The sequence below is a fragment of the Lytechinus pictus genome, unplaced genomic scaffold (genome assembly GCF_037042905.1).
Source record: "Lytechinus pictus isolate F3 Inbred unplaced genomic scaffold, Lp3.0 scaffold_19, whole genome shotgun sequence".
Classification (NCBI taxonomy): domain Eukaryota; kingdom Metazoa; phylum Echinodermata; class Echinoidea; order Temnopleuroida; family Toxopneustidae; genus Lytechinus; species Lytechinus pictus.
The window spans coordinates 8,038,198-8,154,804 of NW_026974140.1; the positions used below are offsets into that span (position 1 = coordinate 8,038,198).

Below are 116,607 nucleotides of genomic sequence, written 5' to 3' on the forward strand. Positions count from 1 at the left end.
TGTAAACTTTAACGTTGACCTGAAGATGACCTTTGACCTTACCATGTGACCTCTGACTGCAGCATAACATACAGCTCCCCCAAGTCCATCTACCATCCAAGTTTGGTTGAAAAGAGACTTACGGTTGCGGAGTTAGGTGTCATAAGAGAGGCCTTGCATGTAAACTTTAACGTTGACCTGAAGATGACCTTTGACCTTACCATGTGACCTCCCACTGCAGCCTAACATGCAGGTCCCAAGTCCATTTACCATCCAAGTTTGGTTGATAAGCGACTTACGGTTGTGGAGTTATGTGTCGTTGGGCCTGTTACATAAAACTTTTTACCTGAGAAAACTCTGGTAAAAACTGAAAACTAAGGTTAGTCTGATTTCTGCCATTGACTTCAAACACAGGGCAAAACTTCCGGTAAAAACAACCTGAGTTTTCTCAGGTAAAAAGTTTTATGCAACGGGCCCAAGGTTTGTGACGGACGGACGACAGAAGAAATTTGGATCCCTAAGTCTTGCCTTCACCTCTGGTGGGCGAGACAAAATTTAAATATTGTATAATTCAAACAATAAAACAAAAGAAATAGTGAGTGAGGGACATCATCGACTGTCTCACTTGCATGCCACTGGGTTGTGCATTTGCATGCCACTGGGTTGTGCATTTGCATGCCACTGAGTTGTGCATTTTAAATATTTTGTGAAAAATAAGCGAAAATTTAAAATGACATAACTTTCTTGTTTTACATCCGATTTTGAAGAAATTTTCAGCATTATTTTGGTTTGATTTTTCTCTATCTATTCAACAGTAATAAAGAGAATGTGAGAGAAGTCAACCTTTTGAATACTCTCCTAATTTTGGCTTGTTTTAACTGGATCCCTACATTTGTGTTGGTTAATTTTTGTGTTGAGGATCTTGCAGGACAAGGATTGTGCTTTTTTATGTGTTATTTTGGAAGAACCAGCAACTTTTTGTTTTCTGACTCCTGTTCTCAAAGCTACATGGTAGCCATACTTGATTTTCACCATGCACATTTACTTTACACTCCACAACTTATAGCCTGCATTCAACTTCAACTTTAAGAGGATTACCTGTGTGATTACCTCTGTGTGAACACAAACGGTTACACTTCGTAATTCCGAAGGTTCTTTATTCCGAAGGTTCGTAATTCCGAAACACGTAAATTGACTATACCTCGATGTTCATTCCGAAAACGAAAAAGGGTTCGTTAATCCAAACATTTGTGGCGTTATTCCGACGGTTCGATAATTCGAAAACGAAATAAGGTTCGTTGTTCCGAAGGTTCGATAATCCGAAAATGAAATAAGGTTCGTTGTTCCGAAGGTTCGTTAATCCGAAAATGAAATAAGGTTCGTTGTTCCGAAGGTTCGTTAATCCGAAAACGAAATAAGGTTCGTTTTTCCGAAGGTTCGTTAATCCGAAAACAAAATAAGGTTCGTTGTTCCGAAGGTTCGATAATCCGAAAACGAAATAAGGTTCGTTGTTCCGAAGGTTCGTTAATCCGAAAACGAAATAAGGTTCGTTGTTCCGAAGGTTCGTTAATCCGAAAACGAAATAAGGTTCATTTTTCCGAAGGTTCGTTAATCCGAAAACGAAATAAGGTTCGTTGTTCCGAAGGTTCGATAATCCAAAAACGAAATAAGGTTCGTTGTTCCGAAGGTTCGTTAATCCGAAAACGAAATACTAGTAAGGTTCGTTGTGCCGAAGGTTCGTTAATCCGAAAACGAAATAAGGTTCGTTAATCCGAAAACAAAATAAGGTTCGTTAATCCGAAAAATGAAAACTGGGAAAGCAGAGGCAGAGGCAAGGGGGGGGGGGGCGGGGGACACTGTTGCCGTTCAATTGTTATGAGGATGGGAAGGCAAGGGCGGCCGAACAAATTTTCGTTCGGGGGGTAAAGCCAAAAAATGAAACTCATACGTCAAAATGGGCACTTTGGTGATATTTTCACTTTAAGATTATCATCTGCTTGAAGTCATTGTGTGTTTGATAGTGATTAAGTATAGAAAAACTTTTGAAGTGACTTCTTATTATGGCAAAATGTATATTTAGGCTTTATTTTTCGGGAGAGAGTATAATGAGCGAGCGGCTTGGTAAAAAAAAAATTTAAGGTGAAGTTGTAAAACTCGTTTAGGAGTCAATTATTCTTAAAATGGCATTATTGCGAGGTGTTGCGAGCGTAAATCACAAGCTAAAACTTAAGGGTATTTATTTAAAAAGTTAAAAGTTTTTAAAAATCCGAGCAGATTTCTGCTGTCATTAAAAAGATGTGCATCTAACTAAAGAATTAACACGAGCGCAAAACGCGAGCTTAAACATACTGACCAGAAAAGGAACCTGTTAAAGAAAGCATTTAGTGACCTCTTTAGGATACATATTTCTCCAATCGAATGATTGAGAGTGCGAAAACTTAACTTGTATGCTTTAAAATGAGTATTTTATTTCGAAAAACATGAAAAACGGCATATTTATTTTTGAAAAAGGAACTTTCCCATTTTGGAAAAATATGCATTTCCCTGTTTTTTATTTCATTTTTGGGGTGCAAGTGCCCCCTGCCTCCCTCCCAGCGGATCCAACTTTTGTCAAATAGGGGGGGGGGGAATTTTCAGCCATATTTTCCTCGATCGGCAGCTTAAAGTTGATTTTTGTTTGTTTCTTTGAAAGGGTAGTCCTAACAGTCAATAATTAGCTTTATACTTATAAAATAAAGTAAATATGTAATAACATGATAAACCCTTTTTAAATAATGCGAGCGCGAGCTATATTTTTTTTCGATATGATGGGCAATATGTTTGTGATCTTCAAAACGAGATGCCTATGTAACTAGATAATAAGTGCTAGCAAGAAGCACGAACAGAAATTTTAAATATAAGCTCTGACCTGATCTAAAGGGGACATTTTAAGAACTTTTTGCAGTTTTTGCAGAAGACGATGCGTGTTTTTAAACCAGTGGCGGCCGAACGTATTTTCCTTTTTTTTGGGGGGGGGGCATAGCCAAAAAACGGGCCAATAGGGGCATTTTGGTGCAAACGGATATTTTCGCCATAAGATTATCATCTGTGTAAAGAGGTTGTGTGTTTTGTAGTAATTAAGTTGTGCAAAATTTTTTAAGTGATCTCTGATTGATAAGTTATATATTTACGTTTCATATCTGTGAGCGTAGCGAGCAAGCGGTTTGGGGGAAAAAATCAAATCTGAAGATGTAAAATTCACCTTTTTGGTCAATTACTGTTAAAAGGGCATCCTTGTGAGATGTTGCGAGCGGATCATGTGCCCAAACTTTTGGAAATTTCATGTAGGCCTAAAATGATAATAATGATAATAATGGTATGGATATCCAGGGAAGCCACTTCAGTTCTGAAAACTGTTCTCCCAGCTATTATTATTATCCCGGCTTTAGCTGGGCTGCCTAGGCGCCCAAAGGAAGGCATTAACGAATTTCTACCGGGTACCCATTCACCTCACCTGGGTTGAGCGCAGCACAGTGTGAATAAATTTCTTGCTGATGGTAATAATTCCATGACTTGGATTCGAACCTACGACCCTCTGCCTTAAAGTCAGAAGACTTATCCACTGGGCCAAAACGCCCGACATAAAAAGTAAACGTTCCGATTTTATTTCGTAATCATGAAAAAAGGATGTGAGTTTAACTAAAGAATCAAACGCGAGCGCGAAGCGCGAGCTGAAATTTTTCATATACTGACCAGGAGAGGAACCTTTTGCATTTGGTGACTCATAAATGGGATATGTGCTAGGCCTACATATCTCACCAATCGATTAATGCAAGCGCGAAGCTCGAGCTGAAAATTTGTGATATTCTATCCATGAAACTGGACATTCTAGGAATTTTATTTCACCAGGATCAGAATTACTACCTTAATGAGCAATAATTAGTGCGAGCGCAAAACGCGAACCAAAAATGTGTGATATTCCAACCTTAAAAGTGGACATTCTATGCATGTTTTGTTACCAAGAACTGGACGAATACCTTATACCAAATAAAAAACTGATGAGGAGCGGGCTTCTTTTTTCTTTTTTTTGTTGTTGAAATTTCATGATGGCCATTTTCTAGTCAATTTAAACAGATTATTGTGCTCACGATTCGATTTTTGTAGCTTTCAGCGAGATACGCAATTACGCATTGTTTTCATGATTACAAAACTACTGAATATGGAAAAAATGTTTAGCTTGCGCTACGAGCTCCCATCATTTGATTAGAGAGATTTATATCCCATTCCTGAACTCCAAGTAATAATCTTTGAAATATCCACTTTTCTTGTCAGTCGGCCACTCTGCCTATCTGCCTATATGCATTCGCATTAATTGTTTTGTTTAGATGCTCACCCTATTCATGATTACAAAAGGAGTTTAAGTTGCTAGAGCTAAATCGCCCATGCTCCAAAATCTTGCTCGCTTCACTTAGGGGTGGCGGAACCGGGGACAGGGGGGGGGGTGGATACTTGCCCCAAAAAATCCCGTCGGAAAAAAAGTGACCTTTTTCAAAATGGGATACCCTTTTGGGCTCGCGCTTATTAGCACTTGCATCAATGATTTTTTTTACAAGAATGCTTAGAATGTCCAGTTTTCAGGTTGGAAAATCGGAACAATTTGGCTCACTTTTCTCGCTCGCATCAAGTATTGTTTATTGAGGAACTCATTCTATTCCTGGTTACAAAAAAAATGTATAAAATGTCCAGTTTTCAGGTTGGAATATCACAAATTTTAAGCTTGCGGTTCGCGCTCTCATTATTTAGTTCGTGAGATATACTATTCATGAGTCACTAAATGCAGTCCTTAAAAGGTTACTTTCTAAAGCCTGTTGCATAAAACTTTTTACCTGAGAAAACTCTGGTAAAAACTGAAAACTAAGGTTAGTCTGATTTCCACCATTGACTTTAGCACAGGGCAAAAACTCCGGTAAAAACAATCTGAGTTTTCTCAGGTAAAAAGTTGTATGCAACGGGACCCAAGGTCAGTATATAAACAAATTACAGCTCGCGCTTCGCGCTCGCGTTAATTCTTTAGTAAGATACACATCTTTCTCACGATTACAAAAAATGCTCAGAATGTTTAAGTTCAAGTTTTGTTACATGAAATGTCTACTAGTTTGAGCTTGCGATTCGTGCTTTCAAATCTCACAAGGATCATTATTAGTATTATTTTTATTTTTATTACAAGCAGAAGCTGTTATTAAAAATGACATCCCCTCCAATACAAATCCTATTATCTGGAGGTTACTCGCACGCGACCAACAAACTTAATCCCCTGCATCCTTAAACCATTTGCTAAAGGCAGCAATTGCTCAGATAAAATCGAAATTAGCCTATGCTTGATCCGGGCGCCTATTCTTAATGAAATACATGCTTTTGGCCACAACACACGCATGTATCTGATCATCGATCCTTATTACTATCATTGCATAATATCATGTTATCTTGTAATGACAACACCGTGTTTGTTACCAAAATGAATAATTTTCATTTTCGGAAATACGAACCTTATTTAATTTTCGGATTAACGAACCTTATTTCGTTTTCGGATTAACGAACCTTCGGAATTACGAACCTTATTTCGTTTTCGGATTAACGAACCTTCGGAATTACGAGCCTTATTTCGTTTTCGGATTGACGAACCTTCGGAATTACGAACCTTATTTCGTTTTCGGATTAACGAACCTTCGGAAATACGAACCTTCGGAATAACCGAACCTTCGGAATTACGAAGCTTCGGAATTACGAATGTATGCGAACACAAACATTTCCATTCACGGTCATTGTTATCTCTTTTTCACAATGGAGTGGTTTAAGTGTCTTCCTTTTGTCATCCTGACTTTATATGTGTGTACTAGACTACAGGATGATCAAGTAACTCACTACTCTTGTTTTATGCATAACTCCAGTACTTTCGACAACATTAATGTGACCAAGCACTTTCGATCTCGTATACCCTACTACAGTAACACCACAGCAACTTTTCAAGTTGCTTTACTGGTTTGTGGTGATATACAGTCAAACCCAGGCCCCCCAGTCAACAATGAAAGAGAACATTGTGTAAACTCACATAGGACTATGTTAAACTGCCAACTGCTTAATGCTCGGAGTTTGGGTAACAAACTGCAGGAATTACAAGTCTTGTCTGCTGTGGGTTCAAATTGCTATGCCAAATTCTCAAGGAAAATTGCTGTTTGGGGTATGCTATAGACCTCCATCTTCTAAGGTGCAATTTAATGAAGCATTTGAAAACTCTCTCAATCGTGTTCTCCCATATATTTCTTCCTACAAGGCAATTCTCTTATGTGGAGATTTTAATCTCCAGCTACCAATTACCACTTCTGAAGATGATGTACCTAATTTGAATAAAAACACAAGGGAAATAATAGACATAACCTCCTCACTTGGCATGTCTCAGTTGGTATCCTTTCCCACTCGTTCTGATTCCCTACTAGATCCTGTTTTCTGCAACGACCCTGACCTGATATCCAATATGAACCCTGGGGAGCGTTTCATCAATATTTTCGTCCGACAAGTTGTCAGATCTGACATCTTTACTTGATTCTGATTGGCTGAGAGGCACTGTTCCTATGGTAACTGTCGGATAAAATGGGACTTGTCGGATAAAACGTCCGACAAGTCCTTTCATGAAACGCCCCCCTGGTCCACACATTGGCAATAGTGACCACGAAGCCGTTTGTTTCTCTTTCAACTTTCAGCGTTCTCAGCAAACGCTTCCTCGTCTGTTTCATCAGTTCCACAAGGCCGACAAGGATGACTTTCAGAGAACAATAGAATGTATCCCATGGGATCTTTTTTTTTTGACAAAGATAATATTAACGATACGTACGATAACTTTAAGTTACTGATCCACGCAGCTGTTAAAGATGTTGTTCACATAGCAGTATCAAAAGGGAAACGCCAAACTCCCTGGATTACCCAAGACATTGTTAACCTCTCAAGAAAGAAGAAACGTGCGTACAGAAAAGTGAAGAGATGTAAATCTACAAATGGAAATCCTACTGTAATCGAAAAAAAAAAGAAACTCTGGACTAAATATCAAGAGATTTCTCGAGAAGTGAAGCGCATATGCAAATATTCCTACAATGACTATGTACACAACCTTGCCATCAATGCCAACAGTGATCCGAAACGGTTTTGGTCATTCGTTAAGGCGAAACGTCGAACTTCTAATGTTAACAACTTTGTTTATAATGGTAACTCGTATGATTCTGCTGATATGATCGCAAAGGCGTTTAATGAGTTTTTCTGTAGCAATTTTTCTGATTGTATTGGACCTGTTGCCGATATTAATGACTTGACAAATAACTGTAATGCCCAACATGTTGGTATAACCCCTTTCTCACAAATTAAGATTGATAATGCAGATGTTCAAAAATCAATTGAGAATCTGAAATCCTCCAAACCTCCTGGCCCAGACGGTGTTTCCCCGGCATTTCTCAAACTTGCCGGTAACTCAGTTGTCCCCATTCTAACTCGCATTTTTAATCTCAGTTTGAATCTAGGCACTGTACCGAATGATTGGAAAGCTGCTCATGTTATCCCTCTGCATAAGAGTGGCAAACGGTCTTCAATTAAAAATTACCGACCTATCTCACTCACTTCTGTACCATGTAAACTCCTTGAAAAGATTATAGTGCGCAAACTAATTGATTTCTCTTTAGACCAGAAAATCATCCCTGACACTCAACACGGGTTTCTACCTACGCGGTCTTGTGCTACGCAAGCGGCGATTCTCTTTCATACTTGGGCAAGAACTTTAGATCGCAACTCACCGCCGAGAGTAGATGCAATATTTCTAGACTGGTCGAAAGCGTTCGATAAAGTGACTCATTCGGTACTTATTCGTAAACTACATAGTTTCGGGGTATGTCAGAATGCTTTGAAATGGATCTGTTCTTTTCTTACAAACCGGGTCCAGCGCGTTCTGTTCCAAGGTAGTCAGTCGGATTGGAGTTCTGTAACCTCTGGAGTCCCCCAGGGGAGTGTCATTGGGCCTATTCTTTTTTATTTGTTTACTGCAGACCTGCCCAACTTAATTTCTGCAGGTACTTGCTTGCCCCAATATGCTGACGACACAGTGCTGTATCGTACAATATGTACCCAGAATGACACTATGACTCCATAATCCTCTGGTGCAATAATAATTCCATGGAACTGAATGCGTTGAAATGTAAAATAATGCATATCACTAGATCTCAAAAGGTTGTTACAGTTCAATACTTTGCTGGTAACCATGCTCTCGATGTTGTTGATTCTTACAAATACCTTGGCTTGGTCTTTTCACATGATTTGACTTGGTCAAAGCATGTGAATCTTGTTGTATCCAAATGTTCCAAACTGTCAGGATTCATCCGCAGGATCGTGAATTCACGAAATCCTTTCATTTTGAAACGTTTGTTCTGTTCACTTTGTCGGCCTATAATCAGTCAGACCGCAGGTCCCTATGCTAATGAGCAAAAAGGCCAGATTCATCCAAATCATCTCGTGGCTGAATCCTCCTCCTTGCAAAATCTCGTGATTCGTGAGATTTTCTTTCTCTAAGAATTTACCTGTTTTAACCTCAAGTTAAATGAAATATTATTGCACCATCAGATAGAGTAAATGTTACTCTTTCATATTGGTCATTTATTTTGTATACAATATTTTGTTAAATAAGTAAATTTCTGGCCTGAAAATGTGCCTCAAAACTGAATTTTCTTCCTCTGTTTTCTTTTGCAAATTGTGCAAAACTTTTTATTTTGAGCCTCAATGATATCTATATTACCATAAAGCTGAACTTCTGTACTTTCTCACAATGCCACTCTTGATATGCGGCACCTTTTAATCGGGTCAAGATCACACTTTTCCCACCAAGGTACAAGACGAGATTTCTGAAATTTTGTACTTGCATGAAATCCAGAGTTCTGATTGGCTGGATAAGGTTCACAGAACAACAGGCGCGGGGTATTTGAGGAGATTACCACATGGGAAGTGTGACCTTCCCATGAATCCAGGCACTGGAACCGTTGGAATTTGCCAATGGGTGGTCTCTTTGACCAATCAGTGTGCAGTATTCTTGTTTTCAAGCTGCTTTATGTACTTGGCAAATGAAAAGTGTGATCTTGACCCGATTAAACCAATTCTTATTTTGAAACTTATATCATTTTAAAGCATACATATTCAGCTTTATCATGATATAAAAATCATTTGGGCTCAAACAAAAATAAAGTGTAAAAATAGCAGCTTTTGTCAGGTGAAAATAATTATTTTGTAGCATATTTTAGATCAAAATTTTAACCTATATTACAAAATCTTTGAATAAATTCAAACACATGACCTGAAAGAATGATTCTTCTTCTTTACAATGATACCAAATTTATGAAATTCGATGCACAATTAGAGCAGCAATGACCGAATGAAAAGAGGTGTTTTGGTTCGCATCAAGCTCATTAAATATGCAAAACATCTCAAGTCATGAATATCACTTGGATGAAAGAAGCCACTTTCTTGGGACCTGCCGTCTGACTGTAATTGAATACGGTATACCAGTCTGGCTACCCCATCAAAAAAACCACATATCCTCTCTTGAAGCAGTTCAACGTCGATTCACACGTTTCTGCTTTCCTTATGATCGGGCAAATTCACTATCTTATGATGAAAGATTACACAGCTTAGAACTCCCACCATTGTATAACAGACTGGTCTACCTATCTACCGCCTTTGTTGTAAAATCGTTGTTTAGAACTTACGACATACCTACTCATATCTTACCCAGGCCAAGAACTCGGAACTCTCACAAGTTACTCTTCATCCATGAATTTGCACGATGTAATGCCCTGAAATTTTCTTGTTTCTTTTTTCCCCCCAGATTCTGGGAATCTATCCCTTCAGAGATCTTTGCCTTGGTGTATCTGTCACTCCTTTCCTTAATGCTCTACGTGAACACTTATTCTCCATGCCTCCAATTGAAAATGCGTTTTAATGAGACATGCAGAGTATTGTTTTCGTCTTGTCTCCGTTTAGACCTCTAATTTCTCTCTCTTTCCCCTTCTTCATTCGTCTTACTTTTCTCTGTTTTTCTCACTCTGTGCAGGCTTAAGGGCCATGTATTTAGCCTTATATTCTTAGCTCAAATATTGTGCCCTTTGTTATGCATTTTGTTAATTACCATACTGTTATGAAGTTATTTGCTCTTGTACTGTTCATAATGTATATTCCTGTATGCTAGTTTATCAACTGTATTCATGGTAGTAGAATTTGCATTTTTGTATGTCATGCTTCGTCTCTTTTATTGCCTCTCTCTCTTTCTTTTCATTCTACCCCAGTTCTCTAAACTCTTTGTTCCCCATCCTCCTCCTCCTCTTCTTTCTCTTCTTCTTCTTCTTTTCATTCTTCTTCTTCTCTCTCCCTCCCCACTTCTCTCTCTTTCTCTGAGTATTGTATACATGCATATGACAATTATTTTGATACTATATTTTACTGTTGTGTTACTTTGTAGCATGATCATTGTTGTCACGTTCAACTATATTGCTTATTCTCTGCTTTTGTAACATTGAAGTTCTCACAATATATGCAACTCCATCTCCATAGGCTTGACTATCTGATAATATCATAAAGTTGTTTATTTAAATACATTAACACTTCATATTGACTGGATATTATACATGTAATTGCACATGGAAACAAACACTCTTTATTAATAAGTTCTTTGTTTTAATAAGTAATGCATCTAAACATATATTGCCATTTTATCTGATTTTATTTTTGTATATTTGTAAACCCCGACTAGTGAGGAGAGCTTCATAACAGAAACTAGTTTTTCTTTTAGTCATCCTCAGGCACTAGTCGGTGGTAATTTATTCCTCTTGTATACATTCTTATTGTCTTTTGCCTGGAAATTAAAAAAAATAAAATAAAAAATAAATAAAAATAAATCAACATTTTTCTGGGTTGGACTTGACCTTTAATTTTTTGGAGGGATTAACCCTAAAAGGACCTGAACTCCCTCAATGCTTCGTGTGATATTTCCAAAATGCAAAAAGATAGCGCTGCAAAACATTATGACATTTTTTCTTTGAAATCTCGCGCAACATTTGAGACCGAATTTGCGACATACGGGTATAGCATCGCGAAGCCAAATGACTTCACGAGACAATGTCATGCCGAAAATGGCTCATTTTTATACCTCGTGTACAAAGTCTATGGGAGATGAAATTCTTAAAAGGGTGATTATTTTTTGTTCTAGTTGGTCTGCTTAATTAATTCAGGGTTTAATTTAGTTGTTAAATGGTCTGTAATAATTTCCATTGAAAAAAAAACAGTGAAAAACAAAGGATGAAACAAAAAATACATAAATTCTAAAAACAAAGAAATGCATCAGGAAAAAATTGGCTTTTGCAAATTTTATTTGTGGAAACCTTTAAATGTGATTACAAAGATGACATCTGGAAAAAAAAAAATTGAAGTGAAATTGGATGTTCAATAATCATTTACATAAATAAATTTGAATCTTCTATTCATAATAAATAAAAAATCATTATTTTCAGAATTTTTTTTATACTGGCTTGTACTTTATGTGGTAAGGAATATGCATGCCGAATTCTGACGCGAATGGGGGACGAGATTAGAAGGGGGGCCATCATGGCCCCCTGCCCCAAGTCCTCTATACATCTCAAATAGCCCAGTCCTTAACCCTTATCAAACTGGGGGGGGGGGTCAATTTGACCCCCCCTCGACAAATTTCATCACTACACCGTCGCGCAAAGTTTTTTGATCGCGCCGCTCACTGACTTTTTACTTTCAAGTCTTGCGCATCTTTTGAGACCAAAATTGCGACGCCCGGGGACGCGGTTCTGAAATTACGCAACATTTTGTAAGTGCATGTCAGACCCAAAATTGCTCAAAAACGTGATTCCGTGTACAAAGTCAATGCAAATTGTGTTTTTCCACCAAAAATCATAATGTATGATTATTTTTACTTTTAGTTACACCATATGTGTATTTATATTTTTTCATATACATTTCTTTTTTGGATGTATTTATATACATATCACTTATAGATACATATTTACACTTACCTTCTTCTCTTAGTTTGTTTAATGCTTTATCATATATCTTTGCACATTATCAGTTGTTCCCCATTCTTTTCCTGTTTTTCCTACTCTTATGCACCAGTTTATTATGCTAATTCCCTTGTTATTTATCTCTTCCTCATACCCTCTATCACTGTTTTGTTCCAGATCCTGTTTGATGTTGCCTGCCTCATTATCTTAATCCCTCTTGGCTTGAGGTCTTTTACTGACCTTACTTACACTAACTTCCCTTTGTGTCTGCCTACTCCTTTTCTTTCATCCCCTTCACTAACCTGATTGGTCTTCTCTACTCACTAATGCCCCTTTTGTCTCCTTGTTTCTAGTGTTGCTGTAGCTTGTCTGTGGTCTATATTATGGTTGTTCCACTTTATATGTTTGTCATTTTGCCTCCGGCGAAGATTCTGCTAGGATCGAAAGCTTAGGCCCCTTTTGACTTTCTATTTTTACTTTTGTCGGTTTAAATTGATTTATTTTATGCTATTTATGATCGCACAAGGGTCCCCGACAAAGTTCATTGGAAAAAACAATAAAAAACAAAGGTTTGAAAAAACAAAGAAATACATAAGAATTTAAAAAACAATAAAATACACAAGAAATTAATTATATTTTTGCAATTTTTTGTAGATATTTGTTAGAAATGGAATAATTGATACTCCAACCAAAAATTAGCATTCTACTAGCTTTATAAATTGAGTTAAAGGCAAAAACATACACAAAAAACAAAATTTAGGGCAAATTTCATATACGCTTATTTGCATAGTTACTTAAATAAAAATATGAAGAATTAATTTTTAAAGAATTTTACTATACAGTCTTGTAGTTTACATATGGCTCTACGCACGTGCAAATTTTCGTGGCGATCGCGCGATCAGCGGCCGAGATCTGAGGGGGGTCAAATTGATCCCCCCCCCCCAGTATAATACTGGTCTGAAATAGCCCAGTTAAGATAGGGTTAAGGGTTAAGGTGCTGAGAGTAAGGAAAGATTTGAGGCCATTGTTGCTAGCAATATTCGGGAGCCTTAATAAGTTCTGATGGAATCCAGAGGGTTGGTATCTCTGTTCATAATACAGTGGTACCCTTATACTGATATCATAGATATCTTTGATAAATCACAGATAGCTCTGGACATTCCTATCTGACCTAAAGGATTGCAAATTCTCCACAAATTTACTAATTACCATTAATTAATTCATTATTTGGCAAAACTTGATGAATATTGCAACATATTTGTTAATAGATTCTCTTAAAATTACAAAAATATAGATTACTTGTAATGTCATGATACATCTGTTTCATTTATCAAACCATGTTGTATACTGCTGATTACGTGTGTGAGTTGACTATCTAGGTCATCTTGGTTTCCATTGTTTGTAATGATGACATCCCATGATACTCCTTCATCTAGACCACATTCAGTTTCACTGTCATCTACTCCTAAATGAATGAAAATAAAAGGAAACATTCACGGAATCATGATGACAAATGTCTCTGATCTACCCTGGAAATTTTGGATTTTTGTACAAAAATCAATCTGAGTATCGTCTTGTCCCCCCCCCCTGCTCCCGAGCATGCATCAAAGACCTCAAGAAATTGCCATGCCTGATAACTGAAGACAGTGCTCTTATGTCCTTCGATTAAGATGAAATGATTTGGCAAATAATAGGGCCGTCTGCTCCAGCCCGAGTTTTCAAATTATCACACTATTTCTGATCCGGCAAATTTTATTATTTGTAACCTAACCCTAACGCAATCATTGGGATACTTCGCTGGATTAATCTCAAGATTGCAATCCCAAGACTTAGAATTATTTGCAAATGAGCGCTTTTTACGAATTATCCTGCTAATTTGCAGGTGCAGACTGGGGATTATTTATTCACGGTGTCACACCATAATGCATCGATGCCTCGCTTGACCACGAATTGCTCTTCTTGTGCTGGTGGAGATGGAGTTTCTTGAATCTTGAGATTAATCACGAAGAGGGTCGATCGGGGTAAAATCTCGAGATTGAGCAAACTCGGGCTGGTGCAGCACCGCCTATTCAGAATAAATTGTTAATTACTCTAACTCTCAAGCAATCACTTACTCGATGATCTCCTCTCTCGCTCTCTTTCTTTCTCTCTCACACACAACCTAGTTAACAAAACTCAAGTACTTTCCCCTCTGTTAAATAAGGCTTAACTCTTAAAAAAGAGCGCTAAGATATATTTCTAAATAGCAGATTGGCGACTCCACCCTCTAAATGTTTCAGTAATGAATGGGGGGATTTAAAATGGTGATCACCACTCACAGGGAGCATCCCCCATAAATAAAAAAATTTGCAATTTATCCTTCCTGTTCACCTTACCTTTCCTGTCTGTCTCGCACCCACCTCACCCCTAGTCTGCAGGCACAGACCCCAATTGAAAATTTGATCAACGGGTGGATCTTAACACAAGATAAACACGAGTACTAATTGCTGATTCATTTTTCTGAGTAAGAGGGACTTTCTGTACACAAGCAATCGGCAGGGATCTTAGGCAGTGACACAACATACGCACATGCGACATTTGTTCCTGTCTACCGGTAAATGTCTCAGAGAGCATAGGGTTAGAGTTAGGATTATAACAGAGTTTTGGTTCAGAATAATTATAAAGAAAAAGATTAGGGTTTATTTAGTTTTGGAGGTTAGGTTTTATGTTTGGCTTAATATGCAGATATTCCATCGCCGCAAATGTGGAGCAAATGTCAATGAACCCCATTAGGCTAAATACTCAGACCACTCGAGTGATGAGTTTGCACAGCAGACTCCCCCCTTACTCTCTCTCTTTATGGAGTACCAAAGTGTGATGTGAAATATTTTCCATTTTTGTATTTCAGCATGTTTGATACCATATTTCAGTAGAGCATGATCAAATATCTTCGCAACCCAACTTTGGTTGGATTCGGTCCATGAGGCCCACGATATAAGCTCATAAATACATAATTAGCCCCAGTGAAATCAATTTATTATTGGCCTGGTTCTAAATGTTGTAAACCAGACAGATAATGGGACTACTTCATGAGGTCATATCTTTGGCCCCAATGGACAGATTCCCACCAAATTAATTTGGGTTGTATGTGTTTTTCATCAAGCCCTGCTCAGCTATGGTATAAAAAATGCTGACATGCAAAAACATTTTTTGCGACATGGCTCGGTACTTTGAAGTGTTTCAATGTTGAAGCAAACAACTTTAATACTAACCTTTCTTGAAGACATAACCCCTTGAAGCTCGGACAGATTTATCAGCTTCAACCCTAACAAGCTTAGCTCTATCCGAGTACATCTTCTTGAAGTATGCTACATCAGTCTTGCGTCTTGCATCGCTGATTAGCCATACCTAGAGAACAGAGTTTTTTATTATTATTTATTTGACCGAGTTCTAAAAGAATTGTACAAGTACACAGAAAAAAACAAATAGTTTCTAACCAAAATTTGCTATGGCTCAAACTAGCACTGATTGAGGCCTTGTGAGCCATGATAGTAAATAAATACAAAGATACTAACGGGGGGGGGGGGGGGGGATGACTGGTTCTGTGATGCAACAAAAAATTAAAAAGAGGTAGAAGAAAAAGAACTTGAGATGAGAAATCTTCCATTATCAGAGCTGTCAACCTGTACAAGAACATTTCAGTATTATAAAAGCTGAATATCAGTATTTTGGAGAGGAAATCAGTATTTTCAATGAAATACCATAGGACAACACATAACAATGGAACATTAGAAATAAATATGTTGCATGAAACCATCAGTACTCATCTCATTTTTAGTACTAAATATGGAAAATCCATACTACTTGACAACTCTGCATTATACCGTTAGATTAGTAGAAAAACGTTTTTGGAATGATGCAAATAATTTTGAGATATGCCCTTTTTCATGATATCTCAGGAGCGTTTTGACCCATTGGATTACTTTGGATTGGAATCGCCCTTTAAGAAGAACATCATGAAAACATGATCCACTGTAAAATGCCCTCACATTAAAATACTGGTATGTCAAATAAGAACTGAAATTGTCTGGCCAACATTTGAGTGTAGTCCCAGACATGTTTATCTGTGTGCAGGTATTCATCAATTGACCAAAAAGAGAACTTGGTCAATTTATCATAATTTCGCTAATCCATAATTGTACAGTAAACACCAGTTCTTAGTTGCATCATAAGAAGCCTTACACAATCATCAAACATTTTCTCCATTATTAAAATTGTGACATCATATAAAGTAGTTTTATAACCAAAATAATATTCTTGAAGATAGACAACAATTGTACATAGGGGAAAACTTTCTCACTCAGTCTCTAGGCTTTTGTTTTGATTAGGAATATCAAAGTTTGTCTTTTTGCTATCACTGAGATAATATAATTTGAGGCCAATTATGTGAAATACCAAAATTCTGTTATCACCAACAGTAACAACATGGATGAGTGATAAACATGATTTCTTTTTCATACATACCTTGTGTTGATGGGAAACATTTTGAGTGGCAAGTCTGCAGAATATTGCTGGATCTTCATTTCGCTTTTTCTCACCCCACACTACCATATCATGTCTATAACACTCTTTATAGGACGACGCTGAGAGCAGCTGATTGTAATCTAAGCCATGGATCTAGTCAGAATCATATTTAAGTAGAGAATATAACATGAAAAAAAAATATTGATATTTAACCATTGATTTTCTGTGTTATACAGTACCAAAATATACATTTGTATTGCTTCTGGCAGCATTGGGGCTACCCCCCAAATGAAACCAATTGGATATTACTGTTTTTAAAATATGTAATTTCAAAGTGATCTTTCTTCCTTGATAAAGCTGATCAGTATTCTTCCCAGCATACTTTTCAAAAGCATTATACTCATAATGCTCGACATATTGCACAACAAGCTGGTGTTGAGCATCCCCAACAACAAAAATAATATGAATTGAGGTTAGATCTAAAGTGATATATTGATCATATAAATGTATATTGACATCAAAGCTTCATCAGATGTTACACAGAGCACTGATGTTGACAACATGTGTGAATCAATTTAACCTCACCTCTGCATACTGATGTTTCAATGGTGCAGAAAGAGTCAGTATTGTGCAAATATCTCCAAGCCTGAGGTACAAGAAAAACACAAAATGTAAAGTAGACTCTCAATCATAAAATTATGCCCACTTCATCAACTTATTTATAGATTAAAGGAGAATGAAACTCTTGGAGCAAGTTAGCTTTTGTGAAAGCAGAAAAATCAAAGAATAAGATCAACAAAAGTTTGAGTAAAATAGGACTAGCAATAGAAGAGTTATGAGCATTTGAATGTCGAGATCACTAATGCTATGGAGATCCTCCCATTGGCAACGCAACCAAGATCTATGATATCACAGATGAACAACTCTCCCCTTTTGGACACTGAAAATATACCCCAAAACATCTCTTTTTGCTCTTTCTAATCATATGTCAAACGATTCATCAATGATATAATGTTGTGAAACCTCTGTACTTGTCCTCTCATAAAGAGAACACCTCACCTTGTGATAGATTCTATAAAAGTGAGAATATAAGTGAAATAAGTACTAAAGCAATGAGGGAGTTGTACGTGTGTGACATCACAGATCTTGGTCGCATTGCCAATGGGAGGATCTACATGGCATTAGTGATCTCAATATTCAAATGCTCATAACTTTCTTATTATTCATTCAATCTTCCTCAAACTTTCAACAATATGTTTCTTTGATTTTTCTCTTTGATATGGATTCAGTTGGTTTCAAGGGTTTCATTCTCCTTTAATTTATTTTCTTCTTCTGTTGTAATCCTACTAGGGCCTTGCAGCCTTTAAAGAAAAAAATATATTCAATATAAGTGCATATTAAATATATATTTTAAGTTAGGTAAAAGAGTTTCCTGAAAATATTACAATTATGGACAGAAATATGCAACAATCAGTTCAATTTCAAATGGCAACAAAAATACAATTGTAGCCTAATTGAAAACATAGTTTTTTTTATCATAGGGCAGAGACGGATCTAAAATGTTATAGGAAAATGTTTCTCACCTTTCTGCCAGTAAAGCAGATGTATAATCTTTTCCAGATTTGCGTTTTCCACTGAACACCAAGACGACTTTTGGATAGCTGGAGTCCATCTCCAGACCAGAATGAAACCAGAAAGAGCTCTAAACCAAATCAGTTCTCAGAACCTGTCTGATTTGAACAAAATAAGAGAAAGAAGAAATGAGGCTTTGAGAAAACATACATCAGTGTCATTCCATAGACTTTGTATAGGGACCATCAAGTTCTAGTACAACCAGAGGCAAGCAATGGGAGAAGGTTGCTTGAGAAGAACAATCATAACTAGATCTATATGTATATTGCTATAAAAGGTTATTACAAACCAATACTATCACCAATACTATCTTTGACTTCCCATCAGGCAACTCGCATTAACACTACCCAAAACCAGCTCTTCAAGAAGATCTTGGGAATCCCACAGAGCGCAGCTAATGAAGCAGTGTTCCTCCTCACAGGCATCACCCCCTCATGTCACACGTCGAATTAAATAACCTCCTATCATAGGCCAGCTTACTTTATTATCCTAAGACTGCTTCGAGAAGAAGACACTTATACATGCTACCATCCTCAAGGTACAGCTTGCAAAGTCCTGGAACCGCCTTATCTCTAAATACAACCTCCCAGACCTTCTAAGCCTCATTACACATCCAATCCCATATCTCAAGTGGAAAGCCGAATCTAGTTAGTCTATCCAGTCTAAAAGGTTTTGCAGGATATCTTCAAAAGCAATCATATCAACACTAGCCTTCTGGAAAGATCTTGACAGTCTTCCTCCACCTTCCCTACTATTTCCAGAAGGATTAGCCCCTCAGCTCAGTAAGGCAAAGATTATCAGAGCCCAACTCCTTACCCATACAAACCCTACACAGAAGCGTCTCTTTAAAATTGGAAAATCCCAAACTACACCTCCTGTCCACTACGTAACGATGGTGTTGAAGATGCCCTCTACTTCATCTTTTGTTGAAGCTGTCTTCAATCTCATTGTGACGCCTTTATATCAAACGTCAATAACAAGCTGCCAGATTTGAGAATTAATGAGTCTTCACAGAATTGACCCCCTGGCATTTGCCCTACTAGTTCTCCAAAACCAAGACCTTCCTGCAGACACAGTACAATCGTTTAGGACACTTGCCCTATACTTCTCAATAAAAATTCATATGCTGAGGTCGTCTTCACTTGAGGCCTAGTACTCCCTGTTGAACACATCTTCTTTGACTGACCACTATTACAACACAATAGAACTTACTATACCTGCAGAATCTACAATGTATCTGCCGTTCTCCGAAGCTAGCGGCTCAAGAAAAAGATACTTAATTCAACCTATGTCCAAGTTTCACAAACTAGATCCATATAATTTAAAGTTTTGAAATTTAAAAAGAAATTAACCTCAATTATGATAACCCAAACACAGTTCATTGACTCTAAATGACCTTTGACCTTGGTCATGTGTTCAAACTGAAACTTGCAGTTGCACAGGATGTTCAGTGATAGACTGTGATACTTGATTAGCCTACTCCTATGTCCAAGTTGTTATGATGGCAATTCAATAGATACCCCCAACATGGCCAAAGTACATTGACCCTAAATGACCTTTGACCTTGGCCATGTGACCTGAAACTCAGGCAGGAGGTGCAGTAATATTTAATTGCCCTTATGTCTCAGGCGCGTAGCCAGGGGGGGCGGTGGGGGCAGTCGCCCCCCCAAAAAAAAACGTCCCCAAGAAGAAAAAAAAAGAAGAGAAAAGAGAGAAGAAAGGGAAAAGCGAAGAAAGGTAGCTTTGTGGGGGGGGGGGGGTTATTCTTTTGTATTTTTCTCAAAAGAATTATTACCTAACGAAACTACTTCACACTCATTCTAAATTTTGCTTCCGCGCTTCGCGAGGTTAAATGACAATATTTTAGTTCTCATTTGTTTCCCTCATTCTTTCTCTAACCCTGTTTTTCCACCTCGGCTATAGGACTAGTGTGTTTCTTGCCAGTTAAAGTTCAAATGTATACATTAGGGCATTGATTTAGAGTAAGGTTAGGCCGAAGTATATCTTTTTTTTTTCAAATTGATCACGCAACATTTCCACACTTCTGGTCGGATCGGCCCCCTGGCGGGTAAAAAATTCAAATTTTTCAATCAATTTCTACAGTCACCCCCATATAGGCCACTTCTCCCGCTGTTAAGCTCATTACTAAACAGCCATAATTAGCTGGCCAACAGGCCCTCATTTAAAAAGTAAAAGGTATCAAATTTGTGTTGTATTCAATAAAAAAGTACAATATTTCTATCAAATTCTATGAAACTTCATGTCATTTCCCTGCACATTCATCTCCTGTCTCGTTTTGCACCCTCAGTTTGAAATGACACTTCATTTTCTTAATAATTTGAAATAAGCGCTTTTCAGGATGAGTCAAAGAAATTATACATCATCCTTTTTTATATAATTTCATTATATCACATAATTTTCAACATTTTTGGGCTCTATTTTCCTTGCAATGAAGTTCAATTACAGAAAAGAAAATCAAGTGAATTAGAGCCGATTTGGTCGAGATATCTGCATTTGATGAAACGTCCGCAATTTCATATACTGTCGCTAAATTGTTTGTAATCAAATCTGATCTTTCTAAGGGAAGCAATCAAAATAACTTAGAGAATTTAGCCTTTTACATCGACCCTTTTCTTTTCCAAAATAATTAATAAAACGCTTTAGCTACCACTCTTCGCGCAGAGTAATTATTATTCTAATTTCCTTCCTTTTATCCCCTTTTTTGGCGTTGACAATCACTTTTGAAAACAATGTTCAAAATCACAATAAAGTCAATTGAATTGGAGCTGAGCTGATATAGGTACTAGAGACAAGTTCACAAGGCTCCTTTCATTTAAATTTGATTGGAAGATCGAAAGCTTTGCGAGGGAGGGAGAACCTCCCCCTTACTGCACCCTCCACCTAGGGAGCGCGCTTCGCGATCTATAAGTGCATACCTGCCAACCTTTGAAGACTAAAAATAGTAATCCTTTTTTACGTTGACTATGAGGGAGCGAAGCGACCAAGCGGGGGTGGGTGTGGGGTATCGCCCCTCCCACGGTAGGGAGCTCTTGGTACTTTCAACATGGGGGAATGCCCTTTTCCTTCACTTTAAACTCATTTTCAACACTTATGCAACCCCTCCCCCACAAAAAAACAAACCAAAACAAGGACTTAAAGCTAAAAAATTCCTCTGATGAAATTGACCCTTGAGGAGAAAAATGAATTCATACATAACTACACTTAACGCTCTCAGATTTTCCACCTCACCTTTACTGATCGCACAAAGTCTACCCATCAGGCCTCAAGCCCTAAGGCATGAGGACGTTGCCTGTTTCGCTTTTTTGAGTAGCTCCTTGGAGTGCACAGTAGAATGGCATGGCTTGTTCCTTACAGACTTATTTACCAGTCGCTATATATCGCGATTTGTGCCGCTGCTTTGCGCTTGTAGATGTGCGTGCGTTCAGGATATCGAAAAAAAAATTAATTGGAAAGCCTTGATAAAAGCACAACTAGTTGAACGTAGAAGGCAAACGTCGCAATTACCATTCGGCTGCGCTGTTAGACTTGAAGTCCAGTCGTCGTAGACATTTTAATTTTAATAGTCTGAATATCAGAAAATCGTAATTTTGTGACATAAAATCGTAAGGCGTAATTTAAAACAAAAAATCGTATCAATTACGCCAAAATCATAGTAGTTGGCAGGTATGTAAGTGTTGGCACGCTTTGCGTGCATTTACCGCCCCCTCCAAAATGAAATCCTGGCTACGCAGTTGTTTGAACTAGGTCCATATACAGTCAGTCGCCAGGTCCCCCAAAAGTAGCTTCTTTTATCCAAGTGATATTCATGACTAGAAGGTTTTTGCATATATAATGAGCTCGGCGTGGACAAAAACACTGTTTTAGTTGGCCATTGCTACTCTAAATAGTGACAAAATTTCATATTTTTCATTATCTTTATAATGAAGAAAAATCATTCTTTCAGGTCATGTGTCTGGATTTTTATGAAGATTTTGTAATATAGGTGGAACTTTTGATCTAAAACATGATACAAAATGATTATCTCCATGCAACAAAAAAGTTTTTACACTTAATTATTTTAGAGCCCAAATGATTTTTAGATCATGATAAAGCTGAAGATCTAAGCTTCACTAGCGTACCTACATGTAGGGGGGGGCACTCTGCCCCCCCTGACGAGCCACAACCCATACAATAGACATATACCTGCCCCCCCTGACGAGCTTAAAAGACCTTTATTGCCCCCCCCCCCCCCCTGACGAGCTTGAAGACCTTTTTTTTTTTTTTTTTTTTTGCTTGTCAAATTTTATTCTGGTACGAAAACCTTTATTTTTTTATTGAAGATCTTTTTTTTTTTTTTTTTTTGCTTGTCAAATTTTTTGGCGGCCGATTTTGCCCCCCCCCCCCTGTGGAAAATCCTAGGTACGCCACTGCGAAGCTTTAATATGATATAGGTTTTATATGAAGAGGTTTTTTAGAGATGGGTCAGCAGCCAGCTTTTAACCCTTTGAACCCGATCCAGCCTACCAGTGAATGCGCACATACCTGATAGGCCAGAAGCCTATGTGACTTCAAAAACATGGGTGATAAATGTCAGGTGATCTTTTAAAAATGACGTCATCTTTCTAGTACGTGTAGGGATATTTAGTCAATAATTTCAGTCAAGATTGGTAATGATTTCGGAAGGATTTAGCATTAACAAGTGGAACGCCTCTGGCAGTCTCGCCTGCATTACGCAATTTAATATAGCAGCAGTGCTAACTTTGAAAACTACTATAAAATAATCATTCACAAAAACACCATTCATATAATGACATAATACCACGTTCATTGACCATAGATGACATTTGAACGGTGACTTAAGACTTGTCAACTACACCCATGTCCACATTTCATTCACTCTATAACTTTCAAAGTTATGATGGCAATTCAACAATTACCCCAACATGGCCTAAGTTTATTGACCTTAACTGACCTTTGACCTTGATTTTGTGACCTGAAACTCACAGGGGATGTTCAGTGATACTTGATTACTCTTATATCCCAAGTTTTATGAACTAGATCCATAAACTGTCAGAATTAGGATGGTAATTCAACAAATACCCCCAACACGGCCAAAGTTCATTGACCTTAAATGACCATTGACCATAGTCATGTGACCTGAAACTCGCACAGGATATTCATTGGTACTTGATTAATCTAATGTCCAAGTTTCATGAACTAGATCCATAAAGTTTATTGACCCTAAATGACCTTTGACCTTGGTCATGTGACCTGAAACTCAGGCAGAATGTTCACTAATACATGTACTCGATTAACCTTATGTCCAAGTTTCATGAACTAGATCCTAAACCTTCAGAGTTAGGATGATAATTTAACAAAGACCCCCAACACGGCCAAAGTTCATTGAACTTAAATGACCATTGACCATGGTCATGTGACCTGAAACTCGCACAGGATATTCAGTGGTACTTGATTAACCTAATGTCCAAGTTTCATGAACTAGATCCATAAATTCTCAAAGTTATGAAGGTAATTTAACAAATACCCCTAACTTGGCCAAAGTTCATTGACCCTAAAAGACCTTTGACCTTGGTCATGTGACCTGAAACTCAGGAAGGATGTTCACTAATACTTGATTAACCTTATGCCCAAGTTTCATGAACTAGGTCCATATACTTTCTAAGTTATGATGTCATTTCAAAAACTTAACCTTCGGTTAAGATTTTGAAAATAATTCTCCCAACATGGTCTAAGTTCATTGACCCTAAATGACCTTTGACCTTAGTCATGTGACCTGAAACTCAGACAGGATATTTAGTAATACTTGATTAACCTTATGCCCAAGTTTCATGAACTAGGTCCATATACTTTCTAAGTTATGATGTCATTTCAAAAACTTAACCTTAGGTTAAGATTTGATGTTGACGCCGCCGCCGCCGGAAAAGCGGCGCCTATAGTCTCGCTCTGCTATGCAGGCGAGACAAAAATGGCCAAAATATGCCACTTTTCTGCGGTTGCTCATGTGGTACACTGTATGTGCCGGAATGCACGGTGTAATACGCGGCGAGTCACGTGCTTACTACATGGGGAAGCAATTGATCGATCTGACTTTAGTGAAAACAGTGATTTTGAGCCCAAAACAGACACTTAACTTGATATTTCTGTTTGTATACGGTACTAGGTCTACGAGAAGGTAAACAACTTCAGCTGGCCCGGTCCAGGTTTTTGCAGGGGGGGGGGGGGGAGATGCCGTTGGGTCTCGAATCATGGGAGTTTGTGAATGTGGTCGATTCGTGCAAATAATGCAGGGTATGGGTCACCGCCGCCCCTAATAATTCAAAGGGTTAATATGCCAAGTACATGTAGCAGCTTAAAAACACGCCTACGCTCTGATCACCCACTCAAATTCCAAGTTTCCACGCTAGGACATTCCAAGGTCACATTCACCATGTGGTAATCTCTTCAAATTACCTCCACCTGTTTTTTCAGCCAATCAGAACTCTAGATTTTAAGGACAAGTCCACCCCAGCAAAAAGTTGATTTGAATAAAAAGAGAAAAATCAAAATCTAATAACGCTAAAAATTTCATCAAAATCGGATGTAAAATAAGAAAGTTATGACATTTTAAAGTTTCGTTTATTTTTCACAAAACAGTGATATGCACAACTCAGTGACATGCAAATGAGACAGTCGATGATCTCCCTCACTCACTAATCTTTTGTTTTTTATTGTTTGAATTATACAATATTTCATTTTTTTTTCAGATTTGACAATAAGGATCAACTTGACTGAACCACATAATATATCAAACAATGCTAATTCCACATGTTCAGGGAGGAATTCTTTGTTTCACTTGAAAATGGGGAGAAAATTCATATTTCACATAATAAAATACAAAAGAAATAGTCAGTGGATGACGTCATTAGTCTCCTCCTTTGCATTCCGACCAGGATGTGCATATAACTATTTTGTGAAATTAAGCGGAACTTTGAAATGTCATAACTTTCTTATTTTACATACGATTTTGATGAAATTTTCAGTGTTATGTTTGTTGGATTTTTCTCTTTTTATTCAAGTCAACTTTTTGCTGGGGTGGACTTGTCCTTTAAACTACCCAGAAATCTTTGTCTTGTATCTTGATGGAAAAAACTGGCTGCTTACCCATCTAAAAGGTGCCAAGTATCAACAGTGACATCGTAAGAAAGTACAGAGCTTGAGCTTTCTGATGATATAAATAGTATTTGGGCCCAAAACAAAACGTTTTGCACAATTTGCAAGAGAAAACAAAGGAAACAAATTCCATTTTTATAGGGATCTTTTCAGGCCCGAAATTCACTTATTTATCAAAATATTTCATGAAAAAGAAATAACCATATAAAAGAGAAGCATTTGTCCTATGGTATAAAAAATAATCGATAAAATTTTCCTTGTGGTTGAATTCTTTGAGAAATAAAGTCTCACAATTCACAAGATTTTGTAGGGAGATAAAGTCTACTACGAGAGTATTTGGATAAATCTTGCTCATTAGCATAGGGACCTACAGTCTGACTGTAGCTTATGAAGACATTTCAAAAACTTAACCTTGGGTTAAGATTTTGTTGATTTCCCCAACATGGTCTAAGTTCATAGACCCTAATGACCTTTGGCCTTGGTCATGTAACCTAAAACTCAGGCAGGATGATCCGTAATTATTCAATTGTTATGATGTTCAAGTTTCCTGAACTAGTATAGGTCCATATACTTTCTAAAATACGATAACATTCTTTTTTTTTTTTTTGGGGGGGGTCATTAGATTGCATATAGTCCGGGGGCTGGGGGAGTTTATTCAGCTGATCAGGTACATAAGGTTTGATGGTCCCAACATGTTGGCATGATATCAGTGGTCAAGAAAATGTGTTGCTGCCGGGTCATATCCTGTACGGAAGGCCCAGATGACCCCATTTTTGTCGGCCATCTCATGAAAATCAATTATTTTCATATTTTTCACAAACAATGGAAAAATATTAAATAAATACGGATTTCACAATGATTTAGACAGTAGAAATCGATTGCAATCGTTTTCTGGACAGTCCGGTTAATATTTTTTGAAAAATATAAGAATTTATGCCAAAATTTCCATGTTTTGGGGCAAAAATTTGCATGTGCATTGATATCTTTCTGATACACAGATTAACAAACTGCAGAGAATACAAAATTCAGCAGATAGGCTTATTGCTAAACGTCGTTCACGTGAGTCTGTCACTCCACTGCTAAGGGAGCTTCATATGCTAAGGGTTCGTGAACGAATTGATTTTAAGATCCTCTTGCTTACTTTCCAATGTTTGATAAAATCAGCTCCAGTCTATCTTCAACAATTAATATCAGAATACTCACCCTCCCGCAACTTGCGCTCATGCCAAAAATCACTCTTAAAAGTTCCTGCCATCAACACCCAGTCTTATGGTTCCCGATCTTTTTGTTCAGCATCCCCTCAACTTTGGAACAACCTTCCTCAGAGCATAAAACAAGCAGACTCAACTGACAAATTCAAATCTATGTTAAAAACTCATCTTTTCGTTAAATAGATCGTCCTTAGCATATGCGGCTTCAACTGTCTACTTTCAACTGTTAACATGTATAATTTGATTTTAGCTGAAATTTCTTGTCTTCCTATGTATTTTCCTTAAGCGTTTAGAGACATTCTTTGTGATAAGCGCTATATAAATGATGTTAATTATTATTATTATTATTATTGTCATTAATATCAACAATTAATGAAAAATATCAGCATTCAACATGAAAGAGAATATATTAACGAGAATATTGATAAGCTTCATGACAGTATTAATGTCTGAACTTGCTTAGATATAGGGAAAATACTTCCAAATAGATTCCCCGATATTGCGATAAAATGACACCAAAAAGCAACCTCCGTCACTAGTCACACTAGTGATACCGACTTCAATGCGCTAGCTAGCTTGCCTTTCAAAAGAGTTACAATAGACTCAATCGGTCTTGTCTCGCCTTTGTTGGTGTGACTAGCACGCATAAATGCATTTCATGAGCCTCTTCTTCTTCTCTATAAGTACAGGCCACCGTCTGGCGTATTGTCGTACTGTTGTGCAGGTGAAATGTATGTACAGTGTCTCAAATGAGGGGTCTAAAATAAACTCGAAGAGTGTGCAGCTAAAAAGACATCCGTAGAAAGTTAACGGAGCTGGATTTTTTGTACCTCCCTTTTGAAACTTGGAAGAGAGGTACATGAGACGGCGACCTGTGGAAGAGCGTTCCATAGCCTGGTTACGTCAGGAAAGTAACTTTTTTGCAGTGTCTGTGTCCTAGCAAATGGTACTTGTAATTTCTGGTTATGACCTCTCTGTGAGGAATGGAGTGATGGGATCAGAGTCGCCTCGGGACGGATATTAACGAGTTCTTAATGCAGAACATCATCGCAACCTTTGCCTGGGCTCTCCTTTCTTGCAGGGATGGCCATTGCAGTTGTTGGAGCATGGAGGTGACACTGCTTGTGGTGGTCATTGCAAACAAAGCGAGCATACCTTCTCTGTATCATTTCAAGCCTCATGATGTTAGCTTGAGTGAAAGGATCCCAGATGATGCTTCCATATTCCATGACTGGTCGAAGTAGAGTGAGGTAGCAGAGCACCTTGACTTTGCGAGGACATGATCTAATGTTCCTTTGAAGAAAAGCCCTGGTGGAATTACCTGGTGAATTTTGCTACCTGACTGATGTGATGATTCCAGCTGAGCTTTTGATGGAGGTAGATTTCAAGATATTTTGCTGTGTCTCCTTTGTCCAAGGTGTAACCATGAAGGATGTATGGCAATATGATAGGTTTCCGTTTGTTGGTTACATGGAGGACTTGGCATTTCTTGGGGTTGAACTCCATCAGCCAGTCAGCTTCCCATTGCTCCAAGGACTTGATGTCTTCCTGCAGTTGAGCACCGTCTTCCTCTGACCTTATCTTGCGATAGACTAGGCAGTCATCTGCGAAAAGCCTAACAGTGGTGTCATTAGACAGGTACTCTGGTAGGTCGTTGATAAATATCAGAAACAACATCGGACCGACGATAGAAAAGTGTATATTACATATATGGGTATGAGGGCAAAAGGCGTTTTTACATATTTAAGCAACTTTTATGTTAATGAAACCTCTTGGAAAAGTTAGAGGAGGGATTGCTCTGCAAGTCGCAAGCAATTACATTCGGACACCTTAAAACATAGTCCTGCAAGAGCCTGTCGAAGGTACCCCACCCTTATCCGAAGCTTGACTATTAAAATATCTTGCCTTTTGCAGCCATCAATGTGGCAAAATGATACTTCAGTTAGGTAAAAAACTACTTTTATTTTCTTGAAATCACTTGCAGACGAAAGAGTAGGCTTTTCTCTATCAGCTACATTTAAAGAAGTGAGGGCACAACAAAGCCTACCCTCTCAGGGGGCTGCCCCAAGTCACCCACCCCCTTTTTCGTATTTTGCCCATTTCTTGGAAAATTCGTCATTTTGGAGCCACATTGATGAAAAAAGTGTTTCTACTATGTAGTGAAACCACTTTTATCGTTTTAAACCACTTGGACACAAAAGAGTAGATGTTCTTCTATCTGCTACATATAAAGAATTACTGAAAAATCGAAGCCACTCGTCAGTGGGATGCCGAAAACACCATCCCCTTTTTCCGTATTTTGCAAATTTATGGAAAATCTGCAAATTTGGAGCCCCCACTGAGGCTCAAGGGTGTTTCTTCTAAAAAGCAATCCATTTTCATTGTCTTAAAACCACATGGAGATGAAAGAGTTGCCTTTCCTCTATCAGTTCCATATAAATAGGTGCTGATACAGCAAAGCCTACCCTCGTCAGGGGCTCCTGAAATTACTCACCCCTGTTCTGTATTTTACCTTTTTTATTAGAAAATCTGCGAATTGGGAGCCCACACTGAGGCAAAAAGATGTTTCTTCTATATAGCAAATCACTTTCATTGTCTTAAAACCACTTGGATAAGAAAAAATAATATTTTTTCTATCTGCTGCATATAACGAAATGCTGCCACATCGAAGCTTACCCCCTCAGGGGGCGGCTGAATATTTATAGGAAACTCTGTCAATTTGGAGCCCCCACTGAGGCTAAAGGGTGTTTCTGCTAAAAAGCAATCCATTTTCATTGCCTTAATCCACTTGGAGACAAGATAGTATCATTTATTCTATCAGTTACATATAAAGAGGTGCTGGTAGAGCAAAGCCTACCCCCGTCAAGGGCTCCCGAAATTACCAAACCCCTTTCCGTATTTTACCTTTTTATTAGAAAATCTGCGAATTTGGATCCCACATTGGGGCACAAAGATGTTTCTCCTAAATAGCCAAACACTTTCCTTGTCTTAAAACCACTTGGATGCAAAAAAATAGTATTTTCTCTATCTGCTACATTATAACGAAGTGCTGCCAGATCGAAGCCTACCCCTCACGGGGCAGCTGAATTCAACCAACCCCTATTTCATATTTAGCCCATTTCTAGGAAAATTCACCATTTTGGAGCCCCATTGAGACAAACGACGTTTCTGCTTTGCAGAAAGTCACTTTTGTTGTTTTGTGACTCGTGGGAGACAAAAAGGTAGGATTTTCTCCATCAGCTTCATTTGAAGATGTGCTCGCACACAGAAGCCTACCCCCAACAGAGGCTGCCGAATCCCCCCACCCTTTTGCCTATTTTCCCACTTTATTGAATAATTCGCATTTTTTGACCCCCTCGTTCAGGCAAATTAGCATTCCTGCTATATAATGAAGCCAATTAATTTTTTTGAAGCAACTTAAACATCAACGCCTACCCTCTTCAGTTTCTCCAAATTGGCAGATTTTTCCCATAAATTGGCAGAATACGGGAAGGGGGCGGATGACTTCAGGGGCCCCCTGAGGGGGTAGGCTTCCATGTGCCAGCACTTCGTTATATGTAGCAGATAGACAAATACTACTTTTTCCTATCCAAGTGGTTTTAAGACAATGAAAGTTGTTTGTAATATAGAAGAAACATCTTTTTGCCTCAATGTGGGCTCCCAATTCGCAGGTATTCTAATAAAAAGGTAAAATACGGAAAAGGGGAGGGTGATTTTGGGAGCCCCTGACGGGGGTAGGCTTTGCTATACCAGCACTTCTTTATATGCAACTGATAGAATAAATGCTATTATTGTGTCTCCAAGTGGTTTAAGACAATGAAAGTGGTTTGCTTTTTAGCAGAAACACCCTTTAGCCTCAGTGGGGGCTCCAAATTTGCCAATTTTTTTTCATAAATTAGCAAAATACGGGTAAAGGGGATGGTGTTTTCGGCATCCCACTGACGGGGGTGGCTTCGATTTTCCAGTAATTCTTTATATGTAGCAGATAGAAGAAAGTCTATTCTTTTGTCTCCAAGTGGTTTAAAACGATAAAAGTGGTTTCACTACATAGTAGAAACTCTTTTATCAATGTGGCTCCAAAATGACAAATTTTCCAAGAAATTGGCAAAATATACGAAAAGGGGGGTGGGTGACTTGGGGCAGCCCCCTGAGAGGGTAGGCTTTGTTGTGCCCTCACTTCTTTAAATGTAGCTGATAGAGAAAAGCCTACTCTTTCGTCTGCAAGTGATTTCAAGAAAATAAAAGTAGTTTTTTTACCTAACCGAAGCATCATTTTGCCACATTGATGGCTGCAAACGGCAAGATATTTTAATAGTCAAGCTTCGGATAAGGGTGGGGTACCTTCGACAGGCTCTTGCAGGACTATGTTTTAAGGTGTCCGAATGTAATTGCTTGCGACTTGCAGAGCAATCCCTCCTCTAACTTTTCCAAGAGGTTTCATTAACATAAAAGTTGCTTAAATATGTAACAAACGCCTTTTGCCCTCATACCCATATATGTAATATACACTTTTCTATCGCAACGCTCATGACATGCATTTATGCGTGCTAGTAACACCAACAAAGGCGAGACAAGACCAATTGAGTCTATTGTAACTCTTTTGAAAGGCAAGCTAGCTAGCGCATTGAAGTCGGTATCACTAGTGTGACTAGTGATTGAGGTTGCTTTTTGGTATCATTATATCGGGGAATACATTTGGAAGTATTTTCCCTATATCTAAGCAAGTTAAGACATTTGGAAGTATTTTCCCTATATCTAAGCAAGTTAAGACATTAATACTGTCATGAAGCATATATATCAATATTCTTGTTAATATATTCTCTTTCGTGTTGAATGCTGATATTTTTCATTAATTGTTGATATTAATGACAAAACAGAAAGATATCAATGCACATGCAAATTTTTGCCCCAAAACATGGAAATTTTGGCATAAACTCTTATATTTTTCCAAAAAATATTAACCGGACTGTCCAGAAAACGATTGCAATCGATTTCTACTGTCTAAATCATTGTGAAATTTGTATCTATTCAATATTTTTCCATTGTTTTTGCAAAAATATGAAAATAATTCATTTTCATGAGATGGCCGACAAAAATGGGGTCATCTGGGCCTTCCGTACAGGATATGACCCGGCAGCAACACGTTTTCTTGACCACTGATATCATGCCAACATGTTGGGACCATCAAACCTTATGTACCCGATCAGCTGAATAAACTCCCCCAGCCCCCGGACTAATACTGATGCAGTTTATCTGGGATGGTGCCAAGTAATTTTTTGTATGGGGGCTGGCATCAAATTCAGTTTGTCTTGCCCAGAACTACAACCCAAAACAGATGTCAATTCAACTACTCTGGTAAATAATCTAGGCCCAAACAATGTTTTTGAATAGGGCCTTGACCTATCTATGTTTTGCTTTATTTCTGAGCTAAAATATGTTTTGTATATTCAAAATTTGGTATTTTAAGGACGTTCCACAGTTAAAATGAAGACATGTCATTTTCAATAAATTTTGCAGTTACTTTGGTATCTATGCATTATGAAAATGCAAAAAATAATATAGGTTCATGTGCTTATTTTTTTCTATGGGACTTCAAATTCGGCGTATTTGAATGATATGAAATGTTGCGCAATCAAGAGAATTATGCCTAGGCCCACTACTCTTTAACCTCTTCATTAACGACATTTCCTCACAACTCTCTTCTTCATGTGTTCTTTTCGCAGATGATATCCTCCTATATCGTACTATCACTTTCCCCAAAGACGAAAACATTTTTCAGAATGACTTTAATTTGTTACATGTTTGGTCCCTCCACAACTCTATGTCTTTTAATCCGTCGAAATGCAAAATCATGCATGTGACTAGAAGTAGGAAAACTCAATTCCCTTTATACACTTTGAATAACTCCTGTTTGACAACCGTGTCCTTGTTTAGGTACTTTGGCATCATAACAAGCAATAATCTGCAATGGAAACTACATGTTGATAATGTTATAAGCAGGGCAAATCACCTTCTCGGCTTCATTAGACTAATCGCAGGCAAGTCTTCTACTGTTTCAATATTCTCACTTTATATAAGTCTCTTATCCTCCCTATATTAAAATATGCCTACCCAGCGTGGCATCCTAGCACCATTCAACAGGAAAAGCAACTGCAAAGAGTGCAGCGAACAGTTACACATCTGACCCTTAAGCAGTGGAAGGGAGATATGTCTTATGAAAATAGACTCACGCGCCTCAATTGGTCTAGTCTTGCCTCAAGAAGGGATTATTTGATCTGTTCCTTTATTTTCAAATGTTTACATGATCACATTCAATGTGAATCTCTCTCACGAAATGTCCTCATCAATTCCCGTCATCAAGAGCTCCTTACATTTTGTCATCTGTCTTCTCGAACCCAAGCTCTCTTTCTCTCACCCTCTCGCCATTTTCCAAGAATATGGAATGCTCTCTCCACTGAAGTAAGGGATGCTGCTGTTCTCAATTCATTACCTTCCTTCCTCCTTACTCTGAAACAACCCCTCTTTGCTACAAGATAAGAATTAAAGGTAAATTGTGTCATTGGTTTATTTCAAAACTTTCTTTTAAATTTCACTCTTTGCTTTCCACAATATTCATAAACAAGTTCTGAGTCCATACAATGTATTGCATTGGCCAGAAAGAACTGTTTTTATTCTCAAAAAAATATATAAAGATGAGAAGATTTGCCGAGTGAGCTTTTTTTATATTTATTTTTTGAACTAACATAAAAAATGAAGAGCGCCACCTTGAGACCAAATGACATCAATAACTGCTCATGAATATTCATATCTCTAGCTCTCGCCTCTGCGCGAGTCTCAATCAAGTGCAGTGCCGATGCACGGTACGGACGCATGGACGGGTACGGAGTCTGTACACCGTGAATGCACGGGTTTCTTTCCCGGTTTCTATTGCATTTCGTAGAAAGCGTGTACATTGAAAACAAAGTCTGACGGCTTTTTCCTTGCTTTTATCTTTGCTTCGTTGATCTGTATTGATTCTCGATTTCTCCAGGGTATGGAGGGAGGGAGAACGGTGCTTGCGAAAGCGAGAGAAAGGGCTATATTCTTATTTATTATATTTTTCTAGTTTTTTATATGTATTTTTGTTTTGTTTCCGATTCACTGAATTGTTATCATTTTCTTCAGGTTCTGTATTTTGATTTGTTCATTATTATCACGTGTAGTAATATACGTTGTAATTTCTTAATTGTTTAAATAATAGGCCTATGCTACATTTTTTTTTAAGGAAAAATTAGAAATCATTTTGTATTGAACTAGCTTGGCCACCAATTTCGTTATTTGCTTTGTGTGTCATATAGCTCTCCACCACTGAATTCGTCCATATACTGCCTCGACGTATTTATCAATTAAATTGGACAAATACCGCGTGGCCTATAGTGTTTTTTTTTACAATATCCAGGGGCGGATCCAGCTTTCACTAATAAAGAGGGAGGGGCCGGGTTGAAAAATATTTTCCCCGATCGATCCGCAGCTCAAAGCTATTTGTTTGTATCTATATAGTCGTAACAGTTACTCATAAGCCCTATAAAAAATGCGAGCGCGAGGTAAAATTTTCGGAAATCGTGTATTGTGTCCTGAAAATTGACGGATCCATGCAGCACGGGCCGGCTGTGCCCCCCGCCCCCCCCCCCCCTTCAGAGGCACAATCAATATTTCTTATGTAAAAATCTATCGTTCTAACCATTTTTTTTTTTGCTTGTCAAATTTTCCTCGGGAAAATGTGCCCCCCCCCCCTTTGGAAAATCCTAGATCTGCCTCTGAAGATTAATCATAATAAAACAAAATAATCATAACGGTACGTAGGGCCTATGGTGCACTGGGTAGCCACTTCAGTTCCGTAAACTGTTCTCCCAGCGGGCCATGCTAATACCCCGGCTTATTAGCTTGGCTACCTAGTAGGCGCTCAAGCATTTGAATTAGTAAATGGTAGTTCCCTTGTTTGTTTTACCATGGACCTATAATAGGTCCATGGTTTTACTAAGGCCTGTTTTTGTTTACATTGATCAGCTGATATTTCTTTAATTTGATATGAATAATACCTTTTTATTGTAATCGCTATTTTACTATGTTTTATTATACAAGGACCAAGATGAAAAAACCAGTAATTACAACTCTGATCTTGTGAACTTTTTTAAATATGACTGAATGAATAAATAAATTAATAGGTAGGCCTATTGATAAATAGATATTCCATCGAAACTGAGGCAATGCGAACACGAAGCGCGGGCTAGATTGTTTTATGCAGTGACATGGTTCCCCCCCCCCCCCAAAGTCTGAATTACCCTCACCTTATTTTATTCATTCTTCCCCCTTATATTTTTTCTTCTCTCCCCACCCTCTGCTTTCCATTCTATTACTTGTTTCCCTTTCTTTCCCCCTATTATGCGCCGCCAATAGGGTGGGGGCGCCCCGTTGGCCTCCTGGATCCGCCTATGATACCGGTACGTCAGGCCTGTATATTATAAGCAATTGATGTTTATGTAACATCGATTATCCCCCCCCCCCCCGAAAGTTTTTCTTTGTATTTTTCTTTTCAACTTGTTATGGTAGTATATACTAAACAAGTATCACGTTTGACTTTGTCCAACTTTGTGACCAAAACTTTAGTACGGTTTTCTCAGTGAAATTGATGATGACGTCTCCTGGGTGCCTCCCCCTTCACCCCACTCCTCCTTGGTCCTCTGGGCTTGGCGAATAAAATTGCGTACGTATCATGGAGAGATATATCGAGGACATACAGCTAGGCGGAATTATTTGGGGAAGGGGTCTTCCATTTCTTTGTTATTCAGCGATGGTTCAGCGAATGTGCTCTATGCAAAATCACGTTTTGGCACGACTTCTAAGCACTGGGCATGTCAACGGACAATAACAAAATAAATGCAAACATGTCATGGATCGAAATGGTAAAAAATATATATTTTAAAGAAAACCATCGATATCAAAATTTGATGCAGTCAAACCAAATTTTTTTGTTAATACCAGTTTCAACTTACATTAAAAATTATAACCCGAGGCCATATTAGCACCGTGGGGGGGGGGGGGGCAGAGAGCACTTGCACCCCCCAAAAAAAATCCCAGTAGGAAATTTTTTTTTTTTCAAAATGGAAAGTGCCCTTCTTTCAAAATGATGTGTGCCCCTTTTAAAAATAAAATACCTTTTTTGAAGTCAAACAATACATTTTAGGTTAGAAAATCACAAAATTGTTGGCTCGCGCTTCGCACTCACATCATTTTGAAAGAAGGGCACTTTCCATTTTTTCCCTACTGGGATTTTTTTTGGGAGAGGGGTGCAAGTGTTTTGGTTACAACTTCTGCTTACAATGTTCAATTTTCAAGTTTGAATATCACAAATTTTCAGCTCGCGCTTTCCGCTTGCATCATTTATTGTTTATTCTTGGTTTCAAAACTTAGAATGTCCATCAGGTTAAAATATCACAAATTTTCGACTCGCGCTCGCATCAATTATTATTTATTGGTTTCAAAAAATGCTTAGATTGTCCAGTTTTCAGGTTGGAATATCGCACTCGCGTCCATTATTCAGTTAGATACCCATCTTTTTCATGATAACAAAAACAATTGCTCGGAATGTTTGATTTTCAGGTCTTATTAGTACATGCAATGTCCAAAATTTTGAGCCCGCGATTTGCGCTCACACCATCTCGCAAGGATGCTCTTTTAACAATAATTTGCGCGGTAATAATTGACCAAAAAGCGAGTTTCACAACTTCAGATTTGAAAATGTTTCCAAACCGCTTGCTTGCTACGCTCGCTCCCGGGAAAAATAAAGCCTGATTACATATTTAATCAATCAGAAAAGACTTCAAAAAGGCTTTGCTCACCTTAATTACTATAAAACGCACAACTATTTAACACAGATGATAATCTCATGGTGAAAATTTCAATTGCATAAAAAATACATATAAGTGCCCTCTTTTGCCCCCCAAATGAAATACGTTCCGCCGCCCCTGATTATCACCCATCGCACTTGCTGGTATTTCTATTTATCGTCATTCCCCCCTCTCAAAGAAAAAAACTTATGCTTTTGCCCTTTATTTAGCCTGCAATGGAACTTGTCGGAAATTTTATTTAAACGCGAGCATATCAAACAGGATGCAAATGGAGGTCTATTCAGCCGGGCATTATTTATACGCTTTGGATTCTTGTTTGCCTAGAAAATGTAAAATATTTCAAGAGTTCTTATATTTTCATTACATCTTTGTCCTTATTTCTCTATATCCGTAGCTCCACCATGCGCGTATTCGAGGGCCCTTGGGGCACACCCCCCCCCCCCTGGGTAGGCGAAAAAGGGGCGCCAAAAATAGGGAGAAAAGGGGAGAAAAAATGAGGGAAAGAAGAAGAGAAAGAGAAAAGGGGGAAAGAAAGAGAGGAGGAAAACAAAAGAGCGAAAGGGGAGCGCCAAATTAATGTTCGCCCTAGGGAGGGGGGCGCCCAATTGATAATCGACCCATAGGGGCGCCGAATTTAAGTCCAACATAGATAGGGGAGCCGAATAGTTATTCGACCTAGGGGGTGCCAATTGATGTTCAGCCTAGGTGGGGGGGGGGGGGGGCGAATTAATGTTTTACCTCGGGGCGCCGTATAGATGTTCCACATAGGAGGGGCCGCATTGAAGTTCGACATAGGGGCACCGAGGGGGCGCCGAATTGATGTTCAAACTAGGGGCTAGGGCGCCGAATCGATATTTTCCATAGTGTTGCCGAATTGATGTTTGACATAGGGGGGCGCCGAATTGATGTTCAACCTAGGGGGTGGCAAATTGATGTTCAACCTAGGTGGAGGGGGGGGGGGCGAATTAATGTTTTACCTCAGGGCGCCGTATAGATGCTCGACATAAGAGGGGGCCGCATTGAAGTTCGACATAGGGGCACCGAGGGGGCGCCGAATTGATGTTCAAACTAGGGGCTAGGGCGCCGAATCGATATTTTCCATAGTGTTGCCGAATTGATGTTTGACATAGGGGGGCGCCGAATTGATGTTCAACCTAGGGGGTGGCAAATTGATGTTCAACCTAGGTGGAGGGGGGGGGGCGAATTAATGTTTTACCTCAGGGCGCCGTATAGATGCTAAGATGCTAAGATTTTAAGTTCGACATAGGACATAGGGGCACCGAGGGGGCGCCGAATCGATATTTTTCATAGGGTTGCCGAATCGATGTTTGACATAGGGGGGGTGCCGAATTGATGTTCAACCTAGGGGGTGCCTAATGGATGTTCACCACACGCGGGCGCCTATTTTATTTTTGTCCTGGTGCGCCAAATTCAGGTTCAATTAACCAAGGGAGGGGGGTGGGCGCCAAATTCATGTTTGCTCGCATCAAATACTCATCCTGTTCATGATTACCAAAAGTGCCTATAATTTTAGATCAGAATACAAAAAAAAATCATCCTACTCTACGCACTCGCATTAATTGTTTGGTAAAGTGACGATCCTGTTCATGGTTAGATAAGTGCTTAGAATGTCCAACTTTGGATCGAAATATATTTTAAAAAAATCAGCTCGCGCTTCACGCTCGCATAAACTGTTTTGTTAGTGCTCATCTTGTTCATGATAATCGAAAATGCTTACTCGAATGTCCAAATATTAGGTAAGAATATGAAAAAATTTCATCTCGCTCTTTGCGCTCGCATCAATATTGTTTAGTTAGATGACAATCCTGTTCATGATTACCAAAAGTGCTTAGTCAATGTCAAAATTTTAGGTCAGAATATCAATAACTTTTTAAGCTCGCGCTCCGCGCTCGCACAATTGTTTAATTAGATACCCATCCTTTCCATGGCTATAAAATATGCTTAGAATTTCCAGTTTTGGGTCGGAATACTAAAAATTTTACGCTCACGCCTCTCGCTCGCATTAAATGATTTGTTAGATACCCATCCTTTTCATGATTACCCAATAATGCTTAGAATGTCCAAATTTTAGATCAGAATATCAAAAATTTTCAAGGCGCGCTTCGCGCTCGCATTAATTATTTAGCTAGATACCTATTCTGTTCATGGTTATAAAAAGTGCTTATCATGTCCAGTGTTGGGTTGGAAATTCAAAAATTGTCAGCTCGCACTTCGCGATCGCATAAAATGTTGACAGATACCAACCCTGTTCTTGATTACCAAAAGTGCTCATAGATTTTTCCAAATTTTAGGTAAGAATATGAAAAATTTTCATCTCGCTCTTTGCGCTCGCATCAATATTGTTTAGTTAGATGACAATCCTGTTCATGATTACCAAAAGTGCTTAGTCAATGTCAAAATTTTAGTTCAGAATATCAATCACTTTTAAGCTCGCGCCTCGCGCTCGCACAAACAATTGTTTAAATAGATACCCATCCTTTCCATGATTACAAAACATGCTTAGAATGTCCAGTTTTGTGTTGGAATATCAAAAAATTAAGCTCGCGCCTCGCGCTCGTATTAAATGATTTGTTAGATACCCATCATGTTCATGATTACCCAATAGTGCTTAGAATGTCCAAATTTTATGTCAGAAAATCAAAAATTTTCAACTCGCGCTTCGCGCTCGCATTAATTATTTAGTTAGATACCCATCCTGTTCATGATTATAAAACACATGTGAAAAGTGCTTATAATGTCCAGTGTTGGGTTGGAAATTAAAAAATTGTCAGCTTCCACTTCGCAATCGCATAAAATGTTGATAGATACCCACCCTGTTCTTGATTACCAAAAGTGCTCATAGATTTTTCCAAATTCTAGGTAAGATTATGAGAAATTTTCATATTGCTCTTTTCGCTCGCATCAATATTGTTTAGATAATACATATACCCATCGTGTTCACGGTTGCATTAAAACTCAGGATCCGCCCCCGGTTAAGAAATTACAGCTCCCGCACATAATTTTAGTATGGTCTACCACTCTGATGAGAAGTTGAACTAAATTGAAACCCCAAAATGCTTAAAATTCTGTGCTTTCTGGTCGCATTTATTTTTTTCAAAAGGTGGTTACAACATATTCATGGATGTTTTTTTTTTCATGAACACATTAAAAAGTGGTCTTCGATGCCTTTTTCCCGTGATTATGAAATACGATCATTCAAACTGCATTTAAGGCACCTATGATTGCCGTGCTGGGCGCGCGCGCGGGTCGGGGTGCCATTTTCCGAAAAGTTCACAGGGGCGCCAAAATAGTCGGGCTCAATCATGGATCCTGGATACGCGCATGTCCGTTGGGCATCGTTTCCAACACTACCTCCTTATCTATACCGGCGTGATACTAGGCGCTAGTCCATGGATCGGATCGGTTTACTTCCATTTCGTCTGATGCCAACTCGTCCAAATGCCAACTCGTCTACTATCATTATTTGGTCTACCATCAGTTCGTTCACTATCCACATGCATGCATTCCGTCTAATAACCATCTGATCCAATAGTCATTTAGTCCATATACAATTTGGTTATTGGACGTGTTATTGTGCAAAATGAATTGGATACTGGACTAACTGGACCAAATGGTTGTTCGATGAAATGTTGATGGACGGATTGGCATTGCATGGACTAAATGAAAGTAGACCATGTGATGAATGGACGAGTCGGCAGTTGACGAATTGGCAATTTACAAATGGACCTACTAGTACTAGGCCACTGAATTGAACTTGTCATGTGCATAACACCTAAACTGCTTCCTTATATCCGATACCCCCCTCCATCCTAGCTCGGCCGCCCCAATAAAGGGAAGGAGGAGAGAGAAGAAAGGAAGAGAGAGATAGATTGTTGAAAGGGAATCAAAAGAACGATCAAAAGGGAATTTGAACGCAACATAATATTATACTCTGTTATTGTTTGAATCGTTTCTCTCTCATGAAATCTATATTTTTAATATATATCGTTTCAGTCATTCTCATTATTTTACTGCATAGCGAATTACAAAACGTCCTATCCTCGTTTCCACTGACCACACATGACATTATTTATCATTTTATTATTATCATGCAATGAAATTCATACTGTTTTTACACGCTGCGTCGGCTGCCACTTGACTACCTTGTAAATATTTTTCTGATGATATTCAGTTTAAATCAGTGGCGTTCAAAATAAGGCTTGGGGCTGTATGGATTCCCAAATTTGTCACGGCCAAGAAAAAAAAAGGAAAGAGAGAAGGGAAACTATTATCTGAATATCATGTCAAAATCTATCATAGATTACAAAAAAAAAATCAAGATTTGTGCCCTATATGTATATCTGGCCCCTTCATTTTTGTTATGTTAATTATTTACGCCACTGGTTAAAATTAAATTCAACTTAAAACATTTTCCCTTTATCATTGCATTATACATTCATGAATAGTGAAAGCATGTTCATAACATCTTTCTGTATTTTTCGCTTTTTATACAATTCCTAACCTTAGGTTGTGTGTATCCCTTATGTTCGCATTCTCAATGTTATTTTTCTCTTTATTTCAATATTATTCTCACAAACTTTATTATGGTATGCCTATTCAAGAAAGTATTACTTGTTTGCTTGCCCCATGACAGATTTGCCTTCACGTTTGCAGATCGGAGTGTCTCTCAGTCAGTATTCAGAGCTATTACTGTATTCTCCTTGACCCCCCCCCCCCTGTGAGTTGTAAAACACCCATAAAGGCAAAATATCATATTTTTATCGGCAACATATTTGCGTCACATCACCATAAATTAAGTACATCAGAATAGGCGTATACCCATTGAACCTCGCCAGAATGGGCTTGCCCAAAAATTTCAAACACAAATTTCTTTTTTCCCCCGAAAGTCATCACCGCTTGGAAGTAGGCGACCTTCCCGCCCCAAAATATTCTTATTCATACAATAGTGCAATCCGTCACGAACACCATGCACGATTGGCCTTTCATAATTAACTGATCTCCAAAATAGTTGAACCATATTCCAACACTTTCTACGATCAATACGATCGCCTTGACTGATCTGATACTTTCTGATACGATTAATTATTCCGCGATTATATGCCTCTTGGAAGCGGGGGGGGGGGGGGGGGGTGAGCTGGGGATGCGGCATGTATTATTTTCCATGGGCAGCACCCCCTGGAATTCTGATAGGTGTCAAATTTGAGAAATGTATGGAATGACCAACATTTCGTGTTAGAACCTTTATGTTTTTCTTTTGCTTTGTCAATTTTTTTTCAGCAGGTAACCCCACCCAAAAAAAATCGTGACAGTGTGAACTGAGCACATTTTTTTTTCAATCATCAAAAATGATTATTATATTATTTTCCCCATGAGTTGTGAAATGTTGACACGCCGAGATCTCCTTGGTCCCAATCCCAATGAAGAATACATTTCCTCGGCTATATAAAACAACAGTTATCATTCGTTTTTCCTATATTTATAGCAGGAAAATGGGAGTCCCAATTCCCGGTTCCACTTTCATTGCTAAATAAGTCTACGTTATGCCAATCAAGATGTGAGTGATGTCTTTGTGTCCTGCTCACGTCGCCACGCACCAGTCATTCACATTTTTTTCAACAGTTGAACTGCTCGTGCACACACTGTATGCGTAGGCCTATATCCCGGAGGCCTATCTTCCTCTCATTTGTTGCAATAAAAGTTCATCTTTCCATCTATTTTTATTTGTTTATTGTTTATTTAATAAGGGGTAGCCCATTCAACAACAGCTCCCATGGGGCGCCCCTATCTATTATTCGTCATTGGTATCCATTTGTCTTTGTCCATCCATTCTTGGAGTTATACATTCATCGGATGATCCATTCATATATATGCCTATTCATCCATCTATTCATTCTTTCAGTCATCCATCCATCCATCCACTTATGGATTTGATTAGGCATATAGGCTATACCCCCACCCTCCCCATACTGGAGAAATACTCTGCGACCCATTCTCTGGAAATCCTTATTGATACACGTTTCAAAGCAGACGTAAATTACTATCCCCTCGGACGTTGCTTCTCCAAGTCTACTTAGTCTTCTTTCACGTACTTCGTTGCCCTGTTTCACACGGCATGACTTGTAAAGTTCTGTTGTAAAACATGCCGGTCGGCCCCCGGGGTCGGCTCCGAAATTCACCCCTCTGCATACCTAGAGCGGTTCTACCATAGACCACAGCGCCGCGCAATATTGAATATACTCAACTTCTCATTACTCCATATCTAGCTACAAGCTTTCTTGTGTGGCTGCAAGAATAAGAGTTTTCCGAGAAATCTTGCCCCTTACGTCTACCCCCCCCCCTTAATTTTTTTTTGCTTTTGCTCATGATGCCTCTGCTCTGCTTGTGAATATTGACCAAATAACACTTTATTCTAAATTTGCAACTTGATGCATGGTCGCATACACACATTGTCACGGTCTACACGATGTAGACTACGCTACATACTTCGCATCAACAGGTTTCTCAGCTCACCTTTTGACCCCGCAAGTTCAGTCTAAACAACGAAGAATAATCCTACTTTCATGTCAATACTGTGTGTCCTCCATGGTCCCATCAACTTTTATATTCCTTTTATGTTTTACTATTTTGCATCCCGCCCTGAAAATAATCGTTTTTCTCTTCGCCCTTCCCTTTCTTCATACTCGGCCCTAGACAGAATGGGGGTGGCCGTCTATATACATATATATATACATATGAAAATTTTTCATCTCGCTCGCTTCAATATTGTTTAGTTAAAATTAGATGACAATCCTGTTCATGATTACCAAATGTGCTTAGAATGTCAAAATTTTAGGTCAGAATATCAATCACTTGGGCTTAAAAAGTGATTGATATTCTGAACTAAAATTCTGACATTCTAAGCACTTTTGGTAATCATGAACAGGATTGTCATCATAGATATCTCTGATTGTCATCTACCTAACAATATTGATGCGAGCGCAAAGAGCGAGGTGGCCGTCTAATCAAACTCAGCCCTTGCCCTTCTCTGGGATTCTCGTATCTCTTTTAGTCTTGGAGTACTTTCAGATTCATGACATAAGATTCCGAAAGTAAGCAGTATTACAATCCTTTGCTTCGTCATTCACGTCCGATAATCCACGTGTCTGAATCCTTATTCACGTACGATACAATCATGGAGCTATAGCTCCATATAATATGCTTGTAATTGTCCTGTGTGTGCTATCGCTAATAGTGGAGTATGTCTAAAGTAAACGTGCATGCAGAGCGCAAGCATATCGCTATAGCTAGTCCACCTCCTGGACTGTTGGTATTTTGTACGATACGACCTTTGGATACGACTACCAAACACAACACACTACATCCCCATAACATATGAGGCGCCGAATGTACCAATATTATATAGAACAATTATTTGTTATATAATCATTATTTATTAAATAATAACTATTATTTATATATAATTTACATTTTATTTGTAAATAACTACTATTATATAAAACATCATTTCTAATTATTTATATATAATTCAAAGTAATACTTCATTATTTGTAAATAATAATAGTTCGACATTCCATTATTTATAAATAATGATTATTTGTTTTTCATTATTTATAAATAATGATTATTTGTCCTTCATTATTTATAAATAATGATTATTTGTTTTTCATTATTTACAAATAATGATTATTTGTTTTTCATTATTTATAAATAATGATTATTTGTTTTTCATTATTTATAAATAATGATTATTTGTTTTTCATTATTTACAAATAATGATTATTTGTTTTTCATTATTTATAAATAATGATTATTTGTTTTTCATTATTTATAAATAATGATAATTGGTTTTTCATTATTTATAAATAATGATTATTTGTTTTTCATTATTTACAAATAATGATTATTTGTTTTTCATTATTTATAAATAATGATTATTTGTTTTTCATTATTTATAAATAATTTGTTGAGTTTTCCATTATTTATAAATAATGATTATTTGTTAAATAATGAAAACGTCTACTTCATTATTTATAAATAATTTTTTCGAGTGCACCATTATTCTCATTATTTATAAATAATCATTATTTAATGTTCGAGTTTTCCATTATTTATAAATAAAGATTATTTGTTAAATAATGAAATATCTACTTCATTATTTATAAATAATAATTTTGTTTCAATATCCCATTAATCATTATTTATAAACAATTTTTACAGTTTGCCATTATATACAAATAATCATTATTTATATACAAATAACCATTATTTATTAAATAATGCCATTATTTATTAAATAATGCCATTATTTATTAAATAATGGAAAACTCGCTATAACATGCAAATGTGGGACCGCCCATGATATGAATATTCATGATGCGATTTCCTTTTTCGTGATTTTTCTTCACAAATTTTTGTCCATTTCCTCTTCATAATGACATTTCTTGAAGCAATTTTCTAGGGATATGGTCTGATTGTAATATTCTTCATTTTCTATATAACTTCGTCTTCGTAGAAATATCAAAAAGTGTAATTTTATACGATTTTTCCTACAGTTCACAATCCCCATAGGCGCGCGTGTACGGTAGGGACAACCGGTGAATCGACGGAGTGCTCTTCATCGAAATACTACGTTGGTTGGTCCCCGGAAGTGGCGGGCGGAATTTAGCCCGAATCCTCGATGGAAGTCGATCAAGTGCATATGAGCTGAGAGAGTGAAATATCAGTGTACTTGTACAGGCCCTTCTACTTTTTATAAATATTTCTTGTTGCTTTTTTTGTTAAGTTAATTTTTCCTGGTGTAGAGATAAGTTTCAGTTCTAATAATGCACTTCAAATACATTTTGGAGTGTCTGTTTGAGGCGTTTGGGGCGATTTCACCCTGGCCCCAAAATGCTCGCAACGACAATACGGGGGCATGATGACCCCTAAATTTTTAAAAACTTATTTTTCTATTGAAAATGATCACAAAATTCACCAAAAGTGTGCACGAAAGCCTTCGTATTTCACTTTTAAAACTCCAAAAAGTGCCCAAATGACAAGCTTGGTCGCTTCGCTGTGTCGTTTTCAACTTGAGAAAGTTTACGCGTCTGCTTCCCCCCCCCCCTCCTCCGAAAGAAATTATGTATACGGCCATGCTCTAAAGAGCCTGGCACATTGATTTATGTATACTTCATTTTCATTATTTTTATCTCATTATCATCATGGCCTTACGCATAATTTTTTCCGGGGGGGGGTGGGGGGAGCAGGACGCGCGTAAACTTTCTCATAAAAATCTTGAAAAAGCGAAGCGACCAAGCTTGTCATTTGAGCTTGGTCGCGTCGCTGTCTCGCTTTCAAGATTTTTTTGAGAAACTTTACGCGCGTCCTAGCTGCTCCCCCCCCCCCCCCGGTAAAAATTCTGTGTAAGGCCATGATGATAATGTGATAAAAATAATGAAAATGAAAAGTACATATAAATCAATGTGCCATATGCTCTTTTGAGCATGGCCGTTCACAGAATTTATTTCGGGGGGTGGGGGCAGACGCGCGTAAACGTTCTCAAGTTGAAAGCGAGACAGCGAAGCGACCAAGCTTGTCATTTGGGCTTGGTCCCGTGGCTGTCTTGCTTTCAAGATTTTTTTGAGAAAGTTTACGCGCGTCATGCTCCGGCCCCGGCCCCCCTGGAAAAAATTCTGCGTAAGGCCATGTTGATAATGAGATAAAAATAATGAAAATGAAAGTATACATAAATCAATGTGCCAGGCTCTTTAGAGCATGGCCGTATACATAATTTCTTTCGGAGGAGGGGGGGGGAAGCAGACGCGTAAACTTTCTCAAGTTGAAAGCGACACAACGAAGCGACCAAGCTTGTCATTTGGGCACTTTTTGGAGTTTTAAAAGTGAAATACGAAGGCTTTCGTGCACACTTTTGGTGAATTTTGTGATAATGTTCAATAGAAAAATAAGTTTTTAAAAATTTAGGGGTCATCATGCCCCCGTATTGTCGTTGCGAGCATTTTGGGGCCAGGGTGAAATCGCCCCAAACGCCTCAAACAGACACTCCAAAATGTATTTGAAGTGCATTATTAGAACTGAAACTTATCTCTACACCAGGAAAAATTAACTTAACAAAAAAAGCAACAAGAAATATTTATAAAAAGTAGAAGGGCCTGTACAAGTACACTGATATTTCACTCTCTCAGCTCATATGCACTTGATCGACTTCCATCGAGGATTCGGGCTAAATTCCGCCCGCCACTTCCGGGGACCAACCAACGTAGTATTTCGATGAAGAGCACTCCGTCGATTCACCGGTTGTCCCTACCGTCGGTACACGCGCGCCTATGGGGATTGTGAACTGTAGGAAAAATCGTATAAAATTACACTTTTTGATATTTCTACGAAGACGAAGTTATATAGAAAATGAAGAATATTACAATCAGACCATATCCCTAGAAAATTGCTTCAAGAAATGTCATTATGAAGAGGAAATGGACAAAAATTTGTGAAGAAAAATCACGAAAAAGGAAATCGCATCATGAATATTCATATCATGGGCGGTCCCACATTTGCATGTTATAGCGAGTTTTCCATTATTTAATAAATAATGGCATTATTTAATAAATAATGGCATTATTTAATAAATAATGGCATTATTTAATAAATAATGGTTATTTGTATATAAATAATGATTATTTGTATATAATGGCAAACTGTAAAAATTGTTTATAAATAATGATTAATGGGATATTGAAACAAAATTATTATTTATAAATAATGAAGTAGATATTTCATTATTTAACAAATAATCTTTATTTATAAATAATGGAAAACTCGAACATTAAATAATGATTATTTATAAATAATGAAAAACAAATAATCATTATTTATAAATAATGAAAAACAAATAATCATTATTTGTAAATAATGAAAAACAAATAATCATTATTTATAAATAATGAAAAACCAATTATCATTATTTATAAATAATGAAAAACAAATAATCATTATTTATAAATAATGAAAAACAAATAATCATTATTTGTAAATAATGAAAAACAAATAATCATTATTTATAAATAATGAAAAACAAATAATCATTATTTATAAATAATGAAAAACAAATAATCATTATTTGTAAATAATGAAAAACAAATAATCATTATTTATAAATAATGAAAAACAAATAATCATTATTTATAAATAATGAAAAACAAATAATCATTATTTATAAATAATGGAATGTCGAACTATTATTATTTACAAATAATGAAGTATTACTTGGAATTATATATAAATAATTAGTACTGATATTTTATATAATAGTAGTTATTTACAAATAAAATGTAAATTATATATAAATAATAGTTATTATTTAATAAATAATGATTATATAACAAATAATTGTTCTATATAATATTGGTACATTCGGCGCCTCATAATAACACGCATACACACACCCCGGCCCCTGAATAGTCACACGAAACAACATTTTTTTTCGGGGAAAGTGAATCAGTGGGTTAGGTGAATCACTGGGGGTAAGTGAATCAGTGGAGGGCGTGTGTGTGTTGGTTATGTGTGCGCGCGGGGGTACCTGTACAGTCCGATAAGGTTTGCCCCTGGTTTGCGCTTGCCCAATCAATAAAAATCGTCCAGGACGTGGACCAATCGCTAGCCGGCTAGCATCGGCTCATTGAGCTTGCACGCAACGTTCGGTGTTTGCTTCTACTCGACTCAGCTACTTCTGCACACAGCGCTGCACTTTGTTGATACGGGGATTTCTTGATACCGCGCATGCGCCATGACGTATTTCATCGATATGCATGAGGTTGTAATGAATATGCATGATTCGAACGGTGTTCTAATATCAATTTATTTGTTAACTCGAGAGGGCGGAAACAAAATATATAGGTTAACCTACATATTATAATATATATTTCACCCCTCAATCTCATGAAAACAGAAGAGTTATACCAATTTCTTTTGAGTGATAAAGTAGAGCATTGATATAGATATTTAATGAAAATAATATCTTTACAATTGATTCACTGACCTTGTCTAAGATTAACCAATCATACACTATACCTTTAAGTTTAATTTTAACTTCATTTTTGTTTGGGCTTCTTAAATTCTGAATTATTATATTCTTAATTATATTCTATTCTATTAGATATGCTTATATTAGTTTACTGTGTTTATCTCCACATTGCCAGATTAGATCAGAATAGTAATACAATACTCATCATCATTTTTTTTTTCACCAGTCTATTTATTAATGACCAGTAGACTACCTTTCTCATTATTACTATCAATCATTCTCCAGTTATACAGTGCGTCCCAAAAAAAACTATACACTTTTGAAATGGCTGCCAAATAAAAAATATAGCATTTTGGGGAAAAAAAATTACATATATGGAAAGCCAATAAAGTCAACTTTCAAATGACACCAAAAAGTTGGAAAACTGTTCATGCTTGAGCGAGCACTGCCCACTGAAACAAAGGGTATGAAAATTAGGGTGGGCTGGAATTAGCCTTCCAATTTATGTCAGTTTTTAAGAGGCAAATCCTTTCGAACTTGCAAAGTTAAGGACGTTGTGATAAATTAATGATCAACCGTGACCAGTTTTGGTTGCTTATGCAAATTCTATATATTATTAAATTGAACTTTAATGCATGAGTGAACACAAATTACACTTTTGGGGCAGCATTTCAACTTTATCATTTGGATCTCTTTTTGGGCAGCATTTCAACTTTATCATGTGGATCTCAGCAGTGTGTTCATGGGAGTCGGGAGAATAGGGGGTGAGATAGGACTTAAGTGGGAGAAGTAGGTTGATGGAATAAGGGTCAACAGAACATTCAGCCCCCGCCCTCTCCCTCTTTCCCGCCCTCCCCTCCTGTTGAGAGACTGATGGCTATTGTCATGTACGCGTGAAGTCCAGAGCGGAATGTTGATTTAATGATTAATTCTGAATTGGGGCATCAACTTTTTCTTTTCAATCATTTCATCAACAATTTATCAGTAAATCAACTCATTCAATGTGCAATGTGATCAATAAAACATTCAGTTTTTTTTTCAATAAATTATTTCATTAATCATCATAATCATTAAATTTCTTGGTAATAATTCAATAAAAAAGTGACCATCAGCCACCGGTCACTTGGCAGCTAAGTTTTGAAAAGGCTACAATCCAGGAAGTGAGACAGAGAGGGGGGGCTGGGAAATGGAGGTGGAGAGGGTACATAATTATGACTTTTAATTTGTAAAAGGACAAAAAGAAGAGGAATGACCTTTTAACCAAGTCTTAGCATATCTCGCCCTCTTGCTTGTAACAGGTACCATCACATTACTCTGACTCTCACGAACACACTTCTGAGGTCCACAAGATGAATATGCTACACTAAAATTTCAATTCCTGTTCACTCATGCATTAAATTTCGAATTAGTAACTCATGAAATTTGCCTAAGAAACCAAAACTTATCTCACTCATTAATTTAGCTTAGCAAGTTCCAAAGGACTAACCACTCAAAAAACTGTAAGGCTAATTCCTGCCCAGCCTAGCCGAGCTTAGTGTCTGAGGAGGAAAGAAGCGGGGGGGGGGGGTTGAGATGGAGGGAGGGGTTGCTAAATGTTCAGTTGACCTTTATCCCATCAACGTACTTCACCTACCTAAGTCATATTACCCCCTCTTCTCCTGACTTTCATAAACACATTGTTGAGATCCACATGATAAAGACAAAATGCTGCACCAAAAATCGCAATTCACGATCACTCATGCATTAAATTTCAATGTAATAAATTCAATTTAATAATGCATTAAATTTTCACAAACAACAAACTATCACAACTGATCTTTAATTCACCAAATAACCCTCAACTTTGCAAGTACCAAACAAAAAACCTGAAAGCCTAGGAAGGCTAATTCCGGCCCACCCTAATTTTCATACCCTTTGTTTCAGTGGTCAGTGCTCGCTCAAGCATGAATTGTTTTCCAACATTTTGGTGTCACTTGAAAGTTGACTATATCGGCTTTCCATATCTATAAGTTATTTCCCCCAAAGTGCTATATTTTTTTATTTGGCAGCCATTTCAAAAGTGTATAGTTTTTTTTGGGACGCACTGTATGTAAAACATCAATCAGCTTCTAAATTTCATTATTATTTTATAGAAATTTTGCTAAACATTGAGCGAGATTATTTTTTGTAATGTGTATGTTTTGTAAGTTGCGACATGTGGGGGGTGATATGCTTCCGAGCAACAGCTATTTTATTATGCTTTTATCACCCCCTGACCGGCATGTAGCACTGCTACATTCGGTATTGTTTGTTTTTACCATGTACAGGTATAATGTCATCTATGGTTGTATCATGATTTGGTCAAATAAATAGTAATAATAATAATAAAATGAGTTTAAATCATCTTTACTCTGTTGATATCGCATCAAACTTTCAGGATATGTAACTAAGTGGATACCAAAGTAGAATATCTTTTAATTGGCAAAACTATACACAACAAAAAAAATAAGTCCCCCCTTAATCAAACATCCATAATATCAAAACAACTGGGAGTTCTGAATACAATTTTACATGAGCGTGTAGGTAATTTTATAAGCTACACTCTGAGTGAATGTTACGGACGTATCACATGTCATGCTTCAGTGAGCACCGCCAGAAGGCAAAATTGTCACTTTTCAAAAGTTGCAAGCCAAATATCATGACTTTTTTTAGGAACGAATTCCATATTCTCATCATGAAAAATTGTCAGAAGACTTTTAAAAGCTTCTTTCTAAAAGACGATCCAACTTTTTTTGATAAATTTCACCGTTGAATAACACAAGTCAAAATTTGCCATAAGTTGATTTTTTTTTACATTTCTGTCGATGAAAATGATCGAATTTGATGACACTCATTTTTGGGAAAAGTATCTTCAAGAAAAATATATTCATCATTTTACGGTTCAATAAACATTTAATGAAAACCAAAATACGATTTTCAAATATCATAGGCAAGTAGGCCTATTGTTTCATTTTGGGAACTGAACTTATTTCATCAACTTTTTTTTTCATTGTTTATGACCTATTAACATTCTTCAATGATTCAAAGGCATTTAATTAAATATTCACGCTTCAATGAACATGTGGAATGTGAAGGGCCCTTTTTAACTTTATTGGAAAAAATGCAATTGCTAACTATGGATATCTGTCACAAACCTTCTTGCATACTTCATTTGATTTGATTTTTATGAAAATCACGATGTTTAATGCTTCAATAAGGAATGCAATTTAATAAAAAAATTTGGTCTATATATGGACCACTAGTTCTAATGTTGGGAATTCCCTTCTGGACTATTATCTTCTCTACAGTCAGATAGGCTGCCTTGTCAAGGCACCGTGAGCAAATGACAATATCAAAATCATTAAAAAATATGCTCACGGAGTCCTCAAAGCTAAGTGAATAGAGTAAAAACTAGACAGCTGGCAGTCGTCTGTTTTGAGGAGTTTTTAAACTTTTTTAATTATTTTTAATTTCTCCTCTTACACAGATGGCTCGCTATCGTGCAGTTACCATTAGGGGGTAAACAATGCAAAATCCCCCGACAGGGCTCATTTATTTTTTTGTCTTTATTTCATGAAAATATATAAAAAGAACTGTACCAAAATAAAGATTATTATTCCGTTTTGGCCTGGAATGCACCAAAATGGGGAAAAATAAACTTAAAAGGGGAAAAAACAGTGACTTACTTCGGCTGTCGAGCAACTTCGCTTCCCTGTTTTATCCGAACTTAATACATAAACATATGGCCATTGAGTCCCCTGTACAGATCGAGCTAGAACTTCGGTCTCTGTATTTGGTGAGTGGAGCCAACAGAGTTCAGCGGAACAACCAACATAACAGAGACCGAAGCTTTTGGTCGAAGTATAAACATACCTTTACATGATGAGTTATCGAAGACAAGCAAAATATGAAAATTGCTGCAAACATGTGGGTAAAGTAGTGCTTTACAATAATAAAACATAGAAAAATGTGTGAAATCAATCCGCAATGGAAAAAAAATACCATTTTCAGAAACAATGCTAAAAATGACAACGATCATAAACGTTGGTCATATTTAAAGTTGATACCTTTATGGAAGTTTATATAAGAATCTATAAGCTTTAAGAATAATTATGTTCAACATTTCAAAGTTACAGAGTCGAGACTACATTAGGGCAAGTCCAAGAATTCGTGCGCGTTACGTATGGGGCATTTCAGACGCTTTAATGACATGAAAAATAGTGTTAAATTACTTTGATTAGATTGAATACCCTCATGATGGTAGACATCTAGGAGAAGAATAATCATGCAAAAATGGTGACATATGACCTTGACCTTTTAAAGAGAAAAGATGAGAGAAAATAAACAATTTTTTGAACATTTTTTTTAAGTTGAGAATTCTCTGAAAGTATTTCATTTGACAACTTGTAACTTAGTGTAATAGAAGTCACAATATCTAAGGCAAGTTTCATGTCATAATCCAAATCCCTCTAATTACAGACTCTAATTAAACAAATTAATGACATGTTACATATGGGACATTTTGTCTCCATTGAGAACGTACACAATTTTCCCCATAATTCAAAAAATTGAAATAATTTAAAATATGGAAATAACAAAAGAGTTTCTTTCTTTTAAAATGTTCTATTGAGACATATTTGATATGACTGAAAAGGAAATTAGCCATTTCAACATTTTTTTTCTTGTTTTTTATGGTTTCATGAATTTCTTATGTATTGCTATTGTTTTTTATTTTTTTCATAGTGTTCAATTTTCACAATTTTTTCGCTTCAATTGTTTTCATTATTCATTATTCATAACAAATCAGTCTTTAAAAACTAAAGATAAGGTAAATAATCACTTTTTAGAGCACTCTTGAAATTTGTTTTCTCCATTCACTTTGTACACAAATCTCCCCATTGACATAAATGTGTAAATGTCCCATATGTAACATGTTGTCCCATACATAACATTATTTTAATTAACTTTTAATTAAACAGTAAACTCTATTTTTGAAACTTTTTGTGGTATAACATTTTCATACTTAATGAATTAGAACTTCCTAGAGATGCAACAATACAAGTATTGTATTATGAGAAATAACTTTAAAAAACATCCTCAAAATGTTACGTATGGGACATTCCATCCTTGGACAAGACCTAATTTGCATAATTAATTAGATGACACCACTTTTTTCCCAAAAAAGTAATAGATGTTAGGGGGTCCATTTCCCACCTATGACTAAATCTCAGAAGTTTTGTTATTATTTTCTGAGTTTTTAAAATTGTCCCATACGAAACGCCCATTTTACCAATTATGCAAATTAGGCGCCCCAAATTAGCATAAATATGCATATTATCACATTTTTCCTAATGAAATTTTAAAATTCAACATTTGGGCTTTCTTATCCCACCAAAGATAACTTCTTAAAGGGGAATCCAGCCTTGGCCATAAAATGTTGTGTTGGGAAGGAGAAAAATAAATTAAACAGAATGGTGAAAGTTTGAAATAAATCGGACAAGCAATAAGAAAGTTATAGCTGCTTTAAAATTGAGATCACTAATAGTATGTAGATTTCAAATTGGCAACTGGGTAAGTAAATTATGACAAGGGGCAAGGACAACTTTCCCATAGGCCATGTACTTTATTATCAGGGATTTGTGGTTTTCTCCTAAGTACCCATTCCCCTGGGGCAGTAATCTAAATATAACCCAGGTAGTATATTGTTTTATGTCCTCATGAAAGAAAAATATAATTTGAAATAAAACTTTTGGGAAAAATGACATTTCAGCCATAATATGTATTGGAGTACATAGAAGAGTAGTCCTTGCCTTACATCACTATGACATCCCATATGCGGCCAATTTGAAGTCTCCATGGGTATAGTGATTACCAATATTTACAACTTTTAAAAATTCATAACCTTCTTGTTGTTTGTCCAATATTGTTCAAACTTTCACCTATCAACTTGTCTGATTTTTCTCTTTCTTATAAAAACAAGTTTTTATTTGGGTTGGATTCCCCTTTAAATTGAAGATGAACTTTTGCCTTTTAGGGTGAACTTTTCTTGGACTTGCCCATTATTAGTCCAGGATAGGCCCCATAGACAAGGGGTCGAACCTTGTTTTTTTAGATATACAATGTTTTTTGATGGTTTCTTGTCAATTCGAGGGTGCTGATTCCGAATCTAAATGATGCCACTCTTGTAACCTTGAGCATTTTCCGCAAATTGGCAAAATCCAATATGGCCGCCAAAATATGCAAATTACCCATGAAAATCATAAAATTGCCCACACATTAGCTATAAAATGCATGTAGTTGTTGTGCAGAAGTGAAATACCAATTGGAAAAGCGATATTTGACAAAATATTTATTTTATTGATATTCACAATGGCCGCCATAACCCCTGTATACTTTATTATGTAGAATATGAATGGGGAAAAATATTTTTTCAAACAAGAGCACTATTATTGCATGTGATTGTGACCTGCGAGTGGACTACTGTCTGAAAACATGACTATTAACAAAACTATGTCATTTGTATACTATCTAATGTGATAAATGCTGTATTATGATATTCAAAATGGCTGTCATAGACCCCTTATACTGTGTACAATATATAAAAGGGGACAAATAATTTTCACAACCTTTGAATTTGTTTGACTTTAAAATGCCAATAACTGCGAAATATTGGTGTAACACTGTCTGACAACAAGGATTTCTAATGAAACATATCATTTCCCTTGCAATTTCGGTAATTATGCTGCATGTTGACATTCAAAATGGCTGCCATAGGCCCTATCTGTATAATGAACAAAGCGAATGAAGAAACTAATTTTCACAAGAGTAAAAACAATAAAATGAATGTAATTGTAATCTACAAGGGAAATATTGTCTAAAAACATGTTTTCTGGCGAAACATATCATTTCCTTTTTCATGCATGAGATAAATGCTGTATTGTAAAATTCAAAATGGCCCCTATGGGCCCTTACAGTATTATATAAAATGTAAATGGGGACAAATACTTTTGAAAGAATTAGGATTTGCCTGACTATGAAACCCATATTATTCTGTTGTATAGGGAAAATATTGTTTGAAAACGTGATTTTTAAAATGAAATATAACATTTCCTCTCCCATGTAGGTGATAAATACTGTATTTTGACTTTCAAAACCGCCGCACAAGCCCCTACAAATTCTGTAATGCGTATAGGGAAACTAATCATCACCAGAATGAGAACCAAAAACGCACGTAACTATGTGATGTATAAGTAAAATTTGGTCTTGAACATGATTTCTGACTAAATACATCACATAATGGTTGAGAAGGTAATAAAGGCCTTACTTTGAAATTCAAAATTGCTGCCATAGCCCAAAGTAGTATGTACATTGTAAGTGGGGACAGATAATTTTGACAAAATTTTTACTATGAAAATGGCTTAATTTTTATGTAAGTGTTAAGTATTGTCTAAACCCAATGATTTCTAACGAAATATATCATAGCTTGTGTCATAAAGGTGATGAATGCAGCCTTTTAAAAATGAAAAATGGCCGCCATAGTCCCTTATCTTAATATGTAAAATTTGAATGGGGAAAGATAATTTCTACAAAGAAACATATTGCAGCCATTTTGAAATTTAAATATAGCATTTATCACCTAAATAACATAAGAAATGATCTATTTGGTTAGAAATCATATTTTCAGACGATATTTCACTCATACATGCAACACCATTTAGTCAAGCAAAGCCAAATTCTGTTAAAATTATATGTTCCCATTCACAAAGTACATAATACATGTAGGCCTACCGTTAGGGCCTGTAGCGGCCATTTTGACTTTCAAAATACATTATTTATCACCTACCTGGCAGAATGAATGATATATCTTGTTAGAAATTATGTTTTCAGACAATATTTTACTCTTAAATCACAATTATATGCATGTTATGGTGCTGACTCCTGTGAAAATTGGTTTCCCAGATCGATTGTACATAATACAGTCAATGTCTTTCGGCGGCCATTTTGAAAGTCAAAATACAATATTTAACACAAATATGAAACCCGAATAATATATTTCGTTGCAAATTATATTTGAAGACAGTATTCCACTAATTTACCACAAAAAATATGTTTTAGTGCTCACCTTGTGATTGTTTTTGTCCTCTCTCACATCGTAGATCATAATTTTAGGGCCTTTGGCGGCCATATTAAATATCAAAATACAGGGTTTATCACATACATGGCATGTTAAATAATAAATTTCGTTAACAATAATGTTTTAAGTCAGCATTCCACTCGTTTATCTTAACAAAATGCATTTTAATGCTCACTCTTGTGATTTTTTGTGTCACCATTCACATTGTACATAATAGTGTTAGGGCTTTTGGAGGCCATTTTGAATATCAAAATACAGGATTTATCACATAACTGACATAACAAATTATATATATCGTTAGCAATCATGTTTTCAGACATTGCTTCACTCATAGATCATAATTACTTGCATTTCAGTGCTCAATTTTGTAAAAATTAATTTTCCCCATTCATATTGTACAGGGGTCTATGATGGCGGCCATTTTGATATCAAGAAAATAAATATTTTGACAAAAATCACTTTTTCAGACATGCACAATTGCATGTACTATAGCCAATGTGTGGACAATTTTATGATTTTCATGGGTAATTTGAATATTTTGGCGGCCATATTGGATTTTGCCAATTTGCAGAAAATGCTCAAGGTTACACAAGTGGCATCATTCAGATTCGGAATCAGCACCCTCGAATTGACAAGAAACCATCAAAAAACATTGTTAAAAAAAACAAGGTTCGACCCCTTCTATCCTGGACTATTATTGCTTTAACATGACATTGGGGCCGATAGGGCCTACCCTACGATTTAAAATGGGCCTCTTCGTATGGACTTTCCATGTCTTTTCTTTTATTGGTACAACAAACTTATCGTCATTTGTAATGATTGTGATGGATTCGTAAGCTGTTAGGCCTAATCTATATATTAAATTCAATTAACTATTTTGTTACTGCAGATTTTTTTTGTTTCATTCATCATCTCAAGTTAGCACAAATCCATCAATTAATTTTTGTTGATTAAAATTAATCTCAGCAAAAAAAAAATAATTGTCATTATGAAAATGAAATTAAAAAAAATAAATGATTTAGCATGTTTAGTAGCATCTTACTTTTGTATCGTGTTTTTTTTTTTTGCTGAACGTTAATACAAACGTTTTTTACCATTCATTATTTCTTTTTAAAAGAATGTTTTCATGTTAGACTACCGGTAATGAGAGAGATTGCCGCCCATTTCGATATTTCAAGTTTAATTGAAAAAAAAAACTGGAAAAGGGGTGAAGAAAAGACAGGAGGGAGAATAAAAGGAAACATATATTTAAAAAACTTATTTGGGCCTAGACCCCGGAGAAGTTAAAATGACATCCGTTTTGGGTCGTCTTGCCGTGCAAGACGACCTGAAATTATACCCCCATATAAAAAATAACTTGGCGCCATCCCATATAAAATGCATCAGAGCTCAGAGTGCACTCGAATGACACCCCAAAAATGTTTAAAGGTGATATGTCAGTGTGGCTTGCCGTAAAGGGCACATGAGAGTAATTCAACCGTGCGCAAAGCATGCCGGACAGGCGTAAGTAAAGATCACGACTTTGTTGATTAAAATAATTCATTAAAAATAGACAAAATGTTTGAATATCAAAATATAAATGATACAAACAATGTCATGATCATACTCTTTCATAATTAAGGCTTTTGGGGAGGCTAGACTGCATTTTTGTATTTCATTTTAATTATTATTATCCACAATGCAGTTTGGGTTTTTCTGGCAATGAACTGTGTGTGTATTTGAGTTTTGTCAGACATGTATCAATCAGATATGATTATTTACGTCTGGGACCGACCTTTAACGCCACCATCCGAAAGACGTGACCAGGGCTCGAACCTCTGCATCAATTCATAACTTCCCCACAGCTTGGATTACAGGCGCACGCCACAACGCCCAGTCCTTGTGGAAAGACACCTCAAGACGTGTCCTATGTAGGCACAAACTTCTTTGCACACCGCCTGCCACCGTCATCATTGAGAGAATATAAGCGTTTAGGGCTCACCCGGGGGGGGGGGGGGGGGGGGGGGGAGGCACTCAGTATGTAATGCATAGTGGGTACATGTGCCGCGGAGGGGACCCCCATTATTACACTCAAATTTCTGTTCCAAGACATAGCATTTTTGTCTTATTGAGAAAAAGAACAAAGAAAGCCTCTCCAAAGCATAGCATTTTCTTCTTAGCGAGATAAAAAGAAAGACATCTGCTCCAAAGCTTCGCATATTTTCCGTTACGCCGTTCCGATCGCAATTTTGGTGAAAAGCGGCCGCAGAGCGCTGTCCGACCATTGCCTCTGCGCTAGCGCGCCCGGCAGCCGTGCCACTGGGCTAGCTGCATGCACGTTCCATAGGGATACATACGCACTCAAACGCAGGCGACCCGATCCAAGGACCCCCGTTTTCACAAACATTTGTAGTTCCAAAGCCCGTTCCGAGGACCCTCCTTTTTACAATAAGCCCGATCCAAGGCCCCCATTTTTTGTCTCGCCACTTACATTGACGAGTGGATACCATGCGCGACCAAAAAAACACGTAAAAAGGATGTCTTTTTCAAGAAAGGGCACGTTACGTACGTAACGTAATAAGGGTGTCAAAAACACTAAAATAATAAATAAAGGGTATGGCGGTGTATCCTATTGCCGGACACCTTTATTTCACTGCTTTAAAGGTCAAGTCTACCCCAGAAAATTGTTGATTTGAATAAATAGAGAAAAATCAAATTTGCATAACACTGAAAATTTCATCAAAATCGGATGTAAAATAAGAAAGTTATGGCATTTTAAAGTTTCGCTTATTTTTCACAAAACAGTGATATGCACAACTCAGTGACATGCAAATGAGTCAGTCAATGATGTCCATCACTCACTATTTCTTTTGTTTTTTATTGTTTGAATTATACAATATTTCATTTTTTACAGATTTGACCATATAGGGACTGACTTGACTGAATCATATAATATTAAACAATGCTAATTCCACATGTTCATGGAGGAATTAATCATTGTTTCACTGGGCAATGGGGAGAAAATAAGAATGTTTCATATTTCAAATACAAAAGAAATAGTGAGTGTGTGATGTCATCAGTTCTCTCATTTGCATACCGACCAGGATGTGAATATAACTATTTTGTGAAATTAAGTGAAACTTAAAAATGTCATAACTTTCTTATTTTCCATCCGATTTTGATGAAATTTTCAGTGTTGTGCTTGTTGGATTTTTCTCTTTTCATTCAAATCCACTTTTGGTTGGGGTGGACTTGTCCTTTAAAAATGACAACTAGAGGAAATGCAATCAAGAAAAATTCACACTTGCTATTCCAAATATTATGAAAATTATGAATATGATAAAAAAAATATATATTTACCAACCATTTTCTTTGCATCGCACTTGCCGCATACCCCTCCACGAAAAACAATTATTTTCGTGCGCGACAAATTATATCATGATTCCGGACGTGCGCCGGACGGGTAAAGATATCCTTGATTATAATGATTAAGAACAAATTTGTGTGATTTTTTTCTTCTTATATCATATCATGAGTAAATTATAAGTTTTTATTTGCTTTTTTTATATCGACTCTGAGCAGATGTTGGTAATAAATTCGTGTTTGATAGCTTATTTTATTTTTTCTTGTTAGCTGCATGTTCCAATAATAATATGCTCGCGTTCGTATCGTGACGCTCATCAAGTTCTATCGATGCGCTGCCGATCGACGGCTCTACTCACGGTAAACCTCGCGCACGGGTACCTTGAGAACTAGCCGTCGACGATCACCCACAATGCACCACACCTCATCATTCGATCGAAGGAGCGGACGAGATTGAAATTCGGCAGATCAGATATTTCCGTTAGAAAATATATCAATTGTTAATGCAAAACTATGTTATATGATATTTCAAGTATTTTCTGTAATTTTAGAGATAAATAAGGTATAATTTTGATTTTTTTGCCTTGTTTTTGCAATCTTGTTCTATGTATTGCTCTGTGAAATTGAATTGCGGAAGTCTTACGGTACGAAATTGTTTTCGAACGCAGTAATATGCGCATCCGAAATCATAATAGTGTCCGGTAATACAATACGTGACTATATCTATTTCGATAGGAAAGCTATGTGTTTAGGGTCAAATTTGCGAGGGTATAAAAAATCAATACTAAAATGTTTTATAAAGGATGTACTTTTTGCCCCAGGAGTCAACACTACGTGTTTAGAGTACGTTTTGCGCGAGTTGGGCTGTACTACACCCAATGGTGTATATAGGTAAAGTAAATCGACGTCCGTGTTTGAAATATCGCTGTACTTGTTTAGGGGTTCAATTCAGGGAATACTTGCCAATAGTATCGTTTTGTTTCCAATACTTGTTAAGGATAGGGTTTCACACGCCAATACTTGTTAAGGGGTGCATTTTCAGAATATGGAAAATACTTGTTTAGGGTGCTTTTTGAGATCTCATGGTCGCGCATGGTATCCACTCGTGAATGGAAGTGGCCCCCCCGGCCCGCGGCACACACCTACTACTTTTTGGTCAAGTGCCCCCCCCCCCCCCTTCGGGGTGTGTGTGTGTGTGTATTTGAGTTTTGTCAGACGTGTATCAATCAGATATGATTATTTACGTCTGGGACCGACCTTTAACGTCACCATCCGAAAGACATGACCAGGGCTCGAACCTCTGCATCAATTTGTAACTTCCCCACATAGCTTGGATTACAGGCGCACGCCACAACGGCCAGCCGAAATTATTGTTAGTCTTATTTCAGGCCATTCAACTTTTGATTGAGGTGGGCAAGTACCCGATTAGACAGGAATAACCGTCGTTTTGGGGGATTTATTCAACAATTTCTGAAATTTTACTATCGTGGAGCCAACGTAGTTCAGCGGAACAACCAAAATACAGAGACTGAAGCTTTTGGTCTAGTATCCGATTAACTAGACATGAATAACCGTCGTTTTATGGGGGATAACAATTTCTGACATTTTACTATAGTGAGCCAACGCAATTCAGCGGAACAACCAAAATACAGAGACTGAAGCTTTTTTTTTGTCTACCGATTAACATACCGACTTTAACGGATCTAGTTTTAATGTACCGTAAGTAACGGACTATAAACCGCACCCGTGGATTAACCACATTTACCCCAGTCTTGATCGGCCATTTTGTTACGATTCATAACAAAAATGGCCGATCGAGACGGGGGTAGAAGGAGAGAACTTTTCGTTTTTTTGAAGTTCCAGTCTGTGCCTCGATGTCACTCAGGAAACTGCCACTCGTTAGGCCTTCATCCATATATAATCGTGGTAAGTGCATAATTTCTGTTTTCACAATTCATTTGGAGAAATATTTAGACCATAATGGTCAAATACACGGTAAGCCCCTGGGTTATGAGCCCCCGAGCCCGAGGTGAGCCCTAAACGCATATTCTCTCAATGATGATGGTGGCGGGCAGTGACAGTGTGCAAAGAAGATCGTGCCTACATAGGACATGTCTTGAGGTGTCTTTCCACAAGGACCATTCTTCGTATCGCCCAAATCGGCTTTGTGAAACAGTTGAGCGATATCGATCTCGTTCTTACGTAGAGCGGTTCTAACTTCTACTTAACCTTAAGACCATTTCATGCAACAGGCCCGCGAAATTATTTTTCCCACCGAGTTCTGGACCAACATATGAATATTCATGACTTGCGTCTTCGGATTAAGAGTACGCATGCGCGTGGACTTCGCCTCGACCAGTGCGCCGGTCGTAAGCATTCACGTTGCTCAGAATGAATTAGCATCGTCAAATTACCGGTACCCTTACATAGTTACATAGGCCTTATAGGCTTAGATCTATATATATATATATATATATATATATATATATCCAATTCTTAAACACTTATCAAACTAGCTGCCATTAATGGCAAGACATGTGCTATAGGCTAGGGCTCGCTTAGGCTAGCGCATTAACTTTACCTCAAATCTGGACCTGTCTAATGCCTAGTACTAATCAGTGTTGTAGTGCCTTGATGCTCGGCCTTGGCCTTAAGGCGCCTTAAGGCCACCTTTTCAAAGCCTTGGCCTTGAACATTCAAGCCTTGGCCTTGAGAGGGCCTTGGCCTTGAGGATTTTGAGCCTTGAAATTTCAAGGCATTTTCAAGGCATTTTCAAGGCCTTTTCAAGGCATTTTGTATTTTGTACTTTCATTTGTTTTAAATAAGTAATTATAAATGTTTCAATTGTTTTTTTATATTTAATGACACTAATGGTCAATACTACCAGTCACCAGTAACATTAGCAGCAGCAGAAGTAAGTGTACTAGCAGTGTCATCAATTGTTATTGTCACCATTATCAAGAATTTTCAAACAAAGAATACATCAGTTATGAAAAATAGCATTATGTATTGGTAATGTGTCGTAATCATGACTAATGATGATAATGACAGTAAATAATAATGATCATGATGACAAGAATAAATTTGACATCTGACTGCAATTTTTATAACAATTTTCATACTTTAAACATAGCTAACTCTAAAGAACGATAACAAGGTTGATTTCTATTCCATTAGGATTTTCCTTGTATTATTTTCTTTGGGCAACAAGAATGTTATAAGTCTTAATGATATTCTGAAAAGATTTGGTAAACTTGAACACAGTCTTCAATTTTGTTATATCCAAATGGGTTATGTCAATGGCATGATGAGCCAGAAACTTTGAGGGGCTAAGCATGGCATATAGAGCAAAATTTCTGTCAATTAAAGAACGAAAGCGATTGAAGCGAGCGAGTGAACAAAATTTTTCCCCCTCATTCTAGAGGAAAAGCTAATTTTGCGATAGATTGTTTAAAAAATAGTATCACATTTACTCCATCTTTTCCTTTCCCTTCCCCCCCTTGTCTAAGTTTATTCTTGGTGGTGGAACTTCTTCTTCTCTCTATCTCTTTTCTTAATTGTATATTTGTTTTGGGTCAGATTGACAAAACAAAGGGGAAAAAATGTTTACTTCTTTTTAATCATATATCGTTCAACAGTGAATTTCATTTCTCTACAGTTTCAAGGAAATAAACAACGTATTTGTTTTTGTGTCAATATGGTTTCAAGAAATAATAATTAATAAAAAAATAATAATTGATTAATTAATAATTATTAATATTATCAATAAGTATTAATAGTTAATGATTGATTAACTGTTTAAAGAAATAATTAAGATTTACCCTCTCCCAACTAAGGGTATGGGGTGCGCCCTGTTTATTTTATATCCTTTTGAACATAACTTTATTTTGTTAGTATTCTTTATTCTGTTTTTTTTTTAGGTAAAATAAGTGTACAAGATACAAGAAATGAGAATTGAAATTCAAAAGTGGTTGTAAGCAGAAAAAAATATGAAAACTGACAAGAGTCCTAAAAATGACTCATTTTCAGTTTAGGCATTTGAAAATTTTAGATTGCGCTTTGTGATCTCTTGCCCCCCCCCCCCCAAAAAAAAAAAAAGTTCCCTGTAGGATTTTTTTTCCAAATGAAATATGCCCTTTTTATATACCTTCTTTAAGAATAAAACATAATACATTTTAGGTTCGAAAATCACAGATTTTGAATCGTGCTTGCATCAATTATTGTTTAGTATATACAGTACTAATCCTGCTCATGGTTACAAAAATGTATAGAATGTTGCTTTATGGTTGGAATATCACAAATTTTGGCTCGCTTCCTGCACTTGTATCAATTATTGTACTCATTCTATTCCCGTTTACAAAAACATGCTTAGAATGGCCAGTTTTCAGGTTGGAATATCACAAATTTTTGAGCTCGCGCTTTACGCTCGCATTATTTTTTATTGGTGAGTTATGTATCCTAATTAAAATGCAGTAATTAACTGTTTCCTTTACTGGTCAGTATATAAAAAGAATTTAGCGAGCGTAAAGTTATTTTTAGTTAAATACACATATTTTTTATGATTACAAAACCAGCTCAGAATATTTAATTTCCATGTCTTATTACACGACATGTCAAGAAGTTTGAGCTGGTGGTTCGCGCTGGCAACATTGCGCAAGGATGCCCTTTTAACAATGATTAGCCCCAAAATTGATCATAAATCAAGTTTTACAACTTCAGAATTGATTTTTTTCAAAACCGCTTGCCCGCTATGCTTTGTCGCTGAGAAGTATTAAAAACCTAAATCAAAATATCTATCTTATAATTAAAAATCACTTCAGAAAGCCTTTGCTCAACTTAATTTCTACAAAACACACAATTACTTCACGCAGTTCATTATCTCATTTTGAAAATACATGTATCTGTTTGCACAAAAAACTCATTTTGATAAAGGAGTGCCTTTTTGGCGTTGACCCCCCCCCCCCAATAATAATTTTCTGCTGCCCCTGTCCCAGGGAGTGGAGAAAAACATATGCTGAGAATGCCAGGATAAGATGACCGTGGTAATAATAATTATTGCAATGTAAATGGCCTAGAAAAATTATGGATTATGTGTACACAGGTAACTATATCATTTTTTTTTCTCGCTCAGTCCCCTCGCTCACATACATTTTACCATGTGTGATGTCTGCCGCCTAAGTATTGTTAGTTCATTGTTCTGTATATCCAAGGCTCGACATTAGCGGTGGCCCGGTGGCCCGGGGCCACCAGAAATTCACCTCGGGCAACCATTATTGAAAAAATATTAAGTTTTGGTGGCCCGAATCGGGCAACCAATAATTTTCAGAATAGCGCAATTTTTCTCCCCATTTTGCACGCATTTATCAACTTTCTACAGTTCAAATTGCAAGCCAGTTCGTCATGCGCCCTTTTTGTTGATCTACACACAAACACACACACAAAGTTGGCCTACCGCTATTGCATTAAGTAGCTTTTATCCAGCCGGCCGCGCCGGCCGGCTGGCGTGATCTTTGCATGCTTGAAGCAGCTGTGTGTTAGCAGCCTATTCAGACTCAGAGAGCTGCAATACGAAATGTTGCTGCTAAGAAATCTTCCACAGAACTGTGAAAATCCAAGTCAAAGTCACATTTTACACCAATGAAATGCCCTTCTACAGACCCTTTTGCTAATATCTGGTGTATCCTGATTATTTGCAAGCATTAAAAAGAGGAATCATGACCTCTCTTTTGACTCAAAAAGACCGATTTCCAAATGAAAATAATACACATAAAAACACATAGGTGAGTACATAACAGTCCCACATGTGCATTTGTATGTATGTTGTTACTTGGTTTCTTTCGAAGCTGTGTCTTTTCCGGTCTTTTCTAGCCAAAAATAAACAGACAGTTACTTTCTTTCTTGTTTATAAATGACTTCTTAAACAACTCTTGAGAAAGTAAATAATTTGGGAAGGCATTTCATTAATATGAAATGTGAATTTTTCCAACATTTTGGCAAATTTAGGGAAGGAATTTTCTCACACTTTTTTTGCCGTTTTATTATTTTCTTTCATTTTTTTTGACAGTGGTTAAACCATTTATACCCATTTATTCATTTTTAATGTTTTTCTTTATATTTTTCGGGCCATCAAACTTTAATATCGGGCCACCAAAAAAAATTATTTGAAGGTTTTGGTGGCCCGAACGGGCCACCACCAAAAAAAGTTAATGTGGAGCCTTGGTATATCGTAAGTTTGAAATGTCTTGGCCTTGAGGTTTTCAGGCCTTGGCCTTGGGTTTCCATGCCTTGGCCTTTGGTATTGAAGCCTTGGCCTTGGAGGTTTTTCAAACTGGTTAATTCCGAACTTTACGTTTAATTAGGTTTAGACAAAGCTTATTCGCCATGGTTTGTCTAGTCCGTATACAAAACTAGTCCTAGATCTATAAAAAAAAAGAATTATCTTAGTTCGAGTCTAATCTCTAGATCTAGACTCTATGCTGTATCAGCATGGAACCACTAGTGTACCAAAGGGGGGGGGGGGACTGCCCCTCTGACGAGTCACAACTGATTCAGGGGACGTGCCCCCCCCCCCCTTTGGGAAGCCAAATTAATAATTTGTAATGTAAAAATGCAATAAAAAGACGTACATGTATGTCCCCTCTTTTGAACGTGAAGATCTTTTTTTTTTTGGGGGGGGGGGGGGGGGCTTGTCACATTTTTTTCGCAGACGAAATATCCTCCAAAAATTTGCCCCCCTTTTGGAAAATCCTAGGTACGCCAGTTCATCAGTGGCGTAGCTACGGGGGGGGGGGGAGCCTGGGGGCATGTGCCCCCCCCCCCAGAAAAAAATTGGCAGAGCAAAAAAAAAAGGGGGGAGAAAGAAGAAAAGAAAACGGAAAAGAAGAATAAATACAGAAGAAAAAAAGAAGAGGAAAATAAGGGGAGGAAGGCGAGTGAATGGAATAATGTGATGGGAAGACTTGAAAAAAAAAATCTTTCATGTTACTATATAAAATTTTTGCTTGCGCTTCGCGCCAGAATTGCCTGTTCGATGAGATTCATATCTTGCTCAATAGGCTGATATGGAGCGAGTTTTGAAGTCAATATACAAAACATAATTTAGCTCGGACTTCGTTCGAGCTTTCATTATTTTTTTTTCATTTACAAATTTAAGTGCTCTGTAAAATGTCCGTCTTATGGTCTACATATCAGCATTTTAAGCTCACGCTGCGTGGTCACCATTGTTTGATTTGCCAAGTCCATAATGTCTACGTGTATTCCATAATGTTCCATTAAACAAATGTATTCAGAATGCCCAGATTCTAGGTCTAAATCTAAAACATGCGCGATAGCCTGCATGTTCTTTATTTAAAATGTACTTAAATTATCCAGTTTCACATCAGAATATCAATAATTGTCTGCTCACGCTTCACGATCGCATTATTAATGATACCCAATTAACTATATCCTATTTATGATTACAAAAATGAATAGTGTCCTGCTTTTAGGTCTAAAATCTCAATTTTCTTCCTCGCATCAATTGTTTAGTTACATACCTATCCCATTTATTAATACAAAAAGTGTTTAGAATGACCATTTTTTAGGTCGGAATGTCAAAAATTCGCGCTCGCATTATTGAAATATATACCGTCTTCGTGGGTAACTGAAAGCAGTCCTTAACAGGTCCCTTTTTGATAATGCTAGAATACAAATTTCTGCACGTGCTTGGCGTTTGCAGTAACCATCTAGTTACATATGAATCTTGTTCAGGATCACACATACCATTGCCCATAATATTTTTTTAAAAAATCGCTCGCGCTTCGCGCTCACACTTTTTATAAGGCTTATGAGATTAGGCCTAGTTCATGTTTATGTTGTTTTATAAGAATAAAACTAAGAAGTGACTGATCGGGGAAAACATAGGTGAAGATAATTTCGGGCCCCGTCCCCTATTGGCGAAAGTCCGATCCGCCCTTGTGACACATACACACACACCGGAAAAAATGGCCGGTGCCCCCCCCCCTGAAAAAGCAAGGACCCCCCCAGTGCCCCCCCCCCCCAGGAAAAAATCCTAGCTACGCCACTGCAGTGCATGGAACGTATTCTAACGTCAGGCACAAACTAACGTCAGTGATCTTGATCCCCGTCTTCACCCCCAAATTAAGGATTTCTTAGCTGAAAAAAAAAAATTGACAAGCAAAAAAAAAAAAAAGATCTTCAGTTCACGTTCAAAAGAGGGGACATAGGATAAGTCTTTTTTTGTTGCATTTCGACATTACAAATTATTAATTTGGCTTCTCAAAGGGGGGGGGCACGTCCCCTGGATCAGTTGTAAATCGTCAGGGGCAGTCTGCCCCCCCCCCCCCTTTGGTACACTAGTTGTTCCATGCTGATACAGTGTAGATCAGAGTCCAGATCTAGTAGAGACTAGACTAGAACTAAGATATTTTTTAAATTAAAGATCTAGGACTAATTCTGTATACGGACTAGACAGCTGGCAGCCGTCCGTTTCGAGGAGTTTTTTAACTTTTTTTTTTTTTTTTTCTGTATTTGGTGAGTGAAGCCAACGGAGTTCAGCTGAACAACCAACATAACAGAGACCGAAGCTTTTGGTCTATATACGGACTAGACATATTAAACCATGGTAAATAAAATCAAAGGTAAAGTTCTGAATTTACCGGTTCGAAGTTAACCATAATTATGGCATTAGTCGGCTATTACTAGTATTAGTACCGTATTAGGCATTAGATTTAGACAGGTCCAGATTTGAGGTAAAGTTAATGCGCTAGCCTAAGCGAGCCCTAGCCTAGCACATGTCTTGCCATTAATGGCAGCTTGTTTGATATTGATAAGTGTTTAAGAATTTGCCACATATTTTTAGATAGGCCTAGACCTTTTCCTCCAAATGCTGATAATCATATATAATTTCAAAAACTTGAGAGCTTTATTACCTACTAGGCTACACCATGTACACTGCAGCCCGGAATACACTCAAATGTTGACAGTAAAAAATGAAAAATTACATGTATTGTAGCCTTGTAGGCAAACGGTATCGTCGAGGTACGTACGTACGTACGTAGGCACCAACGAACGTAGAGGGCAGCAACACACAAGCGTGTTGCTCTAAGGAAGGTCAACTCCGCTCGAATTTTGTGACCACTTTAAAAAATAAGGTGGGGTTTTGGGAAATTTGTCGAGTTGATTTTTTTTCATTTGTTAATTTCAAATATTTTTTAATGAACAATTATTAGATCGGTTATTCTGGGTATAAATATTAAAAATATTACTTTCATTTTTAAAGAAAATATTTAGCTTAAATAATCATGATTTTGACATTTTTCCTCATTTTGGAATATTAAGCCTGTGACGAGGATACCTCATATCTCTTATTTTCTTCTGCTGAATTTCGCTGCACCACTAATAAATGCATAGACAACCACCTTAATAATCGAGGTAATTTTTCTTGCCTGGGTGCGCCGAGTCTGGGCCGGTCGCGCAGCTAGCTAGTGACGTTGATGATGCGCTGGGGCTTCAGGCGACTCGTCATAGATCTAGCAACTTAGACAATGACGTCTAATTTGCCTGGCCTGATTTGAAGTGTAATGGCTTCAGGGCTGATGTTTATCAACGATGATTGTTCAAGGTTAGATTTCAAATTTTAAATGTCATTTGACTTTTAAGTCTATAAATCTGAAATAAAGGCGCTGTATCCCCGAAATCCGGGTCTAAATTTCAACTCTGAGTCCGAGACCATAGCATGGACGGCGAAAAAACAACCCATGCATCGGATGCATTGCATTGGCTGCGCGCTGCACTGCAGCTGCACTTTGATGATGGGTTCAGCGAAGAGCTCAGAGAAAATAAGGTGGTTATATTCAATCCCGAAATGCTTTGCGAGTGGTCACAAAATCGTCTCGACGCAAATCACCTAATACAGCCGTCTGGTGAAATCGCTGATAACAACAATCACTGATTTGGTAATTATTTTAGTTTCCTGAAACTTATATTTGTAAAGTTTTAAATATCAAAGTATGTTTTTATATGTATGTATATTCCTCAACATATTTTTTAAGTTATCTTTGATATTGTTGTAGTCATATTCTTTCATATTCGTTTTTTGATCGCTACTAATTTGTTGTTGTATTGGATCGGCATTTGATTTCGTTGGCATAAACAATAAAATACGCGCGTATCGAGTTGACCTTCCTGTCTAATATAACTTAGTCTTAGACTAAGTCTAAGTTGAAAAGTGCCTTCACCCGTTGAGTTGGTGGCGCCATCCCTGCAATTAACCGCCTACGGCCTATAGAGTGGGCTAAGGTTTCCGCCGCCGAAAGCTCCGGCGGCGCAGCTCCTTATCTTTGGCTCGGGTCTTATGAAGGGTAGTCCCATATGCTAAATTTTATGAACTGTTTTTGGTAGAAAATAAATGGATTTCCCCTAAAATAACATTAAACAACTTGTTAAAATATCATTCAACCTTGACAGTCATTGTAAAACATTATTTTCAACACGTTGATGTAATTTTTGCAAAACATGATTACACAAAACTTGAAAAAATGCAATTTTTCTCTCTTACCAAACACTTTTTTCGACATTATTTTGGAAGCCGATTTACGCAAAATAACACCAGACGTATCTACAAAAAGTTAACTTTATATGTTAAAATACTCACATTGGCGTCTAGAAAATATATCCATGAGTTGAAAGTGTCGAGGTATTTAATCATTGAATGTGAGAAAACGTGTAGTTTATTGAAATTTCCGGAGGCATGCACTAAGCAGAAGATCACAAGCGCAGAAAATATGCCAGAGGTAACTAATTGGGGCTCCATGAAATATCGGACCAATCAGAGCACACTTCCGGTTTCGCCACTCTGTCTATTGCATAGAGATATATACTAATAACGCGTAATAATTAGTATACATCATAGAGATGTATACTAACTACGCGTTACTAGTATACATCTCTATGGTATACATCTCTATGGTCTATTGATAACTCTGACGCTTGTCAAGGCCCTATATAAACAAGGTTGCGACACCGGAAGTAGCCGCCATTTGCTCATGGAGCTTTTGAATAGTTCCAAATTCACCGAAGTTTGTGTACAAAGTCAATGGGGAAGATTTTTCGACAGCAAATTTCAGGTAATAACAATTGTTATTAAGAAAAACAAAATGATAGTTTTTAAAGATAATTTTATGTGCTTCATTTTGATATGATTGGTTTGCAATAATTTTGAATTTTAACATGCTTTTTTACTAATTTTTAATAGTTCCAAGGCGTAAACATGACAGTAAAGATACGGTATGGGACTGGCAACCGTAGCCGGCAGTGCGGCTGGCTCAGTAGCCCGATATACGCTGTGGTTGTGTTTCCTGATGGGTTGGGTGTCCGGACTCACGACATCTCCTTTAATTTTGAAAAGTTTACAAAAAATACAAGCAATGTCTTTGATTTTTTTTTTAGCACAGAATGTAAGAAAATATTATAAAGAACAAATAATGATGGTGATAAGCATTATTCAAGCTATATTTTTTGCTTTATTTTGCTGAGAAGTGAGATAAAATTAAAAAAAAAACAAGTGAGATAAAACAACAGCAAGCCTAACAAAACTTCTACAATTTACAAATACAAGGCTTCATTTTTCAGTGTCAGGACACCAAACCCCTCATCGATGTTCCACAGATCCAAAACAAATTTCCTGAAAATGAATCCCAAATTTCCTGAAAATGAATCCGAAATTTTCTGAAATTCATAGACAATTCCTAGAATTTTCCATTTTGATTTTTAATGAAAATCTGGCAATAATAATTAATACAGTGAGCTTAAATTTTGTCATCTTGTCCTCTTGAAAAATTGGAACAAAATTACGAAATGACGAGCGCAGAAAATTTTGAGCTCCGACGATGGAGCCTATGTCTGGATCCGGAGGAAGATCTAATGTTAGATCTAAATCTTTGTAAAATATTTCATGAATATTTTAAAGTTGCTACGGTAAATTGTCATTTAATTTTAATCATGGGCGGATCCAGGATTTTCAAAAAGGGGAGGCACATTTTCCTGAGGAAGAAATTGACATGCAAAAATAAAAGGGACTTCACGTTCAAAGGGGGGGGGGGGCACACTTCTGCATTTCTACATTACAATTTTAAATTTTGCTTCTCAAGGGGCCCCCCTTGTAATTTTTGGATTTCCCTGAATTTCCTGGATTTTTTTTCATTTCTGGAACCTTTCCTGGAAAAAGTAAAAGTTTCTTGAATTGCGGGAAGAGTGGAAGCACCCCATCCTCTTGCACTCTCCAACCACTCTTTCTGTCTTGAGTCTACGCAACATTCATGTACAATGCACACTCAAAAAGACAGATCCATTAAGTTATTTGTTTTCATTCTAGACTTAGAAATCTTTTTTTTTTATTCACAAGAGCGCTCAAAAACTTTTAATTTTGAGCATATTTTTGTGAGGCCCTCTGTGACTGATGCAGATCTTCATCTCCACAGACTCTCTTTTTAATTAGAAAAAAATTATAAATTTCAAGAATTCAATTTAGTTTTGTGCCAAGGCATTTTTTTATGATGATGAATTCACTGTATGGTCAAAATTGACTGTTCCAAAATATCAAGTATTCATCCAGTCTAGATCAAGAGAAAATTGACAATCTTGTTCACCACACAGGTTAATTACTAACTGTGGACAAGGTTATCACAACCTTGTGATAAAAGTGGTGTTAGCTTAGCACTGCATTTTTTAAAAGCGGTTTAAGACCACATGGATGTTATCACAACCTTGTAGTATTGGACAAGTGCCCCTATCATACCACTAGTTGCATGTCCGGACAGGTTGGGTATCTAGACCAAAAATTTCTTCGACTAGGCCAAGTAATTTGAAATGGTTTGGAATTAAAATCAATTCTTTGTAGTTTTTCAAAGAAACTTTAAAGGCCTAATTTAGCATACATGCACATGTAGACCTCTACTCTGTTGATATGTATGGTGTGATAACTAAGTAATTACAAAAGCCAATGATAATACGTGCTTAGTTGACAAGATAATCATTGATGCACCAAACTTATCTAAGTTAGATCTAAATGTAGATTTTTTTTTTCAATTTGATTGTGGAAAATAAAATAGGCCCTACATGTAATTGCTGCCAATTGATCTGTTTTGGATGAGAGGAACTACATGTACTGGATAAGCCAGTAAGCTGTGTAAGTATGATTGTTTGATTTTCATCATGATTGTGATAAGATGTGATTATATTACATACATGTAGGGCTACATTGTGCAGTCAATCTTTCTTATTTCCTTGAAATGTTCTCCTGTAAATCTTTCATCATGTATCATTCCGCCTGTCTTCTGACCGCATTTTGTGCAATGTTGGATGAGTTCGACTCTCATGAAGTTCCAAATTTAAATTAAGAACTTTCATTGGTGGCAACAGCATAAAATGAGGGTCAATCTCTCACTCTCTACCTATTGTTTCTTCTATTTCATATTTAGTGTACATGTAATGATAATATAGTTGGATCATGCATTAATTTAGATAGTTGTAAAGAGGTTGTTTTATTAAGCAAATACATGTTAATGCCAATATGAACTTTATATGGCATTGGATGGGTGAGGAGGTGCCATGGCCACATTAGTTTAGTCTGCAGGCACAGACCAAATGAAACTTGTTCTAAGTGTGGCTCCACGTAAGGACTAGCACATACAATACTTGCTGTCTGAGCGAGAGGGCTTTCAGTACACAAGGCATGAGTAGGACAACAAGAACACACTTGTCGCAACGTCAAGATTGGGTGGTCCTTTTCAGGACCAACATTTGCCCAAGAAAGATACATGATGACCATGAAACCTACTACACTATCTCAGATGTTTTTTGCTACACTATTCTTTTTTGCCATGGAAACTTCCAGAACAACATCTGAGATGGTACAGAGATTGAAGATTTTTGGTCTAGAAAATGTGCAAAGTATTGGCAGTGCAGAAATGAAAGTAATATTTAAAAAAAAAAGGAAGCTACATGCAAACCAACTGGATTACTAAACTCATTTGTCCATGTACTGACACCATGAAAGCATTTAGGGTTATCATAGACTTGGTGGTCAATGATGTTCGAATATGCCTCGTGAGAATTGAACTCACCCAGTACACAACAAAGAGTTTATAGCCAAATTGGTACTAGGCTAGACAGGAATAACCATTTCTAGGGATTTATTTAACAATTTCTGACATTTTACTAAGTGAGAGAAGCCAACACAGTTCAGCAAAACAACCAGATACAGATACTAAAGCTTTTGGTCTAGTACTGTACTAGGCCTACTTGGGTATTTCACTTTCCTTCGGAATAGTTTTACATCACGGTGGCAACTATAAGGATAACCCTGGCCTGTATCATATATGAAAATAAAATAAAGCATGTTGATCTCGAGAGCAACGAGGTACATGTATGTAAGGCATTGAAATGGTATAAAATCCAAAGAACACCATGGTATGTTTTTACAGGGCATAAAGGGTAGAAATATTAAGAACGCTATGAAAAATTATGTAGCGATAGGAATATAAGGGGAAACTAGCACTAGCCTTATTCTGGTGACAACTGACAAGACCACTTATCCAATGTAAAATTTTATATAAGTAACCTAACGTTATCCTGTAAACCTTGTGCTGTGTGGTGATTGAAATGAATAAATATTTACTTTCTTTTTTTATGTTCTTTTGATCTAAACTGGATAAAGCACTTCACTATTTGGTACAGTCCTGGTTGTAAATTCATTTTATGCATTGGCCCCAAGCCCCCAAAATGAATTGAATTCTTGAAATTAATTTTGTTCTTATTAAAAATAAGGTTAGTAGAATTGAATATCTGCATTCTGCACAGCACTTATCTCACTTTCCATCAATTAATAGGCAATATATGTTTCATCTTCAAAATCTAAATTCACAAGCTTGATTCAAATTGTCATAGTTGATTTTAATATTAAATGAACATAATTCCCAATTAAGGATACCAATAATCTTTCTTATAACATGTTTGCATACATTTTTTGCCTCTACATTTTGTCATGTTTATTTCAACTCACTGCATGTAGATCTAACGTTAGATCTATTTGGTATTATTAATAGATCTAGTAACATTTTTTGCTGTACTTTTTGTTAATAGGGCCACATGGAAAACCACCAAGTTGATGATATGTGCCGCCCTGTGGCCTATTTAAACATGTTAAATATCAGAAATAAAATAAAAAATAAATAAATTAAGGAATAAGGGCCCACTCAGTCAAACTCAAACTAAAGACAAGCACAAAGATTTGCTCAAAATAATCATTCATGTTTTTGAGTGCTCTGGTAAAAAAAATCAAATTCAGCTAAATTTACAACGGCGCAAAATCTACAATAAGAATTTAGGACATGAAACTAGTATTTATGGCACCACATGACATTCCGGTACATACTCACCTCTCGCTCTCCAAACGACCCGTGGGGGGGGGGCAGCAGAACCTTACATCCAGCCCGACAGTTCCGGGGAAAATTAGTGCAGCGTCCCGCTCGCTACCAGCAGCAGTGAGCATTTGCGGCTTGCGACGAACTCGGTTGCCATTTTTCAAATCAACGATATTTCACGGATTTTGTTATAAGATTGTACAAATTTGATAAATTTAGGTGGTCGCTAATATATTGATATGGATGTGCAGTGTAAAAATGAATTTCTAACGTCGATTTCCGATATAATTATAAAAAATGATTCAAAATTTTGCACGCATTTCCAATGGTAGCAGTCGACAAAAAGGCCCGGTTGGAACTATTCGAGATCCTTCAAATTTGACCTTTGACCCCTGTTGTCGCAACCTTGTTTATATAGGGCCTTGACGCTTGTGTGTTGCTGCCCTCTACGTTCGTTGGTAGGCACTTTTGACGACAAAGTACAACGAGGGGCGATGAAAATTAATGTCCAGCTCTGCGTCACTCTCAATGGGACGGTTCGCTAATGAATATTCATTAGATCGTGATCGTGTGTGTACAATATTGAGTGTGCATAACCACAGAGAGCTGTCAAATGGTGTGTGTATATAAAAACACGTTATACAGAGAATGAGTAGTACAGTGTAGAAAATTAAAAGTATACAATGAAAAGAGGAAATAATACAAATATGTATGGAGGACAATGTAAGATGAGATGAGACAAGTGTACAGTGAGGTTTTTTTTTCAAAAGAGAAAATAATTACAAAAGAGGAAATAATACAAATTATGGAGGACAATGTAAGATGAGATGAGGCAAGTGTACAGTGAGGTTTTTTCAAAAGAGGAGATAATATAGATATATGTGGAGGACAATGTAAGATGAGATGAGTTTTCAAATGGCGTGTGTGTATAAAACAAAGTAGGAGTTTATTTAACTGAGAATGAGAAGTATAGTGTAGAAAATAAAAGTGTACAATGAAGTTTTACAAAAGAGGAAATAAGCCTGGGTGAGGCAAGTACAGTGATGCTTTTTTTCTCAAAAGTATCAATAATAGAGGCAGTATATACAAATAGAGGACAATGTCAGAGGAGATGAGACATGCAAGTGTACAGAGAGGTTTTATCAAAGAATGCATAATGATAAAATGTATATGGAGGACAATGTAAGATGAGCTGAGGCAAGTGTACAATGAGGTTTTACAACAGAGGAAATAATACAAATATATATGGAGGACAATGTAAGATGAGATGAGGCAAGTGTGCGGTGAGGTTTTTTCAAAAGTAAATATATACGGAGGACAATGTAAGATGAGATGAGGCAAGTGTACAGTGAGGTTTTTTTCAAAAGAGGAAATAATATGGAGGACAATGTAAGATGAGATGAGGCAAGTGTGAGGATTAAAAAAAGACGGAATGAATAGTGGATGCAAATATATGTAGAGGACAATAGAAAATGAGATGATCGAGGCAAGTGAACAATTAGGTTTTAAAAACAATTAATATTATAGAGGAAAAAATACAAATATATGGAAAGGACAATGTAAGATGAGGTGGGCCAAGTGTACAATGCGTTTTTTTTTCTTCAATCAATGGTGTAGAATTAATTGCAATACAAATTGAAACTCATGTGGAGGTGAGGCAAGTGTGCGGGATTTTGAAAAGGACTGTAGTTAAAGGACAAGTCCACCCAAACAGAACGTTGATTTGAATAAAAAGAGAAAAATCCAACAAGGATAAAAACTGAAATTTTCATCAAAATCGGATGTAAAATATGAATTTATGACATTTTAAAGTTTCACTTAATTTCACAAAATACTGTTATATTCACATCCTTGGCAGTATGCAAATGAGGAGACGGATGACATCACTCACTCACTATTTCTTTTGTATTTCATTATAAACAATATGAAATATGAAATATTCAAATTTTCTCCATGTTTCCTCCCAGTACATGTGCATTTAGCATTGTTTAATACTATATGGTTCAATCAAGTTGGTCCTTATTGTCAAATCTGTTAAAATGAAATATTGTATAATTCAAATAATTCAAATAATAAGACAATCGAATGTTTCTTTTGCATATCACTGTTTTGTGAAAAACAAGCGAAACTTTAAAATGTCATAACTTTCTTATTTTACATCCGATTTTGATGAAATTTTTAGTGCTAAATTGTTGGATTTTTCCCTTGTTATTCAAATCAACATTTTGCTTGGGTGGACTTGACCTTTAAGAAAAAAAAACGTTATAATGAAAATAAGTGAATAGAGGCTTATGTAAGGGGAGGTGAGGCAAGTGTACAAGGTTTTTCAAAATGAAGTTTAATGTAGAAAAAGTGTACTAATGCATTTAAATGAAAGGAGGTTAATGTAAGGCGGAGGTGAGGCAAGTATACAAGTTTTCCCTTATGAAAAGATGCCAATGTTAAGAGTAGGACCAGGAGGCGAGTGTATAGAAGGTCATAGTTTCGGTCATGTTCGCTCATTTGGTTTACGTAGCAGACGATGCTAGCCTGCTAGTATATAGTATACTTACGCAGACCCTATTGCAAATCAAAATCAATTCCGGACTTGATATCTGCTTCGTCAAACTGTATCTCTATTATAAATATCAGTAGGCAAATCTTTATAGTACAAGAACATTGTTACTTTCAATATTAAATGCGTTAATTTAGTTTGTTTGGACTGTATTAATTGTTTCAAATGAAAAGGGTCTAGGAACGGAAACTATCATACGTTAGTCACGTGACTTTGTACACAGAAATATGCCATGTTCTGCCTGCTCGATCTCAAAGTTTGGGAGAAAAATGAGATGTAACCATTATACCAGTCATAAAGTAGTATACATCAAACTGTATATAGGTAATCTATTTAGCATTGAGATGACAATAAATCTCGACCTCTTTGACCCTTAGGCATGTTAGGGATATTCCAGTGGGAAAACAAAGGTGCCAGGGTCTCGAAAATATTGGTGATTTCAGACCGTTTGCCATAGCAAAAGTTGTGAACATGGACACTTTCAAATGAACAGCGAGACGTAAATCAATTGTAATAATATTTACATCAAATTAATGGAATAGGATAAAATTTTCACACTATTATCAATCTGGTGTGAGATTATTAATAGTTATAAAGATATATCCGGATTTCTGCAATATTACGTTCATGAAAACCACTGTTCCCTGTGTTGAAGCTGTGTGCAGTGGCGTAACTACGGGGGGGGGGCATGGGGGGCACGTGCCCCCCCCCCCCATCGGCTGGCCAAAAAAAAAAGAAACGGGGAAAAGGAGAAAAAGAGGGAGAAAGGGAGAGAAACGTAGTGGGGAAAGAAGAAATTATTGTTGATCATAATGTTATATTATGTTATAATTATGTTATGTTATATTACATAAAAAAAATTATAACTTTATGAAACATAATTTGCACAGGGCCTATGTCTTCATTGTTCCTGGTGCTCGCATTGTATGTTTAACAAGATATATAATCCTGTTGTACTAAAACCTCCCGTTTTCAAGTCAATATACACCAAATATATTTCCTCGCACTTCGAATTATTATTGTTTATGTAGTGACATATGCTTCTATTTCATGACTACTAAAGTGATTGCCCCATTTTAAGGTCTTAATATAAACCATTTCCTGTCCGTGCTTACGTTCGCATTCGTGGATTGGTGAGATATGTCTGTTCTTCATGAATTCCCATAATCAGTTGTTAAAATGTCCCTTTTTCTGATCTGAATATCAAAAATTTTCAGCTTGCGCTTCGCGCTCGCATCATTTGGTTAATGAGATGCGTATATGATAATCATGATTACAATTACTACAAAAAGTGCTTCATGTGTCATTTACATGTAATTCTAACAAGATCAGCATGCGCTTGGCACTCGCATTATTATGGTGAGATATGTACTCTGAATGTATTCCTTAAAAAAATAGTCCTTATATCCCTGTTTTGGGTCAATAATATGCAAAAATTTAAGCTTGCGCTTCGCGCTCGCATATTTGTGTTAGTGGAATACGTATGATCTTCATGAATTCCTACAAACAAGCCTTCAAATGTCCCTCTTCAGGTCTGAATTTCCTAAATTTTCAGCTCGCGCTTCGCGCTCGCAATATTTGATTAGTGAGATGCGTATGTTAACCATCATTACAATGATTACAAAAAGTGATTCATGTGTTTAGATGTATATTATTCTAACAAAATCAGCAAGAGATTGGCACTCACAATAGATGACTATGAGATATGTATACTCTTAATGGATTCCTAAAATATACAATGTCCCTGTTTGGGGTCAATATATACAAAAATTTCAGCTCGCGCTTCGCGCTCGCATGGTTTGTTTAGCGAGACAGGTATGTATTAATATGATTACAAAAATTTGCTTATAATTATGTCCTTTTTAGGTCTGAATTTCAGAAAATTTCAGCTCGCGCTTCGCGCTCGCATTATGTGATCAATGAGATACATATCCGTTTAATGGCACTGTCCTAAAAATGTCTCTATTATGTCAGTATACCTGGCAACTGAGCGCACTTCGCGCGCTCTTTAAGTGACTCAAAATTTTTGCTGGTGCCCCCCCAATGCCGTGACCCACGGTACGCCACTGGCTGTGTGTGTGGACTTTCGGACACTAAAATGCACGCGACTAACCATTATGTTTACAAGAAATATATATATTTCAGAAATAATTGTTATTATTCCTCTTCATATGAAGCCTAAAAGGATGCTCCGTGTAGAAAATACTTATATCTAAATAAATAGAGTACAATTCACTGAGCAAAATGCTGAAATTTTCATCAAAATCGGATGACAGACAAAGAAGCTATGAATTTTAAAGATTAGCAATATTTTGTGGAAATAGTTATATGCACATCATCATGAATATTCATTAGGTGGCCAACTGGTTTCAATTGGTTTTACTCTAATTGGTTTCAACTGGATTTTGGTCCTTGGTTATCATTATACATTCTTTGTTAAAACTTCACTGTACCCTTGCCTCATCTCATCTTACATTGTTCTCCATATATATTTGTATTATCTCCTCTTTTGAAAAAACCTCACTGTACACTTGCCTCATCTCATCTTACATTGTCCTCCATATATATTTGTATTATCTCCTCTTTTGAAAACCTCACTGTACACTTGCCTCATCTCATCTTACATTGTCCTTCATATATATTTGTATTATCTCCTCTTTTGAAAACCTCACTGTACACTTGCCTCTTCTCATCTTACATTGTCCTCTACATGTATTTTATCATTATACATTCTTTAAAACCTCACTGCACACTTGCCTCAGCTCATCTTACATTGTCCTCTACATATATTTTATCATTATACATTCTTTGTTAAAACCTCACTGTACACCTGCCTCATCTCATTTTACATTGTCCTCCATATATATTTGTATTATTTCCTCTTTTGAAAAAAACCTCACTGTACACTTCCCTCATCTCATCTTACATAGTCCTCCATATATATTTGTATTATCTCCTCTTTTGAAAAACCTCACTGTACACTTGCCTCATCTCATTTTACATTGTCCTCCATATATATTTGTATTATTTCCTCTTTTGAAAAAACCTCACTGTACACTTGCCTCATCTTATCTTACATTGTCCTCCATATATATTTCTATTATTTCCTCTTTTCATTGTATACTTTTAATTTTCTACACTGTACTACTCATTCTCTGTATAACGTGTTTTTATATACACACACCATTTGACAGCTCTCTGTGGTTATGCACACTCAATATTGTACACACACGATCACGATCTAATGAATATTCATTAGCAAACCGTCCCATTGAGAGTGACGTAGACATCGCCCCTTGCACGTTGTACTTTGTCGTCAAAAGTGCCTATCCACAGTCGAAGCTGCCATCTTAAATCAGAATCAAGATTTTAAATTTTATTCAAAAATGTTATTACTGATATTAAATGATAAAAAAATAATGTAATTATTTATTTATTTAATTATATTTTATTCAATAAAAAAATATGATTCATAATCATGATAAATTAAATAAGCAAAATTATTATTAAAAAAAACCTGATAGAGGCTGTATACATTTTGTACAAACCATCCGGGTTGAGACTATATTGGCGTCGATCCGGCAGGTCATTAATATTCATGAGCTTGGAGATCTCGTTCAACCGATGACGTTGCTCATTAATATTAATATTACGGTAACACATTGGGAATCGCGGGTGCGCCTCGCCACTTACAACTTTACCCTATCAAGTGCAGTTATACTGAATTGAATTGAATTTATTTTCATACTTCACAAGATAGCAAAATAATAACATAATACAATTGAGAAATACATTTGATTACATACAAAATACAAAATATAACATGTATAATGGCAGTAAATAAAGTGAAATATGAAGGAAACTGCATAAAAAGCAGAGCTTGTAATGTCTGCAGGTTCCTTAAAGTAATTATGAAATTAGTAATCAAGGAGATCGGACACACACAAAAAAGAAATCAGACTACAAAGGAAAAGCCAAAGATTAGCGGAAAATCGCGGGGTAAAGAATGAGAGGGAAAGTGGACAAATGTGAAATAGAAGGGGGGATGAGGGAAGAATGAAAAAAATCAAACTAGGCAGTATACCTTTAAAAAGGTACAAATCAAATACATTATTATATTCAGCCAGTAAATCCAGCAAAATCCGGCAGTTTTTATGGAAATCCAGCAAAATCCGTCAGTTTTTATGGAAATAACCAAAATAATGACAATGAACCCAAATCAAAGTGTTGGTTTGTCCAACTTGATGGAAAAGACAGCATGGAGCTAGTAAAGCAGAAACCATTCATGGAAAAAGATTCACAACTTGTATTTTCAATTCCCCCATCATCATGATCATGTCAATGTGCATTAAAACTGGCGTCGATTCAGCATCTTTGGCGCTAATCCGGCAGTTTTTATGGAATTAACCAAAATAATGACAATGAACCCAAATCAAAGTGTTAGCTTGTCCAACTTGATGGAAAAGACAACATGGAGCTAGTAAAGCAGAAATCATTTATGGAAAAAGATTGACAACTTGTATTTTCAATTCCCCCATCATCATGATCATGTCAATGTGCATAAAACTAGCGTCGATTCAGCATCTATGGCGCTAATCCGGCAGTTTTTATGGAATTAACCAAAATAATGACAATGAACCCAAATCAAAGTGTTAGCTTGTCAAACTTGATGGAAAAGACAACATGGAGCTAGTAAAGCAGAAATCATTTATGGAAAAAGATTGACAACTTGTATTTTCAATTCCCCCATCATCATGATCATGTCAATGTGCATAAAACTGGCGTCGATTCAGCATCTTTGGCGCTAATCCGGCAGTTTTTATGGAATTAACCAAAATAATGACAATGAACCCAAATCAAAGTGTTGGTTTGTCCAACTTGATGGAAAAGACAACATGGAGCTAGTAAAGCAGAAATAATTTGTGGAAAAAGATTGACAACTTGTATTTTCAATTCCCCCATCATCATGATCATGTCAATGTCCATAAAACTGGCGTCGATTCAGCATCTTTGGCGCTAATCCGGCAGTTTTTATGGAATTAACCAAAATAATGACAATGAACCCAAATCAAAGTGTTGGTTTGTCCAACTTGATGGAAAAGACAGCATGGAGCTAGTAAAGCAGAAACCATTCATGGAAAAAGATTCACAACTTGTATTTTCAATTCCCCCATCATCATGATCATGTCAATGTGCATAAAACTGGCGTCGATTCAGCATCTTTGGCGCTAATCCGGCAGTTTTTATGGAATTAACCAAAATAATGACAATGAACCCAAATCAAAGTGTTGGTTTGTCCAACTTGATTGAAAAGACAGCATGGAGCTAGTAAAGCAGAAATCATTAATGGAAAAAGATTCACAACTCTTATTTTCAATTCCCCATCCATTATCAATGTGCATTAAACTGGCGTAATTCCAGTTTCTACTGGGATAAAGAAAAAAAATCAAATTACAAGGTTCAAATCGGATCTCTGAAAAAATGTTTTTACTAAACAGCAGTTACTTCATGAACAAAAATTAGATAATAAGCAAGGTTTCCACTTTGGCGAGTTGGAGTTGCGAGTCATACGCGAGCTGCGCGAGCTCTAACTCGCCTAAGCTCGCACAAGCTCGCGTGGAATTTACATTTTTTCCTGGAATTTGCTTGAGTGACAAACGACTCAACATCGAGTTCACTACGATCGCTGTACGAGTGAACCGAGCGCGAAACGAGTCAGGCCGAGCTTAGTATGAGTTGCGGTGACCTTTATACGACTTAAAGCGAGCTCTGAACGAGTTATAAAGATTTTGTTACGAGTGATAAGAGTTTCATACGACCAAGGGGCGGGATATGCACATTTTTGGCACTCAAAGATGGATGCCGGCGGCGGTGGCGTCAACACCAAATCTTAACCGAAGGTTAATTTAAGTTTTTGAAATGGCATCATAACTTAGAAAGTATATGGACCTAGTTCATGAAACTTGACCATAAGGTTTATCCAGCATTACTAAACATCCTTCTCGAGTTTCAGGTCACAAGACCAAGGTCAGAGGTCATTTATGGTCAATGAACTTAGACCATGTTTAGGGAATCAACATCAAAATCTTAACCTACGGTTAAGTTTTTGAAATGTCATCATAACTTAGAAAATATATGAACCTAGTTCATGAAACGTGGACATAAGGTTATTAAAGTATATAAACATCCTGCTTGAGTTTCAAGTCACATGACTAAGGTCAAAGGTCAATTAGGGTCAATGGACTTTGGCCAATTGGGGTATTTGTTAAATTAACATTATAACTTTGAAAGTTTATGAATCTGATTCATGAAACTTGGATATAAGAGTAATCAAGTATTCCTGAACATCCTGTGCGAGTTTCAGGTCACATGACGAAGGTCAAAGGTCATTTAAGGTCAATGAACTTTGGCCTTGTTGGGGGTATTTGTTGAATTACCATCATAACTTTGAAAGCTTATGGATATGATTCATCAACTTGGATATTAGAGTAGTCAAGTATCACCGAACATCTCATGCCAGTTTCATGTCACATGACCAAAGTCAAAGGTCATTTAAGGTTATTGAACTTTGGCCATTTTGGAGATTAATACTATATTGCTGTCATGACTTTCAATGTTTAGATACAGTTTATAAAATGTGGATATAGGGGTAATCTAGTATCACTGACAAGTCTTAGGTCACATGATAAAGGTCAAATGTCATTTATTGTCAATGAACGTAGTATTGTATCATTGTATGAATGGTGTTTTTGTGAATAATTATTTTATAGTAGTTTTCAGAGTCAGCACTGCTTCTATATTGGATAGCGTGATGCAGGTGAGACTGCCAGAGGCGCTCCACTTGGACCTTAATTGTGTAGTTTGATGTCTTGTTCTTTTACCTTGGCTCTGCTCGTCATTGACCTCCTCTTCCGTTTCAATTGTCTCTTCCTGCACTTCTTCTACCCTTGTTTGAATGTCATCTTCTTTCGCTGTTTCCCTACCTGAATGGCCACAACTCTTGGATCTTTTGGATCGAGGCATATTTCTCTCCTTATTTGTTGAAAGTTGTAATAATGCAGTGGCAATAGCCTTTTTAAAAGTACGTGTACATTGCGTGGGTCAGTTAAAATGTGCTCTCACTTTAAAATAAACTCCTCAAAAAAAGTTTGGAAATCCGACTTTAATCAAAACTCCCTCCTCAGTTTTAGTAAATATCAATCGTTATTAATATCAATGAATAGATCATTTAATTTTCTTTAAAATTATACTTTCCAAGATATGATTTTGGCTCACATGGAGGTGCAGTGCCTTGAAATGCGGGGCAAGGTCAAAATTCAAAATTTGCAAAATGACACAATATTGAAAGTCACTGTTCTTTTCTTCCATGATGATGAGTGAGATTCTCAGCAATTGTTTTCATGCACCTTAACATCAACATTCAAATGAAATCAAACACACCTCTGCACAAGCAAACGCACAACAAACAAACGTAAACCACAACAAAACATTATGAAATGAAAAAGCAGGGGTTTGATTTGAATGGAGTTTCATCTTTATTGACACAGACAAAAAAAAATCATGTTTTGTATTGACCCTTCATGATTACTACAGCTCGTTTTGCAGCTTTTTACTTCAGACCTCATCCAACACTTTTTAATTTTGCTCTTTTTTGATGGCATGATCATAACAAGCATGGGATCATTTTAAAGAGAATCAAATAATCTTTTGAAAGATATCAAATATGCATTGTGTAAAATTTGGAGTCGGGAGAAATTAATGGCCAAACTCAGATTTCCAAACTTTTTTGCTCGTTTTGCAGCTTTTCAATTCAGACTTTATCCACTACTTTTGAATCCTGCTCTTTTCGTGATAGCATGATCATAACAAGCATGGTATCATTGTAAAGAGAATTGAATGACCTTTTAAATGATGTCAAATATGCAATGTGTAAATTTTGGAGTTGGGAGAAATTAATGGCCAAACTCAGATTTCCAAACTTTTTTTAGGGGTTTATATGTGTGGAAAATATAGATCAATGGACATTTATCATTCAGCTGGCATACCTCTGAGCACTTGCAACGCACTCGGAATAAACTCATACGAAACTCGCTGTAACTCGGGGTGCTCGATCTAAAGTCGCGCTAATCTCGTGGGCACCTCCATTTGACTCGTAAAACGATCGCAATGCTCGTATATCGCTCTTGAAAACTCGGAACGCACTCGCGTATACTCAGATGTGGCGAGTTATTACGAGTTATTGTGAGTTTATCTCGAGCTTCTTACGAGTTATTGCGAGTACTGCGAGTATATAACGAGTTTAGGTGAGTTCAGTACGAGTTACAGCGAGTTAGCAAAATTTTTGAACATGTTCAAAAATTTTGAAACAGCTCACGACTTCTTAAAGGAGAGTTGTCCCGAGCTTGAACGAGCTCCGCCGAGCCATGCCGAGTTGTCGCGAGTTATCCCGAGTTTCATGGTGAGCTTTATGCGAGTTATCGCGAGTGCCTTATTTTGGCAACTCGCTATAACTCGCCATAACTCGCGATGTTAACTCGCCAAAGTGGAAACCTTGCTTAATAGTTTCATCAGTATCATTGAGTTCTAAAATGTTTTTGTCTCACCTGCATAGCAGAGTGAGACTATAGGCGCCGCTTTTCCGACGGCGTCAACACCAAATCTTAACCAAAGGATAATTTTTTTAAAATGACATCATTACTTAGAATGTATGTGGACCTAGTTCATGACACTTGGACATAAGGTTTATCAAGTATTACTGAACATCCAGCCCGAGTTTCAAGTCACATGACCAAGGTCAAAGGTCATTTAGGGACAATTAACTTTGGCCAAGTTGGGGGTATCTGTTGAATTACCATCATAACTTTGAAAGTTTATGGATCTGATTCATGAAACTTGGATATATGAGTAATCAAGTATCACTAAACATCCCGTGCGAGTTTAAGGTCACATGATCAAGGTCATTTAAGGTCAATGAACTTTGGCAAAGTTGGGGGTATATGTTGAATTACCATCATAACTTTGAAAGTTTATTGGTCTTGTTCATAAAACTTGGATATATGAGTAATCAAGTATCACTGAACATCCCGTGCGAGTTTAAGGTCACATGACCAATGTCAAAGGTCATTAAGGTCAATGAACTTTGGCCAAGTTGGTGGTAATTATTAAATTGCTGTCACAACTTTCAAAGTTTATGGATATAGTTTATTAATTGTAGACATAGGGGTAATCTAGAATCACTGACAAGTCTTAGGTTACATGATCAAGGTCAAATGTCATTTAGGGTCAATGAGCATAGTATTATATATGAATGGTGTTTTTTGTAAATTATTTCATAGTTTTCAAAGTCAGCACTGGTACTATATATTGAATTGTGTAATGCAGGTGAGACTGCCAGAGGTGCTATCACTTGTTATGTAAGGTAGATTCCCTCATATTAGAGTAATAAAGCTAAACATGTATTCTGCCATAATAGGTATGTAACCGAATGTACTTAGATTTTACAAACTTTTTTGGAATACCGGTACCTTAAATTTATCACAGAAGGGAGAAATAAGTGTGAAACTGAGCTAAAATATTCTCTTGTGTTTCATGAAGATGCAAGTGATTATTAAATAAATTATGTTAAACTCTCAAGGTAATGAAGAATGAAATGAATAAATGAAACATGATGTTGAATAACTGTTTCAGGTGTGTAAATACAATATATGTTTTCATTGTGTTAGTTCTGTGTTTTCAATTGTTGACAAACTCAAATTGTTTTTTGCTCCACCCCCACCCCAAAGTGTCTCAGTGACATGCATCCTGTAGTGGTGGATGAATATGTGATATGGTATTGTGAGTGTATGTGATGTGTTTTGGACCAAGTAATTTTGTTCACGCTTAGCACTGCAGTGTTAGCTTCAAATTAACAAAATTTCCACATGTTTTCTTTTCCTCTTTATTTCTCTCTCCTTCCTCTTATTACTTCTTATTATTTTTCTTCCTCTTTCATTGTATTTCTTTTTTCCCTTCTAGTCAAGCTTTCTTTTCATTTCATTTATTGGTTTTTGCAACATTTTTCATAACAAAATTCTGGACAAGAAAATACATATCTGAATTTCGACATCAAGATAATGAAAAATACTTTTTGTACATAAATCATCAAATATATCATACATAAATGAAAAAATATTAAGTGGTATTTTCTGTTACACAATAAATAGGATGGTTGCAAGGGTCGTTGCAAAATCAAAAAGTTTGAAAACCAGTGGCGTACCTGGCATATTTCGTCAGGGGGGCAAGAATGAGCAAAGTGGGGGGGGGGGGGTAGTAGGCATGGACGTATAGGCACAATTTTTTCAAGGGGGGCTGATAATCATTGCCCAAATATCAACTTCACAGTTTTTAATTTTCGAGCGAGCGAAGCGAGCGAACATTTTTTTTTCAATAATTATTTAGCCTTTTTACATGATATGAAACTTGCAGAAATTATACATTCGGTCATAAAATTACCAATACACGAGGATATTTGGGCACCTCGCAGTCCCTGTTGCCCTGCATTTTGCAGCCCACCCCCATACATGTTTGGATGTGTAGGTCTGGAAGTGGCACTGAAGATGGGAAAGGTTACCCAGGGGGTGCCCAATAAAACAGTTGGGATCTTGCTACTACTGATATTTCCTATCGGGCGATTGCACTTTATTGTCGAAATTAATTATTTTTTTTATATCATTCCAGAAATGAAATGTATTGGATCGTGATCGATATATTTCTAATCAAGTGTTAATTGCAATGTTTATATAAAAGGAAAATGAAACCCTTGAAACATATAGCTTATGCAAAAACAGAAAAATCAAAGAAACAAATAAACGAACGTTTGAGAAAAATTGAATGAATAATAAGGAAGTTATGAGTATTTGAAGTTTAGATCATTATTGTAGTGTAGATCCTCCCATTGGCAATGCGACAAAGATGTGTGATGTCACATGTGAACAACTTTTCCATTACTTTTCTATATATTTCACTTAAAATGCCTCTTTTATCACATCTATCAGTAGATCATGTATTCTTTCTATATGAGGGCATGTAATACAGATTTTCAAAGAATGCATTTTGGATAAAGAGTATGTATCACACTAACAAAGAGCAAAAATAGAAATTTTCAGGGTATTTTATAGTCCATCAAAGGGAAAGTTGTTCACATGTGACATCACAAATATTGGTCGCATTGCCAATAGGAGAATCTCCATAGCATTAGTGATCTTAATATTCAAATGCTCATAACTTTCTCACTATTTGTCTGATTTTTCTCAAACTTGCTTTGATCTTATTCTTTGAATTTTCTGTTTCCACAAAAGCCAACTTGTTCCAAAGATTTCATTCCCCTTTAAAATACTTCTTTAATTCCTCTTTGAAGGTTTTTACATTATGTTCCCAATTCTGCTCATTTGGAGACGTTATAAAAGAGGTATTTGACATTGAATTCAGTTGTGTTCATGTATTGATTTGCATTTGTTTTATTTCCATACATTCACTCATAAAAAATAAATATGAACGTGAAAATATATGCGACAGTAACATGATATATCACTAGATAACTCACTCACTAGCAGGAATGTCAGAAGGTTGAGGGCAGGGACCTGGGAAGCGGGGGTGCTGGGGGTGCTGAAGCACCCCCAGAAATTTTCCTGGGGTGCTGCGTGTATTATTTTCCATAGGCAGCACCCCCACGAAATCAGGTTCCCCCCTGTATTTTTCAAAATATATTATAATGTACATGATAAGCACATCCGACACAATCGCAAATCATTTACATAATAGTCTTTCACATATTCCAATAACATCCCTCCTATAACGCGACTCAATCAAGCTCCGGCATTCCGATACAGACGTGTTATTTTCCATTGGCAGCACCTCCTGCATGGAAAGCTATAGTGGCAGGTATGATAAATGACAGAAATGTAATAAAAATGAACGACGTTTTGTAGAACCCCCCCCCCCGCCCCCCTTCAGAATTTTCCGGTTTAAATTCACCCTTTTTCAGATCGAAATATCAAATATTTCTGCTCGCGCTTTGCGCTCGCATTTTTTACTATTATAATAAAAAAATGTATTTAGAATGCCCATGCAGATACTAGGTCTAACTCTAAACAAGTGCACGCATGTTTATTCATATACGCAGCTTGTTTTGGGGGTACTCCGGGCTGAAAATATTTATATCAAATACATTTTATCAAAATAAATAAATTTTATGAAAATCTGATAACAAATAGTTAAGTTATTTAATTCTAAAGTTTAGCAATGTTTTATGAAAATGGTGATATGCGTGTCGTCATGAATATTTAATATGTGGGTTGACATGGGCGGAAATCTTTCCCCAAAGGTAGGGGGGACCAGGGCCTGTAAAATTTGACATGCAAAAAAGAAAGGTAATCACCCTAAATGTAAGGTCACATTTTAACCCTAACAAAATTTGACAAGTCCCCCCCCCCAAAAAAAAAAAAGGTTTTCACCCAAATGGTAAGGTCATTTAGTCCAAAATACATGTATATTATTTCGATTGTGAACTGATGTATTTTTCTCCATGCACGAAAGACCAAAGATAATAGGGGGGACATTTGATATTGTGTCCCCCTACTATTTTTGTTAGGGGGGACACGTCCCCCTGTCCCCTCTGGGATTTCCGCCTATGTGGGTTCAAGATGTCACATCCCACTATATCCTGTTTCTTGTGTTATTACATTGAATCAAAATTGTTTCATTTTTTTCATACCAGTGTGAATGATATGTCTCCCTTATAATGAAATAAGATGCAGCAAAAAATATCTAATGGACTAAATCAGTTGTCAATTCAACTGTTTTTGGTTCTTGAAGGGAAAATATTGAATAAACCTAATTATATATAATAAAATACAAAAGAACAAGTGGGGATATGACATCATCAGTTTGCTCATTGAATATTAATGAAGACATGCTTAAAACTGTTTCACCGGAATAATGCTAATCTTTAAAATGCAATAACTTTGATATTCTTTATCGGATTTTGATCAAATCTTTATTCTTATGTTCGTCTGATTTTTCTCTTTCTGTTTAAACCATATTACATTCAGTGCGGAGTTTCAGATCAGAATATCAAAAAATATCTGCTCGCGCTTTGCGCTCACATTATTAATGTCAGAATATATCCAATTACCCATCATTTTCTTGATTTACAAAACATGAATAGAATGTCCCGTTTATAGGTCTGAAATCTCAATTTTGTTTCCGCTCGCGCTTTGCGCTCGCATCAATTGTATAGTTATATACCTATCCTGTTCATGATTAGAAAAGTGCTTAAGATGTCCTGTTTTTAGGTCTGAAATCTCATTTTTATTTCCGCTCGCATTAATTGTATATAGTTATATACCTATCCTCTTAATGATTAGAAAAGTGCTTAGAATGTCTCGTTTTTTGGTCTGAAATCTCAATTTTGTTTCCGCTCGTGCTTCGCGCTCGCATCAATTATTGTATAGTTATATACCTATCCTCTTCATGATTAGAAAAGTGCTTAGAATGTCTCGTTTTTTGGTCTGAAATCTCAATTTTTTTCCCGCTCGCGCTTTGCGCTCGCATCAATTGTATATAGTTATATACCTATCCTCTTAATGATTAAAAAAGTGCTTAGAATGTCTCGTTTTTTGGTCTGAAATCTCAATTTTGTTTCCGCTCGCGCTTCGCGCTCGCATCAATTGTATAGTTATATACATATCCTCTTCATGATTAGAAAAGTGCTTAGAATGTCCAGTATTTAGGTCGGAATGTAAATTTTTTCAGCTCGCGCTTCGCGCTCGCATTATTTGATTATTGATATATGTATCGTCTTAATGGGAAACTGCAAACAGTCTTTATAACGCGTCCCTTTCGATCAGGCCAGAGCGTATATAAAAATATCTGCTCGCGCTGATCACGTTCGCAGTTATTATTTGTTACATACGCATCTTGTTCAGGACCACAGAACATTGCTCAAAATGTTCAATTTTCAGGACAAATACATGAAATTCCCCCCCCCCAAAAAAAAAAATATATATATAGCTCGCGCTTCGCGCTCGAGTTATCTAATTATATATCTATGTTCTTTTATAAGAAGATAGCTAAGAAGTGACTGTCAAATATTTGTATATATATATATATATATATATATATATATATATATATATATATATATATATATATATATGTTCATATATATATATATATATATATGTGTGTGTGTGTGTGTGAGGGTGTGTTTGTGTGTGTGAGGGTGTGTGTGTGTGGGTGTGGTGCCCTTAGATGTGTGTGTGTGTGTGTGTAATTATGGAAAACTCAATTGTGTCCCCCCACCTTCGAGGAGAGATTTCAGCACCCCTACTGAAAAAATCCGTTCCCAGGTCCCTGGTTGAGGGCACTGGCGTAAATCCCGGGGGGGATGGGGGGGATATATCCCCCCACTTTTCGAGGAGGGGGGATGGCCTGTACAAACATCCCCCCCACTTTTTACGAAAGAAATGAAAAAAAATCACAAGAGATAATTGTTTTATTGGTGAAAATTCTTCCAAAAATACCGCTTAACAAATAAAATAATATTATTGAATCATAAAATGCAAATAAAGAGCCAGTACACCATTTCCAAACGAAATACTTATGTCCTAATTATAACATTGAAGAGAAACCCCCGTTTCTTCCAATTCATCAATGTTGGGGTCTTTGGGAAGGGATTAAGATGGAATGTCATTTTTTTTTAATGTTATCTCTAATAAAACCATTAACCATCATGGGGTAAAAAAGATAATAATATTGGAGGGGTATTTGCCATATGGACATAGAGTGGCGTAACTACGGGGGACATGGGGGGCACATCCCCCCCCCCATCGGCTGACCAAAAAAAAAACGGGGAAAAGGAGAAAAGAGGGAGAAAGGAAGAGAAACGTAGTGGGAAAGAAGAAAATATTATTCATTATAATGTTATATTATATTATAATTATGTTAAGTTACATTACATAAGAAACAGTTTTAATTATCATAACTTTATGAAACATAATTTGCCCAGGGCCTACGTCTACATTGTTCCTGGTGCTCGCATTGTCTGTTTAACGAGATATATAATCCTGTTGTACTAAAACATCCCGTTTTCAAGTCAATATATACCAAATATATTTCCTAGCACTTGAGTTATCATTGTTTTATGTAGTGACATATGCTTCTTTTTCATGACTCAAAAGTGATTGCCCCATGTTAAGGTCTTCGTATATATGAAACATTTCCTGTCCGTGATTACGTCCGCATTAGTGGATTGGTGAGATATGTCTGCTCTTCATGAATTCCTAAAAGCAGTCCTTAAAATGTCCCTTCATCTGATCTGAATATCAAAAATTTTCAGCTCGCGCTTCGCGCTCGCATCATTTGGTTAATGAAATACGTATGGTCCTAGTTAATTCCTACAAAGAAACCTTAGAATGCCCCACTTCAGGTCTAAATTATCTAAGTTTTCAGCTCGCGCTTCGCGCTCGCATTGTTAAGCGAGACAGGTACCTATCATGATTACACAAATTTGATTATAATGTCCCTTTTTAGGTGTGAATATAAAAAATTTCAGCTCGCGCTTCGCGCTCGCATTATTTGATCAGTGAGATACATATCTGTTTAATGACATTGTCCTTAAAATGTCTCTATTAGGTCACTCACTCAGTCATTCAAAAATTTGGCTGGTGCCCCCCCCCCCCCCCAATGCCGTGACCCACGGTACGCCACTGTGGACATATCAATTACAATTCCTTGCATATCTAAAAATATGATTACAAAAAAACTGCCAAAATATTTCAGTCATCCCCCCCACCCATCAACACGGATTTACGCCAGTGGTTGAGGGAATTGAAATTGGAAAATATAGATAGGCGGACGAAGGGATCGGGTACACAGGACAGGAAGGGGGTACTGTAATAACTAGAGGAATGTGTAAGCAGGGGTATAGCTAGGCCTTTACCGACAGATATCAGTACCGATTACTGACGTCCGACGACCAATACTCATTTATATCCAACCCATGGGCAGATTTTCAAGGGGAACATTTGTTTACAAAAAAATTGACAAGCCCCACCCCCAAAAAAGTCTTCACTTTCACTTGCACGTGCCTAACAACTTACACTAAAATTATATAAAAATAATAAATGCGAGCGCGAAGCGCGAGCTGAAATTTTCTAAAAATTTAGACCAAAAACAATACATTTGTGTACTTAACTATATGAATAGGATGAGTATCTTCCTTAATGAATTAATAAATTATGCGAGCGCAAAGCGCGAGCTACAAATTTTGAAATTCCTAACTGGACACTAGACATTCTAAGCAGTTTTACAAGATGGGTATCTAAACAGTCGTGCGGGCACAAAGCGCCAGCTAAAACTTTTGATATTCCGACTTAAGAACTGGATATTCTAAGCACTTTTAGTAACCATGAACAAATCGGTTTCTAACTGAATAATTCATTGATGCGAGCGCCAAGGGCGAGCTGAAAATTTGAGATATCCCCTCCCCCCCCCACCCCTGAAAAGTGAACATTCTATAAGCACCTTTTTTTAATCATGAATAAGATGGTAGTTAAAAACAATTAATTGGTGTGAGCGCGAAGCGCCAGCTGAAAACTTTTGATATTTCGACCTGAAAACTTTACATTCTAAGCACTTCATTTAATTATGAACAGGATGGAACTTTATGCGAGTGCGAAGATCGAGCGGCAATTTTTGATATTCCAACCTAAGAATTGATATTCTAAGCAATTTTTGTAACCGTGAACAAATTGGTTTCTAATGATATATTTTTGATATTTTTTATGTTTTATATTCCGACATGAAAACTGGACATTCTAACCACTTAATTTATCTATGAACAGGATGGATATACCTAAATAGTTATATGTGAGCACGAAACGCGAGCTGAAATTTTTGATATTCCGGCCTAAGAACTGGATATTATAAGCACTTTTTGTAACCGTGAACAAATTGGTTTCTAACTAATCAATAAATTGACGCGAGCGCGAAGTGCGAGCTGAACATTTTTGATATTTCAACCTGCAACTAAACATTTATCTTAGGTACCCAACCAAAAAATTGATGCGAGCGCGTAGCGCGAGCGAAATTTTTATTGTTATAATTTACCTAAAAGTTGTTCTCTACCCTTTTCCTGTCCCTGGTCAGCCCAGTCCATCCTCTCTCTATGGGTACAGAGAGCTGTAAAAGTCTCATTGCGTAAAAATCACAATTTACCGATAAAAGTGTACAGTTTAACTTACATTTACCGACAAAGATGGTGGAAATAAATAACCAAATCAGTTGGAACAGCCTCGAGTGCCCGACAGTTTATCATTTTATCCGAGTCTCTTTCTTCTTTTTCCCTTCCCCCTTTTTTCTCTCTTTCCTTTTTCCTCTTTTCTTTTTTCTTTCCCCTTTTTCGCTTCCTTTTTTTGTTTGTGACTCGTCAGGGGGGGGGGGGGCAGTCTGCCCCCTGCCCCCCCCCTTAGGTACGCTAGTGTTGAAAACGTAACAGCCCTGGAAAATAGCCAAACTAATTAATATCTATTGTCGTAAGACGTGCAAGTGCACTCTTCTACTTCTTCGCTGTCCTCAACTCCTGCATGGCTTTCATGCCCCCTTCGTCTTAAAGTTGGAATGACGTTAATTGTTATTTTGCGGGAAAATGTTAGATTTTATTTTTTCTTGTAGGGGTTGTGATATTTTAAGAAAAATGTTAACCTTGTTAATGTGCAATCAAGTTGGACAAACCAACTCTTTGATTTGGGTTCATTGTCATTATTTTGGTTAATTTCATAAAAACTGCCGGATTTGCGCCAGAGTTGCTGAATCGACGTCAGTTTTATGCACATTGATATGAATGGGGAATTGAAAATACAAGTTGTGAATCTTTTGCCACAAATGATTTCTGCTTTACTAGCTCCATGCTGTCTTTTCCATCAAGTTGGACAAACCAACACTTTGATTTGGGTTCATTGTCATTATTTTGGTTAATTCCATAAAAACTGCCGGATTAGCGCCAAAGATGCTGAATCGACGCCAGTTTTATGGACATTGACATGATCATGATGATGGGGCCTGAAAATACAAGTTGTGAATCTTTTTCCATTAATGATTTCTACTTTAGTAGCTCCATGTTGTCTTTTTTTACTCAAGTTGGACAAACCAACACTTTGAATTGGGTTCCTTGTCATTTTTTGGTTAATTCCATAAAAACTGCCGGATTAGCACCAAAGATGCTGAATCGACGCCAGTTTTAATGCACATTGACATGATCATGATGATGGGGGAATTGAAAATACAAGTTGTCAATCTTTTTTCATAAATGATTTCTGCTTTAATTATTACTAGCTCCATGCTGTCTTTTCAATCAAGTTGGACAATTACTTTGATTTGGGTTCATTGTCATTATTTTGGTTAATTCCATAAAAACTGCCGGGTTTGCGCCAAAGATGCTGAATCGACGCCAGTTTTATGCACATTGATATGAATGGGGAATTGAAAATACAAGTTGTGAATCTTTTTCCACAAATGATTTCTGCTCTAGCTCCATGCTGTCTTTTCCATCAAGTTGGACAAACCAACACTTTGATTTGGGTTCATTGTCATTATTTTTGGTTAATTCCATAAAAACTGTCGGATTAGCGCCAAAGATGCTGAATCGACGCCAGTTTTATGGACATTGACATGATCATGATGATGGGGGAATTGAAAATACAAGTTGTGAATCTTTTTCCATGAATGGTTTCTGCTTTACTAGCTCCATGCTGTCTTTTCCATCAAGTTGGACAAACCTACACTTTGATTTGGGTTCATTGTCATTATTTTGGTTAATTCCATAAAAACTGCCGGATTTTGCTGGATTTACGCCAGTATAACTGCACTTGATAGGGTATAGTTGTAAGTGGTGAGGCGCACCCGCGATTACCTAATAATCGGTCGAACGAGATCTCTAAGCTCATGAATATTAATGACCTGCCGGATCGACGCCAATATAGTCTCAACCGGGTCCATGCCTATACCGTATACCGGGTATACCTGTCCCCCGATCGCGTAAATTGTTCCACGTATATAGCGTATTGTACCGTATGTACCGTTTAACTTGCTGCGAGCGAGAGGTCCAAAATATTGATTAACAGTGTCAGTGGATCTGGAGCCGGAGGGATCACCTAAGAGAGTTGAGCTCTGCTCTGAGTCGCCAAAAAAGCCCTAACTCACTTTGCCTGCGCAAGATGACGTTTCAACCAATCTAACTGTTAGGTTTACAAGTTATTAGAAGACAGGTGGTAAGAAATGACCAGTGTTTTTAATTTTATTTCGCTGAGCTAAAAAGTAAGACACGACTTACGACACACACTTCGTGTGAATTTGTGACAGTGTTTGATTTCTACGCGTGCGTCGCATGAGACTATTTTGTACACAAGTTCAATGGAATATTTCACATTTTTGTGATTACGCCTGGCAAATGCCTATTCTGCAAATGTTTGGTCTACTTCACTCACACGTATTGCGAGGTTAGTACGTATGGTACCGGTATATCATGTATATTCATGATATTAACCTCGCACTACGAGTAGGGAGTTCGGTGAAAATGCCACTTTCAAAGTTTCAGAATTTATAGGCCTATACTTTAATTTATAGACATTAGATTAGATCATTAATTAGTATCTACCTCAAGTGATGTGCAGGCTCCACTCCACTTCACTACCGCTACACTATGCTCCACCTACCCGAACATCAAGACAGTGAACTGTTCGGATACATTTGATGGCTCGGAATGGAATAGCAGAAATATTCCAAGAGTTTAAAAAAATATTTTACAATCGTAATACATTTTTTTAAACTCTTGGAATATTTCTGGTATTCCATTCTGAGCCATCCAATATAATATAAATATTCATGCTGTTTGAGGCTGCGACCCTGGCGTGCCATGTTTTGAAATCGGCCGTGAATAATACGTGCGAGGAATTAGATACTGGCCAAAATCACCAATTTTGAGGTTGACCGGAGGATGGACACGGAGTGAAATAAGGGCGAATAGTAAGAAATTAAGCTTTTTTTTATTGTCAATGTCTTTTTTAAATTTTTTTAAAACAAAAAATGTGCATTTTTTCCCACCTTTGCCACTCGGGGGTATCCAAACAGTTCACTGTCTTGATGTTCGGGTAGGTGGAGCATAGTGTAGCGGTAGTGAAGTGGAGTGGAGCCTGCACGAACATCACTTGAGGTAATTAGTATCATGCCTGGACGTAGACCAAAAGCTTCAGTCTCTGTATTTTGGTTGTTCCGCTGAACTACGTTGGCTCCACTCACCATACATAGACTGAAGGGGATGGGGCCCCGTACCTACAGCCAACGTATAGTGAATTAGCGTTTTATAGATCGCGATTTAAAACTGTTTTTTAAGCAAAATTGAAAGTTTCATGGTTTCCATTATCAGGGAAATATAAATAACTTAAGTAATTGCATACCTTGGGCCGGAGTTATTGAAAAAAATCCTCTGGATGATTGAGAAATCTGTCATCTAAGACATTTTCACCTGACCTGACGGTTTTTCTTGCAAGTTGCCATCTTGAATGACGTCATTATCGTTATTAACTTAATGTCTCGAATCGATATATCGCGATTATAACTAGTACTAGTATAACTAGTATCGTTTATCTTCGGTTTCGTTCGCATATATGGAGCAGATCGTATAATATCGAAAGCAATATTGATATCACATTCGTGATTGTTGACGTTCGTTTGTAAATATTTTATAGTTTGGCTGCCATTTTGACCATTTTTATCGTGTTCAACCCAATTAAACATCGGTAAAGTATATTTTTCATGCCTTTTTCATCTATATCGTTTAAAGTATTTAAACATTGAAATATCAAGTTTTAAAAGTTTGTTGTTTATACATCCTTAGATTGTAAATTTGATGTGTAAAATTACATCAAACTTTGGACTGTGAATTGACAAAAGGGAGGGAATGAGAACACATGCGAGCCCACACGTACACCCTACCGTCGGTAAATGGGGATTACAGTAAAATGTCAGAAATTGTTGAATAAATCCCCAGAAACGACGGTTATTCCTGTCTAGCCTGGACGGTACCTCAGGCGATGTTCGTGCAGGCTCCACTCCACTTCACTACCGCTACACTACGCTCCACCTACCCGAACATCGGGACAGTGAACTAGATCGGATATTCCGAGTCATAAAAGGTGGGATGGCAATCATGGTTATCGTAAAAATTAAAGAAAAAAAATATAAAGAGGGATATGAATGACTTAATATCTTACTTTACACCCGTATTTCACTCCGTGTCCATCCTCCGGTTATCCTCAAAATTGGTGATTTTGGGCCAGTATCTTTTTCCTCACACATGTATTATTCACGGCCGATTTCAAAACATCGCATGCGATCGCGATCGATCAGCGACCGATCGCATGCGATGTTTTGAAATCGGCCGTGAATAATACGTGTGAGGAAAAGGATACTGGCCCAAAATCACCAATTTTGAGTATAACCGCAGGATGGACACGGAGTGAAATACGGGTGTAAAGTAAGATATTAAGTCATTCATATCCCTCTTTACATTTTTTTTCTTCAATTTTTACGATAACCATGATTGCCATCCCACCTTTTATGACTCGGAATATCCGATCTAGTTCACTGTCCCGATGTTCGGGTAGGTGGAGCGTAGTGTAGCGGTAGTGAAGTGGAGTGGAGCCTGCACGAACATCGCCTGAGGTAGCCGGGACGGTTGTACAGACATATCTGTCTGTATGATGGGGGGACCTAAAGCTACGCACTTTGTTTTCAAACAATAAAAAGTATCCCAATTTTAATATTTCAACAAATTATCTTTCAATAATTTGTGGCAAACATTCTAAAGATCGTTAACCAAGAAGAAAATATCGCAAAACTCACTAATTCGAAAATCCCGCCGTGTTTTCCGAACACCTCTTGATTTCGCCGCCCGATGTAGAAGGGGTCCTAAAGCTACGCACTCGATTTATCATGCAAAAATAGTATTTCCTGTGCCTCAATTTCTAAAATATATTCAAATTATTATAGGATAAAATAAAATTAAAGTGAATATAACTCCAAAATTCCAAACAGTTGTTGGTTTTCTCTGCATTTAGAGATTTACTGCAGCCTCTGTTGAAAAAATTGAATAGGAATCGTTCGTCACTCTGCAGTCACAGTTCCACACACAGAGTGCGCATTTGCCATAAAAACTACATGCGCGATGAGTGGTGCGTAGCTTTAGGACCCCCTACCATACACCCGTCCCATGATGTATAAAACAAATATGAAGCCATGTGAAGCCATTAAAGGAGGAAAAACCCTATAGAAACCTATGGCTATACCATGAGATACTTTGAAGTAGTATGAATAAAATGATGTATAATTCAAGGGCATGCCTTGCCCCGCATAGCAGCGCATTGCACTTTTAAAAAAAGTATTACACAGTCCCATTCATTGCATTATGTGTAAGTTATGAAAATCTACTTTTTGCTGTAAAAAAATCTGCACATTCTCCCATTTAAACAGAAATATCTCTGTCAATATTTGACATCATGAGTTGATTTATGCACCATTCTTTTTCTTATTTCAAAAGCTTTCCAATGGTACCAAATTTGTTGGGATTTCCTTCAAGATTTCAAAAAGCAACTGTCTCCCCAACTCAAACAAGCCTTTAATATTTTTTTTGACAGAACAAAATCTGCATATTTTCCCCTGTAAATTGGAATATCTCACTCAATATATCAGAAAATGAGTTGAATGAAGCACCATTATTTTTCTTATTTCACAAGCTTTCCAATGATATCAAATTTGTTGGGATTCTTCAAGATTTCAAAAAGTCACCAAACTCCCTACTACGAGTACCGCTGCCGGTACTAACGTGGTTTCACCTAAAAAGTTAGGCCTAGTCCTAGACCTAGGCTAGTCGGCTGTCGCCGTCGGTTAAAGGTCAAGTCCACCCCAGAAAATTGTTGATTTGAATCGATAGAGAAAAATCAAACAAACATAACGCTGCAAATTTCAACGAAATCGGATGTAAAATAAGAAAGTTATGACATTTTTAAGTTTCGCTTATTTTTCACAAAATGGTTAAATGCACAACTCAGCGATATGCAAATGAGCGAGTCGATGATGTCCATCACTCACTATTTCTTTTATTTTTTATTGATTGAATAAAATAATATTTCAATTTTTACAGATTTTACAATAAGGACTTAACAATAAATTTAAAATAATGGTAATTCCACATGTTCAGGGGGAAATAAAACTTTGTTTCACTTGACAAAGAGGAGAAAATTAGAATATTTCATATTTCATATACTAAAATACAAAAGAAATGGTGGGTGACGTCGTCATCAGTCTACCAATTTACATACCGACAAGGATGTGCATATAACTGTTTTGTGAAATTAAGCGAAAATTTAAAATGTCATAACTTTCTTATTTTACATCCGATTTTGATGAAATTTTCAGTGTTTTGCTTGTTCGATTTTTTTCCTCTTTTTCAAATCACCATTTTATTGGGGTGGACTTGTCCTTTAACATCGGTCATCGCTTCGACTTAAGACAAATAACTTATGTTCAGAATTCAATAATGTTTGCCAAAACTCGTTCCGCTATCTATTTGGGCTGTTTCCGAATTCCACCGAGTGGCTATCCGTTTTTATTTTTACAATTATTTTTTCATATAAAATTAAAAGGAAAGTCAAAAAGGGGCCTAAGCTTTCGATCCTAGCAGAATCTTCGTCGGAGGCAAAATTAAAAGCACATAAAAAGAGAAAAATTGCTTACCTCGGGCCCGGCCTGGATAGTGGCTTCGCATGTCTTATCCACGGAAAAGGAAGCTTGATGGTGGCGCTAATACAATTCACAACCTTAAGTCAGCTCATCAATATCTTATCTAAATTCATTGTATGCGCAATTCCTATGATCAGATGATTGATGAAATATGGACACCAATAAATGCAATAACTTAAAAAATGTAGTTTAAGGTTATTATTGCTGACAATAAAACTTTTTGGAAAACATTCAAAGCGATGACACATGAAACAAAAATAGAAAATTCTACGTGCCTTGAATGAAGCCAGCAGTGCAAGCTACCGTTCGTTTGTCAACAAACGTTCCACCAAAGTCTATACAATATAAGGTTGGACACTTTGCCGACTTCGCGTAAAGCTTTGCATTGATTTACGTGTAAAATAATTTTAGTGCCTAGTCTTTCCCTTGTATTTGTGTCTTTGATATGAATATGAATCGCCTGCCCTCTTTAGAAGAAAAATTCAGAAAATGCGAGTATACAAAAAAGTCAGTCAACGAGAAGAGAAATCAGCGCTTTAATGTATTTTAGGAATATTAGTGAAAATTTGATTCATATCGTTCGGCAAGTTTCGTAGAATAATGTCATTCTATTTAAAATCTAAGAAACCTATTCTTAGACTATAGAAATATACAAAACACTGCTATCAATAAAACACAATGTAAATAGGAAAAAAGAGCAAGGGTTAAGGGGGGGGGGGAAGGCTGCAAAATGAAATTTACACTTAGTTAAGCAACTTTATCAGTGATATCCAGGCCCCGTTGCCAAAGTTACTATTATATTGACTCTTCAATCCAATGGCATGCTAATTGCCATGTTAATAATAATAACGCTAATCAGCCAATCAGGATCAAGGATATCAGGGAAGTTACCATTGGATGCAACTGGGCCCAGAAACCGAAAGTAGGTTGAGTTTCATTTTATATTTGAATGAACCGACACTATTGCACGTTGTAATATTATTAAGAGAATTCCATATTCTAAGTCCTGTCAAATGTATAATTAATATTAACGACTTTTGCTTTAGCACTTTTGGATAATGGAGTTTTGAGTGAGACTGGGTATCGTAAGAACATATTAAATTAGAAGAGTGAGAAAATGTTAGGGGGCAATATTGCCCTTTTATTTTTAAACATAATTAGGGCATTTTGATAATTGCACAATGAAAATAGGAAATTTCATAAACAGAACTTTCTTGTGGCCAAATATTCTTTTAAAAAGGTCAGCTGAATTAGTTGCCAAACTCGATGGCTCGATGCCACTTTTTTCACTAACAAAATACACTTGTCACTCGTGGCCTACATGTATTTCATGTTAATCTCTAAATTCTCTATACCAAAACCTGCAAAGTGAGATGCTGTTGCCCGTTCATTTTTAGAATGATAAGAAAGTTTCAGGTAAAATGATGTTTTGAGCAATGTCATGTGTTTTCATTCGTACAACTCCTACCTGTATAAAACCTTAGAAGCACTTCCAATCTTTCTGTACATATTGTTCTTAGTTCCATATGACATTTGAATTAGAATGTTTACCCATACGAGTCTGAATTTGATTGAATGAAATGCCTCAATCATTGTTTCTCTTTCTCTCACACTCGCTCACAAAGACGCACACTTTTTTTGTGTGACATTGCTGTAGTGAAGGTCATTGGTCAATCAGTTCTGCGAGTGGATAAAAGATGCTTTCCAGTGTGATCACCACCCATTCCCCTCACTCATCCCCTCCGACCAGCCCAACGGGGATAGGGCCGACTTCACCCCGTAATGAGGCCCGCATGACCGCCCAGGCCAAACGCCACAAGTATCTGCGCCGCATCCTACGCTTCCGTCAGATGGACTTTGAGTTTGCCATGTGGCAGATGATCTATCTTCTGGTGGCTCCTCAGAAAGTGTAAGCTATTTTCTTTTTGATTTTCAGACACTCTGTCGGGCTGGGGTAAAATTACACTGGGTCTCTGATGAATTTGCCTCGGATATGCTTAAAAGAGCCCTTGAAATAATAATAAAAAAGAGCCCTACAGAATCCACATTCACTTCAATTTGCACTGTCAGGTACAGTACATACACATGAAAAAAAATGACACACAGTGCTTGACCCAGCCATAAGGGACTTAGGGAAAGGGAAATTTTTATGATTATTTTTTTAATGCCCTTATAGTTTTCTGATATTTTTAGTTTTACTTGAAATTTTTAAATATGTTTTTGCCTAATTGAATAGCCTATGAATTAATCTTTCAATATTTGAAAAAAAAATTATCATAAAAATTACTAAGTCCCTTCTTGCGGGAAGCGGATGACTTTTAGTAAATTAATCATGTTTTTCTCAACTTAGTTTCAAAATAAATACAATATGAAGGTAAACTTTGCCCAAGCCCATTTTTGGGGGTTGACAGAAATCTTTTTGACTTTGGAGAAATTCAACTCAGGAGAAGTATGTAACACAAAGTTTGAATAATCTGGGGTCTACAAAATTGCTTTGACATGGACGAATAGTAAACTAGTGGAAGGGTGGCTTACCGGTATGCCACTCTACCTGTACATGTATTTCATATTATACATTTTTTCAGGCATTTGTTTTGATATCAGTTGAAATGTTTTTAATGAAAGTGGAAGGAAAAGGACAAAAAAGTTGTGAAAATTTTAATGAAAAAAACCCAACTGCAACATGTACCGTATGTTACATAAGTAGAGCCTAATGATTGTTATTTTTGCATCAGCATGTGTCTTTTTATTGTGTTAGCGCAAGAATGGCATAGCATACAAAAAATTCCAATGCCAATTACTTGCATTTTTGGGGGGTCAAGAAAAGGCATGTGTCTTTGAAATAATTTACATGTAACTTAAGCTTTAAACATAAGAAGATTAGTCTTCAATGTAGAGATCATAAACAAAAAAAGAAGAGAGAAAAATTCGAAATCATGAAAATTGAAAATTATTTCAATGTGGACTTTTATGTATAATCTATAATTCTTTTTCACATCTTGTTTCTTTCTGTTTCATTCTATAGATACCGCAATTTTCAGTACAGAAAACGTAAGTATGAGTGAGTGATTTCCATAAACATGACTTCCATTATGATAACTACCATGGGACGATGATTTTAATTGGTTATTGACCCTGTTACCATGGTAATTACCATTATGGTTAAGATAATATGATGGTAATTTGTGATGCGCTAAGGCCCTGAATCATTTGAATTCTTGATTATTTTTCATAAATTGTTTCTACCAAAATGCTATCACAGACCTGCCAACCAATACGTTTTTGGCGTATTTAGTACGTATTTGCAACCAAAATACGGCAGTACGTTTTTTCTTTTCAAAAATACATTTTTGTAAAAAAATTTTTTTTACAAAATCGTAATTTATAGAGAAAAATCATCTCTATATGTCTCTATTTCATAAAACTTACACAAATATGGTTATTAGATCAATGTTATTTCAGGCAACTTGTTTTTTTTTCAATCATTTTGTCTGTATAGTACAGAAAAACCAGGGTGAGATATACACATGTTTAAATGTTTTTTTTTTTCATCTGCAAGAGCAGTGCGCATTTTAGCTTGCATGCAGCTTGAGCGCCGCCATGAGCGAGTGTGCCACGCATTTAATTATGAAATACACTTTTGTTGGGTAAAATACACTCTTTTTATCACAGAATACACTTTTTCATTCCCAGAGGTTGGCAGGTCTGTTATCAACATGTACTGTTTGCATGGTATATTGGAAAATGACATCTTAATTTTTTTTTTTGTAAAGGGAACTTGACCAGACAGACATATCAAATCAAAATGCCAGTAAATTAGTCAAGAAAGAGAGTTCTGAGCTAAGTTAATATGAGTTTTCTCAAGCAAAATGCTAGGTTGGAAAGAGGTAAAAATGCAAGAAATGCTTGCATTATTGTGCTTTGTAGTTTTCAGTTTTTTTTTGTTTAATCAGTCTCCTTAGCTTTAGTTGGGTTTTCTGGGGAAAAAATCTAGGTTTTTTTTCTTTTGTATTTGCAGAAACCAAGAACCAATTTGCTCGGGATGATCCAGCTTTCCTTGTCCTTCTGAGTGTCTGCCTATGTGGTAAGTCCTGTTTTGAAGGATTGTGCTTCATTGATTGTGATCGTTAACCCACCAATGTCTGGTAAGGGGAAAGTTACACCTGATGGGTGTTTCAGAAACCTTTTTGTAAAGTTACAGTGTACGCACGACTGGAATGGTTCCATGACATTTGCTCTGGCGACAATTTCTCCGCTCTAAATTCCACACACTTAACGAATGACCAACTTCAACCCTGGGTTTAATACTATACCTTGCCCTAAACCTAACATAAAACCCTATTGCAAACCTATCCCTAACCTTACATCTTAGAAGAAATTAAGCCTGGAACAATTGTTGCATGTGCAAATGTCATGTCACCGACTGGAACATGTAATAAGTCAGTTACATAGGGATATTATTTAGAACAGGAAAGAGTAATAACTTACATTTTTAAGAAATGCCTACTAGGATGTTTTAGTTTGTGTATGCCAACATATGTATGGCAAGCCATTAATTCTCTCATTTAATCCTATTTATTGATATCAAGCATTCCATCAAGAATTTCCCTTTCTGAACAACACAAAATATCAATGAATCACATTCTTTGTATCAAGAAATTGTTTTACTTTGTTATGAAAGGCAATTCTTGATGGAAAGAGGTAGGATTAAATAATTTACAAAACCCTAACAGCTTACCATACGTTAGCATGCGCTGGCTAAAATATCTATGTGCAACAGCCGATTTGTGTAATGATTCGATGGGGGCGAGTTGGCTCAGTCGGTAGAGCACCTGTTCCATCTGCTCACCCTCAATCAGTATATTTTAAAGAGAGACCCGCAGATCAAGGTGATTCAGTTTGCTTTTCACCCCCCAGTCACAGGTGATGCCAAGGGACGCCAAAGAAAAGGATAATTTGGGCAGGGCTACTTTTCCATAGGACACATTTCAATATATTTAAGCACAATTAAGTTTAAAATAAAGAAGGGCCTGAAAAATGTCCAAGGCCAATCAAAGGATCATCAAGGTCATTAGGGCAATCAACGTGGCATCTATGGCCTTTAACTTTTAAGCCATGTGAGGATAAACTAATAACAATTTCTTATTTATGTCTTTTTGCAGCATCTTCTGTAGGATTTGCCTTTGTGTTGGGTTTAAATTTTGTTGGATTCCTCAAGTTTCTTCTCTGGGTAGTGTGCATTGACTGCATAGGCGTTGGACTCTGTATCGCGACAGCTCTCTGGTAAGCTTATACTCACTTGGTTATCAGCAGGGTTGGCCGGAGCGGGAAATACCCGTGGTACCTCGATAAGTTTTTAGGAAACTCAGAAATAGTTGGAAGTGCTGGGAAATACTACAAAATATTTTTCTTGAATATTTTCAGGTATTCCCCAGGTGCTTCTCAAGCATATTCTATCATTTCTCTGTACATCCCTGTATAGTTCCAAGCATGTACAAGTTTTTCCCAGTATATCCTACCTGGATGGGAAATATCTAAATTTCCCAGGAAATTGCCAACCCTGGTTATCATAGGCATTTTGATACGTAGGGGAAAGATGGTCGGCTTTGTGTAATAATAATAATAATAATGACAATTATAATAATAATTGGCATTTAAAAAGCACTTTAACAATCTATGACTGCTCAAAGCTCAATGTGTATATGGGAACATGTCATGAAACAAATAATCAGTGATTTTCACAGACTGTTCCTTGTATCTGATTGGCTCAAAATGAGTTGTTAGTGATGTCACCAACTATTTTCTTCATGAAACACTACCCTGTGTAATGTATAATGATCAAGCACGCAATACCAGGGGGGTATTTCACAAAGTGTTACTTTGTGAGTCATGCTTAAATGCCAACCTGCACATGATATGTAACGTGCAATCTTATTGGTTGGTATGCAGTAGAGTGCATCCTCTGAGCACAATTTGACAAATGCGGTTATGCCTTTTATACCACACACAACTAGGAATTTAAGTGCGACTAAGTTACATTTAAATCTTGTGAAACACCTCTCTCACCCCGGACCGAGAAAATACTATTGGGTAAGGGATGAATGGTGTATGGTTAGATGGAAATTTGCTGGGAATAGAGGAGGAAAGTTAAGGGTTGGGTAAGAAAGGAAGAGGTCATAGAAGAATGTTATGAGAAGGGAAGGATGGAACAGATAATAGAACTTTTGGACTATGTATGGGTCATCTTAAAACTTGGTCCAAGGATTCTCTTTGGAGTGACAATGATCTTTAGATTTAGGGATCATGAGGTCGAAGTCACGTTGAAATATCCTGTTCTTGTGATAACCGGAAAACCATTTGAGGCATCAAATTCAAACTTTGCTCATGTAGGCATATTGGAGGTATGATCTGATTAGAATCAAGGGTCATGGGGTCAAAGGTCGCAATTATCATTATATTCCTGAAAATATCTTTCTCTCACAGTAATTGAAGAACTTTTCAAGGAATCAAATTCTTTTGATAATCAAATGTCTCAAATCAGTAATCAACATCTTGCAAACATTCGATTAGCGTAAAAAGTAGTACTGGTGTTCAATTGCCGATAGTTGGTAAACTGACTGAATGCTTTGATGGTTCAAGTTTTACTCCCAGGCCAATATGTGTCTTATATCAAAGTTTTTTTTTTTAAGTGGTTTCATCAATCGTATGCTGTTCTTCATGATTTATTTTTCTTTGCTTTCTAGGTTCATAACAAACAGATATCTTTTGATATCACATCGTGGTCAAGACGTTGAATGGGGCTATGCTTTTGATGTCCATCTCAATGCTTTCTTTCCCATTCTCATCATTCTTCATGTGTTTCAGCTCATTCTTTACATGCGTAAGTTTGACAAAAGGAATTTTACCCACATATCTTCTACAGCTATAGTAAGATACTATATAGAAAGTTGGGTGATATTTCATTTTCAGAAGAATAATTCATATGCAACATTTGTTGATTCCAAGATGGCAATGGAGAGACAGAATGCAATCGTTCTTTTAATAGATACTATGTACTATGTACTAAACAGAGATGCCACTTTTAAGGTTTAAGTCTGATTTCAGGCCCAAGTAACCATTTCAGGCCATAGAAAGCACAAAAGTTGTGTCAAACACGACTTGTTCCATATGGTTTTCAGGATTTCATATCAACTGCTATTCTAAAAGACAGTCATGTTATATGTTTATTTTCCAACCAACATATTGCAAAATGCCTCCCCCATATTTTCATTTTGCCTCCTGTTATTTGTTTTTCTTTATTTATACATTTATTTTATTTGGTGTATATATATATATATATTTATCATACTTTCAGTTATACTAAATAGGTTCATTATTGCGGAATGAAATAATCGCTAGAGGGTATTCATTTGTCTCGCAATCTACTATGGTCAACAAGGAAATTCGTGATCACTCTCGCAAAAATGTGTTTTCATTAAAAAATTGGATCCATTAATTTACGGTAATGAACAAAATATTTTTTTTCTTGCCTTTCAGCAATTATTAATAGAGATTCTTTCCTTTCAACATTCTTTGGTGACACACTGTGGGTCATTGCGATCGGATACTATATCTACATTACTTTTCTCGGTTACAGTGGTGAGTTATGTCAATATTGGCCAAATATGAAAAGATTTTTTTTTTTATTTATACAAAGTTCTAATACCTCACTTACTGCTCACATACAACAGTCCTGCGATAGAATTGTGACAACGACCATTCCCATTCCTAATGCATGTTGACTCTAATATATGTACATAATCAAACATATACTTCATATTTTAGAGGATGCATAAATCAATTTGTAAATGATTGATTGAGCAAAGAATGAATTGCATACAGTAAATACCCTGACTGCTGAATTTGTTAGCCTAAATGGAGAAGGGATATTAAGGAAATTTGATAATAAACCTTCCAACATTATTGTCATTGATTTATCATTGCTCCTGAATTTGAAACAAAGATCAGCAACTTTAATCTGCCACTTGTCTTCCGTCAACTAGAAATCTGAGGAAATTTTGAGCTTGGTTGCCCATACAGCCCTTTGTCATATAGATATACATATTTTTTTCCTGATATTACTGACTGATCATTATAAATCTTATCTCCTGATTTTTCCAAATTGAAATTGACCTGTAATGCATACATTATATTTCCATGTTCATGTAGAAAATTGTAAGTTTAAGACATTTTTTGTAACACTTCTTGACTAAGATTTATAGCTAAGTTTGAGTTCAGGTATAGAAATCTATAAATTTGATAGGAAATGGTTGGAAGCAATCTTAAAGTGTTCCTCATATGCCAGGATGCTTATTTAGAACAACAAAGTTTAATAAAAAAATAATTCAGGTTTGCTTGAAATTATAATACCTTGTATGCTTTCTGGTGTAGCTAACATAGGAAACAACATGTGGGACCACACTATATGCAGATGGGCATTTTCAATCATTTTTCTGCTCTTCATTTGCTCAATACTCCATAATTGTGCATTTTCCTGAAAAGTCGTTTAGCAGATATCATTTATTCATTTTTTTTTTTTTTTAATAAGGTTTTGTTAAATTCTGTGAACATTTTGTATTCTTTGGCTACAAGAATACCGGAGTTTATCTTTAATGGTATCTTTAATTTCCTTGCAGCGTTACCATTTCTCAAGAGGACTGTTGTGCTCCTGTACCCCCCGTGTGTAACACTATTCTGCATCTACATCCTCTCTGTTACTCTCAACTGGAACATCAGTCGGACAGTCATGCACTTTTACAGATACCGCGTCAAGTAAATCTCTTGAAACTGAAGCAAAAAGAAAGACAGAGACTTTCAAGTATTAATGATATACCACACTTATATCGTGCATTATCATGTGAGCCAATATTTGAGTGCACTTGGTCATGACTGTTGGTATTAACATACATGTAAAGAAAACATTCTTTTGCCACAATTACCTTGTGTTTTTTGGTACACTTTCACTTGGGGGCTTCAACCTTCATCGGGGCACCGTCTTGCAAAGAAATGTGATTGATCAGATCAACCACAACTATGGAAAGCCAGCACTATCAACATATAAAATACATGTTTGTTCAAACTGTTTTCTAGATGTGATGTGTATCCATATATTCATCTGCATCTTGATAATTCAGCATGCTTCCTTTGCGAATTTCCTGGAGAAAAAATTATGACAATGATGGATTTCCATATAGTTGATATTGATTGGATAAGTCACAACTCTTTGTAAAGACGGGATCCAGATCTTTGTTGAAGATGGCATAGTTGTTGTGACGGAGACAGGTTAACTTTCATGATTGTGAAACGTTTGATGGGTGGTCCTTATCAGGACCAACATATGCCCGTAACACAAAGCTTAGCAATGATCATAGAACATTTTTTTACAATTGATTCCATTGACTACAATGCATGATCAATCGTGAAAATCAAGCGTATGATTAATCGCTAACCTTTGTATTACGTGACCCTAGTGTACCATGAAACCACCACACTCTTAACGTTTGATGATGCCATCACACAAATTTGACGAACCTTTTCAGTGACTGTCGGTACAACTTACCCAGCTCGAGCATGTGGTGCTTCATACCTTCAAGAAATGAATCCTACTGAGCTACTCGGTCTCCATATACCCCCTTACATTCAAGTACAGCAGCATATTGATGAATATCTTCCTGAAGGAGGTTATCTTGGTGGAGTGGGATCCTGTCAGAACCACGATACTTCATCACACGCTTTTTTAAATGAGTGGACATTTCATGAGAACTAGTAATCCAGTTGTCTCATGGTGATCTTCTTTGTGAGATAGGGAATCGGTAAGGTAGAACACAGTGGTTCCCGCCATTTATACATATGCCTACAACAGAATACACGGTGTACCATGCAGCCTCTACACTGAAAGGTCATATTGGAAGCAAAACTGTACGGTCATACATACATGTTTGTGTCATATATGTAATACATTATGCTGAATATTGGGCTGCTGCTTTAAATTGTATATTTAAATTGTATGTAATTGTATGTTTAAAGCGTGGAGCGTTGTGGCCCAGTGGATTAGTCTTCTGACTTTGAAACAGAGAGTCGCGGGTTCGAATCCCAGCCATGGCGTAATTTCCTTCAGGATTATTTCCCTGAATGCATGATCGCTGAAAGGCAGCTCAAGCTAAACCCGGGATAATAATAACAATGCGCCTCGGAATGAATAGAATATTTCTAGATAGAGAACGAAGGATATTAATTTGACATTTTTTGTGGATGATGATTCAACTTACCTAAAACTGACAGTTGTAGGCAGAAAAAATGTAACTAGTTTGGCTTTTAATAAAAGTATTAAACTTCTAAAGGTATATATACTGAGTGTATATAGCGTTATTTAGCATTTGTGTAAAGAGAGTTACTTTATTTCAGAAAAACAATTGTGCATACTGAAATTGTTTAATAGAGGATGCCTTTTCAATATTTATTGTAGTTCAGAAACTTTGATTTGCTGAAAAATCATGCCGGCCCGATAATTGTTTTACTAACTTGATGGTGCATAATTAATAGTGTTCTTGTTATCATTTTCACTTTCAATATAAAAATATATCTGAAAATAATTCAATCATCAAAACAGATCGTTTTGTGTAAAATTTGTTGAACTATTATCATGAAAAATTGTGATAAAGATGATAATGCATTTCATTAGCCTACCAAAATTAATGGTCTTTTTTCTGGTTGTTGCCATACGTGATAAAATCTTTTATAATGACACCATATATTTCAATGATAATCAGATTTCAATTATGAGAATTTGAAATGATAATATCGACTGGAATTAATTTTGAGGTATACCACATATATTCCTCTCCCGAGAACCAGATCCTCCTTGTGAACACTCAGGGAAAATATGAGACTACTTTTTGGATATATTTGTGGTATACCCCTTGGGGCAAGTCAATAGTATACTATTATTTCCTACTTAATGAGCACATCATACATGTATCTGTATTATTGATAAGTTAGGAGGAATTGGTTCTCCATCTGACTGCATTAAAAAGAAAATTTGAAAGAAATTCATTTAGTTTTAAATTGCCTGGAGGGCAGTTCTTTTTCTAACAAGTACTTGTTTTTGTTATTTTATGGTATGGGCAACATTGTGAAGGATGCATACTTACATGTTAAATGTTTCAGTATACATGTAATACACCTAAATTAAATGTTGAAAACGTGATATTTTTTAAATCCCTTGTAAACAATATGGAAATTTTAAGAATAAAACGTAAGTTGTCTGAATCTCAAACAATATAGCGTGTATTATGTTGGGTTTTTTATCACTGGAATTAGATCTTGCTTTATGAACCTTGAAATTTTATACTATTATGTGCCTTGATAAGTTATGTTTATACATTTCTCTCAATGAAGATTTGTTTTTCTTTTCTTTTTATTTAGCTGACCCCCGCCCAATCAGATTAAACCAATCAAATTAAGTGCACACATGTTAATTTCACACAAGGAATGTTATTAATTGATTTTGAAAGATGTTTGATGAAACAATATGCAGGGTCCCGTTTCATAAAGAGTTAAAATCATTGTAAATTAATTTGCTATTATTGCAACTACCATGGTAACATCACTCAACAGCCAATCACATATCAAGGTTTCCATTGTAGTTTCTATGATAGCAAATATACATTAGTTGTAACTGTTTATGAAATGGGCCCAGATTGAGGTGTGTTGTGGAGGAAATTGCCCTTGATATTGGTCCTTTCAGTTTCTAGAAATATTTATTTATCTTGTTTATTTATTCATCTATTTACTCATTTATTCAAGTATTTATTTGTGTATATTTATTTATTTTTCTATCTATTCATTCATTCCTTTATGCATTTATTTGTTAATTTATTTATTAATTTATTTAACTATTTATTTATTCATTTATTTATTCTCGGCTCGTGGGTTGGATGGCCCTCTTCAGCCACAGGCTATTCTTTTGAGGGGTCCAGTAAACAAAATATACAAACATACTGTAGTAAAAACATAGATCAACAAAAAATATTACACTATCATAAAAATGCATAGGTACCTACAACTTGTAAAACAAAACAAAAATAAATAAAAATGACTGAAATAAAAAACTAATGGGAAATGATGGTAGATAATTGAGAGAAGTGGAAAATGCAAAGTGGCTTGAGTAGATGAAAGGGAAGAGGGAAGGTAGAGACTAAGAAGATAAGAGAGAGAGAGGGGTGAATGGAAAAATGAGGAGGGGTAGAAGAGAGGAGAGGAAAGGGGAGAAGAAGAAAGAAAAAGAGAGTATGAAAGAGAGAAAAAAGTACAAGGGGTGTGGAGAGAAGTAAAATAAAAAACTAATGGGAAATGATGGTAGATAATTGAGAGAAGTGGAAAAATGCAAAGTGGCTTGCATAGATGAAAAAGAAAGAGGGAGATGGGAGAGAGGGGAAGAGAGTCGAGGAAAGGTAGAGAAAGTAAGAAGATAAGAGAGGGGTGAATGGAATGATGAGGAGGGGTAGAAGAGAGAGGAAAGGGAAAGGAGAGAAGAAGAAAGAAAAACAGAGTACGAAAGAGAAAAAAATACAAGGGGTGTGGAGAGAAGTGAAAAGGTATAATGAAAAGTGTAGAAAAAGTGACGAAAATAAAATAAAAAGGGGGAAAAAGATAAATGTATTTCGGGGGGGGGGGCAGAGATCAGAAAGAGAGGAATCTGAAGGTAAAAAAAAAAGAGCCACGAGACTGGTTTCAGAACAGTGTAAAACAAAACATATGTATATATGCATACTGTGTATACATTCATATTTCTACAGTATGTTTTGTTATATACATATATATTTATTTAATTACACTATTGTTGGCTCTTTTTTGATAGATTTTGAATATAATTACATTGGAATCCCAATTACCTATCATAAAAAGTCACTGAACAGGATATAGTAAATTAATGTATGAAAAAAATCGGACACATGCAGGGTATTGATCGGATAATTATGAATGTTTCAAAATTAGCGATTTCAAATTACTCATATATATGATGTCATTATGATGTTGCTAGGGACAACATCTTCATTTGTTCCAAAATAATAAGTTTGTCGACTTTTCCAAAATAAAAATACTCCGAATTTTATTTTTCTTTCATGAAAATATTTGGCAATATGTTATGTATCAATATTGTATTTTGATCACCACCACAAGGGTGTAAAGAGATAGTAAAACAAATTATGAACAACGGCAGTATATTCCTAATATTTCTACGACGAATTGCAAGAGCTATCCCTTAATACACTTGTCACAATCTCCTCACCAATTGCCAAATTATTGAGATTTAAATAAAATTTATGCATTTTTAAATAGTGATGTCATTTACAAAAATTCTTCTCCGATTTTGCCATCCATATTTTCTCCTACTATTTTTTTCCATTCTCATAAATAATTTTGTATTCATTTTGAAGAATAATGTCAGATGTGCTGATTATTTCTCAGTTTCTGATAATTCCCCCAGGCCAGCAGTTCAGGGCAAAATCCTATTCTAATCTGAAAACTGTTAAAAATCATTCTTATGTTTGGTTGATCTAATTCTCGGTGGTCCCTAACCATGCTACTTTCTCTCCAGATTCAAATGTTTTTACAAGAATTCTAATATATATTCATTCATTCATTTATCGTTTGACGTATGCTCACATAATGATAGAAATATAGATGGATGGACGGATGGATGGATGGTATATATAGAGATATATAGAAAGATAGACAGACAGCGGACAGACAGACTGACAGAGAGATAGATAGATAGTAATTTATAGATCTACCAAGAAGTATATCTGCCATCCATATTTTCTCCTATTTTTTTCCATTCGCATAAAAAAATTTGTATTCATTTTGTAGAATAATGTCAGATGTGCTGATTTCTGACATAAATTTCCCCAGGCCAGCAGTTCAGGGCAAAATCCTATTCTAATCTGAAGACTGTTAGAAATCATTCTTATGTTTGGTTGATCTAATACTCGATGGTCCCTATAAGCATGCTAAATACTTTCTCTCACACGTTTGTACAAGAATTCTAATATATATCTATTCATTTATCGTTTGACGTATATGCTCGCATCAATGATGGATGTAGGACCCCAAGGAAGAACAGCAGTATTTTGAAAATACAGCTGAATTGGGTGATCCTCCGTTATTGTATGTATCTCTCTTGTATATTGTATATTTTTTTATCTGATTCGGAAATAAAAACAAACAAACAAACAAACAAACAAACAAACAATGATAGATATAATTATAGAGAGATGGATGGATGTATGGATGGATAGATAGTTAGATAGATAGATACGTAGATAGCCGATAGATAGATAGATACTGTTATAGATAGATAGATAGTTATTCATATGATCTACCAAGAACTATTTATTCATTTATTCACTTCTTTATCGTTTCGTGCATGCTCGCATCGTGGCAGATGGATGGATAGGTAGCTAGCAGGGGCCGCGGAAGCGTGTACAAAAACGTAAAAATAACCATATGATTGTGATATTTTGCATGGTCAGCCCCCCCCCCCCCACTTTGAAAACCGTTCCGCGGCCCCTGGGTATATAGGGTAGATGGATAGGTATATGTAGGGTAGATAGATATAGAATAGATATCTATAGGAGTACAGATTATATTTCAATTTTGAAATATCTAAATTTTCTTATATTTTGAACGGACGAAGTTTTAGTGTCGTTGGTGATTGGGATACTTTTATCTTCTTACATAAACTATGCACCTACCAAAC

General features: G+C 36.6%; 2 protein-coding genes across 3 annotated transcripts; one reads left to right on the forward strand and one right to left on the reverse strand.

Annotated features, from left to right (window-relative positions):
* Nucleotides 1-10,592: 10,592 nt before the first annotated feature.
* LOC129260951 (phosphomevalonate kinase-like) lies at nt 10,593-70,990 on the reverse strand. Its single transcript, XM_064114192.1, has 6 exons — nt 70,651-70,990; nt 18,149-18,295; nt 17,151-17,211; nt 16,566-16,718; nt 15,314-15,449; nt 10,593-13,527 (listed from the first exon to the last, which is right to left on the reverse strand). Exons 2-6 carry the CDS (start codon nt 18,235-18,237, stop codon nt 13,370-13,372), a joined length of 597 nt encoding a protein of 198 aa, XP_063970262.1. The 5' UTR covers nt 18,238-18,295; nt 70,651-70,990; the 3' UTR covers nt 10,593-13,369.
* Nucleotides 70,991-96,987: 25,997 nt separating this feature from the next.
* LOC129260950 (protein unc-50 homolog) lies at nt 96,988-113,653 on the forward strand. Of its 2 annotated transcripts, XM_064114193.1 has the most exons (9): nt 96,988-97,279; nt 102,667-102,729; nt 103,433-103,716; nt 104,833-104,858; nt 105,826-105,891; nt 106,970-107,090; nt 108,551-108,687; nt 109,344-109,445; nt 110,483-113,653. In XM_064114193.1, exons 3-9 carry the CDS (start codon nt 103,505-103,507, stop codon nt 110,620-110,622), a joined length of 804 nt encoding a protein of 267 aa, XP_063970263.1. In that variant the 5' UTR covers nt 96,988-97,279; nt 102,667-102,729; nt 103,433-103,504; the 3' UTR covers nt 110,623-113,653. The 2 variants fall into 2 exon arrangements, with proteins under 2 accessions (XP_063970263.1, XP_054754937.1); XM_054898962.2 differs by lacking the exon at nt 102,667-102,729 and having other exon boundaries at nt 97,054-97,279.
* The last annotated feature ends 2,954 nt before the right edge of the window (nt 113,654-116,607 follow it).

What these genes read in the sequence shown, in the direction of transcription:
- LOC129260950 (XM_064114193.1), top strand. Translation starts at nt 103,505, where the DNA reads ATGCTTTCCAGTGTGATCACCACCCATTCCCCTCACTCATCCCCTCCG. An exon ending in TCTGAGTGTCTGCCTATGTG is followed by an intron (nt 105,892 to 106,969) that starts GTAAGTCCTGTT and finishes GTCTTTTTGCAG; the next exon opens with CATCTTCTGTAGGATTTGCC. An exon ending in TCAGCTCATTCTTTACATGC is followed by an intron (nt 108,688 to 109,343) that starts GTAAGTTTGACA and finishes CTTGCCTTTCAG; the next exon opens with CAATTATTAATAGAGATTCT.
- LOC129260951 (XM_064114192.1), bottom strand. Translation starts at nt 18,237, where the DNA reads ATGGACTCCAGCTATCCAAAAGTCGTCTTGGTGTTCAGTGGAAAACGC. An exon ending in TCTGCTTTACTGGCAGAAAG is followed by an intron (nt 17,212 to 18,148) that starts GTGAGAAACATT and finishes CTTGTACCTCAG; the next exon opens with GCTTGGAGATATTTGCACAA. An exon ending in ATGTTTCCCATCAACACAAG is followed by an intron (nt 15,450 to 16,565) that starts GTATGTATGAAA and finishes TCTGTTCTCTAG; the next exon opens with GTATGGCTAATCAGCGATGC.